The 108190-nt window shown below is 41.8% G+C and overlaps 6 protein-coding genes across 9 annotated transcripts in view; 3 read left to right on the top strand and 3 right to left on the bottom strand.

Moving 5' to 3' along the window:
• MRPL16 (mitochondrial ribosomal protein L16) overlaps positions 1–322 on the bottom strand; it is a 4256-nt gene extending 3934 nt beyond the window's left edge. The window contains exon 1 of the mRNA XM_081312798.1: positions 121–322. Coding sequence (XP_081168924.1) covers positions 121–178 — 58 coding nt within the window. The 5' untranslated portion in view covers positions 179–322. The remainder of the gene's footprint in view (positions 1–120) is intronic.
• Positions 323–4060: 3738 nt separating this feature from the next.
• On the bottom strand, positions 4061–12684 carry LOC308659651 (cobalamin binding intrinsic factor-like; the record flags this gene model as incomplete). The annotated part of the gene is made up of 9 exons (XM_081313469.1): positions 4061–4122; positions 5809–5927; positions 6275–6410; positions 7490–7676; positions 7776–7957; positions 8335–8490; positions 10247–10390; positions 11335–11511; positions 12549–12684. 9 exons carry the CDS (start codon positions 12682–12684, stop codon positions 4061–4063), a joined length of 1299 nt encoding a protein of 432 aa, XP_081169595.1.
• A 1424-nt stretch (positions 12685–14108) lies between these two features.
• Positions 14109–55974, top strand: OOSP3 (oocyte secreted protein family member 3; the record flags this gene model as incomplete). The annotated part of the gene is made up of 10 exons (XM_081333256.1): positions 14109–14178; positions 43665–43843; positions 45484–45596; positions 47980–48083; positions 48736–48907; positions 50176–50287; positions 50984–51167; positions 52104–52325; positions 54375–54507; positions 55887–55974. 10 exons carry the CDS (start codon positions 14109–14111, stop codon positions 55972–55974), a joined length of 1377 nt encoding a protein of 458 aa, XP_081189382.1.
• LOC308659650 (transcobalamin-1-like) lies at positions 19296–32279 on the bottom strand. Of its 2 annotated transcripts, none has more exons than XM_081313468.1 (9): positions 32188–32279; positions 27296–27472; positions 25787–25930; positions 23518–23673; positions 22959–23140; positions 22673–22859; positions 21875–22010; positions 21374–21492; positions 19296–19934 (listed from the first exon to the last, which is right to left on the bottom strand). In XM_081313468.1, the coding sequence occupies exons 1-9, from the start codon at positions 32255–32257 to the stop codon at positions 19873–19875; spliced, it is 1233 nt and encodes a 410-aa protein (XP_081169594.1). In that variant the 5' UTR covers positions 32258–32279; the 3' UTR covers positions 19296–19872. The 2 variants fall into 2 exon arrangements, with proteins under 2 accessions (XP_081169594.1, XP_081169593.1); XM_081313467.1 differs by lacking the exon at positions 32188–32279 and adding an exon at positions 29465–32135.
• Positions 55975–58660: 2686 nt separating the features above from the next.
• LOC308659334 (membrane-spanning 4-domains subfamily A member 15-like) lies at positions 58661–74206 on the top strand. Of its 3 annotated transcripts, none has more exons than XM_081312853.1 (7): positions 58661–58756; positions 59700–59797; positions 60608–60718; positions 61452–61508; positions 61610–61762; positions 71357–71479; positions 74023–74206. In XM_081312853.1, the coding sequence occupies exons 2-7, from the start codon at positions 59738–59740 to the stop codon at positions 74068–74070; spliced, it is 552 nt and encodes a 183-aa protein (XP_081168979.1). In that variant the 5' UTR covers positions 58661–58756; positions 59700–59737; the 3' UTR covers positions 74071–74206. The 3 variants fall into 3 exon arrangements, with proteins under 3 accessions (XP_081168979.1, XP_081168981.1, XP_081168980.1); XM_081312854.1 differs by lacking the exon at positions 58661–58756 and adding an exon at positions 58987–59118; XM_081312855.1 differs by lacking the exon at positions 71357–71479.
• A 6011-nt stretch (positions 74207–80217) lies between these two features.
• Positions 80218–94593, top strand: LOC308660051 (membrane-spanning 4-domains subfamily A member 4A-like). Its single transcript, XM_081314269.1, has 7 exons — positions 80218–80375; positions 80479–80600; positions 80857–80967; positions 83711–83767; positions 86993–87145; positions 88269–88388; positions 94393–94593. Exons 2-6 carry the CDS (start codon positions 80541–80543, stop codon positions 88383–88385), a joined length of 498 nt encoding a protein of 165 aa, XP_081170395.1. The 5' UTR covers positions 80218–80375; positions 80479–80540; the 3' UTR covers positions 88386–88388; positions 94393–94593.
• The last annotated feature ends 13597 nt before the right edge of the window (positions 94594–108190 follow it).

Raw genomic sequence — 108190 nt, 5'->3', positions numbered from 1 at the left:
ACGAAATGACTGTACCGTACATGCCAGAGAGGCAGGCATGGAACAGGAGCTCAACCATTTAACTCCATATCCCTAAAAAGTGTGTGTGTGTGTGTGTGTGTGTGTGTGTGTGTGTCTCACCTGAAGGCGTGGGCGTCCCCGCGAGGGCGCTTAAAGGGCGCCTAACCAGCCTCCACATTCCTTTCACCCCGAAGACGAGCCACCCTTGTAGAAACACCAGGCGGGATGGGGAGGTGGGGTCCCCGGCTATCGCCCCGACAAAGTAACGGAGAAAGTTATCGCCTCTCCTCTGCTGTATTGCGAAGGGCGCGTGTCTAATCCACCCGGGCAGTAACGCTTCCGGTGGGAAGAACTCAAGGAACGTACCCAGGAAACAAGCGCTGCGATATTTTGGTTCCGGGGAAAAAAGCACGCTGGCCGGTTCTGTGGTGCTATAGCGGGGAAGACTAGGCTGTTGGGAAGAGGAACTTCGATCCATCCATCGATCCTGCATATTTTAGATATACTGTACCGAGTCAATTTATTTTCTGTGACATCACGGCGAATAAGGGCGGGGGGCAGTAAAGTAACCACGCTGTGCTTGAAATAGCCTAAATTTGTGGCAGTAAATCATCCTTCATCTTTAATATCAACAGATCACACGGCGTAGAGGTACAGTTACTACAGTCTGTTAGTGTGGGGGTATTTTATATGTAAAAAAGTAAAACCTACAGGATCCTGTCTTCCTCCTGCCCGGCTGTTTAGTTTGGGATTAGGATAAATTAATCTAGGAGAGAGAAATTCTACTGGCAGGTGGTGAATTCTTTAATTAGTTAATAAAAATGGGCAGTCAGAATACAGAGGCGGAAAAAAGTTATTTAAAAAATGATCAGCATGAAGGCCTTTTAAAGCAAGAACTTCGCTGAAAGCCATCCAGAATTGCTTTATTGGTGAGATGGACGATGTATATATTAAATAATAAAGTAAGCATGCCTGCAGTATTCAGATCCAGCAATTTCTGTCCACCGTTGCTATGGCCACCTTTCTAAAAATGTTCTGGTCCTGTCATTTAATAGGAAGTGCACAACAGGATAACTTGCAATTAGGAAAGAATTTAACTCCAGCTTCTGAGGATAAGAAACAGGTCATTTTAGAAAAAATGTGCACCTGCCCTCAGTTTTGCTGTCTGAACATAGTGTGAGACGAATCCAGAGAAATAAATATTTTGGGGAATATTAAAAAGGCAGAATATTATATTTCCCCAAAGGATCTTAAAGGCAGAAACCACACACAACCCCCCTCCCCCCAAGTCTCTGCCCCAAACAGAAACCAGCTCTACAAAAATGCAGATGTGGTAATCTTGTCAGAAAGATTGGAGCCAGGAAGCTTGGATTAGAAAGACAAAGATCCCTAGAATCAATAATCCCTCACACCAAAAATCCAACAATCATCAACCACAGCCCCAGGGAAGCAGGATATGGCCTTTGGGACATAATAGGATTAACCCACCACCATCAGAATACCAGAAAGGCACACTTAGACTCAGGTCAAAGTTCATGCCACAGGAACAACTCCAAACCAAAGCTCAAGAATGTATAAAAACCCATCACTCCATACTACATGTGATCAGCTTTCCCAGAGCCATCTTTCTGACTGGCTCTCCTCTTCAATAAACTCCAACCTTCTTTCTAAAGCAGTCTCCATTTTGTTTATTCCCATCTTGGACTGGACCCTGATGAAGATTTTTCTTTAAACAATAGACATACACACTTTTGATGGAGGACATTATTGAATCTCCTCATGAACACCATTGTTGTGGATGGAATCTCTTAAGTGTGTTGTATCAGCGGAAGTGCCCTTATGTGAGATCACCTGTCATAAAATTATTTGGAAATGAGGAAAGGTGAGTGTGATGTAGCAGAGATATGGAGTGTTAAGGCTGTATTTTCATACTGTGCAACATGATTGAGATTCTTCATTTGACCTTGCTCCAGTCTTCATCTAAGGTAGGGATTTCTCTAGCTAGAAAACTGCATTTGCAACAATGCAAAGGATGGTGGATTCTTAATGCATCAATTATTCAATCTCATTGTGTTTTGAGATACTTCCAGATGAGTCTTTTACACAGTTATCCTCTCATCCATTACCTTTCGTGCCGTAATGCCATCAAATGTGAATAGTAGGAGCCAACATCTGGAAGCACCTTAAAATAAGAACTGTTGGACAAATGATAGGCAAACAGGAGAATAACAATATATTCCTTTGTGTCATTATCTTGCTTAGAGAATTGCATTCAACTGTCTATACCACATAATCCTGTTCAGTGTTTTATCACTTGCATTGATAAAAAAAGGCTTCTACTGCTTTATGTGCCCATCTCAGTTTCTCTGTTTACCTCACTTCAGATGAAAGGTGTTCAGGTGGAACAATCATAAAAAACATGCAGACAGTGTTTTAGAAGTATCAATATCATATTATTGATAGTCCTATGTTTTGTTACAGTGAATGAAATTCATATCTGCAATGATATATTGTTAGCAGGAAACATGGGGTTAAAAATTTGCAATGTGAAGAAAAATGTTTGAACGTCTGCTACAATGCTGTGATTTTTTTCTGTTTTGTTTCCTCTGCTGAAATGTAGTTTTGTCCGGGGTAATTTGTAAAATATGATAAATGTGTTCATTTACAAATAGGTTGCCACCATGAATTTAATAGGAAAATATTTCTGCTCTCTGAAAACAAAAAGCAAAAGATAATCAGTCAAGATGGGGGCTGATTTCTACATAACATTTTAATATATTAGAATAATAATAAATGTACATGAGATATGCAAAATACTTGTGATGGTGTTTGTGGTTACTTGAATGTTCAGGGGAGGCCTCAAGGAGTATTACTGCTGATGTTAAAGCCACTATTGACAAAAATCTGAGAATGAATTGTAATGTCTTTGAAGGTGTATATTTTGGCATATTTCTGCTTTAAAGTCATCCAGATGAATTGTAAAACTGCTGTACATTAAAAGACCATTTGGAAGTAGCAGTGTCATCCGGAGAGGAATAAAGTAGGGAAATCATGCCCCCCCAAGCCTCATTTACAAGTTAATTGCAAGTTTCAACCTATTCCTTTGAAGGAATGTAAAAGAGTGTTATTAATTCTTATCTTCTAGCTGGATATAGGTGGTCTTGTGATTATGGTGGCAATTGGGACTCAAACTTCCATCGCTCAGTAAAGCATGTGATTACACTGCTTAGAGACAGCAATTTTGCCAGACCTGGTTGTCATTGTAGCCTCAAGACCACATAGATCATTAAGGAGGAAGAGGCAGGAATCCCAGGCGAGAAATGCAGGATGGGAGGTGGGGAAGGGCCATGGGCAGATCCTACAGAGCACAAAAGATAATTTATTTTTTCTGTTGGTTTGTAGTTAGTTTTATTTTTGGTATATTTTAAACTACTTTGAGTGTTTTGAAATGGAGAAGCATCAAACTAGTTAGTTAATTAAATGAATATCTAAGGTGCTTGTTTCTCACTTTAGAGGGTAGCCTTCTATTTCAATAGCTATTACAAAACACAGAAGATAACTCTGAAGACCAGAGTTAAAAAGATAAAATACTTGTCCATCAGAAGTTAATGAAATGGAACATAGTCTTCCTCATTTCAGTAGGATGTATTTATGTCCATTTCAATTATATTATACATGCTAAATTTGTATTCATATATTTAAATCAGCATATGCTAGCTTTACTCAAATCTCTGCCCATTTATTTGGATGCGTTTCAATTTGCAGAAGCAAAGATCTCTTTAAGATTTCTCTCTCTTTTGCATGCCCATCTTTTTTTCTCTATGCTGAATATATCCCTGGCAACATGTAATAAAATTGTCAGTCCTTTTGTAAGTATTTCAATGTATATTATCTTATAATAATTTACTGTTGTTGACATTCAGTTATTCATTTGAAACATATAATACATTTCACACATCAAATCAGCACTTTTATTGTCATCTTGCCATATTTTTTGTCTGAAAAGGGCATCCTCTGATAGAAAGCAGGCTTAGTCCTATCTTATATTGTAGGTGATAGTTCAATATCTACTGAACTTAGCCACAATTTCCTCATTATCTTTCGGCTTGTAGCTGGCAACACCTGTAAAGATAAAAATATGATGTTGAAAAGTAAATCATACTTCCTACATTAGATATAAGCTTTCAATATGTATAGATGTATGCAGATACTCGGCTGCCTTGCATACATGACCACAGCCAGTCACGATGAAAAATAGTATGCATACAGTAATATCACAGTACAACCCCATACTATCATAGTTGCATTCTGATACTAGATGCAAATGCATAAATTGTAAGATTTGAGTCATGAAGTACACTTTTTCATTTGCCCTGTGCCCCTGCAAAGGATGCCTAAGCTGCAGCTGCCATGTAAACTTCCCAAAAGCCACAGCTGCTTTAAAGAGTAGAAAACAAGTACTATATTCACACTTCCAAGTGCACTGAGGCATCTTTTTAGAATCAAATCCAAAGCACAACATACTCCTATCCACTATACCAGGCATGTCCAACACATGGCCCATGAGTCGCATGCAGCCTTGGACAGTTAGTAATGCAACCCCACAGGATAATAAAAAATATTAAAATAAAGGAAGCCTGTTATTTATATACATTAATTTTATTATATGCATTATGTGTGATTCAAGACAATTCCTCTTCATTCAGTGCAACCTGGGCAAGTCTAAAGATTGGACAACTATGTTCTGTAATATATATGTGTCAGCTTTATGCACATCAATAACTGAACATTACTGGATAATGTTAGGCAACCGTTCATTAGAAGACCAGTTAGTCTTCTCAATCTTCAAGGTTCTGTCCCTCTGCTGCCACTGAATCTTCACTTTGCTATTGTACCCCCAACCTCTTGTTCGACTCAATCGTTTGCTCAGTCTTTTTCTGGGACAACATTTCAGCCGTAACTTCATTGATTGATGCCCTCGCTAATGCAACTATCTTCCTAGACTGGGTGCTGAACTGATTTACAACCTTGATTTTTCTTGAGTTGCATATCAGTTACTTTGGTAAATAGGTAAATCTGTATATTATGTTTCCTCTGTACACCTTACCATTGGGAATTAGGCTTTTTTTTTTAAATCCCATTTATATCCCGCCCTTCTCCGAAGACTCAGGGCGGCTTACAATTTAAGCACAAACCAATTTGCTTAGCAATAGCCTTCATTCTATGTATATGCCTGCTTATTAGGGCTTTCGCCCCCCCAGCGGCATTTTTACAAAGTCAGCTTATTGCCCCCAACAATCTGGGTCCTCATTTTACCTACCTCGGAAGGATGGAAGGCTGAGTCAACCTTGAGCCTGGTGGGACTCGAACCTGCACTAATTGCAGGCAGCTGGTGTTACTTAAGGAGGCATTAGCCCACTGCTCCACCAAGGCTCCAACAATAGGTTGTCTGGGGTCAAAACCTAAGTAGAGTCAAAGCTGATTAGTCTCTGGATAGGATATTTCTAGGTCACGCCAGCACTTTAGTGTAGACTGGGAAGTTGAAAGCCTATTCCAGAAGGTCACATAATTTCAGTGTTGCTCTGAGAAAACTACCTAGCTATATCTATGAAATCATGAGGAGTTGAGCTCTACTTGAAGACTTGCCATCTGAACAGGCATCAACCTATTATTTTGGTCATGTTGATTATTATTAGCTGCACATTCACTTCTCCATTTCAACATAATTAATATGGGAGATAAAACTGTGGGTATCTGGAGGACTATATTGTATCTTTCAGGACTTTCTTTCTTCCCAAGAAAATATACCTTGTTCAAGGGGTGTTTTGCCACTGAGGAACTGCCAGTAGGTCTTTTCATTGGTGTTGGCTTGGAGGCCACTGATAGAGGTGACCATGGGGCCCCAAGCGGTCTTCTGTGTTTGAAAGCTGCAAGATGCCAAATTCATTACAAAAGCAGGAAGAAGGAAGGATGAATAGGAAAATGGTGAATTATACCGTGGTAATTTAAGAGGTATTTAATGTACACACAAGAAAAATTGAAAGAAACAGAAAAGATGAGGAATGTTATAGGTGAAAACAGTTCATGCAAATCAGATATTCAAATTTATCCAGCTTCCAGCCCAAAGACAGCTGGTTTAAAGCACATTGGTAAAGGTTTGAGGTTTCTTGAGCTGGAAATTAGAAAAGTTTACATAGTTCACATCCTGGGCTGAATGCCCTCCCTAAAAGTTCAGAGACAGAACCCATAATGAGTCTACCAGGAGTCTGTTTACCTGAATTCCTTTTCATTAAGTTGTCGAGCTGCTTTCAAGACAGCGAGCAGCACTGAACCCTTTGGCACTTTCACAGTTGTGGAATACTCAAAATAAGGTCCTATTAGCTTGTTGATTACCCTATAATGTACTGTTACTTGCAAAGAAAGAGAAGAGAAGGCAAGTGAAATAACTCATTACACCTCAATATCCTATGACCATTCTATATTTTCGCAGCTGAGATTTAGAAGAGTCAGTGATATGAGCTAGACTTGGTAGCAAAAACTGGTGTGAAATTAAAAGACTGCTCCTCCTTGTTGCAGTGAAAGTGGATCCACGGGCAGAATTAAAATATGCTTGTTATACCAGAGCTCCATGTCTCCATTGCCCATTTTTTTTCTTGCATCTGGTATAACAGAGATGGTGTACAGCTCTCCAGTTGTACTTTCCAGAATCCCTGTACAAAAAGTCCAGAACCAACCCTGGCCATTCTGACAAGCGGAGTGATGCTAAAGGCCACACAGTTTTCATCATTATGGATGAGCTGTTAGGTAGAAGCTGCAGATCAATAACCCTAAATAAATTGGATTGTTACAGGGAGGGCAATCCATGGCACACACCTACAGCATCACCTTTGTTTTGTGGATCCAGGAAGCATATAATTAGATGAAAATTCTGTTTGGCTTTGGTGGCATAATTTTGTGGAGGCTTCTGCAATTCTAATTAGTGACATAGGCCACTAATTTTAGTGATTTCAACCTCTGGTAGCATAACGTTTATTTTGAATAAAAATAGATTTGAATAAAAAATGCTGAAGGTTGTGCCCCATGCCTTTCCAATAACTTTAGAGTGTTCTCATAGTGCCTCTTTCAACCTTTGGACACGTCAAATAAATACAAAAAAGTGCTTGTCTTTCTTTAACTTAGCTGATTCTGGCTCCCTCCAGGGAAATATCCAAAATGCATCCAGGTGAAATAAATATTACCTGGAAATAGCCCTGTTTCCTCCACCCCCATCATTCCCTTTCTTCCAGGATAACTGTTATAGTTCCAGGAAGTCCAGCAGAACAAATAACTGCAAAACTACTTTTTTGTGGCGTGGAAATATGGTGATGGGGAAAGATGGACCTACAATGCAGGCTTCATTAAACTGTGCCTCTATTTCTCTATTTTTCTCTCCTTCAGACAACAAGCAAGGTGCCAGAGAAGTTCCTTTCCACTGAAGAAGCTGCCTCACCAGTTTCAGAAGTGCAAATGAGACCGCTCACATCCAAGTAGGTTTTGCCCACCAGAGAAGGCAGGATCTGAGAAGCAGCAGCTGGAGTGCTAAAGGCTCCCTCAGTGATCTTACTCAGCACTTCATTCAGGGTCTTTGGGCAGTTCCATGCATTATCAGAGTAGAACTCAGAAGTAACACTGAGAGCCTGGAAATCAGCAAGAGAGAGAGAGATGCTGTAAGATTTGAAGGGATAAAGACCAGATTCCTGGATTTTCATCCCTCCCAAATAAAAGATCAGGTGTACCTGCATTGCAAGGCCAGTGCTATAGATATTTCCAAGGAGGCCATTCGCCTGCTGTTCTTTAAGGATTTGCTTTGTGATCTGGGCCAAGGCTGCTTTTATAGTTCCTAGAAGTTTGCTCTGCTGAGATGAGATGCTTCCTTCAGACGCACAGACCAGTGCCAGACTTGCTACGGCAGCGGTATCTGTGAATTACATCAAACAAGGGATTGAGCTGTGAGAAGAAAGTCAGGAGTATTTGCCAATCTAAGAAGAGTCATGGATCTCTTTGGTATAAGTGCTGGACAATAGCAGATATCAGAGAGAAGCAGGCCAAATTGGAAAAGGCTGTTTATTACAAGTTATCATTGTGGATGGTGCAATGGATAATGGATTCCTAGCTTATCAATCACTTGCTCATCATGAGGTTCCCCAGTGTCCCACTTACCTTCTCTCAGTCCAACCTATTTCCCAGGATCATTACAGGGTATCACTAAGGAAGGCTATGGTCAAAAGTCCTTCAAAGCTCAGAATAAAAAGATAATTTAAAATCATATTCAAAAATCACATATGTATCTCTTACCTACAGAGAAACGACCAAGGAATTGGAAACTATCACCCAGGGCTGCTTTGGCGAGGATGGTGGTAGCAATTTCAAGTTCTGGACTTTTTTCTATACACAGAGCCAAAGTATCTAGAGCCAATTGGTAGTAGGTGGTCTTGGGAGTCCCAGTAGTATCTGGAAAGTAAGCATGTTTATCAATTACATCCTGTTTGGTCACAGAGACATCCATTACTCTTTGGAGGTTGAGTTCAAAACACAGTAGAAATGGAAAACTATTTCTAAAGAGTGCTACTGGAGAAGGAGAGATCTGAAATTACAAACCAGCTGTATTTCCATGGGATCCCCATGGAATTTATAACCATAATGGTGCAGGATTCTAAATCACGAAAAATAACCTTTTATCAAATAGCATTTTCCAGATCTGTAGAAATCAATTCCAGAATTCTCCAGCTGGCATCAACATTGAAGTCTATGCATCTGGTAGATGTCCACATAGCTACTGTATGGGGAATGATTGGGTCTGTAGCTGCAAATTCAGGTTCAAATGCTGGAGAAATGATGACAAGGGGCAGAAAATGAAGTCCCATTCTCCTACTGCATGATAATTTATAATGCTATAGGGGGAATATCTCCAAAGGGCTATAAACCCCTACTAGGCATAATTATTAACATTACCTACCCCACAATACTGAGTTTTGTGAATAGTGTCTGTGAGATAAATTGTTGGAAACTCATGATACAAAGATACAGATATCAAATTGCAAAATAGATTTTGTACTTTGTACAAAAGTACAAAGTACAGCACATAGCAATTCACCCTGAACCAAGACAAATCTTCCCTACAAGTACATTAGTCCAACATGGCCTTTCAGAGATCTTGCAAAGGCTTTGCTGTTTTTAGTAGCTTTTATGTACAGTGTCGATTGGCTGGGACATAAGATGTGCTGCATGGGGAAGTTTAGTTGTGTCAGGTCTATTGGCTTTAATGTTTTTATTGTAGTTGATACTGTTTTATTTTTGAGTAATGAGCTGCCCAGAATTTGGTTCATGATGAGTGACTAGATAAATGTTATAAATAAATATTACAGAACCCAGATCAATGATCATCACTATTCTAGATCAATTTTGCAGCGGTTATAAAAGTACATTTTCTTCAGAAAATACATTTCTGCAGAATAAGATCAGAATGAATAGAAATTGTGAGATATTGTAGGTAGAGAACTGGATTCAGTCGTGTGATGAAAATGTGCCCGAAGGGTTTAAGAATGTTTGTAAGCAATTAAACTTTCATTACACTTTCAAATACAGAGCCTTGGTGGAGCAGTGGGCTAATGCCTCCTTAAGTAACACCAGCTGCCTGCAATTAGTGTAGGTTCGAGTCCCACCAGGCTCAAGATTGACTCAGCCTTCCATCCTTCCGAGGTAGGTAAAATGAGGACCCAGATTGTTGGGGGCAATAAGCTGACTTTGTAATAATGCCGCTTGGGGGGGCGAAAGCCCTCATAAGCAGGCATATACATAGAATGAAGGCTATTGCTAAGCACATTGATTTGTGCTTTAGATTGTAAGCCGCCCTGAGTCTTCGGAGAAAGGTGGGATATAAATGGGATTAAAAAAAATACAGAAGAGAATATGTTATAATTAATTGCCAGCCTAAGAGAGTAATTATAGTATTGATTATTTGTATCCTGAGACAGACAGTTGAGTGCTAGCTTTATGTTGATCCTGAAACCACTTGGAGCTATCTGAATAGCATGCCATAGAAAACATTCCTAAAATAGGTGGACATTTCACTTCAACTGAGTACCATCCTTGCAAGCCAATGGTGGGGAAAGAGCACAGAGAGCCAAGGATCCGTGCATGAATTATCCTTTTTGTTTCTTGTTATCTGAGTGAAAGGCAGGAATCGAATGCCCATTTGTCTCCTTACGGATATGCTTAATCTCTTTCTGTGTTTTCTCTTCAAGGACTTCGACCAGGTTGACATGTTTTTCTGGCGTGCTGACATCAGCAGGATTCTGACAGGCGGACCGAAGAGCTAGGACATAAAGGGCCACTTTTCCAGAGGTCATCTCTGCAAGAAGGGACGAGAGAGGACAAAGACTGAGTAAGCAATGCCTCAAAAGCAGTAAAATACCCTTTCCCATCCTGGCCGGAAGTCTAGAAACTGCAGCCCACCACATCTGGGAGAGCTGCTTTAAAATTGCGATGTAACTGGAAACCCCCTCTGATTCTTTTTCCTTGCATATGTTGCAGAACCATCTGGTTGATACTTTAAAGGCAAACTAGTGATAATGTAAGGTTTCATGGTCTGGAGTTCCTGGTGTCAGATGCACCGTACTGTAATCTGTAAAAGTCTAGACACAGATATGGCTTAAATTAATAGAGACTCACAGTTGTTAATGTAATTTCAGCTCCAGGGGGGAAAATGCTTCTAAGGCTTTTAATCAAAACTGTTTTTCTCTTGCCATGAAGTTCTTAATTTCTGTTTTATCATTAATTGAAACCTACTGTTTGTTGGGGGGCTTTTTTAGCTGCAATTTAACACCCACTTACATGAGAGCTGCTTTGGCCTATTCATGAAATTGTTCTGATTTCTTGTGCCAGATAGTAACAGGGAATCATTTAGCATATGAACTTTTGCCAGTTGTATACATATGATCATGCTGAAAACTTTGCCCCTTAGTGGCCATTTACTGCCAAGTAAAAGGTTACTGGCATTTATATAAATAAAATAAGACATTTAATTTTATTTCATTTTGGGAGGTATATTGTGGTCAAAACTAGGATGTACTATGGTAGTAAAAACAAAATCACAAACCTTCATGGTATTTTTCATGATCAATTAGGTTTAGTAAGTTACGGTAGACACAGTTATCAAAATGGATACCTGAAAAATTATTTCCACGTTTCCCTCTTTCCAAAATGGAACAAATTAAAGATCTAAACTGGTTCAGAAATGGTTCTAGAAACCAATAAACTCATTTATGTAAAAGCTTCTCATTTCAAGCATCATACCTGTACCCGCTGTTTCTTTTATCTGCCGGACCAAATGCATTATCACATTAAGGTTGTGGTCCTTAGCCAGGTTCAAAGCAATAAGGATACTGGGATCAGGTTGGCCCGGCAGGTTGGCCCAATTTTCCAGTTGATTCTGAATGTCTCTAACCAATCCTTGCTGATCATTCGGGACAGCTAGAACCAAGACAGCCAGAAGTTTATCAAGAATGGCACTTGTTCCTAGACAACTCTGATGTAGCTTGTCAACAGAATTACAATTCAGCCTCAGAAACTGTCTCTACAAGTAGTCCTTGACTTATGATCATAACTGAACCCAAAATTTCTGTTGCTAAGCAAAATATTTGTTAAGTGAATTTTGCCCCATTTTACGACCTTCCTTGCCACAGTTTGTAGTGAATGACTGCAGTCATTAAGTTAGTGACATGGTTGTTAATTTGAATCTGGCTTTCTCTTGACTTTGCTTGTCAGAAGTTTGCAAATTGTGTCACATGACCCCAGGACACTGCAACCATCAAGAGTCAATTGCCAAGTGTCTGAATTTTGACAATATTACATTTTAATTACCTTTTTGTATAGAACTATTTCCATGAGGTAAAGTTGGCCCAATGTAAACGACCTATGCATCGATAATCCACACAGTGCACAAATATTATAATGTTTCTAGGGCTGTAAAAAGAGGTGCTTTGCACAGTACAGTAATGCAAATGAAGCACTTATTTTCAAAATAACAGAATAACAGTTGGAAGGGACCTTGGAGGTTTTCTAGTCCAACCCCCTCTCAGGCAGGAAACCCTGTACCATTTCAGATAAATGGTTGTCGAGTCTCTTCTTAAAAATCTCCAGAGTTGGAGCACCTACAAGTTCTGGAGGCAAGTTGTTCCACTGGTTAATTATTCTCACTGTCAGGAAATTTTTCTTTAGGTTGCTTCTGTCCTTGATTAGTTTCTATCTATTGCTTCTTATCCTGCCTTCAGGTGCTTTAGAGAGGTTATCCCCCTCTCCTTTGTGGCAGCCCCTTAGATATTGGAACACTGCTATCATGTCACCCCTAGTCCGTCATGTCATTAAACTAGACATACCCAATTCCTGCATCCATGTCCTTTGCAAGGTTCATTTGGCTGTGAAGATCAGTCAAAAGATCTTCAAGTTAGGAAGAAGCATCAGGCTAAGGAAGGCTGATCCAAGAGGAAAGCATGATTAAAAAAACTTACAGCAAGTTCCTGAAGAAATGGAAGCTGCATTGGTGACTGTGCAGAACACACACAGGATAATAGTGAAGAGGAACATTTTGGGATAGGAATCTGTGTCTGTCCTTTTTTTAAGGCCAGGTCTTCCTTGATGTGGCATAATATTGGAAGTCAATGGTGAAGAACTGCTTTCCCCCCACTTTATATAGATTGCTGGTACAACCTTTATATAGACTTCCTACCAACCTTTTATCTCCAAACAGTCACTTCATTTCTAGGGCTGTTGACTTTTCTTTGGTTATCTCAATTTCCTCAACACTTCGTGGGAACCAGTTTGAGAAGGAGATGTCAAAGAAAAAAAACCTTTTCAGAGAAATTGGTGGGGCAAGTGTACATATTAGCAGAAGGAAGATGGCTTATGTCACTTGGCACCATATGTGAGATAACAGCCACTTGCTAAGAAATCATTTGCTGAGCTATGCATCTGGCACAGGTTAATGGCTAGGAAGGAATAAATTTCATGGAAGAGAAGTTGGGTTGAGAAAAGAGGAAATAAAACTGAACTGGACCTGTCCCTCTGAACTGTCTTGCCTAGGAAAAATAGCACTGTATCTTCCACCAGAATCATGACTCCAAACTCTCTTAGTTTTGTAGAACATCGTGGAAATGCTATAGATGAGGTATGTTAGAACAGAACAGAATAGTAGAATAATAACTTTATTATCACTTTGAATATAGACTAATCGGCATGCATTAAAATGAAATTTCACTGCATACAGCTCTCAAAGGGTCACCACCTCCAATATACACTATGTAAACATGACAAAAATACAGAACTATGCATATATGGCATGGGTCCGGAGTACCTCGGGGACCACCTGCTGCCGGCGTCAACTTCCCTCTGCCCTGTGCGTTCCCACAGAGAGGGCCTCCTCAGGGTGCCTCCGGTCAGAGAATGTCGGCTGGTGGCCCCCAGGGGGAGGGCCTTCTCTGTGGGCGCTCCGGCTTTATGGAACCAACTGCCGGTTGAGCTCCGGACGGCACCGGACCTTCGCTCCTTCCAGCGCGGTCTGAAGACCCATTTATTTGAACAAGCTGGCCTGGCCTGATGGGGGATGTTAGGGTTTTTAATGGGTTTTTATATTGTTACTGTTTTATCTGGGTGATTATTTAATTCTCTTTTAATTTTTGTATTTTCTATTTATATGTGCCCTGTTCACCGCCCTGAGTCCTTCAGGAGAAGGGCGGTATATAAATTTAATAAATGAAATGAAATGAAATATTATGTGACACAGAAAAATGACACAGTCTAGTTCAGATTATGATTATACGATTTAACCAAAAAAGCAGCCTGTGTTTTATCCAAGAAGGGTATGTGAACCCAGCCTGAGTATGTATTATATCACCTCAATTGACTCAAAAATAGAGGAAATGTTTTCTTCATTTAGGTAAGAAAATAACTTATAGAGTTTCATTGGAAGAAGCCAAGGCACCTGCGTATTGCATGAGCTACAAATGAAGCCAATGAGAGGGCCAAGGAACTGGTTCTCATCTGAGAGAATTCTTGAGTAGTTGCTGTGAATGATGGAGAATCATCTAAGACTATGGGCTTTGTTGTTTTTAATCACTGGCGTTTCTAGTCAGAACTCCTCAGGTAAATGTAGAGAGGGAACACAACTTGGAGATATGGAAAGAAACTGGTTGGTTGTTTTTGGTGTGCACTGCACTATGCCTTCAGAGGAACAGACTTAAACGTTCTGTTATTTACAAAATGTTTCCCATTATTAAAGATTTACCAAAAAACAAATCTAATGAAAACTGTTTTTAATTAGAATTAATGAAATATTTTTAGGAAACTATATCAGTGCTGGTGGTGCATTATAAGCTGTAACAGAAGAGTTAGCTTTCTTGCTTTAATGTGCTCAAAATAGAAGCACCCAGCTTCACCAGGCTAGTGAACCATTGCTGGGTTAGGGGAGAAAATTTTATTAGGACACCTCTCCAAGTTGTAAAAAAGAAAAACATTGGGGAATCTGGCTCAGAATTAAAAAGAAAACTCAATGGTTTTTAAGTTCTGGACATTTTCTTAGATTTGCTGTTTCAGATCAATAGGCAAGTCTTGTTTGGAAGCCCCTTAGTTAAGTTAGCTTGTGCAAAATAGATTTTCAGTTGCATGAAGGTTTTCTGGGTTAGGATAAAGTGGTTGTTTCTTTTTGTTTTTAAATGAACAGATACAATTCATGGATTCTGTGAGGTGGAAATAAACAAACATGTAATCTTTCAATTTATCTAGTGGAAGTTTTTAAATGGAAGTTTGACTGGAATAATATCCAGTAATTGAAGATATGTAGGTTATATATATAATCTGCAGCTAGCAAATGGCAGTCCACCGGGTTTTGGATCTATCTTTGTGTGATTATTTTTTTCCCCCCAAAGCTGGGCCAACCAGGATTAAAAGCCAGTGAAGGATGTTAAAAAATAGAATCCACTCAAATGTCAAAGCACTGGGGCAGCTTTTGAATTCTCAAGAACTCCTTTGTCTAGAGCAGGGATCTCCAACCTTGGCAGCTTTAAGATGCAAAGACTTCAACTCCCAGAATTCCCTAACCAGCATGTTGAAGTCTACAAGTCTGGTGTAGAGAACAAACTTTGGATTGCTTACAAAATGGCTGGTGTGGGGCACAGAGGGGTGGAATGCTGATCAGTTCCTAAAATGGCTGCCCTGGCATATTATGACTCATTTCTTGAAAGGCAGTTGGATGAGACTGAGAAAAAGAATAGCTTGCTGAAGTACCAGTTTCCTTTGCAACTGTGGAGCACTCTACCTTTCTAAATCCCCCAATACTCTTATATTTATTTCCCCAGAGAACAATGGATAAAGTCAGCAATAAATAACTTGGCCAAGAAAGTGAGCAAATGGGAGGGGGAGGAGTAATAATGCTCAATAATATATTCCTCCCTTCCTCCAGTCCAGTGCAAATAATGATATCACTGAATACACACTTTTAATGCTAAAGAACACCCACCCCACCCCAAATCTCTAATGAAAAGGATATAAAGAGAACAGAAAGATAACAAAATGGATTTTTTTTTTGTCCTTGGGTGTTTTTTGTCAGTTAGCTCAACCCTACCTACTACACCATTAAAGCCAGATGTGCAACAGGCTGTCCTATTTATAAAATGCCTAAAGCAGCTTGGGCTTTATTGTTCTTTCTTTTACTTTTTACATTTTCAATTGAAGGCAACTGTATCTTTTTACAAGGGACTCTATAGGACGCTTGATGTCTTTTCCCAAGCTAACTTTTTATTTTCTTTTTCTTTTTCTAATACAATGCTCATAAACAGCCTGGGTTTATCAGATGTACATGTGCATATTTGTTAGCATAAGAGTTTTGGTTACTTTGTCTTCAGGATCCTTCACTCAGCCTGTTTGCTGGGGAGGCACCATGTTTGATCAAATGTTTTTGTTTTGCAATTGCAAAATAAAATACTGGTTTTCCTACCATTGCCTGCTTAATTGGGACAGCTGCTGGGCCCTGAACTAATATTTGGAAACAGTCCATTAGACAAATCCATTTATATGTGGAAAATAAAAACTAATAGAAAGTAATAGAAACTAAGAAAAAGAAATTGAAGAAAAAGCTAAAAGTACAAAAAAGAAAAAGAAAAAAAAAGTACCTTTCAAACTTCTTTACAGAAGCTATAAATACAATTATCAGTTTCTATTGATATATTGTGTGTGTCTGGAAAATAGGGTAATTCAGTAATCAAATCAAATTAAAGGATTGTGTTTATGTAACCAAGCCAATAAATCAGTCTGAGAGCACCTTTATAGAAAGGTATGCAAGGTAAATTTACAGAACTCCCGGGACCACAAACTACCAGTACTAATTGCCTTTTAGATTTACATATTGTAATTAGTTCAGGGTTGACAATTGGGTTAATTGAATAAGTCTTGATTTAGTTAAGTTTAGGAAAGCAGCATGATTTGTGAGCAGAGCCACAAAATGGCTTGATAGGGCTCTCAAGTGCCCTAAAGAGCTTGGTGGCTTATCTATAACAAAGAGTTTGATCCTAATTTTCTGTTGTAGTAGTTATTTCATCTGAAGTGGCTGCTTCTGTGCACCTAACTTTGGATATGTGATTGCTTCAGTTACTTGTTGGATTTATTCATGACTTGTGGACTTCAACTCCCAGAATTCCTCAGCCAGGTATGCTGGCTGAGGAATTCTGGGAGTTGAAGTCCACAAGTGATAAAAGGGCCAGGTTTGAAGACCCCTGACATAGGGGCTTCAGACCAGCCACACTGCTTTCTCCCCTCAGTGGTTGCTCTCATTCCCCAATTATCTACCATCTGAGCTGGTTAGTTGCTCTGCCAAATATAAGGCTAGCTCTGAAACCAGTTGGTAGGGACCAACAACAAGAGAGGTCTTTATGTCTTGCTCCTGGCCTCTTGGAGGCATCTTGTGCAATTCAGTCAGAACTAAAGAAGCTTCTTGGATGAGAAGCAAAATGTTTTCAAGGAAAAAAACAGTCACCTTTTGGAAAAAACACATTTGGGACATGAATAATTAAGAATCTCCATAGACAACTGCCAAGCCAAGTCTTTTTCATCCTATATTCTCTCCATTTCAACCCATAGCTCAAACCTATGTAGTTCTGTTTGAATCTTCTGTCTTTCTCATTTAAAGTATTAGCTACCCTGCCTAGCTTTGGATTGTCTGCAAAATTATTCCACAACAATTGTTGGATTTGTCCTATAGAGATAGATATTACTGTTGGGATAGTGTCAGTAATAAACAGTACTTATAAACTTACAAGCTAGCATAATGTAATGAGTTTTCATTTAATTTTATTTATTGCCAGACCTTGAATAGCAAAGTGCAAATATAATCTAAAAGTTGGTATTAGATAAAACAGTTTAATATGTAAAATAATTGATAAATATTACATAAAACATTTTAAACTCTCTTATTGATGTGATACTAGAGACCTTCTTTTAATTGCCATAGTGAAAATGTGGCTGTTGCTGTTATAATTTTAGGATTCTTATGTGTGAATAAAACTTAACATATCCAGAAATGTCACTCCTTGGTCTTGATTTTAAAGGAGATTGAATAACATCCTGCTGAAAATTCACAGTACAATAAAATACGATCTACTTTGATTCAACTCTGAGTAACCACATAGGCAGATTTTCTCCATGATGATCCATCCCTGGTTCTTCAGGTCTTCCAAGGTGAACTTAGCATAAATGTAACTGAGTCCAACCCACCTTGCTCCTGGTTGTCCTCTTCTCTTTCCTTTCACTTTTCTCAGCATTAAAGCCTTCTCCAGAGAGTTAGGACTTTGCATAATGTATTCAGAATACAGAACTTTGCACAATGTATTTAGAATAAATAACTTTACATAATGTATTCAGAATAGGATAATTTGAGCCTGAACATTTCTCAGTGAGAAATCTGAGCTAATGTGTTCAATGTTCCACATGTGGTGGGGTTGGGTTTTTTGTTTTTTGTTTTGCTATCAATGGGTATTCTTAGGAGTCTTCTCCAACACCTAAGTTCAAAAGCACCTATATAATTAAGGACAGGAAATAAAACCTTCCCTAACATTCAATATTCCCTTGTTCTTCAGTCCCAGCCTCACAGCCAGTGCCAGGGCAAAAAGATGAAAAATTACCCTAAAACAAAAGCTAACAAACTTCACAAAGAAGTTGAAATTGGCCAAAGGGGGCAGCTCATCCATATAAACAATTCTTTCATGAGGGCAATGAGATATCCTGGAATTCCCATTTTTCTAAGCACATTCCTGGATGCCTTGCGTACAGTCACTCATGCCCTTGTGACCTCTCGTCTAGACTACTGCAATGCTCTTTGCATGGGGCTGCCCTTGAGAACCACTCAGAAGCTTCAGCTGGTACAGAATGCAGCTGCGCGAGTTCTTTTGGGGGTCTCCCGATACTCCCATATTACACCTCCGTGAGCTGCATTGGCTTCCAGTTGCCTTCCGGGTGAAATTCAAGGTGCTGGTGATGACATACAAAGCCCTACATGGCATGGGTCCGGATTACCTACGGGAGCACCTACTGCCGGCGTCAACCTCCCTCCGTCCTGTACGTTCCCTCAGGGTACCACCGGTCAGAGAATGTCGGCTGGTGACCCCCAGGGGGAGAGCATTCTCGGTGGGTGCACCAATCCTTTGGAACCGCTTACCGGCTGAACTCCGGATGGCCCCCGACCTTCGCTCCCTCCGACGTGATCTAAAAACTTATCTATTCGAACAAGCCGGCCTGGCCTGATGGTTTTGGGTTTTAACATTATTTTAACTAACCTACTACATTGGGCACAATCATTTAACTTTAAATCTTGTATCCTGTATTCTTATTTTTATTGCCCTGTACACCGCACTGAGTCCTTCGGGAGAAGGGCGGTATATAAATCAAATAAATAAATAAATAAATAAATAAATAAATTCCCCAGCTTTATGTGATTGACATAATCAAAGACTTTTCTATAATTAATAAAGCACATAATCACTTCTTTTTCATGTACTTTGGCTTTCTCAATTATCCAGTGCGCACCAGAAATAAAGTCTCATGTTCCTTAGCTTTTGTTAAAGCCAACTTGAAAAACACACATACACTCACACATTCCAAGAACAAAATCAGGATCTTTTGAAATATACTCTATAGTGTATTTGATGGCAACACATTTAATCTAGCTTTTGAAAAGGCTATTCTGTATCTAATTAAATATAAACATATGGAGCTGAAAAGTATATTTGCAATTTATTCCAAAAGTCACACAGTAAACACAGACCTTTAGCTTTTGCCATTCTGTACTGAGTTATCCCTCAATCTTTTTATAATACAATAAAATGATGATGTCATAACCCAAAAACAAATAATCAGGGTCAATGCCAATCTGATTAATCTTTTGGTCCACCTGTTTAAACCATGTATCTTTAGCAATCCTTCCTTGTTTTCAAGAACATAAATTTGTGACCAAAATTTAATAATACTCAGCCAAGTGTTTGTTCAAAGGACATTGTATAATTTCCAGGGAAACACAAAGTTTGGAACAGTACTTGGAACTTTTAAAGGAGATATTAAAACTTCTTTTGCAATTGGGCTATGTTATTTTTGACAGCTGTGACAACTCAGTACTTTACTGTGGTTGGCCTTCAGTTATTAAATAATTTTAAACAAACAGAACTTTGCACATATCAAACCACTATTTTATTGTCATCTTGCCAGAACTGTAACGTATCAAATTCCATGCAGAAGACTTGGCTATCATCTGATAAATACAGACTTGATTCTTGATTCTTTATTATAGGTAATAGTTCAGTATCTACTGAAGATGGCCACAATTAGCTCATTATCTCTTGGTCTGTAGCTACCAACACCTGCCAACGTAAAAAATTAAGTTGAAAAATAGGTCATACTCTCTAGATTAGATATATTATAAGCTTTAATGTGTAGATGTTTGAAAACTAGTTCTAGATTAGATATATGCAGATACTCAGCTGCCTTGTATACATGGCCGCAGCCAGTCGTGATGATCAAAATAGTATCCATACAATAATATCACAATACAACCCCAATCCTAATACTAGATGCAAATTCATAAGTTGTAGGATTTGAGTCATAAAGCACACTTTTTCATTTGCCCTTTTGCACCCCCCCGAACCCCCCCCCGGATGCCTAAGTGCTGCTGCCATGTAACCCCCCCCAAAAGATGTAGCTACTTTAAAGAGTAAAAAACTATATTCACACTGTTAAGTGAACTGAAGCATCTTTTTAGGATCAAATCCAATGCACTGCATACTCCTATCCACTATACTAGGCATGTCCAACACACGGCCCATGAGTCGCATGCAGCCTTGGACGGTTAGTAATGCAACCCCACAGGATAATAAAAAATATTAAAATAAAGGAAGCCTGTTATTTATATACATTAATTTTATTATATGCATTATGTGTGATTCAAGACAATTCCTCTTCATTCAGTGCAACCCGGGCAAGTCTAAAGATTGGACAACTATGTTCTGTAATATATATGTGTCAGCTTTATGCACATCAATAACTGAACATTACTGGATAATGTTAGGCAACCGTTCATTAGAAGACCAGTTAGTCTTCTCAATCTTCAAGGTTCTGTCCCTCTGCTGCCACTGAATATTCACTTTGCTATTGTACCCCCAACCTCTTGTTCGACTCAATCCTTTGCTCAGTCTTTTTGTGGGACAACATTTCAGCCCTAACTTCATTTGATTGATGCCCTCGCTAATGCAACTGTCTTCCTAGACTGGGTGCTGAACTGATTTACAACCTTGATTTTTCTTGAGTTGCATATCAGTTGCCTTGGTAAATTGGTAAAATCTGTATGTTGTGTTTCCTCTGTGCACCTTGCCCTTTGGGAACTGTGCATTTAAATAGGCTCCCAACTATTTGCAGCACTTGGCAAATCTTGTCTGGGATCAAAAGCTAAGCCAGATCAAAGCTGATTAGTCTGTAGACAGGATATTTCTAGGTCATGCCAGCACTGTAGGGTAGACTGGGAAATTGAAAGCTTATTCCAGGAGAAGGCAAAGACACATAATTTTCTCAGTGTTGCACTGAGAAAACTACCTAAACTATGAAGTCATGAGGAGCTGAGCTCAACCTGAAGAATTTGCTGTCTGAACAGGCATCAACCTATTATTTTGTTCATGTTAATTATTATTATCCTATAGCTGCCATTGACTAACAAGTTAATCATAATTAATATGGGAGATAAAACTGCGGGTATCTGGAGGACTATATTGTATTTTTCAGGACTTTCTTTCTTCCCAAGAAAATATACCTTGTTCAAGGGGCGTTTTGCCACTGAGGAACTGCCAGTAGGTCTTTTCATTGGTGTTGGCTTGGAGGCCACTGATAGAGGTGACCATGGGGCCCCAAGCGGTCTTCTGTGTTTGAAAGCTGCAAGATGCCAAATTCATTACAAAAGCAGGAAGAAGGAAGGATGAATAGGAAAATGGTGAATTATATCATAGTAATTTATGGGAAGATAATACGTACACAAGAAAAATTGTAAGCAAGTAAATTTCAAAAATTAATACATAAAATAAGAAAAACTGAATGAAAAAAGATCAGGCATATTATAGGTGAAAATATTCACAGAAATCAAATATTCCAATTTATCCAACGTGCCAAACATTAGAGTTTAAAATACATTGGTAAAGATTTGAGGTTTCTTGAATTGAAAATTTGAAAAGTTGATGTAGATCACATCCTGGGTTGAATACCGTCCCTAAAAGGTCAAAGACAGAATCTAGAATGAATCTACCAGGAGACTATTTACCTGAATTCCTTTGCATTAAGTTGTTGAGCTGTTTCCAAGACAGCGAGCAGCACCGAATCCTTTGGCACTTTCACAGTTGTGGAATACTTGAAATAAGGTTTTTTTAGTTTATTGATTACTGTATAATGTACTGTTACTGCAAAAAAAAAAAGAGAAGAGAAGGCAGGTGAACTAACTCATTACATCCTTAGTATCTAATGCCAATCCTGGGCTTGCACAGCTGAGACGAGGGATAGCCAGTGAGATGAGCTGAGACTTGGAAGGAAAAATTGGCATCCATTTGAAGATGCTTAAAATGTTACTATTCCTAGTGGCTGCAGTTGATTTTCATCGTTGTGGACAATCCATTCAGTAGAAGTTGCAGATCCATAACAGTGAGTTAAATGGATCGTTCCAAAATAGGCAATCCTCAGCACCACAACACCTTCCTTTTTCATTTTCATTTTCATTTTTTTTGAGTCCAGAATTAAGCGAAAGTTAGAATCAAGCTATGTGAAAGTAGCATAACATTGGTATCATAGCTTTGTGAAGCATTATATGATTGTTTCCAATGTTATTAGACACTAAACACCTGTTTTCATCTCCAGCCTCCATCTTTTCATTTCTTTCAGAATAATTCCTTTGTCTCCAAGATAATCAATAATAGCAAAACTACCTGTTCCTGGTGTGGGAATGTAGTGATGGGGAATGTGGACCTCATTAAGCTATGATTATAGCTCACTAGCCAAATCTGCTGTTTTCTCTCCTTCAGAGAACAAGGGAGGTGCCAGAAGAGTTTCTTTCCAATAGCTGCCTTACCAGTTTCAGAGGTGCAAGTGAGATTGCACACATCCAAGTAGGTTTTGCCCACCAGAGAAGGCAGGATCTGAGAAGCAGCAGCTGGAGTGCTAAAGGCTCCCTCGGTGATCTTACTCAGCACTTCATTCAGGGTCTTTGGGCAGTTCCATGGATTATCAGAGTAGAACTCAGAAGTAACATTGAGAGCCTGGAAATCAGCAAGAGAGAGAGAGATGCTGTAAGATTTGAAGGGATAAAGACCAGATTCCTGGATTTTCATCCCTCCCAAATAAAAGATCAGGTGTACCTGCATTGCAAGGCCAGTGCTATAGATATTTCCAAGGAGGCCATTCGCCTGCTGTTCTTTAAGGATTTGCTTTGTGATCTGGGCCAAGGCTGCTTTTATAGTTCCTAGAAGTTTGCTCTGCTGAGATGAGATGCTTCCTTCAGACGCACAGACCAGTGCCAGACTTGCTACGGCAGCAGTATCTGTGAATTACATCAAACAAGGGATTGAGCTGTGAGAAGAAAGTCAGGAGTATTTGCCAATCTAAGAAGAGTCATGGATCTCTTTGGTATAAGTGCTGGACAATAGCAGATATCAGAGAGAAGCAGGCCAAATTGGAAAAGGCTGTTTATTACAAGTTATCATTGTGGATGGTGCAATGGATAATGGATTCCTAGCTTATCAATCACTTGCTCATTGTGAGGTTCCCCAGTGTCCCACTTACTTTATCTCAGTACAGCCTATTTCCCAGGATCATTACAGGGTATCACTAAGGAAGGCTATGGTCAAAAGTCCTTCAAAGCTCAGAATAAAAAGATAATTTAAAATCATATTCAGAAATGAAATATGTATCTCTTACCTACAGAGAAACGACCATGGAATTGGAAACTATTAGCCAGGGCTGCATTGGCCAGGGTGGTGGCAGCAATGTCAAGGTCTTGGCTTTTTTCTATACACAGAGCCAAAGTATCTAGAGCCAATTGGTAGTAGGTGGTCTTGGGAGTCCCAGTAGTATCTGGAAAGTAAGCATGTTTATCAATTACATCCTGTTTGGCCACCGAAGACATCTATCCTCAGCCCATTACTGTTTGGAGGTTGAGTTCAAAACACAGTAGAAATGGAAAACTATTTCTAAAGAGTGCTACTGGAGAAGGAGAGATCTGAAATTACAAACCAGCTATATTTCCATGGGATCCCCATGGAATTTATAACCATAATGGTGCAGGATTCTAAATCACGAAAAATAACCTTTTATCAACTAGCATTTTCTACATCTGTAGAAATCAATTCCAGAATTCCTTAGCTGGCATCAACATTGAAGTCTACGCACCTGGTAGATGTCCATATAGCTACTGTATGGAGAATGATTGGGTTTGTAGCTGCAGATTTTACTTGGAAGGCAAGTTAGCTTCTAATGCGGGGAAATAATGAGAAGGGGAAGAAAATGAAGTCCCATTCTCCTACTGCATGAGAGTTTATAATGCTATAGGGGGAATATCTCCAAAGGGCTATAAACCTCTCCTAGGCATAATTTATAATACTACCTACTCCACAATATAGATAGTCTTCAACTTAAAACTATTGGTTTGGCAACTGTTCAAAGTTACAGTGCTATTGAATAAAGGAACGACTGGTCCTCCCATTTATGACTGTCATAACATCTATACAGTCATGTGATCAAAATTCATGGCCTTGGTCACCAGTATGCATTTACAACAGTGGCAGTGTCCTGGGGTCAGTGGCAGTGTCCTGGGGTCATGTGATTGCTATTTGCAACCTTCCCAGCCCGCTTTTGACAAGCAAAGTCAATGGGGGAAATCAGATTTGCATAATGTCTACATGATTATTGTAGTTGATACTGTTTTATTTTTGAGTGGTGAGCTACCCAGGATTTGGTTCATGATGAGTAGCTCGATGAATGTTATAAATAAATAAGTAGCAATAGCCATAGCCATAGCCATAGCCATAGCACTTAGACTTATATACCACTTCACAGTGCTTCACAGCCCTCTCTAAGCGGTTTACAGAGTCAGCATGTTGCCCCCTCAACAATCTAGCTCCTCATTTTATTGACTTCAGAAGGATGGAAGGCTGAGTCAACCTGGAGCCGGTGAGAATTGAACTGCTGGCAGTTGGCAGTCCTCAGAATTAGCCTGCACTACTGCATTCTAACCACTACCATGGCTCTTAAATACATGTTAAAAAGCCATCCTCAATCATCATCACCACTCTGGCTCAATTTTGCAGCTGTTACAAAAGTGCATTTTCTTCCTTAAAAAAAAAAAAGGAAAATATGCATGCAAAATGGGGGTCAGATTTGACAGCCGGATCTGTATTCCAACAGCAGATTGATTCAGCTGGCATTTGCATTGTGAAATAGGGAGAAAAGTTATTTGAGTTATCTGGAGAAAAGTTGTACAAACATTTTAAGTTGTATCTTTTACAAGTTTTTTTATCTTTTAAAAGTTTCTGACCTGGCGGAAATGGCAAAGATTTCGGCTTATTTGAAAGACCATTCGCAACAACGTTATATTATGGAGTGGAAAAAGTGGATTGATTACATCCAGAACAAATATGGGACTAAAAAGTTTCATTTAGCATTTGTATACGTTTTGATGTGATATTAGTATTGCTTGTAGTCATTTTATATGAGCTAGAGTGCGATAGACTTAATAGTTTATTGTTGTTAACATATGGTTGATTATGATTGTCTTTACTTTTATACCTTGTATTTAGCTCTGGGAAGTCGGGGAGGGGGGAAGGAGAGGGGGGAGGGTTAGGGAGGGTTAGGAAGGGTTGGGTGGGGGGAGGGGGGAGGGACTGTTAAAGATAAAATGTATTGAAAAACTTTTCAATAAAAAAAACATTTTAAGTTGTATCAGTCATTTAAATGTTAGAAAGAAAATATTACTCGCAACTGGAACAAAGAACAAAGATACTGCCTATATGGCTAAGAGAGCAATTCTCATAGGCTGAGAATTGGGCATTTCAGTTCAACTGAGTACCATCCTTGCAAGCCAATGTTGGAGAAAGAGCACAGAGAGCCAAGGATCCATGCATTAATTATCCTTTTTGTATCTTTCATGAGTGAAAGGCAGGAGGAATCTAATGCCCATTTGTCTCCTTACTGATATGCTTAATCTCTTCCTTTGTTTTCTCTTCAAGGACTTGGACCAGGTTGACATGTTTTTCTGGCGTGCTGACATCAGCAGGATTCTGACAGGCGGACCGAAGAGCTAGGACATAAAGGGCCACTTTGCCAGAGGTCATCTCTGCAAGAAGGGACGAGAGAGGACAAAGACTGAGTAAGCAATGCCTCAAAACCAGTAAAATACCCTTTCCCATCCTGGCCGGAAGACTAGAAACTGCAGCCCACCACATCTGGGAGAGCTGCTTTAAAATTGGGATGTAACCGGAACCCCCCTCTGATTCTTTTTCCTTGCATACGTTGCAGAACCATCTGGTTGATACTTTAAAGGCAAACTAGTTTATCAGTTTATAAGGTTTCATGGTCTGGAGTTCCTTGTGTCAGATGCACCGTACCGTAATCTGTAAAAGTCTAGACACAGATATGGCTGAATTAATAGAGACTCACAGTTGTTAATGTAATTTCAGCTCCAGGGGGGAAAAATGCTTCTTTCTGTTTTTCTCTTGCCATGAAATTCTTAATTTCTGTTTTATCATTAATTGAAACCTACTGTTTGTTGGGGGGCTTTTTAAGCTGCAATTTAACACCCACTTACATGAGAGAAGGTTTCTTTACACAATGAAATTTCTGAGAGGACCATAAATAAATCCATTGTATTTATGCCACTCAACGGACTGGAAATTTATTTTAAAAATGAGAGATACAAATTCTGAGGATACTATTCAGTTAACATTCATCCACAATATGGTTCCACATGAGTGGAGAATGATGATCTAGAGTAGGTTTAGGGGACAAAAGTGAGTTACATACATACTGTTATAAGGTATACTTAAATATCTACTTTAATGGTTATGTGACCATGGAGGAATCACCAGCTAAAAGAGAGGTGAAAGTAAGAAGGGGCACCAGCATGGAGTCACACCCTGGGAGGAAACTTCACAAATCAGGCTACTGAAGCCTTACCTACTGGTTCCCGAGGGAATGGAGTCACTCTGGCAAGATTCTTTTAATACGAGTGATCAACAATAAAAACAAAACTGCTTTGGCCTATTCATAAAATTGTTCTAGTTCCTTGTACCAAACAGTAACAGGGAAACATTTAAGCAGATGAACGTTTGCTAAGTGTGGATATATGGTCATGATGAAAATTTGTTATTTAGTGTTCTACCTACTATACTACCAAGAAAAAAAACACCTTGTGGCAATTCTAGAAATAGAATTGGGCTTCTTTAGTTTTAATTAAGTTTGGGATGTACATTGTAGTTAAAACTAGGATGTACTAGTAAAAACAAAATAAATCATAAAGCTTTTTCACTGTCTGTTAGGTTTAGCAAGTTACTCATAATTATCAAAAGGGACACCTGAAAAATTATTTCTACGTTTCCCTCTTTACAAAATGGAACAAATTAAAGATCTAAACTGGTTTAGAAATGGTTCTAGAAACCAATAAATTCGTTTATGTAAAAGCTTCTCATTTCAAGCATCATACCTGCTCCAGCGGTTTCTTTTATCTGCTTCACCAACAGGGTTATCACACTAAGATCCTGGTCTTCAGCCAGTTTCAAAGCAATCAGGACACTGGGATCAGGTTTAATCTGCAGGCTGGCCCAATTTTCCAGTTGAGTCTGGAGGCCTCTAACCAACCATTGCCGATCACTTGGGACATCTAGAACAAAGACAGCTAGAAGTTTATCCAGAACAGCATCGTTCCTAGACAATTCTGATGTAGCTTGTCAACAGCACTGGAGTTCCGCCTCAGAAATTGCCTCTATTATATTTTTCTTCTGCATTGGTAGCATTTGGGGCTGTTGCTCCTTTTTTGTCCACCAATTTTTTTGTCCATTAGTGAATTCTGTAATTATAATAAGGTTAACTTCAAATACTTTGTATATATGACGCGAGATCCATACAAATGAGTTGTTAATATTCACGTAGCAGACTTGTTATTCATAAAGGTATCCAGACTTATGTGAATTTATCTGCTTTTGGCAAAAACGTTGCACATGAAATTTTTCACTGACAGTGAGCCAAAAAAAAGCTGTGTTTAGTTATCAGTCTACATTTAAGGTTTTTTTTCCCTTTTGTATCTCTTTGTACTTTTTTGTGGGGTGAGAACTGAGACTATTTGCAATTATCTGAGCCTCGCCTTCAACTATGAATGTGGATATTTTGCTAAACTCCAACCAAGGAATTGGTTGCTAGCCAAAATGGCCATCCCACGCACCGTCATGCAAGGGTTAACTCAATTGAACTTACCCTTCTCTTGCTGTATTTAAGCTGAACTGATTTATTGAAATCAATGGAAGAAGATGCATACAACTTTAAGTGCCATTATTTTCAGTAGGAATGCCGATCAACTATGTTAATCCAGTTCAGTACACGTGAAGCATTTTTGCTCAATGAGACAGAGTTGGCACTACGGTAAGTTTTGAGATTTTGTATGTCGTCTTCTGATGGGCTACTTTCCTATTCTCTGTGTCTTCTGCTGACTCACTGTGATCAGTGAAAACAGGCAGGTAGAAAATGAAGTTATAACAATAGATCGGCAGGTGGAGGGGGAGCTTAGATAGGCTGCTGGTCATTATCTCTAAACAGCTGCTTCCCCCAAGTTCCTTCGGTCACTTCTTATATTCTTTGATAATTTTGTTGAAGCCACAGAACTGTCTTTTCCATTGGCACTCATTGGTGTGCATATCATATGAACACAGACATTTGAAAGGCTACTAGGTTAGGGAAGGTTTCACTATGATTTTATTACATTCCAGATCATATCAATAGCACATAAGGGGATAAATCAGTTTCCGCATTGTTATACTCCTTTATTTTTCTATATACAGTAAGTGATTATTTAGCTTTATGCACCTGTACTGAAACTGTTTGTGTATTTAGAAAGCTAATGTGCATGCTGGCTTGGAATTTTAGCTCTGCAGTTCAATCAGGTGGGGATCGCATGAGAGAAAGCTTCCTCACCAAGTCTTCCTTTTATTAAATATGAGAAGAAGTAGGCAGGGCACAGCTTTTCAGCTTCATCATTAATGATGTATGGAGAATAGAAACTGGCAGTCATGGACATGGCTCAAGTTCCCCTTTTGGTTACCTTTCTGTACGAAACTGTTTCCATGAAGGAAAGTTGATCCAGCCTAAACAGCCTCTATGCATCAACATTTCATTCAGTGCACAAACATTAGAAACGTTTACATAGATTTTCTAGGGTTGTGCAAAGAGACGTTTTGCACAGATTTTAATGCAAATGAAGCGCTTCCTTCCGAATTGTTAAAACGATCATGTCCTTTGCAAAGCTCAGGTGATTGCTGCAAAAGTTGGTTCTAGTTGTCTTATGTGCAGACACTTTTGGTGAGGTGGTCAGTGAAGTAATATGATTGTGCAAGCACACAGAGACACCCAGTGATGGCCTTTCAATCAGTTGCACGAACCTTGGATAGGACATAGCTGCAAAGATGGGCTTTCGACTGTGTAAGAGACCTATTGCCACTTAAATACAGAGCAAACCCTGGCCCTATTTGATTACCGTGAGCGCCCCATTTGAAGATCTCCCAAGTATGTTGAACTATAACTCCCATTATCCCTCAATCAAGTTAGAGAGAAGCATCGGGTTAAGAAGGGTTAATGCAAGAGGAAGATGACTTGAAATACTTACAGCAAGTTTCTGAAGAACTGGAAGCTGCATTGGCGGCTGTGCAGAACACATACACAATAATAGTGAAGAGGAACATTTTGGGCTCAAATGTGGGTGTATCCTTTCATAGACCAAATCTTCCTTGATGTGGCAGAATATTGGAAGTCAATATTGTCTTCCTTTATATAAACTTCTAGGACAGCCCTGGATCCTCCCTACCAACCTTTCACCTTCGAATAGTCACTTCATTTCTACTTCTGTTGACTTTCCTTATCTCATTTTCCTCAACACTGGGACAGGTCTGAACAGGTCTGGCAAGGTGATGCCAAACAACAAATCCTTTCAGGGAAATTGGTGGGTTGGATGTTAGCAAAGGGAAGGCTACTTATATAACTTGGCAAGATGCTGCATACCATCTGTGAGAGAACAGCCACTTGCTAAGCAAGCATCTGTTGAGTCATGTATGTTAATGGCAAGGATGGGGTCAATTTCACGGAAGAGACGTTGGGTTGAGAAAAGAGGAAATTAAACTGGACTGGACCTGCCCAGGAAAAAATACTATATCTTCTATCAAGGTCCATGTTTTAAAAGACTAAAGAAAGGACACTGCTATGCTATGCTGGAGAAATAGGAGAGATGGTAACAGAGCTTCTCTTAGCCCTTTTGCCACCATTCATATGTCATTGCATATGCCAAATCTGTGCCTCTTAAAAACATACTATTGCTATAAATAATCCTATACATGCAGAAATAAGGCTGTTCAGTTTATAAAAATGCGAGTGTAGAACCACGTGGAAAAGCACAATGTGACAATAATTATAGCAATGTCATGCAGATATTAGAAGCTCTTCAGAAATGAGTGATCAAAGCAGGCACCAATTGCAGAAATGCAATCCTACTTTCCTTGAGATTGCCCCTCTGGAGGATCAAAGACTTTTCTTCAAGTGTCAAAGCTTAGATGGAGCTTTTGTAGCAATTCCTAAATAAGGGAAAGGCACTCTGCATATATTTACAGTTACTGTAATTCTGCTGATAATGTACAGATTCTAATACGGAGCACATTTTACCTTATTTTTCAAATCCTACCTTAGCCATGAAAGCTAGCTGGGTGACTTTTGGGTTGTTGTTGTGGGGAAAATAGAAGGAGGAAGGTATGTTGGTTATGTTCGCTGCACCACCACGGCAGGATACAAATAAATAAATAAATAAAAATTTTATCCAACAAGTGCAAGGTATAAAAGAGCTACATTAATTTGATGCTAAGAAGGAGCTGTGAACCTCCAATATCAACTTTATTGCAGTCATAAAAGATGTGTAGTCTTGAGCAAACCATTATCATTCCTTTTATTCATGAAATCCCAGGCTTTTATGGATTGTTCTGCATTAGAAGATGCTTAATACAATACTCTATGGCTAAAGTTTCTTGAGTGTTAAGACAAATGGAATTAATATAATTATTTTATTAATAGTTGACATATCTATTGTGTCAAGTTTCCGACGTATGGGCTTTTCAAGTGACTGAGGCATTGTTTACCTTAAAAGTCCTTTATTAGCCTAATACACCGGCAAATGCTTGCTCGAAGGAAGTTTGCACAATATATTAAAACACAATTCTCCACCTTTCTAATTTTGTCATTAATCATATTCTCCTATTAATTTAAAGAATCAGTTTCTCTTCCGTTAGAAAACCCGCCAAGCTCTTATCTTCTTTAATTTAAGATGGCCTTGAGGAACAATCCTCCTCTTCCCCCTTCCCAATCTCTTAAAGCAATGCACAAGTTTAGCATATGAAATGGCTACTTCTTCATCTCTTGTCAAGCAATAACATTCGATGTTAGCAGCCTTGACATATTGTGCTTGTGAGAAAGCATTGTGTCAATAACACCCCATCTCTTCGAAAAATGGGGAAAATGTAATCATATAGAAGAAGTAGGAAAATAGTTGATATTCCCTAAACTGGGATCCAAGGAAGGACAGGTGCAAATGCCCTGTAGATTAGAACTGGAATTACTATTTTGCATTCTTTCTCTTGTTTCTGCTTCTGTTGGTAAATTGATTTGCTTGTGTTGGAATCTCGACGTGCATGCAAATAGAAAGAAATTTCTAAAATTCTGTTTTCACTTAATCATTCTGGAGTACTGAGTGTAGGTTAATGAAAAAAAGGAATCAATTTCAACAACTGTAGAATCAGGCTGCAGAATAACAAAATTGACAAAAGTGAAGGGGGTCTGAATACTTTCTGAATGCACTGTAATTCATTTTTAAATACCCATCTAAGAATCTAGTTGAATGGATAGTAGTACATTGACCTGTGCTGAATTGGGAAGAGATAACAAAAAGCTGTCTTGGTAAGAAATGTTATGCCAATCAGGGCTCCTTAAGAATCTGATACAAAATGAGGATCAGTTGGAGTGCATCTGTTGTTGTTGAATTCTGTTTACTGATACAGAGTATTAATAAACTCTTTATCATGCAAGGAGATTATGTTTTTCCTTCCAAGGAAACTGTATTCACAAATTTTCCTCACCCCTTAAAAGCGGAACACATGTAGCTAACAGTAGGAAAGCAAAGATTTTGAGGTTGATTACATCCATAAAGATGCTAGTGAAGCGTAAATTGTCACAGCAGATTTCTGGTGAGGAGGAAAACGCATTGTGTTTTCTAAGGGCACCTCTTGAAATAAAGGAAATAAGGACCTAAGGAAATAGGAATGCAAATGGCAGCGTCAAGTTCTTCCTACTTACCGCAGCTAAGGCAGTGCTGTCCTTGGTTGAGAAACAAGAGTAGGAATCCCAGCAGAGCCCTCATCATCATGCAGGTCTATCATGCAATAATAGGACAAGCACAGGGAAGTATTTCTGCTGTGATTTAAAAGCAGAGGCAGAGGGCTCCTCCCTTGTCCTGTCGCTTTCCCAACAAAGCAAGAGTTATTGAGTAATGCCTCTTAATGTGGACGTGTCCTTCAAGACATGCAAGCTGACAAAACTGCGATTGTAAGGTCGGACTTCGGCGAGCCTGGCAGTGGGGTACTGAGTACCACTGCAAGATGATTCCCAGAGAATATTAAAAGTCCTGTTTAATAATAAAACATGGATCAACAAAAAGCACTGGATGAACCAAATGTTTTATCTTGCCCAGTTTCCAATTCTGTGGTCAAAGATCAGGGCAGAAAGAAGAGAAAGGTGGGGGTGGGGCATCAGCAGGCAGAGAACGATGCCCTTAACCTCACCTCCTTTGGAATGCATAAAATGGATTAAAATATTATATGAGTTGCCTACATCTAAAGTCAAGGCATGGTTTTCACTCTTAAGAAGAAATACAAAAGGATACCACTTTCACCTTTTTAAATATCTGTATAGAGATGACATTATTTTGTTTATTTCGAAATCTCCCGCTGCTATTTCAGTGTTGATGCAAATGATGGGTGCTTTAGTAGAATGTGAGGGTATGCTATTGGCTGGTCCAAATTGGAATTGATGCTAATTGGTGAGAATTTGGTAACCTTTACATTTAAGGAATATCAACCCATTGAATATTTAGGTAAGTATACCCCAAAAGATATAATATAAATAAAATCTATAGAAAGGTTTCTTCAGATATGGATAACGGAAGTCATTAAACTTAATCCTTTGGGGCAAGGTTAAACATAAAATGAATGGTTGCAGTCAGATGGCTGTGCCCATCCAGCCACACTGTGAGTCGTCATAGACCCCTGCTATCATGTGCCCCCCTAGTTCTTTTCTCTAGACTAGCCAAACCCAAATCCCGCAACCGTTGTTCATATGTTTTAGTCTCCAGGCCTTTAATCATCTTAGTAGTAGTTCTCTGCACTTTATCCCAAGTCTCAACATCTTTTTTCTAATGTGGTGGCCTAAACTAGATGTGTGGCCTTGCTAAGGCTTTATAAAGCAATACTAATACTTCACGTGATTTTGATTCCATGCCTCTGTTTATACAACCAAGGATTGTATTAGGATTTTTTGGCTGCCGCACACTGCTGGCTCACTAGGACTCCAAGGTCCCTCTCACAGTTATTGTTTCTGAGCCAGGTTTCACCTAATCTGTAGTTGTACTTTTGGTTTTTCCTGCCTAAGTGTAAAACCTTGCTTTTCTCCACATTAAATTTCATTTTGTGGATAGGGCCCATTGTTCAAGTCTGTCAAGATCTTTTTGGATCCTCAGCTTGTCTTCTGGAGTGTTGGCTATTCCTGCCAGGTTACTGTCATATGCAAATTTGATGAGCTATTCTATTCTATTCTATTCTATTCTATTCTATTCTATTCTATTCTATTCTATTCTATTCTATTCTATTCTATTCTATTCTATTCTATTCTATTCCATCATATAAGTCATTTATGAAGATATTGAAGAATACTGGGTCTAGGATGGAACCTTGTGGTACCCCGCTGCTTACTTCCCTCCATGTAGATGTAGTACCATGAAGGATGACTCGTTGAGTACAGTTTGTCAGCCAGTGACAAATCCATCTGTTGGTGATGTTGTCTATCCCTCATTTTTCTACTTTACCAAGAAGCAGGTTGTGGTGTACTTTGTCAAATGCCTTGCTGAAGTCTAAGTATATTAGGTCCACAGCATTTCGCTGATCTGCTAATTTAGTCACTTTGTCAAAGAATGAAAAAATATTGGTTTGGCATGATCTATTTTTAACAAACCCATGCTGGCTTTTAGTTATAACTATTTATTTTGAGATATTTGCAAATTTGCAAATTATCTTTTCCAGTATCTTCCCAAATATTGATATTAGGTTGATTAGTCTGTAGTTTCCTGGGCCTGTTTCCCCCCCACACACACCTTGTTTGAAGATGGGAATCACATCAGCTCTTTTCCAATCGTCTGGTGTTCCAGGATTTTTGAAAGATGTGGTACAATGGTTCTGAGATAACATCTGCCAACTCCTTTAGAACTCTGGGATGTAATCCATCAGGTCCTGGTGATTTATATTCGTCAAGATGGGTGTTCTCTAACCATTTTTTTTGGCTTGTTTTAATTTTTATTTCAAGTCTGTCTTTTACAGACAGACTGTAGGTTGGGCTATAGTTTCTTTTTGCGTGAAGACTGATGCAAAGAATGAGTTAAGCAGTTCTGCTTTCCATCTGCTGCCTCTTACTTCCTTGCCATCTTTTCTCTTAAGTGGACCTACTGTTTCCTTGACTTTTTTCTTGTTATTTATATGTTGAAAGAAACTTTTTTTTATTATCTTTGACTTTTGTTGCAAGTCTTTGTTTCATTCTGAACCTTTGCTTTCCTGACTTCACCTTTGCAGATTCTGCTGATACTCTGCCTTAGTTATCTGTTTTTGTCTTTCAGTTTAGCAGAGAGATCTTTGTGCAACCATGCTGATTTCTTCTTGGATTTCTTTGTAGAGATGGAGGTCAGGAATATGAAGGGACCTGTGCAGCAATCTGCCTGCCTTAGTATTTTGTTCCATACTGTATGTCATGAGCTCATTCCAATTAGCCTTGCCAAGCACTGCAGAGAACCAGCTAGATAAGGAAGACTCTGCCCTGGCTTGGATGTTTTGGATGTTCTCTAAAATTGACAAGGGAGTACACCAATAAACAATGCTTTTGCTGTGCGTAACAGACATTTTTTGGGACACCCTGCGATGACTGGTCTCTGAATCCTACATTTTGGCCTACACCCTGAACAGGGACAATAGATCTTTAAAAACAAATTAATAGGGATCATAAATCTTTAAAAACAAACAAAAGGAACCTCCCTCTGGGAGAGCAACTTTCAATATATTTACCTTCGTCTGGAATAGACCCCAAAGGTACCTTCGTCCTACGGGACCCCTCCGAGGTAAGTATGGGTTGCAATCTATGTCATCAAGAGCAGCAGCAGCATGTAGAGGAACTTACCTTCCTGCTACAAAAGTCAGGGCTTAAAGCACCTGTGGCAGAGATAAAGAAGCTCATAGGAGAGATAGGGAAACATTGTCCTTGGTATCCGGAGCGAGGGACGCTCCGTTTACAGGACTGGGTAAAGATAGGGCATACTTTACATCTTGAACCCCGGGCTCCAGTTCAGATATTACATCTATGGTTTCAATGCCGTCAAGCAGTGGAAAAATTTGGCTCTGATGCTTTGGCAGGACAGCAATTGACCAGAACACCTCCACCTAATTATGATCAAATAATTTTTTTTCCTCCAAAGTTATCTTTAATTAGACCTTCAGCTCCTCATGAAGAGGTTAATTCTTCTGTTTCTTCACAGCCATTATATACCCCCATGAAGCAAATTTTAGAGGAGGAGTGTCAAACTCAATTCCATTGAGGGCCGCATCAGCATTGCGGTTGCCCTCAAGGGGCTGGGTGGGTATGGCCAGGGTCGGCGTGGCCTACTGGGTGGGCGTGGCTACAGTGTGCATGGCCTACTGGGTGGGTGTGGCCAGCTCTACATCGTTTGCATCAAGGGTGCCTATGGGGGCCTGGGCAGGAGTGGGACAGATCTGAGGGTCTCTGGCAGAAGGAGAGTCTCTGGGCCAGGGCCAAGGCAGTGGGGGCTGTTCCCTCACTGTTTCCAGGATGGCTTCGCGGGCCACATGAAACCACGTTGCGGGCCGGATCCGGTCCCCGGGCCTTGTGTTTGACATGTCTGTTTTAGAGGAACAATTAGCAAAAGTGGGGGGGGGAATGTATGTAGAAGAAATTGCTGATGGGTCTGGTCCTTTTGTTCCAATTGATGTTCAGATGGTTTTACCAGCTGCTACTTTACAAATTTCTTACCAAGCATTTGGAAAAGTACCTGTTTCTGGCAAACCTCATCAAGCCTTCTCTAACATCAGGCAGAAGGCTACTGAGCCGTATCCTGATTTTGTTAACAGATTACAGGTTATAGGAACAGTCTTTTATCAAACCAATTTATTGGCAGCCACTTTATCGCAAGGCAGCAAGCCTCAAGGAAAGTGTTATAACTGTGGAAAACCCGGTCATTTTAAAAGGGAATGTCAAAATCCAAGGGGGGGGCACGTCTGCAGCATCTCGCAGCCCTTTCTATAAGAGGTTGAAACCAAAAGCAAGTTTTTTCTTCTGTCTTTTACTTTTAATCTGGCTCTTTGGACTATTTGATTCTTTTGTCGGAGATGAGGACACCTCCCACTTCACACCTACAAAAGATCCCAGGTTCAATATTTTTTTTAGTCTTTCCCCACTGTCTTTTGAAGTTGGTGGGATAAATTGTAAGTAGCCATAAATGATCCTCTTCTTTTAATTAAAAGGGGAAGCTTGTTTTGGCCTCAAACTCCAAATTGATGTGTGTTTTGTTTTGTTATATACTTATATCTGTACATTTGGAACATTAAGCTTGGACTTGGAATGGTGAGAAAAATGGGAGACGGTTAAAACCGTGTTTGGTTGGAATCACCTCCTGATTTTTCTCGCTTCTTGTGGTACAAGCCATATGTCTAAATGAATGTTGTTTTACTAGTATCTGTGTATATACGTCTGTCTATGTTGTTCTGTGTTATTCCAAGACTTGGAAGAGGGTCTAAATCCCCTCTGATAACAATAAACAAAAAGGCCTTATTTAAAAACAAACAAAAAATGATTTGGAACAAGGAGCTCATTCACTTGTAAACAGCTCCCTGCAATTATAATAATAGTGATTGGTTTGCCTGGAGAAAGTATGAATTGAAATTTTTGTATGTGAAATTGTTTATGCCGGTAGTTGGAATGGACGTGAATAAGTTAATTTGCTGATGTGTAAATGTGTGTGTGAAAAATGAGAGAGAGAGAGACAGAAGAAGGGGGGGGCTGGTCGCTTTAACTGTTTTTTTCTCTCTGCTTAGAATTCTAGTCTGAGAAAGGGTGGGTGGATGTGAAATTTAATACCCACTCTTGCAGTTTCAGCTTGCAGTTTGTTTGTTTTTTTCCTGGAAGGAGGAGACAGTACTTGTTGGACAATTCTTTTTGAAATCTTTTGAGTTTTAATAGAAATTACTCTGCATTGTTTTGTTTAGATTTGTAAGTTTTAATCTACTTGACAGAAGTTTGTTTCCATCTGATTGGAATCTGACTTTCAATTTTATTTTCAGAATAACCTATCTCTTCAGTGTGCTTTAACTGACTATGTGGGCTGTATTGCATATCATTTACCTAAAGATCCTCGGCTTGCGTGTTTAATGACTTCTTCTTTTCCTATCTGCCCATTGCTTTCATCTTCTTCACTTTTGCAAGCTCTGACTGTTTTTTCAGATGGAGGGCAAATGAGAGGAGCGATTGCTTACAAGGATTCTCATGATGATACATGGAAGGTATCCTACACCGCAATGCTCAGAATTGTCTGCTGCTATTTTAGCTTTTTATACTTTTTCTCAACAGCCTTTTAATTTAATCTCTGACTCTTATTATGTGTGTCAACTTATTTTTAATCTTCCAGGTGCTTACATCACACCCAGGATTGACTCCAATCTCATGGCTCTTTTTTTAATTTTACAGCAATTACTACAAGACAGAAAGCATTTATATTTTGTTTCTCACATATGCAGTCACTCGTCTCTTCCTGGACCTCTTTCTGAAGGCAATAGTCATGCCGATACTGCTGTTCATGTTTTACCTATTTTGTTTTCAGATCCTTTCTTCAGTCACTCTTTTTTTCATCAAAATTCCAGGGGGCTGGCACAAGCTTGCCATATTCCATTTGACCAAGCCAAGCAAATTGTTTCATCCTGTCCCCAATGTTCTGGAGCATCCCCCTCGGGGGACACGGGAGTTAATCCCCATGGTTTTGTCTCTAATCAACTATGGCAAATGGATGTCACTCATGTTCCATCCTTGGTTCCCTGGAAGTATATTCACTTATCTATTGATACTTATTCAGGGGCACTTTGGGCCACACCTCAATGAGGGGAAATGGCTAATCATGTTATTTCTCATCTTTTTTCAGCCATTACTGCCTTTGGCAAACCTTCCTCTTTAAAAACTGATAACGGCCCGGCCTATTCTTCATTGGCCTTTTTGCAATTTTGTACAACCTGGAATATTGTTCTTACTTATGGGTTACCCTACAATTCCACAGGTCAAGCCATCGTGGAACATGCTAATCGGTCCTTTAAAGACTGTTTTCACAAACAAATAAAAAAGGAGGGATCTCGGGTGCCCAATTTGTCGTGGGTAACACAACAGGTTAAAAAAGTTTTATTTACCTTAAATCAGTTGAATGCCTCTATTCAAAATTCGACCGCTTATCAGAGACACTTTCAACAGAAAACAAGTTTGCCTTCCCCTCTATTATATTTTTGGGCATTACCAGACAAAACATGGTTAGGGCCAGTCCCTCTGATTACTTGGGGAGGAGGATATGCTGCTGTGCTTGCTCCTACAGGACCTTTGTGGATTCCAGCACGTTGCATCCACCCAGCTAAGGATGTCGTGGCACCAGTCCCCAAATCTGGTTCCAGAAATGGCCAAAATGACTTTACAGACGGCACAGTGGCCAATACGATCTTGCTGGATCAGCCGTCCAGTAATGTGGGGAGATATGAAAAGCTTGACCACCAAAGCACAGGCAGTGCTGCAACAGCAGCATGTGGAGCAAACCCCCGAGAATTTATGCGCTGCCATTTTTGCGGTTTTAACTGCCAATTCCTTAGCCATTATTTGTTTATGCTTGATTATTAATTGTTGCCCTTTAGTGTCAGCAGCTGTCATCTCACCCAAACATTCACTTGAGCAGCGAATGAAGCAAAACCTATGGGTGCAGCTAGCTAACATCACACAAAATGAAGTCTTTTGTTTATCTGAATCGTATGACATGGAAAATTTGCTTTCTACATGTCTAATCCCTGTCTGTACTCCCTCTTCAGTAATTCAAAACTTCACTGGCTTGAGCAAATTTCTATTGTATAAAAAATTTAACTATGGGACTATATCTAGTTGGGGGTTGACTGCCTATGTTTTACCCCATGATGTAATTGCTTTGCACACCCCGATAGTAGCTATCCCTGAGAATATAACATGTGCTAAAATAGTTAATTGTACATCTTCAAGTAAGCAGCCTCACTGTTTTCGTATTAGTTCACCTGTTTTAAATTGTACAGCTTTTGAGGAAACTTCCTGTAATTTTTCTCATGTTTGGTTCCCGCAAGGATGGTTTTTTACATGTGGTCAAGAAACTTTTAATTGCATTCCTGCTAATATTAGTGAAGCACAGTGTTGTCTCAGCCGGTTGATTCCTGTTTTGCTTTCCAAACAGCAAATTCACTCAAATTGTTTTCGATGAGGAGTCACACTAGATAGCACCTGTGATTCTGAACCAGCTTTACTTAATAAAGCAGAATATGTAGCTTTGGCTATATCTATACTGGGTGTGCCAGCGCTTGCTGCTCGCGCTCATCTTAACATTAACACTGTTGTGTGTAATTTGGAAAAAACAATTAATGCTACTTCTATAGCAATTTCAGCAATCAACCACGAGCTGCAAGCTTTGCGTAAAGGTATTTTGCAAAATCGTGCTGCTATTGATTAGTTGCTTCTGCGTCAGCATTTGGGTTGTGCTGCTTAGTCTCTGCTCTGGGCACTCCGCTCCTCTGCCACTTAGCTCTGCACGGCTGTTGCTCTCAGCCACTGCTACCACCTAGCTCTGTTTCACTTCTGCTCAGTGGTCTCCATTTGCACCTCACCGCCTTCACTCAGCTGCCAGGCTGGATTGCTGTGCCACCTCTCCATCTCTCAGCTGGGCTGCCGCGCTCTCAGCTGGGACCTTGGGCTATCTCACATCTGGGTCACCTCTCTGCTGTATTGTCTCTCAGTCAGAACACCCGGCCACCTTGTTAAAGGATTTTCCCCCCCAAATTTTTTTTAAAATTGCCTTCTCACTGGCAAATTTCAAAGATCAACAGAGTAAAAGAGGATGAGATTAAAATTAGAACCCAATGTCTTTTTAAATAATTTACCCAGGAAAAGGGTTGTTTCAATTAATACCTCTGCACATATTACATAGGAAGTGAGCTCATGAGATCTCTCGTGTCTGTTTTAGGCAGATGTGGATGTGTCTCCCTTCTCTTCAGTCTCCTCCATCTACTCTTCTCTCCCTATAAAGTTGGATAGAGAAGTGCTATGCTGGTGGACTAGGGCAGGCATGTCAAACTCGCGATGTCACGTGACATCGTGCGACGTATTGTGACTTTTTCCCCATTGCCAGCAATGGGGTGGACGTGGTTTCAATGTGACGCATCCGGCGCGCGGGCCAGCAGTTTGATATGCCTGGTCTAGGAGCACTGCCATTAACACTAGTTTATCCTGCTGGCAGTACTGTAAAGAAATGAATTCCCAATATTTAATACCACACAACACTGCTGAAAGTTGAACAGGTTGCAAATGCATGGACAACTGCTTGAAAATAAATTACATTGAACACCTGTTATAATTTCTCCCATTTATAGCTCTTGTATTCCTTATAACACATAGTGAGCTTGATATAGTTTATTTTAGCCATGCTCTGCGAAACAACCAAACAGCTGAATTTAAATATCAGAGTAAACAAAGCCAAAACAATTATTAGTTGTCTCTATGAGTTTACTTACAACATATTATAACATGTATACTTCTCTATTGAGCATACTAGAATGCTGAATTCAGAATAGCTGCTATTTTGGATTAACATAAACTAGAACTTGTAACCTTCAATAAACCTTGGTTACAAAGTCTATTCCTGACTTCAAAATGTCTTATGTACAAAATGTATGAGTATTTGTACAACATGGTGGAATTGCTATTGACTAAGTATATTACATGAATTAACCAAAAAGCAGCCTGTGTTTTATCCCAGAAAGGGCTGTGAACCCAGCCTGAAAATCACCTCTGAATTCTCTCAGAATAGAAGAAATGGCTTATAGAGTTTCATTGGAAGAAGTCAAGGCACCTGAGTATTGCATGAGCTATAAATGAAGCCAATGAGAGGGCCCAGGACTTGGTTCCCACCTGGGAGAATTCTTGAGTAGTTGTTGTGAACGATGGAGAATCATCTAAGCCTATGGGCTTTGTTGCTTTTACTCACTGGTGTTTCTAGTCAGAACTCCTCAGGTAAATGTAGAGAGGGAACTTGGAGAAATGAAAAGAAAAAAAGAAGGAAGGGCTAATTGATTGCTCCTTAACCAGCTATTGTAATTTGTTTTTGGTGTCTATTCAGAGGACCAGGCTTCAATGTTCTTTTATTACAGGTTGTTTTCTGTTATTAAAGATCTGCCAAGATGCAATTCTAATTACAAAACAGTTTTAATGGGGATTAATTAAAGCTGATGTGCATTACTTGGTGTTAGGGAAGAATTAGCTTTGTTCCTTTAATGTATTCACAATACAAGCCAGTCAACTCACTAGGCTAGTGAACCAGTGCTGGGAATGGGGAGAAAGTATATTTATTAGGACATCTTACCAAGTTGTAAAATGGGGGAAAGTGGGGGATTTGGCTCAGAATTAGAAAGAAAACCCAATAGTTTTTTTTAGTTCTGGGCATTTTGCTAGATTTGGTATGCTTTCAGATCAATAGACAAGTCTTGTTGGAGGACCCTTAATTAGATTAACTTGTGCAAAGTCTTTAGTTTGCATGAAGGTTTGTTGGCACAGAATTAAGGAAAAGTTTTTTTTCTCTTTTTTTAAATGAACAGATAACCATGCATAAAATCTTGAGTTACATGTAAAGAAACATGTAGTTCAATTTATTTAATGGAACTTTTTAAATGGAAGTTCAACTGTAATAGTGGTTGGGGATATGCAGTTTCTAAAAATATAAATAATCTGCAGATAGCAAATGACAGTCAACCAATTTTGGTTTCCATACTGGGCCAATCAGGGGGAAAAAAAGCTACAGAGGATTTTAAAAAACATAGAATCCAGGGCCAGGTGTGCATCAAGCTGTTTTATTTATAAAATGTCTGTAGGGTCTTAGAGAATTTAAAGATGGTATCAATTAGGTCATTTCTAGATACAGTAATGTTAAATAAGTTCATGACTGTTAAGAGGAAACCTAATGGTCAACATTAAAAAAATGTTACTTCTGGAGATAGCCTGACTTCACTATTCACTCATACATAGGCAGTTTATATGTGCACATTCTTTAGCATAAGAGTTAAGTTACTTTTTCCTAGAAGCCCTTAACTTGGCCTGTTTGCTGGCAAGGCCCATGCTTGATGAAAAGTTTGTTTCTTAATTGCTAAGTAAAATACTGGTTGTTTTCCTACCATTGTCTGGTTAATTGGGATAGCTCTCTCTCTCTCTCTCTCTCTCTCTCTCTCTCTCTCTCTCTCTCTCTCTCTCTCTCTCTCTCTCTCTCTCTGTGTGTGTGTGTGTGTGTGTGTGTGTGTGTGTGTGTATAAAAGAGTTGTGTGAACTCAGCCAATGTATCAGTTGAAGGGGGGCATTGGAGAAATGCATGCAAGGTAAATTTACAGAACTCCCAGGACCACAAACTACTAATTACCCTTTTAGATTTATGTATTGCAATTAGTTCAGGGTTGAACAATTGGGTCAGATGAATAAGTTGTGGTTTAGTTAAGGTTGGGAAAGCAACCTGGCATGTGAACAGAGCCACAAAATAGCTTGATAGGGCTGTCGAGTGCCCTAAATAGCTTGGTGGGTTAGATGTAACAAAGAGTTTGATCCTAATTGTCTGCTTGAATAGTTACTTCATCCGAAGTGGATGCTTCTGTGCACCTAAGTATAGGACAGCCTGAATATGTGATTGCTTCAGTTATTCGTTGGTTTTATTAAAAAGGAATGAGGGGTGATTGAAAAGCTTCCTAGACTCTCTGGCTTTTAAGCAGAGGCTTAACAAATACGACTGATGGTTTACAAAGATTAGAAAGTGTGAGAACAATACACTTCCAATGGTAGTAGACATGACATAAGGGCTTCAGACCAGCCACAACCCTCTCTTCCTCTCAGTGGCTGCCTCACTCTCCCAATTATCTACCCTCTGAGTTGGCCAGTTACTCTGCCAGATATAAGGGCAGCTCTGAAGCTAATTGGTGGGGACCAACAACAAATGAGGCCTTTATGTCTTGCTCTTGACTTCTTGGAGGCATCTTATGTAATGTGTAGAATGATAATCTCAATTGATTGGAGCTCTGATTTGATCTTCTGGATCCTCCATCTTTTCAGGAGCTTAATGGTACTATTTATGAAAACCCCTGCATGTTCCTGCATGTGGAAAAAATATACTGCTACAGGTTGCTCTAGCAGCTGACCCCTTATATCTTCTGCAGTTTCGGTGTCCTGTGGAAGCTCGCATCTAGTCATCACTGTTCCTGTGAATCTCTTCGGGACTGGTGTGATGGTTAATGCCAATGAGCTGATTCTGGGAACTGGCTGTACAGTGACAGCTGTACACGCAAATGTTCTCCTGCTGGAATATCCTCTCTTTGCTTGTGGAGCCACCAGACAAGTAAGAAAGCACCGTGTTTGGAATTTTGTGAATAGTTTAATTATAGAGGTCTTTGCAATAACACCAGTCAGGAAGGCAAGTACCCCTCTGGATAATAGCAGTAGAATGACAGAACCATCAGATCTCTGGAGGTCTATCCTGAACCTCCTTCCTTGCTATTTTAACCCTCTGGATATTATTCTGCCATAAATTCACTTCTGCTTCTATGCAACAATCTTCATGTATTTGGAGACTGCCATCATATCTTTAATAATTTCTTATTATAGGCAAGACCTACCCAGATAATTTAATTGCATCTTATAGGGCTTGATTTCCATACCATCATCTTGGTTGCACTTTTGTGAAGTTGTTTCAAGGTGTCATTGTCATTTTTGAACTGTGGTGCCCAAACACAGCATTCCACATATCTCCGACTTGTGCATAATGGAATGAAAAGATTGCTTTCTCATGATTTGAACTCATGGGAAATTGTGTCTTGAAAATTATTTCGCAACAATTGTTGGATATGTTCTACAGGTGCAGATATTAGTATTGGGATGGTATCGGTAATAAATGGTACTTACGAGCATAGCACAATATATACATTTCTTCAAAGAGTTTTCATTTAGTTTTATTTCTGGCCAAAAGATCCAAGTAACAAACTACAGATAAAATCTAAAATTTGGCATTAGATAAAGCTGTTTCACATATCTACTTTGGGTTGGTGGTTTTTTTTACCTTTTCCTTGTGTTCTTTTTTATTTCAACTTTTTAAATTATGTCATTTTTTTCATTTGTAATTTCTTTTCTGGAAAGCAATGATCTGCTTGTTTATAAGCTTTGGGCATTTTAAAAGCTATTTCTCTTCTCGGATTCTTCTGCTATATCATATTTATTTATTTATTTATTTTAATTCCATTTATATCCCGCCCTTCTCCGAAGACTCAGGGCGGCTTACAAGCTTAGCAGTATCTTCATCTTCATCATTTGCTGGATCAGTTTGCTGAGGGTAAACAAATTGTCCTTTTACTCAGTTACAAAGTTTGTGATGAAGAGAAATTTGCACCCCATTTCTTAATTTATTAATAGATTACTGAAGTTGCTCCAAAATATTTAACATTGAATAGGATGTTTTCTGTTGCAAAGTAATAATTCAAAATCTAGCTGACGAGGGTGCTTTGTCAAAAGATAAGGTGGTTTTATCATCCTCTACCCAACTATAGATGTCATTTCTTGGGATGAAGCTGTAGTCTTGGCCTTGATTATTGGCAGGAGTGAGCTACTTAATAAGATTCACACTGATTTCATTGGGTTTTTTTTTGAAAACAGAAGAATCTGTTTATACAATCTTAGTAGCCTTGGAAATTTTTTTGATTATTTGCAGTCTGCTGGGACTTCTTTTCATTCTTCCCAACTTAACAGAATGTTGGAACAAAATTATGCAATATCCAAATAATATTCTGTTCACCCATGAGCAGAACAGAGGCATTAAACAAGGGATAAGGATGAGCAGGTAGGGGCAGCTATATCCTATTGAGTTCAGGTTCGTTTATTCAAGGATGGGCGAATGGTACTTTAATTCAGCAGTGGGGAAAGGCTCTTAGTCATCTTAGAATATAACCTTAAAATGAGCTTCTGCATATGTTTTATTTGTCCACATAGCTTCTTCCAGGAAGCATCCATTATAAGAACACTCTCCACTATGTGCCTTCAGCTCCAGATGGGGTGATCAGGACCAGTCCATTCTCCCATGCTATAAACTGTTTCTATCCTAGGTAAGTCATGGAATAACATGCTGGTGAAAGAAGAGAGATAGTCTCAGTTATAATTATTTCTCTATGTTTTTATAGACTGAGTCCTAAATGTTGAAATGTGGGAATCCATCTTTTGTTATTTGTTATCTATTTAAAGCAGACCCAGAAGCTACATACATAGAGAGTCTCTTATAGTATCAGAACTGGCATTATTGCTACCAGCATCCTGAGCTCTGAGAATTAATTTGAATTGGATTTGTACTTAACTGCATCTTTCCTTCTAGGAAAGTATATAATGTCCCTTTTTTTTTACATTAAACTTATATACTGCCCCTCTCACTTACAAGGCGACTCTGGGCAGCTTGCAGACGTTAAAAAGATAAATATAAAAACAATTAAAGTTTTTAAAACTATATGTAAAAGTAGAACCAAAGGGACAAATAGCAAAGATCTTACCCTGTCAATCACCTTCATCAGTGACGGCTACCCCAAGCCAACAGGCAAACCAGGTTTTTGGAAGGCCAAAAGCATGGGAGCAGTCCTCACTTCCAGTGGTAGTATGCTCCATAAGGCAGGGGCAAAAGTGAAAAAGAGTCTTCTTCTTGCCCTTCCAGCTAGAATTCTTTAGTGCAGACATGTCAAACACAAGGCCCGGGGGCCAGATCCGGCCCGCGAAGTGGTTACATGCGGCCCGCGAAGTCATCCTGGAAACAGTGAGGGAACAGCCCCCACTGCCTTGGCCCTGGCCCAGAGACCCTCCTCCTGCCAGAGACCCTCAGATCTGTCCCACTCCTGCCCAGGCCCCCATAGGTACCTTTGATGCCAACGATGTAGAGCTGGCCATGCTCACCCAGTAGGCCATATGCCCTCTAGCCACGCCCACCCAGTAGGCCACGCCCACCCAGGCCACACCCACCCGGCCCCCTGAGGGCAACCGCAATGCTGATGCGGCCCTCAATGAAATTGAGTTTGACACCCCTGCTTTAGTGGATGGGCTCTGCAACAGGACTCTTCCACTGGAGCAACTGGGGCAGCCCAGTCCAAATGAGGTTTAATGGCTCCTCAGATACTCTGGACCTGTGCCATAAATGGCTTTAAAGGTAATAACCAACACCTTGAATTGGACCTGGAAGCAAACTGGTAATCAATGCTGCTCTCACAACAGCAGTGCCCTATGTGCAACACTAGGGGCTCCCGGAACTGTCCATGCAGCTGGATTATGGAGCAGTTCTGCATCCAAATAGTCTTCAAGAGTAGCCCCAAGTATAATGCATTGCAGTAATCCAGTCGCGATGACCACAGCATGAGTGATTGTGCACAGGGCCTCACGATCCAGCTAATCATAGATCCGTGAAGGATACAGTATTAAATCACGGGGTTGTTGTTTTTTTTAAGAGAGTTTCAGCCTTCTTGCTCAGAATTCCTTTTCAGGGAAGGTTTAACAATATTATTCCTGAAGGAAAGGAAGGAAACGAAAGAAAGAAGTCCCTGCAGATTTTAGTCCACTAGTCGTTGCTGACTATAGAGGGTGGCACTCATCTCCATTTAAAGGGTTTGTGAGCCAATACTGTCCAAAGTCTGTCTCTGCAGCGATGAGGCCAGCATGATATTGTGAAGCTCTGTTTCCTCCCCACCAAAGTGGTATCTATTTATCTACTCGCATTTGCATGCTTTCCAACTGCTAGGTAGGCAGAACCTAGGTGAAGATGGAGCTTTGGGTTTATTTTCTTAAAGCCCAGAAGGCGTAGAATTTAAATTTGTAATATCCAAAGAAATCAAAGGGGAACATAACAAGTATGATTAATGCACATAAATAAGTCAGCTGGTAATGAAAAAAACTTCCTTGTGGTAAAATGCAAAGGGGGAAAAAATAATAGAAGTATAAATCGTAGAGAGTTTTGGGAAAGCATTTGGAAAAATCTGAGAGGGTGTATCTGAGAGTCTGTCTTATGCTGAAATTACCTGACAAGCTCAACTCCACCTCTTGACCCCACAACGCTGTTGCCGTTATATGCTAAAAGCACATTATTGCTTATTTTTTGTTTTGCAAATATCACCCTGAAGCAACATATAGAGCAGTGTTTCTCAACCTTGGCATCTTGAAGATATGTGGACTTCAATTCCCAGAATTCCCCAGTCATGGTATATAGAGGATAGCAAAGAGAGTAAGGGCAACGTCTCCTTTGCCAAGTAGCAATTGTTCTTACCTCCATCAGGGTAAGGTCCACTAGAGACAGTTGGGGAGAAGAGCAATTAAACCTCTTCAGCCCTGGGATTTCAAACTCCCAGATGGTCCTGTCAATGTTCCTCTGGGCAACATAAAGCATTTCATACAGAGAAGATGATCTTCTGAAAAGCAAAAAAAAAGAGGATGTGACTAGATAAACATGGTGTCTAAATTTAGGTCCTGGAACGTCTCTTCCCTTGGACTCCGTCCTACTTGGGTCCCTTTCAGATCTACCGTGGTGGACCATCAGAACTTGGTGTTTGCCCTGGAAGTCTATGACAGTGAGTGTGCTAATCAAATTGAATACAGTTTCCATTGACTTGTATAGATACAGGTAGTCCTCGACTTACCACCACAACTGAGTCCAAATTTTGTATTGCTAAGTAAGGCAGTTGTTAAGTGAATTTTTACCCATTTTATGACTTTTCTTGCCACAGTTGTTAAGTGAATTGCTGCAATTGTTAAATTAGTAACATGGTTATTAAGTGAATCTGGCTTCCCCATTGACTTTGCTTGTCAGAAGGTTGCAAAAGGTGGTCACATGATCCTGGGACACTGCAACCGTCATAAATGTGAGTCAGTCACCAAGCATCCGAATTTTGATCATGTGACTGTGGGGATGCTGCAACAGTCATAAGTGTGAATAATGGTCATAACTCACTTTCCCCAGTACTGTTGTAACTTTGAACAGTCACTAAATGAACTGTTGTAAGTCAAAGACTACCTGTATTAAGTAAATCTAATAGATAGCTATTTTTAAATCCCTAATGAGTATTTTAAAGAGTACGTAGAACAGTAAATCCGTATCACTGAAACTTGCATCGGGGAAAGGAGGAGCTTGAGAAATTATTAAGAAAAAAAAAGATTTTGGGGTAGGCTACAGGTTGCTTATCTATGATATCGATGATCTTCTATTAATATATTGTTTTTCAGGTAGCTGGTCACAACCGACGCTTGACCCTACTTACTATCTTGGGGACTTCATCAACATTCAGGCATCAGTAAGAAAGGATAACCATGTACCACTGAGAATCTACGTGGATGAATGTGTCGCTCGCCCAAGTGCAGAATCCTCGGTGAAATATGAGGTCATCACAAATCATGGGTAAGTCTCTGAGAGTTTGGGCACAGCAGAATGAGATGTGGTAGTCGTTATCTTTACAAGTAGCCTCATGTTTCTTAGTAGAAGTAAGCATCTTTAACCAGGTTCCCGTGCTTGTGAAAGGAAGGTCCTTCTCATTGGACTTGGAGGGTAAATGCTGTTCAGTTATTTCCTTGTAACTGAGTGGGGACTACCCCACCTGGAGACTAAAATAACCGAGAAAGCAGAATGTTCCGTCAAGTTAGTGGTTGAGAACTTGATGGTCTATAATTTTTACCATTGGAAGGGCCCACAACTTTTTGGCACCCTGTAAAAAAAGCCTATAGGTGTCCCAAAGTGGCTGCTGGAGAGCAGATCTATTCTGAGTTGGACTGTGTCCAAAGATAAGAGAGTTCTTCTTTTTCTTCTTGTCTCTTCTCAGACTAAACCCGAGAGAAAAGCAGTTAGAAGGGAGCAGCGCTTTGGGAACTGTAGGGAGACTCTAGAAACCATGGCTATTTATTGTTTACCGCCCCTAAAATGAACCTCCACTACCATCCCTTCCTTTAACCCACTGAAGTGTCTAAACCATAGAGGGATGTTGTGGTTTAGCATGATGAAAGAAGCTGGCCACTATTTCATCATCATGTCCACTCGAACTCGAATTTGGAGGAAATGACTTTTGTTTCTAAAATGTGAAGAAATGGCAATGATTTCCTGGCTTCTCAAAATAAAGCCTCTTTCTAAAATAAAGCAGGGGGTTGGACTAGAAGACCTCCAAGGTCTCTTCCAACTCTGCCATTCTATTTAGATTTAGATCTAGAAATCTACCACTTCTAGTACAACTAGCTTATATAATGTTCCCTCCTCCAATTTTCCAATAGATAGCAAAGAACTGCACTTACTGTTTCCTAAGCAAAAGGGCCTAAACATTTTTAAATGTGGCTCAGGCAACCTCCCATAATTCACTGAACTATAAAAAAAGAAGAAGGGTACAGCACCACTAGACTTGCAAGATTCTGTTGTTGTAGCCAATTTTGGGTAAAAGTACTTTCAGCCAGCCATGTGGTGTTTATCATGGTCTGGTCCACCCAATGGACATTTCTCCACAACAACAATCCTGTGATGCGGGTTGGACTTAAGAGAGAGTTTCTGACTTGAAATCACCCAGCTTGCAGTTGTGCTCATCATTGCAATACTATTGACAAACACAAAGAAAGCCCTAATTAGAAGTATCGATAACCTGGGAAAGGAAAATGAGCCCATTCGTGTTGTTTCTGTCTATCCTGCAGATGCTTTGTAGATGGGCTGCACAGTGGCTCCCATTTTCTTGCCGTGAGAGAAGATGGGTTTCTCCGTTTCCAACTGGATACATTTACCTTCATTGGAGCCTCCAACAATCAGGTTAAGATAGAGGATGGGAAGAATTGGAAGTTGAATTTCTAAATATAGGGCTAGTATGCTTGATTAGTGTGTGGGTATGAGTTGAGCTTGTCGATCAGAAGGTCGGCAGTTTGGTGGATCAAATCCCGAGTGCCGCGTAGCAGAGTGAGCGCCTGTTATTCGTCCCAGCTTCTGCCCACCTAGCAGTTCGAAAGCACATAAAAATGCAAGTAGAAAAATAGGGACCACTACGGTGGGAAGGTAACAGCGTTCCGTGCACCTTTGGCGTCTAGTCATGCCGGCCACATGACCACGGAGACGTCCTCGGACAAGCGCTGGCTCTTCGGCTTTGAAACGGAGATGAGCACCGGCCCCTAGAGTCGGAAACGACTAGCACGCATGTGCGGGGGAACCTTTACCTTACCTTTTTATGAGTTGGGGTGGAAAATCTAAGTGCATGTATGTAGATACAATATCATCTTTAAAAGGTGAGGAATAAAGCCATCCTTCTAATTTAGTTTTGGCACTGCCTATATTGAGGGAAGGTATTAAAATGGAGTGAGTCCCCCTTATGCATCACAACAGATGCCGATTATTATGCCAATAATAGCAGATGCTTTTGGTATAAGGGATTACCATGGATTCTTCTGTATCTTGTCCCAAATACAGGATTCTTTAAGTTACTAGCTAATACTGTATCTATTCTGATTCTTTTAGATCTACCTCATCTGCCACTTGAAGGCAGTACCCGTTGGCCCAGCAAACCAGCTCAATAAGGCATGCTCCTATGATCAGGCTACTGCAACCTGGAGCTCTCACGAAAGGGTGGATTGCTCCTGTTGTGCATCTCATACTGGCTGTGGCAGCAAAAGAAGAAAAAGGAGACAGCCGCAGAGCAGAGGTAGTGTGACCTCCCATTCCCTATTAGAATGGTTCATCTCAGGCATCTGGTGGATCTGATCCATGACCCCACTTTGGCCTCTTGTACCAGGAGGAGATTTGGGCCCTTGACAGGATTGCGTCTTGGGTGTGGGTCAGTCCGAGCATGTCCTTTGGTTTTCTGAGGAGCTCTGAGAAACTATACAATAATACCTGGACAATGAGTAGGAAAAAAAAGTAGAGCTCCTGAAATTGCTGGTTTTAATTTATAAACCCTTATAGCTTGGTGCCCAGATAGCTCTTCTCCAACCAGAATTAACCCATCCAATGTGGTTATCCTGGAGCAACTTTCATGGGCAAGAGAGGCTGATAATGGTACCTATATTTGGAAATAGCCTCCTGGAAACAAGATTAGGCCCCTCTATGGTGGCTTTCCAGAGGCTGGTAAAAACAGAGCTCAGGACATTTTTCAGAGGACATCTGGAGATTAATGAAGATATTGCCATCTGGGATTATTGGTTACTGTTTTTTCTTTCCTTTGTATTTTTGGTCAGTTTTTTTAAAAAAAATTATTAGTAGAGACTCCAAGATCTCTTAAGAGTCCAGCATATACATTTAATAAACAATATCGGCTTTGCAGGATAATCCTTGAGCTTAATGTTTGTCATTTAAAAGTTCAGCAAAACGATGGCTTTATTTACTAGCCCTGTTTGGCACCTGCCTAAGTAGAAGCAGCCCGTTTGTTCTTCTACATTAGAAAAGTTCAGGCTAATTGAGGAATTCTAAAATCCATAACATGTATTTTCTTACCAAATTTCTACGCCATTCAGGTCATATGTATCCCAAGTAGAATGAAAAGAACAGCATGGAGAAATTGAATCGCATTGCATAAGACAGTGTGGTCATAATATATGGGACTGCAGGGTTGAATTCCAAGCCTTTATTTGCCTCTTTCCAGGAACACTTGGAGAAGGAGACCTGAAACTTGGTCCCATTGAACTGAAAGGGGAGCAGCCCCACACCTCTCTGGAGCAGAATGGCTCCAGGACCTTGGAGCTGATGTCCATTGTGACCGACTCTGTCCCTGCTGTGCCCGTCACATCTCATGCTGCTGAACCATCTCTGAACCAGATGGTGAATGTTATCATGAGGAAAGAAGGAGTGAAAGAAGATGCCACCAGTGAGGATACCACATTTTTCAATTTTTGGATGGGTTGAGATTTGGGGCAGGAGGTGGGACAGAACTGAGGCCATGGATATGACGATGTGTTTCACAGAGCACTTTTAACAGCACATTTCTTCCTTCCTGCTGTGGTGGCCAGTGGCTCTGGTGTCAGTAGAGTTAAACATATCAGCCATTTTTTTATGCTGCATGTCTATAAGAAATGGCGGTAAACATAATTGTCAGGGAGAGTAACTAACTAACTAACTTGTTTTGTAAAGCTGTCTGCAAATACTGAATTCCACTTGTGATTCTTGAGAGACCAGTAGCTGTATCAGGGTTTGTTTGTTTCCTAAGGATGGGTTTTCCTTCTAATCTATAGGCAATAATGCAAAGTCAACATTTCCTTTTTCCAGAGAAGTAAGCTTTTTATAGCAAAGAACAAAATGGTTTGGGGAATTCTTTTTAACTTTTAACGAATTTATTATGGTATAAGATTTCATAGCTAGATTAGGCTTAATTGGATACGTGGGATAGTCTCATTAGGCTAAATATTTGAATCAGGACTTTGTTACAAAATCTTATAATTGGCAACAGGCTCAGCTATGAAGGATTGTTGATCAAAGTACAGATTCTGGCACTTTCTGTAATAATAATGCATTTCTGATGCACGAAGGAGCAAGTCCTTTATGTAGTCTCAGCTTGGTGTTCTCCAAAGGAGGTACATGTCAGATCTTTTCCTCTTTGCCAAATTAAAGTTTTCAGCAGAAAACTTCACCTGAGTGAAATTTGCTGTTGCCATTGTGAGTCCTTTTCCTGCCTCTATTTTGTCTGTTCTCAGTCAGTGTCCACCATCTGATTTTCCTTTGAGGGGTCCCTTCACTTGAAAGCTGCCTTTGGACTTTTGTCAAAATAAGGAAGCATTATGTTAATACTGATGCAGCTAAGGGCCACTTCAGCCTGCCTTGCTGATAAATGAGGGCAAAATCATGGGCACACAACCCAAAAGATCTATTGCCGGGGCACATCTGTATTCTTGTTAGGTGCAAATGGGAAAAGCAACCAATACAGCACAGGAAAGGCTGTTCCAATGGACTATTTTTTTCAATGGCCTTTCAAATCTAAAGAGATAGTCGAAGAGAAAGCCACAGCTGTGTTAATACTGTACAGTTACCGGTTGCCGCATGACATTTGCATTTGATATTATCAACACAGCAAACATTCCCTCCGTGTAAAATATGCCAAGACTTTCTTTGGAGCCTTGGTTTAATCAGAGAACCTGTGTTTGAACCCGAAGATCAGTGCCTAAGTGTGCACTGGGGAATTTGCAGCATACATTTGGTACTGAGTAGCAGGAGGCACCTCAATTTAGAGTGGGAATGAAGAGAGCTCTTTGGATCTGATAGGATTTCCAGTCAGTCTTCTAAAAAGCTTGGGAGAATGAAGGCGGTCTAGGAGGCACTGGGTTTTATAGCTGATATACCGGTAAGGATTCAGTTTGTCATCTTCCCTATGAATTGCCATTCTGACCTTCCATTCTATCTTTGCAACCATTTGTCTGAAATGTTATAGGACAGAGGTCCCCAACCTTGGCCACGTTATGACTTGTGGACTTCAACTCCCAGAATTCCTCAGCCAGCTGAGGAATTCTGGGAGTTGAAGTCCACAAGTCATAACGTGGCCAAGGTTGGGGACCCTTGGTATAGGGTTTCCTGCCTGAACAGGGGGTTAGACTAGAAGACCTCCAAGGTCCCTTCCAACTCTATTATTATTACTGGTCATTGCACAGTCAGCCAGATGTTCAGACTAGATTTGGCATTTTTGTCTACCTATCGAGTCCTTACCAAGGAACCTGGGATAGGCAGATGTGGATGTTTAATGGTATTACAAATATCGTTGCAGGATAGAAGCTGTTCCTAGTAAGGCCGCCTTCTGCAATTGACTAATGATGAATTTGTCAATGCCAATGGTGTTCAAGTGGTGCTCCAGTTATTTTAGGATTGCACCCAAGGCTAATATTATTATTACTATTATTACTATTATTATTATTATTTCTTCTCCTTACAGGATTTCATCTCCCCTTTTCCACTGCCACCATGGTCATATTGGTTGCCTGTTCCTTCATTGTTTTGGTGTCCATCCTGGGCTGTTACTATTCCAACAAGCATTCACGCAGAAGATACCAAATGGAGATGATCCAGTCAGTTATAAGAGAAACTAATGCTGTGGCCATGGCACCGGCATCAGTTGGAACATCTGGCGTTCGAACCTCTGGGCAGTCCAGCGTTGCTTCTAGGAAACCTGATGATCTAGTAGCTGTATTTTAGAAGGGCAAACCTACTTCTTTCTGGGTAGCAAGTATTTAAGAAAATAAATATGCCAATGCAAAACAGAAAGTGTAATTGTGTAATGTGTAACAAATCAAATTTTGTTACAGTCATAGACCAATGTAATATGCATATTCAACCTAATTCTATTCCATAAGCTGTTTCAGAGGTCCCAGTACACAAGTTCATAATACAAACAAACTGGCAACATTACTAAGGACACCCAGGGCGAGCTCCAAAACCAGAACCAGCTTGCTGGTTTTTCACTTTGCAAATGTATTTCATCTGCTAACATTGCAAATATGTTTCTTATCACAAAAACATCACTGGCTATTAATTGCTTTGTTGATCAGCCGAAACACAGCTGCAGATCTCATCTGACTTCTTGCCACATTTTAAGCAGCTTACCTTCAGCCATCCACATGGAGAGCTATATACAGACATCTTTAATGCTCAAGAATTAGAGAGTACAGGACTAAATGTCCTCCTCAGTTCATGTGGACCTTTCCTCCAAAGCTCATTATAATACATCTCACACACCTAATCTTCAAACGGCAAGGGTGGGGATGGGGAGACTAATGTAGAATTAGGATGCTCAAGATATTCCTAAAACGGCTTACATATATAGTATGGTCATAACTGAAGATCCATAGAAACAAGACTTCAGCAACTTACGTTGTTCCTAAATTCAGGTTTGAGATGGCAGTGGGGATACAGTAGCGCCACATTTCTATTGGTGGAGAATTCAGCTACCTATTTCTCTTTTAATCTCAACACCCAAATGTCAGGCTTGTGTGTTTACCCCAAACCAGGCTTGCTTCTTTCCTTTCTCTAGAGGTGGTGCAATGGAGAACAAAACAAAAAACAAAAGAAGGATGAGCCTGTCTTCATTTTCACCCAACTGCAGCACAGTCCTGCCCCTAAACCTCAGCTGCCTTCATTTGATTCCCCAAGTCATATCTGAGGCGATCTTAAATTGTTCTTAAATTGTAGCAGGGTTAAAATTGTACTTTCTCTCTCTGATCCAAAGCCAGATTTTGCCATGGATACACTATGATTGCTTCATTCATTGGGTACTCTGTTGGTGACAAAGTCAAGTGACCTTTTGCCCTATCTCTGGAATCAGAACCACCAGTTGGGAAGAGAGGGCAGGCTTCCTCCCCTCAGATCAGTGTTCTTCCAGGACTATGCTGCTCAGGTAGCAAGAGAGTCCATTTTCTTTCAGACTAAGCTCTTCCCCTGTATCTGCCAGATCTCTGAGCCAATGGGACCTTGATCAATCTGAACAATATCTAATAACTGGAGGTGGCCAGGAAGTAGAGGCTGCTTGGAAACAGTGAGCCAGCTATGTTTTTGAGGACCCCCTTAACCTGCCAGTTGCTGTTTTGACTGCTGTTACTGCTCTTCTAGAATTGCTCGATTCTGTGTCCAAAAGGAATCCAATTGAAGTTGATTGTTGGGCTTCCTTTGGATTCTATAGGAAACATTTGCATAAAACCAGAGTGGATTTTGACAGGTGGTTAAACCCATGTTTTTGTACTGGCTGATGACTCTTGTTGGAGATGGGTAGGGGAACAAAGCTGAGGTAATTCACCAGTCTCCCAATCCTTGTCTTAACATGCCCTACACTGTAAAAAAAAAGAGAGAGCACTATTTTCCATCATTCCTATGTACATTTAGGTTCCACAAATGATGGCATATTTTAGGTAGGCATCATATCTGCCAGCTCATGGTTGGATGGGTAGCCTAACTCTTTTGTGGAGAAGGGTCCTCACCATGTTTCTCATTCAGACAGGCTCTTATCAATCATTTGCCAGCTGTTAAGTACAGATACCTTCATCAGCACCTTAAAAATACCTTGGAAAGAGCATATATGACAAAATACATTTATACTTTTAAAAGTGTACATGTGAAATGTACTGTATAGCAGATTTCCCTTTGATGCCCTTAAAAGTACAACTATGAAAAATTTGAGAAGGCTATTTTTTTTTCTTTAAAGCGTTTTAGTAGAAAATTACGACATAAAAGAAAGTATAACTGCTACAAATGCAATATTGTAATGTAATTTTAAAAGGCACGGAGGGGAATTGCTTAACAATATTTTATCAAGCTGAATCATCACCACATCTTTCACCATTCCTGTCTTAGGCAATATAGATATCGGGTTTGTATTGCTCTATTTTGACTTACTTTTTCTTTCAGCCTGATCTTGCAAAGCAGAGTTTTGCTTTTCATCTGGAAATCATTCTTTTCTGATCTACCCAGTACCATTTGCTTCTGCAGCAAATCTCAAGTTTAACAGACTTTAATTTTGCTTTTTGATTCATTCTCTTTTGCTGCTTCTTGGACACACATGTACCGTAGTTTCCGGCGTATAAGACTACTTTTTAACCCATGAAAATCTTCTCAAAAGTCAGGGGTCGGCTTATACGCTGGGTGCTGAAAATTTAGGGACAGGGCTGGCTGGAAAACCTGGAGCGGATCTCCCATTTAGTCTGCGCAGGGAAAGCGGGACCAATTGGAGAAGAAGCTGCAGTCTGTGATTTTTCACAGGCTGGGGTCTGGGCGTCTTTCCTTCTAAAGTTGAAGAGCAGCTGTAGTATATCCCAACTTGAAAGGCAGGTGGGGAAGGCAGCAGCCAGAGCAGCGGCTTAGCACTAAGGACACATTTGACTCAGGAACTGGGCGGGCTGGCTGGAAAACCTGGAGCGGATCTCCCATTTGGTCTTTTTAAAAAAAAATCCCATTTATATCCTGCCCTTCTCCGAAGACTCAGGGTGGCTTACAATTTAAAGCACAAATCAATGTGCTTAGCAATAGCCTTCATTCTGTGTATATGCCTGTTTATTAGGGCTTTCACCCCCCCCCAAGCAGCATTATTACAAAGTCAGCTTATTGCCCCCAACAATCTGGGTCCTCATTTTACCTACCTTGGAAGGATGGAAAGCTGAGTCAACCTTGAACCTGGTGGGATGCGAACCTGCACTAATTGCAGGCAGCTGGTGTTATTTAAGGCTCTGCGCAGGGAAAGCTTTAGAGTGAATTAGAAAAAGTGAAAAAGTGAATTAGGAAAATAGGGAACGGTTGCTGGAATTGGGTATGTGTAGCTTAACGAAGAGAAGGGTGAGTGGTGACATAGCAGTGATCCAATATCTCAGGGGCTGCCACAAAGCAGAGGGAGCCAAGCTATTCTCCAAAGCACCTGAAAGCAGGAGAAAAAGCAATGGATGGAAACTAGTCAAGGAGAGAAGCAACCTAGAACTAAGGAGAAACTTCCTGACAGAACAATTAACCAGTGGAACAACCTGTGTTGGTGAATGCTCCAACACTGGAAGTTTTTAAGAAGAGACTGGACAGCCATTTGTCTGAAATGGTATAGGGTTTCCTGCCTTAGCAGGGGGTTGGACTAGATGACCTCCAAGGTCCCCTCCAACTTCTTCTTCTTCTTCTTCTTCTTCTTCTTCTTCTTCTTCTTCTTCTTCTTCTTCTTCTTCTTCTTATTCTTCTTCTTATTATTATTATTATTTATTATAGTTTAATCCACTTGCACTGTTTTATGTTTACATGTTTGATGACAAACAGCCTTATGTTTATAAGTGACAGTTTTCCTACTAAGCACCTGCATGTCATAAGCATTTGAATTAAAATTACCATATTAAAATCAAATCTGATGTTTTTTAATTTTTATTTGGTGTGCGTTGGAAGAGGGGTAGTCTTATATGGCGAGTATAGCCCAAACCCTATAATTTAACAGGAAATGTAGGGGGTCGTCTTATACGCCCAGTCGTCTTATATGCCGGAAAATACGGTAAATATAAGAAAGTCACTCAGTGCTTGGGAGCTATTAACTCAATGGTTGCAATCAAACCTGTTTCAACTTACTGTGCTTTTCTAACATAATAAAATCAAAATTTTATGTTTGGCATTGCCCAAACAGTGTCGTGTTGAAAGCTGCACACTACAGAAAGAGTGATCTGACAAGGGAGAGATTGGGACACTTCCTTCACTGTAACAATGTTCTGTCCAAACAGAATCATCTGTCTATCCTCAACAGGAAGAGAATAGTTGATGAAAAACTCTGGGGAAAAAGAATTAAGTTCTATGCTTCAGGCAGTGACATAGGTGAGTGCTGGGCTAACTGAGTTGGGCAGAGATTGGGGGTCCAAAGATGTCCAGGTCAATAGGAGCAATCCCCCTTAATATGGACAGTCCTCCTGCTCTTTCATTTAGATTGAAGTACCAACTATTCAGTACAGAATTATTTTAGACCAGTTCCATCCCAGTAAAAACTTCAAAGATGTCCTTCAATTCAGGCAGAAGATGGAACATAGAATCCAGAGAGCAGAGCTACTATGAAATGAAAAGAGAGTGTGAAGCTAGTCTTGACAAACGTATGCAGGATCTGCTGGGAAAGTGGTTTAAAGAAAATAAATGACAGCTCAATCCAGGAGACCAAGACTCAAAATAACTCCAATTTGATTCTGGTTGGTATAAGAGGAAACAGAAGAAAAGGCTGCTAGTAGGTCTTGTGAATATATTGTACAACATAGAAATTGAATCTGTTCAAGTTTACTAATTTTGATTGTTTTCCAGTATTCTTTACCTTTTATTATATTGTAGGCTGCCCAAAGTCTCTATATCACTGAGATGGGTAGCATAGAAATTAAGCAAACATTTTTGTAGTCCTGGTGGTATCTGTGTCTTTGACCAGGCCCACCTCAAAGAGCTGATATTAACCTTAATTTGAAGATTCTTCAACTCAAAAGTAACAATGTAAGTTTAGGTATATGCTTACAAAGAACATGCTCTCAGGCATAAGACTGCAGTCTAATGTGAATGGATAGGACCTTATTTATGAAATGGACATAATAGGTTGAATGGAAGAAAGGAAACTACAAATATATTTCTTGCAATTTGCTTTTTAGATCCTTAGGAATGACTCAATGGTTGCAATCAATGGTTGTAAGGTTGGAATTGTAGCTAAACTGACCAGCTGCAAACTTACAAATGATGTGACGTGAACCTTTTGTTTTCCTAACTCCTGCTTACTCTGCGACACTCATAGATGCTACACCACAGAAGCCATAACCAGTAGTGGGAAACATGTTGGAGACAGCACCCTTGTTACAGAAATTTCTTGGGAGTCAGCCAAGAACATTTGGGGTGAGTGACAATAAGTATCTTCTGTCAGTCTCTTTTAGGAAGAGATCAGAAAAAAAAATTATGAGACTAACTAAATTTGGAAGGTTCACAGATATTACCTTGGGGTGTTTTCAGGCGCAGAAAAACAGCACCACCATTCAAAAGGTGTTGTGCCACGCTCCTCTCTGTTTCATGGATTTTCTGTGGCCAACTTAACAAAAGTTGGAAAGTGGTGTTGGGAAACTGTGGATGGGCCCTGGGTGGAAGATGGTGTGTGCAAGCGGCCTATGGATGAGGCAGAAGGGATGCATGACAACATTCTGCTCTGGAGGTAGCTGAGGTAGCTCTGCTACTAACCTCAGGGCTGCAATTTCGAGAGGTGGAGGAAAACAGGCTGCCCAGCCTTAGAATTTCCCTATCATTTTCTAACTTGGTTTGAAGTCAAGGCCTTGAGCCTGGTCCTTGCCTCATATTAAGAACAGAGTTTTAAGGTGCTTTTGTAGGAATTCCTGCTTCAAAGGGCCACTCTCTATGTCAACAATAAAAATAAAACAATAAAAATGGTAGCAATTGTCTGGTAGCTATGCTGGCTGAGGAATTCTGGGAGCTGAAGTCCACAAGTCTTAGTTATCAAGGTTGCAGACCCCTGGTCTAGTTCAAGTCATACTAGGTTCCATGTGTTGCATTTGGTTCTGTACATATACAGTGCTTATATACTGTATAGATATGTGTGTACTGTACTGACCTGTACTTCCAATACTTACCTAGGGCATGATTTCTACTGCGGCATTACAGAAAACTTTGCATTTAACTCTGGACTCTCTTTTTCAGGCTGTGTTGGTGGTACTTGGCTTGCTTCAGATGGCCTTTGGTGTCCTCTTTCTAACTGTCCGCTGTTCTTATACAGATGGCCTTGGCATTCACTTCTTCTCTGGTTCTCTGGTAAGTGAATTAATGTGGATATATTGGAAATTCAGAAATAGAAGAAAGCATTGATCCCGTACCTTTGTAAGATTGTACAAAGGGGAAAATCATCAGGAGAAACAGCAAGCAATAGCTGCTGAAATGATGTTTTTCTCTCTTTGATTGAAGTTACAACTGCCTTATCTTCTTCTTTTTCTTACTGTCCGAAGAGACCCACTTTCATGGTTTCTGCTAAATGCTTCACCCTCATGAGAGGATCTCTTCACAAAGTTTTAAATAAGTCCAACACAGATCTGTATTGACAAATAAATAATTTTCTATGGTTACGCCCTACTTATTGGGGTGTAAACCCCATAACATTTAGTGAGATTTATTTTTGAGTAGTTACGTGTTCGTTTGAATTACATAAAGTCCTTTGTTTTGTCAGGATTTTGTTAGACAGCAACTCCCATCATCCACCATTAGCTATGCTAGGCAGGATTGTTGTGAGCCCAATGTTGTTGTGTCCAAAGTGCTGTGAAATTTCATAGTCAGGGTCCAAGAACAATAACATTTGCATTGAGGTTTTATTTTAAGCTGTTTCTTGCTTCTACATATTATGTATTTATAGCTTTATTTAACAAATGTACAGTATCTACTGCCCATTCCCAATACTTTTGGTGACTTGCAAATTTATAATAATGGTCCCCTAACTAAAATCATAAACACTCTAAGTTATTATTCTTTATTCCTTCTCTTTCCTTTTTGTTAGTTGTTTCTGGCTGGTGTTATTTCTGTTATAGCTGATCGAATTCCCTCTATTGGTTTGGTGAGTCCTGCCTTTCTTTTCTTGTTGTATTTCTCATCTATTTATAATACTAATTTAGTCTGGGATTCTATAAGAGTGAATAATTTGCCCCTCTCTCCTAGATAAAAGCCTGTTTGATCTTCTGCATTATATCAGCCATCACTGCAGCTGTAATCAACTTTCTGTACCTGAGAGATATACTTTATTTTCTTCCTTTCTTCTGTCCCTTTACTGACAAGGTCCAACATGGTTGCAGAGTGAGTGCTCAGTTGGTGGTAAGTCATTTGTGAAATCAACTTTCTCTCAACCGGTCAGTTCCTCCTGTTCCGTCTGGTCTTACTTCTGTAGAGTCTTAGGTTGTTCTGAGCTGACTAGCTGAGGTTACTTCCACACCACAGTGCTTCCATCATGTTCCACTCCTGCTACAACAGGGGTGAGCAACTATGGCAATTTTACAACCTGTTGGCTTCAACTCCCAATTCCTGAGCCAGCATGGCTGGTTCAGGAGTGCTGGGAGTTGAAATTTTTAAAGTTGCCATAGTTTTCCACCCCTGCTTTACAACAATGGGAAGGCTGTCCTGCAAACTTCTTTATTTGCTTTTGACCTTGAAAGGTGAACAGGAGAGAAAAGAGCAAGGAAACAGGCTGAGACAAATTGCCACCAAGAGGGGCAATGGACTATTTTGAAATTTTGTATAAAGAGCTTTCAGGAAAAAAAGTTTCACTATGATTTTGAATATCCAGCAGTAAAATCAGCAATCAATTTCTACAACAGTCAGTATTGCACTGATTTTGCGCTACTGTTATTGGCCTGCTTTAAAAGAGAGTTTATTTTCCTCACTGTGAGGAAACATACTTATACCTTGGACATGTCTTGTGCAGCTGTTTTGTTCCACCGTGGTATAGATAGTTAACAGTAGACTGTTCTATCCTAGGAACAGAGGGTGGGGAGCTGTTTACATAGCCAGACATCTTAATTGGAAATAGGCATCATGTTTCTTTTTTCTTAAAAGGAGTATATAAAAAATAATAAAATGAATGACTACATTTGCTTAGGCAGCTACCTTTTTATTATAAATGTTTTGAAACAGCAAAACAACCCTCAACAAGCTATGTCAGAATGGGCTGCCTCTTGTCAAGATCAACCCAATTATTCAGACTGGGTCTCTGTCCAATCGTCTACAGTGGTGTTTCTCAAACTTGACAACATTAATATGTGTGTGTGTGGGAGGGGGGTTGGCAGCCCCCAGAGTCAAACATCTACCCATGATTGCTGTAATCCCTAAAATGGCTGCAAACCTCTGCCATTTGCATCACCACGCCTCCCCACTGCAAATCTTAGTCTGCTCAAATGTGTTAAATGTCACCTCCTCCCTGATTTACACAGTAATTTTGGAAGCACTTGGCTGCAAGGCCAAGATATGATTAGGGAAAGAGTCACACTGAGACTATGGGAATGAAATTGGCTAGTCTAAAGAAAAGAAGAAATAGGGGTGATGTGATAGCAGTATTCCAGTATTTGAGGGTCTACCACAAAGAAGAGGGTGTCAAACAATGGTTGGAAACTGACCAGAAAGAGAAGCAACCTGGAATTAAGGAGAAATTTCCTTAATTAACAATTAACCAGTGGAATAGCTTTCCTTCAAAAACTGTGGACACTGCCAAAGCATACTTTAGAGGCCTGGCCATAATTTATATTGCTAAGAAGAACAAAGAAAAGAAACAATTACAATTAAAGCTGAGGGAGGAACTTAGAAAACTAGAATTAGAATTACAAATAGATCCAGATAAAGTAATACTCAAAAAACAAATGGAAATAATAAAGCACAAATTAAATTTAGCTGAGATGGAATTAATGGCTCAACAGATCAAACGGGTCAAACAGAACTTTTTTGAAAACACTAACAAGCCGGGAAGATGGCTAGCATATAGATTGAGAAAGGAAAAAGAAAAGAAAATAATAAAGAAACTCCAAGATACAAAAGGAGAAATACAGTTTCAAAATGATGCAATGACAAAAATTGTGAAAGAATATTATGAGACACTTTATAAAGCAAAGGAAATTTCTAAGGAAAAAATAGATCAGTATTTAATAAAAGCAAATCTACTGAAGATTCCTCAGAATATCCGAAATATATTGAACGAACCAATAACAATGATGGAGACTACAGAAGCTATAACTAGGCAAAAAAAGGACAAGACTCCCGGGCCAGACGGACTGCCTGCAGAATACTACACTGCATTACAAGAAGTGCTAACTCCGATCTTGAAAAAACTTTGTAATGAAACTCTTCTGAAAACCAAAATACCAAAGACATGGACTGAAGCTAATATCACTTTAATTCCCAAAGAAGATGCAGATTTGATACATATAAAAAATTATAGACTAATTTCATTGCTAAATGTAGAGTATAAAATTTTTGCTTCGATAATGGCAGAAAGAATTAAGAATTTTTTGATTGAATTTATACATACAGATCAAAATGGCTTTCTGCCTAAAAGACAGATAAAAAAAACAATTTAAGAATAATCTTGGATGTTTTAGAGTATTATGAGGCCCATCCAGGCAAACAGATGGCTTTGATATTTCTTGATGTGCAAAAGGCATTTGATAACTTAAATTGGCAATTTATGTTTCAGTAACCTTTGGAAATGGATTTTGGAGAAAACTTTATGAATGCAATTTATGCAATCTATGATAAACAGACTGCTAGAGTAATTGTAAATGGAGACTATACAGAAAACTTTGATATTAAAAAGGGCAGAAGACAAGGATGTCCTTTATCACCATTGCTATTCATATTAACCTTGGAAGTATTGAACAGAAATATTAGACAAGACTCTGAGATCAAAGGACTGGAGATAAAGGGTGAAAAATATAAATTGCAGGCATTCACGGATGACTTGGTCTTTATATTAGAAGAACCTCTGGAAACAAGCACAAAACTGTTGGCCATAATAGAACAATATGGTGAGGTTGCAGGCCTGATAATAAATAGAGAAAAGACCAAAGTTTTGACAAAGAACTTAACAGAAAAACAGAAAATGCAACTTGCAAGAAAAACAAATCTTCAAATAGTTAAAAAAGTTAAATATTTGGGAATTTATTTAACAGCAAGATGTATAACAGTGAAAGAGGACAACTATACAAAATTATTAAAACAAATAAAACTGGACTTAGAAAAGTGGAAAATCTCCAACTGTCAATATTGGGGAGAATAGCTACAGTTAAAATGAATATCTTACCGAAAATACTCTTTTTATTTCAAACCATTCCGTTAAAATTAGAAAAAGCCTTTTTTGATGAACTGAATACCATAATATTGAAATTTGTTTGGCAAGGGAAGAAAGCACGAATTAAAGTTAAAATTGCTACAGGACATTAGAGAAAGCGGAGGACTTGGACTTCCAGATTGGAAGTTATATTACCAAGCAGCTATTTTAGAGACAAAAGATTACTTTACCTAGAGGGGCATGACCTGCAGATTGGCTGGCATGCCTTTCTGTGGTATGGAAAGAATAAAGTGCATAGATATTTTCAGAACCATGCTATAAGAAATGCACTTCTCTTAAAATGGGAAAAAATAAAAGAAAACAATTATACTAAGATACCTGAATGGCTCTCAACAATGGAAGCCTTTGCTTACCCAAACTTAATTAACTATGATAAACTTATAACATATAAAGACTTACTAGATAATGAAGGAAAACTGAAATCTAGACTTACAACAACAAGGTATTGACCTACCATGGTGGGCCATATTTACAAATTCAATCGAGATATGAAAAAGATGTGAAAGCAATGGGGCTCTATAAGGAACAGACAGAACTTGATCTTACATTGTTAAAAACAGATGAAAAGCTGATTAAAAAACTCTATAGATTACTGCTTAACTTAAAGATGGAGGAGGAACAAGTTAAAGATAATAATAACAATGATAATATAGGCAAAAAATGTTGGTCATACTATAGAGCTTGAAGAATGGGGAAACCTATGGGATAGAAATATTAGATTAACCAAAGCTGTATCATATAAAGAAAATTTGTATAAAATGTTTTATAGATGGCACATGACACCAGTGAGACTAGCTAAAATGTTTAAAAATACTTCAAATGTTTGTTGGAAATGTAAGCAAAGACCAGGTACTTATTATCATATCTGGTGGACATGTCCTAAAGCAAAAAGGTTTTGGCTTAAGATACATTTATGGTTAGAGAAGATGATTAAAAAACAAATAGAATTTAACCAGAATTGTTTCTCTTAGAAATGATAGGCCCTAACTATGATAAGGAGAGTGGATACTTAATGTTACATGTATTGACAGCAGCAAGAATTATGTATGCTCAATATTGGAAAAATGAAAAGTCACTGACTGAAGAGGTATTAAGAAAATATTGGATTGTGCAGAAATGGATAGATTAACTTTAGAGATTAAAGAGAAAGAGCATTTAGTTTATTACAGAACTTGGAATAAATTTTATCAATGGCTAGATAAACGAGTTAGAGAGAAAGGAATGTGATATGCAACTTTGAATTTATTTGAGTAAGAATGTTATCATACATTGAAAATTTAGCATTGTTTTTGATAATTTATTATATTTATCAGTGTTATTGTTAGCCTCATTATCTTTATTTATATTTATATTTATATATTATTATTATTATTATTATTATTATTATTATTATTATTATTATTATTATTATTATTATTATTATTATTATTATTATTATTATTAATTTTATTTGTATACCGACCTTCTCCCGAAGGACTCAGGGCGGTGAACATGGCAATACATACTAAAATACAAGAATACAAAAATTAAAAACAGATTAAACAAAGTGCCCAATATAACAATACATTAAAATACATAAAACGATAATAAAACCAAAACCCATCACCCATCAGGCCAGGCCGGCTTGTTCGAACAAGTAGGTCTTCAGATCACGTCGGAAGGAGCGAAGGTCAGGCGCCGTCCGGAGCTCAACCGGTAAATGGTTCCACAAATCCGGCGCGCCCACCGAGAAGGACCTCCCCCTGGGGGCCACCAGATGACATTCTCTAACCGATGGCACCCTGAGGAGGCCCTCTCTGTGGGAGCGCACTGGGCGGAGGGAAGTTGATGCCGGCAGCAGGTGATCCCTAAGGTACTCCGGCCCCATGCCATGTAGGGCTTTAAAAACCATAACCAGCACCTTGAATCTCACCCGGAAGACAACTGGAAGCCAATGCAGCTCACGGAGCAGAGGTGTAACATGGGAGTATCGGGACACTCCCAACACAACTCTCGCGGCTGCATTCTGCACCAGTTGGAGCCTCCGAGTGGTCCTCAAGGGCAGCCCCATGTAGAGAGCATTGCAGTAATCTAAACGAGAGGTCACGAGCGCATGAGTGACCGTACGTAAGGCATCCCGGTCTAGATAGGGCCGCAACTGGCGCACCAGGCGAACCTGGGCGAAAGCCCCCCTAGTCACAGTTACTATATGGTCTTCTAAAGAAAGCTGTGAATCTAGGAGGACTCCCAAGTTGCGAGCCCTATCTACGGGGGGTAATAACTCACCCCCCATAGAGAGAGATGGGATATTCTGAATATCCCGGGATGCCGGTACGCACAGCCACTCAGTCTTGTCAGGGTTGAGTCAAAGCCTGTTCCTCCCCATCCAGACCCAAACCGCCTCCAGGCAATGGGACATCACGTCGAGGGCATCACTGGGGTGGTTTGGGGTCGAAATAAAAAGCTGGGTATCATCAGCATACTGATGATACCCAACTCCAAAACCACGAATGATCTCACCCAGCGGTTTCATGTAGATGTTGAACATGAGAGGCGAGAGGACCGACCCCTGAGGAACTCCACAAGCGAGAGGCCTCGAGGTCAACCTCTGCCCCCCTGCCAACACCGACTGTGAATGTCCCAGGAGATAGGAGGAGAACCACTGAAGAACCGTGCCTCCCACTCCCAGTCCCCTGAGACGCAGCAGCAGGATACCATGGTCGATGGTATCGAAAGCCACTGAGAGGTCTAATAGGACTAGGACCGAGGAAAATCCCCTGTCCTGAGCCCTCCAGAGATCATTCATCAGAGCGACCAATGCCATCTCCGTGCTTCTACCCGGGCCTGAAACCCGATTGGTACGGGTCTAGACAACATTTACCCAGACAACATGCTGTTTGCCAAATATTGAATGTTATTGGGGGAAACCCCAACCCTCACCCTTAACCTTTCCTCTACCCTATCCCAAATCCCCATTTATTTTATTTTATTTTATTTTATTTTATTTTATTTTATTTTATTTTATTTTATTTTATTTTATTTTATTTTATTTTATTTTATTTTATTTTATTATTTTATTTTATTTTATTTTATTAGATTTATATACCGCCCCTCTCCAAGGACTCGGGGCGGTGTACAGGGCAATTAAAACGCTAACAACACACAAGGTATAAAAATTAAAATAAGATTAAATCAATAGCCCTAAGTAATAAATACATTCTAAAATTTAAAATTTTTAAAATTTAAACTCTAAAATCCAATCCCTCAGTCCAGGCTGGCCTGTTCAAACAACCAAGTCTTCAGGTCGCGGCGAAACGAGCAAAGGTCGGGAGCCATCCGTAGCTCAACTGGAAGCTGATTCCAGAGGGCAAGCGCGCCCACAGAGAATGCTCTCCCCCTGGGAGCCGCCAGTCGACATTCCCTGACCGACGGCACCCTGAGGAGGCCCTCTCTGTGGGAGCGCACAGGGCGATGGGAAGTTAACGCCGGCAAGAGGTGCTCCCGTAAATAACCCGGACCCATGCCATTTAGGGCTTTATAGGTCATCACCAGCACCTTGAATCTCACTCGGAAGACAACTGGAAGCCAATGCAGCTCGCGGAGCAGAGGTGTTACATGGGAGTATCGGGAGACCCCCATCACAACTCGCGCGGCTGCATTCTGCACCAGCTGGAGCCTCCGAGTGGTATTCAAGGGCAGCCCCATGTAGAGAGCGTTGCAGTAGTCTATCCGAGAGGTCACGAGCGCATGAGTGACTGTGCGTAGGGCGTCCCGGTCCAAATAGGGCTGCAACTGGCGCACCAGGCAAACCTGGGCAAAAGCCCCCCTAGTCACAGCTCCTATATGATCTTCAAAATTGAGCTGTAAATCAAGGAGGACACCCAAGTTGCGAGCCCTATCTATGGGGGGTAACACCTCACCCCCTATAGATAAAGATGGAATAGGATGGACAACCTGAGATGCCGATACACACAGCCACTCGGTCTTGTCGGGATTTAGACGAAGCCTGTTCCTCTCAATCCAGACCCTCACCGCCTCCAGGCAATGGGACATCACGGAGAGAGCATCACTGAGTTGATCTGGGGTGGAAATAAAAAGCTGGGTATCATCAGCGTACTGATGATACCCCACCCCAAAACCACGAATGATCTCGCCCAGCGGCTTCATATAGATGTTGAACAGGAGAGGCGAGAGGACTGACCCCTGAGGGACTCCACAAACGAGAGGCCTCGAAGCCGACCTCTGCCCCCCTGTCAACACCGACTGCGAATGACCCAGAAGGTAGGCGGAGAACCACTGTAAGACAGTGCCACCCACACCCAACCCCCTGAGGCGCCGCAGTAGGATACCATGGTCGATGGTATCAAAAGCCGCTGAGAGGTCTAATAGGACTAGGACAGAGGAGCAACCCCTGTCCCGAGCTCGCCAGAGATCGTTCACCAGTGCGACCAATGCCGTCTCCGTGCTGTACCCGGGCCTAAAGCCTGATTGGTAGGGGTCCAGATAATCCGCTTCCTCCGGGAACAGAGGAAGCTGATGAGCCACCACACTCTCAACAACCTTCGCTAAAAAGCGAAGGTTGGAGACCGGACGATAGTTATTTAAAATGGCCAGGTCCAAAGCAGGCTTCTTGAGGAGGGGCCTCACCACCGCCTCCTTCAAGGCGGCGGGGAAGCTGCCCTCTCTCAACGAAGCAGTTATTACTGCCTGGAGCCAGCCTCGTGTCCCCTCCCGCGCTGCATAAACCAGCCAGGAGGGGCACGGGTCCAGTAAACAAGTGGTGGAACTCAGCCTCCCCATGATCCTGTCCACTTCTTCCGGAGTCACAGGATCGAATTCTTCCCAAATAATATTCCCAAGACCGCTCGATTCCCCGTCGTCAGACTCTGCCCAGTCGGAGTCCAATCCGGCCCGAATCTGAGCAATTTTATCCGCCAGATATTGACTAAATTCCTTGGCACGACCCTGCAGGGGCTCCTCCCTCACCTCCTGGTTCAGGAGGGAGCGAGTCACCCCAAACAGGGCAGCCGGGCGATTATCTGCAGACGCGATGAGGGCAGCGAAGTAATTGGACTTCGCTGCCTCCATCGCTGCGAGATAAGACCTCGTGAAGGTTCTTAGTCGCAATCGATCAGACTCAGACCGGCTAGACCTCCAACAGCTCTCTAGGCTCTGTCTCCGACGCTTCATCTCCCGAAGCTCCATGGAGAACCATGGTGCCCGCCGGGATCTGCGCCAGGTCAGGGGCCACATGGGAACAACACGGTTGAGTGCCTCCGTGGCCGCCCTTTCCCAGGCTTCCACTAAGGCATCGACCGGGCTGTGAGCGAAGATGGCAGGCACAGATCCAAGCGCCTCCTGGAACCGTTCAGGGTCCATTAGGCGCCTGGGATGGAACCACCTGGTCGGTTCCATAACCCTGCGACAGGGGGGGGGCGAAGTGGAAGGCCAGCCGCAGGAGGTGATGATCGGTCCATGACAGGGGAGTAATAAATTGAGATCCCCCTCCCAGATCATCAAGCCACCGTCCAGATAGAAAAATAATTTCCCTACCTTTCTTTTTAACCCTATAGACACTAATAAAAAATTTTCAAAAAACAAACTGTGGGCGCTCTATCACTGGAGGAATTTTAAGAAGAGACTAGACAGTCACTTGTCTGAAATGGTATAGGTTCTCCTTCTTGAGCAGGGGGCTGGACTAGAAGACCTCCAAAGTCTCTTCCTACTCTACTCTACTGTACTCCACTCCACTCCACTCTATTCTAAATTGTTATTTCAATTCTCCTTCTCCATCACCATGTAACAGGAGGAGGTAGAGACGGCAGGTAGAGTAAATGTTCCCAACAAATATTCTTATCATCTGCAAGATGGCAACTGACTAGGTGCTTTCACGCTGTTTGGTCATCCACCTTTAAAAAGAGAAGGACTGAAAAGTCATCACCTCTGAATTTATTAACCAAACAGAGATCTTTCAAAGAACTTAACTAATCTGAGGTTGTGACATCTAAGCGTTTCTTATTCTTTTCTCTTTTTTTGAATATAATTTTAGTGGATTTTAACTGAAGGGCTGCCTCTTAATTTTTGTTCTGTACCAGCCTGCTACCGGCCTTGCAGAAAGGCAACCCCTGTACAAACGGCAGAGGCTGGAATACGTCTGCCAAATTTATTACACAAACAAACAACAAAACATGAAACAAGATACCGGAGCTTTGATCCTCTATCGGAGCGGTTGCTTTCAGCAAACCAGCCCTCCCCCAAACACTCCCTTTATAAGAGTTCAGGGCGTGGCCTCTCTTTGCCTCCTTCCGAGAAGTCCCACAACCTTTCTCTGCTTGCTCCTACTTGACTGCCTCCTGCGTCGGGCGTCCTTGAACAGGGCCAGCTGTGGGTCATCTTCATCCACACTGTCGAGCTCACACAGCTGGGTCTCCACCAAGTAAGAGGGGCCTGGCTGAGGGCTCTGCAGAGCCTCCAAGCCATCATCAGCAAGTTCTTCAACACCCCCCTCCTCCCCCTCATCTGAGTCATCCGAGTCATCCGACCCAACTGCCGAACCCACAGGCTGACCCTGAATCACAACAATTTTTTCTCTCTAGTTCTATTGTACTGGACTGCGAGGACTGGCCTTTGCAACTGGCATCATAGGCATCTGCCTAACCATCGCTTTGGCAGTTTTGGGCTGCAAAACGGTCTGCTATGACACCTCAGAAGACACTGCGGTAATTCCATAGGAGCTCCAAACAGGAAAGGACAAAGAGTGTGATTCTTCTCTGATAAAAAATTAAATATAATTCTTTACATCTCATAAATTCAGTAGTAACGCTAAGTAGAAAAATAGGGACCACTACGGTGGGAAGGTAACAGTGTTCCATGCGCCTCTGGCGTCTAGTCATGCTGGCCACATGACCACAGAGACGTCCTCGGACAAGCGCTGGCTCTTTGGCTTTGAAACGGAGATGAGCACCGGCCCCTAGAGTCGGAAACGACTAGCACACATGTGCGGGGGAACCTTTACCTTTACCTTTACCTAACGCTAAGGAATAGGGGAGATATTCCTTTTATTGGTAAAGCAGCTTTTTGATGCTGCTTATAAAAATTTATGAATGAAGACAAATCAATAAAAGGCCCGTCTGGAAAATGTAATTAGCTTATCTAGAAAAATGGGGAAAGTCCCAACTTTTCTACTGCTTTGTGTTGGCATACTGACATCTTGTGGTTAAGTAAAGAGCTGCTAATAAATGTTTATATTGAAACTAAAAATATACAAAAGCTCCCATAAGTAGCTGGAAAAAACATAGTCCCACAGCAGCCAAGATGGGTCAGTGGGAAGTCCGAAAGCAAGAAGGCAATGACTTGCAGTAACAACCTGCTGTTCTCTGGTACTCTACGTGATAGTAGAGCCACTGTGATTTGGTGGTGAAGGCATCAGACGAGAAACCTGGATACTGTGGGTTCTAGTCTTGCCTTAGGCACAAAGCCGGCAGGGTGGCCTTGGGCCATTCACTCTCCCTCAGCCCTAGGAAGCATGCAATGGCAAACCACTCCCCAAAATTGTCAAGAAAACTGCAGGGATGAGTCCAAGCACTGGTTGCCAGGAGTTAAAAACTAACTTCAGAAGATACAGAGAGAATACGTAATAACCGAAAAATTTGCAGGGTCACCTGGATGGCCCAGCAATCCTAATTTTACTCTAGCTCCTAGATGAGGATATTGTTTTGTCATTTTTCAAGCGTGATTTAAGTGTTTGACACACAACAGAACACTCGATTCTTCCTCCTTAAAGCCCCAGGGCCTCACTTGAGCACTGCTTTCCTTCTTTTTGAAGAAGTCTGCTCAGACCAGTCTTGAGTTTTATTGGTGAATTCTCTTGCTTAAGTGATATCAACACAAAGGAGGCATCTCTGTCTCGGGAAAGCTGGTGGAAAATAGATTCCACTGGCTATTCATCAGCCACTCAGCACCCTCATAATATATTTCCAGTCAACCCATCAATTTTGGCCAGCTGAAAAATACCTAGAGCCTCAACAAAAATAGGGCAATATTTCTCCTGCAGATCATTAGAGAGCCAGAGCATGCAGGAAATTCCATGAAGGCTGGCTAGAAAGGAAAGTTTCTCTGTTGCTTTCTATGCCAAATTCAAAATGCTAAGTGGCCTAAACCAAAATTGTACCCAGAGCTGGCCACATCTGAATGTTTTAAGTCTGCAACAGAGTACATTTGGGGTCCCACCATGTCTGTGTTTCACATTAGCACATTCATATTCTGTGTTAAATCTTCTGAAGCATTCTTTTCTGTGGCAGGATTGATACAATGAAATAACTTTTTTTTAATTAGATTTTTATCCTGCCTTTATTACCTTATAAGAAGCCCAAGGCAGAGAACATACGTAATACTCCTTCCTCCTCCTCCTCCTTTTCCCACAACATCAGTCCTGTGAGGTAGGTTAGGCTGAGAGAGAATAACTGGCCCTAAGTCTCCCAGCTGGATTTCATACCTGAGATTGAACTAGAATTCACGGTCTCCTGTTTTCTAGGACAGCACCTTAACCACTGCACCAAATTTGCCATTGGAATTCAGACAATTGCTGCATGTTGCAGTTGGGATATGTGTGTGTTAAAACATAGCTCCTTCACAGGCTTTTTTTAAAAAAAATGTTTTTATTGTTACATTTAACTTTAAATTGAAATTTTAGATGAAGGCACCTAGAGTTTAAAAAAATGATAGAAATTGCCTCCTATACTGGGGAGGAATATATAGGCAATGTGGTGTAGTACATCAACTGAATATTGAGAGATATAGTTAAAAGCATGGAAAACAGTGCAGAGTTACATGTATGGCTGAAAGGATACGTTAATATTTGGTTTGATATGTGGAATTAAAGCACCCTTATAAAGAAAAATAGTTAAGAAAATAGTGTCATGTTTGTTTGTTTCTTTCTTGTTTGTTTGTTTCTCTTTATGCCATTCACCTCTTCCACAATGTGACTCTGGTTACATGTTGACCTGAGGAAGCTTGTGAAAATAAGAGGTTAGTCATGAGATTCATGACTAATATATGTCCCATTGGTTTTCTGGGGTCTGCTTTTAACCTTAATTAAAAAAAAACCCAAAAATAAAATGCTTTTCAGATAGCTTAAATTATGACCAAATACAGAGACAAGGAATGAAATATATCAATAATGTCTGTGTTAAATGTGTCATTAGATTCCATGAATTTATTGAGATTTGAACACTCTTTTCCATTGTTTTTTTCCCTCATGTAGCCTGTTATTGCTCTTCACTTGGAAGATGGCAAAAGAAATCCAGAATAAAAATTGCCTGCCAATGTCAGAAGAAACACCAAAGAAGTTTCCCTAGAAGCCCAAGAAGCTTGTTTGTTCTCTGCTTGTTGCTGGTTTTGTCATTTCATTCCTTTATTCCTATCTACATTAAAATGAATAAAACATGCTCAGACATACATAAAAAACAAAGCAAAACAAAACCTCATGGTGTATTGGCTGAGACTTAATCCAAAGATATCCAAGTACGAGGTCATTTTTGATACTCACCAGGAGTGGCAGACAGAAGCAGTTTCTTCAGGAGCCCTAAAAATCTCTCTCTTCCTTGTCAGTAAATAAATGAGGACAGTCTTGCCCAATTGGTGACTACCAGATACATCAAAGGTAAACCTTAAATTGTAACGAACTGAATTAGGATCTTCACTAAAAGATGGTTGTCAATATGACCATTAAGATGACGAGTAACCAATCTGATTCCTACTAAAGCTATAAAATAAATCTTGCTCTGGAGGAATTCTCTCCTTTTGCCATTGAACAGAATGGTAGCTTGCACCTTATTTCTTACATGTAAATGACACCATAAAGCATGGACGAGAAATACCTGGGTTTGATTCAGCAAAATAGGAGATAGCAGAGCTTTATCCACCACTAGGAAATTTAGGGGCAGTGAACGAAAATCTGTGGGCTCAACGGGGAAGGAACTTTGCCAATTTCTGAGCGGGAGGCTAGAAAGAAAGCAAAGGGGGAACTGCTGAAACAAATGAGCAAAATGACCCTCCCCCACCCACTGCTCCCTTGCAGGAACGTTATGAGTGGACATCTTTTTCTCCATGTCTGTAAACACTTGGGAATCTGACTGAATCCTTTTAAAACTTCCTTTGTATAAGGAAAAACAAAATTAGTGAGCTTATGTGCATCAAGTAGGTACAGGCAGACTTCAGCTTTATGGGATCTACTTAATTTTTTAATTTGAATACCAAGATAGTACAAAACTGTAGCTTAATAGATGGGAATAATTAAGTATTAAATCTTCTAAATCAGCAGCACCTGGGGTGAGCATCGTGCCCAGTTGTGTCAATGATGTCAAAGATATGCAAATGGGGTGGGGAAGCAGGAGAATCTCAAGCAGGAGAATCTATACCAGGCATGCTGGCTGAGGAATTCTGGGAGTTGAAGTCCACAAGTCATAAAAGGGCCAAGTTTGAAGACCCCTGATCTATACTATTTCAGACAGTTCGCTGTCCAGTCTCTTCTTAAAAACTTCCAGTGATGAAGCACCTACAACAGTGATGGGGAACCTTTTAGAGACTGAGTGCCCAAACTGCAACCCAAAACCCACTTATGTATCGTTGGGTGCTGGGTGGGCGTGGCCCATTGGGTGGGCGTGGCCCATTGGGTGGGTGTGGCCCATTGGGTGGGCGTGGCTACGGTGGTATTGGCAGACTGGGTGGGACTAAAAAGTTCAATCAATCAATTCCAACTTTGCGAGATCTTTTTTTCGTGAGAAGTTGAAATTGATTGAGTGATTGAAACTTTTTGTTTTCTTTGCACACGGTGGTGAAGGCCTAAAGCGAAAAGGTTTTATAAAACCCAGCTGAAGGCCTAGGACTGGGGCAACGGTGTGTGTGCCCACAGAAAGGGCTCTGTGTGCCACCTCTGGCACGCGTGCCATAGGTTTGCCACCACGGACCTACAACTTCTGGTGGCAAGCGGTTAATTTTTCTCACTGTTAGGAAATTTCTCCTTAATTCCAGGTTTCTTCTCTTCTTGATTAGTTTCCATCCATTGTTTCTTGTTCTTGCCTTCTGGTGCTTTGGAAAATAAATTGACCCCTCGTCTTTGGGGCAGCCCCCCAAATACTGGAATACTGCTATCATGTCTTTTCTCTAGACAAGCCAAACCCAATTCCTGAAATAGTTCATATTTCAAAATTTGCGCAGCTACACCATATAGTGTATCTGTCTTCTTACAGATTTTGACAAACATGCATATGTATGCTGCTGCTCTTCTAAATGAGATTCCAGAATGAGCTAGATATATAAGTTCACACATATATCTGAATTACTAAACTTAAGAATTTACAAACAATTAGTTTGGCATAGGAGCATTTTACTGTCACCATATCAATGATCAGGCATTAAAAGTGGAATTGTAACAACTAGCAACAGATTATTTAAATTACTTTCTGTTCATTCCTTCTTTAGGAGGAATGCTCAAAACCAGAACCCACCCTCTGGAAGCTGCTTCTAAATCTAGGGCAGAGTTTCTTAAACTGGGAGGGATGGAGCAATTTGCAAATGCTTATTTCAGAGTTGAGGATACAGATTGGGACTGCCACAGCTGGGAAGCTTCCATAAACAACAGAGTCTGGAGGGCGTTTCTGTGAGACTAATGAGATTATTCGAGGCCAAGAAATGGAGTAATTGGATGAAACAGTTTAAGAGCCACTGATTGAGGAAAATGCTAGAAGATAGAACTCCCTGTGTGACATGTCTTGCACCTGCTAAATAAATTGCCTGCTCTCCTCTGCATTGACGGGAGAGGAGAAGGAATATCATCTTGTACTTTGCATCAAACAGCAAACTATCTTGAATCATCTCTGGTTGGAGCTGAAGGCATGTGCTATGGCCAGCAGGCCAGATCTTAGCAGATTTTGAACTAGACATGTGACTGTTGCCAGTTCTAAATTCAGCCTGCAAGCAACAACTGTTCTCCCGAAAAATGTAATGTGAAGAAGGTATCTGGTTTCACCACGATGTAAAAAAGATGTTGAGACTCTAGAAAGAGTGCAGAGAAGAGCAGCAAAGATGATTAGGGGACTGGAGGCTAAAACATATTTATTTATTATTGGGATTTATATGCCGCCCTATCTCCCGAAGGACTCAGGGCGGCTAACAACAATAACATACAATAACATACAATAAATACAGAAGTTAAGATAAAATTAAAATTAAAGGCCTCTGTACAATAAATTAAAATTAAAATTAAAATAAATTAAAAATTAGAGTTAAAAAATTAAAAACATAATTAAAATCCCTGTCAGTCCAGGGATTATAAGGAATGGCTGCTGGAATTGGGTATGTCTAGTCTAATGAAGAGAAGGATGAGGGGGGACATGATAGCAGTCTTCCAATATCTCAGGGGCTGCCACAAAAAAGAGGGAGTCAAGCTATTCTCCAAAGCTCCTGAAGGCAGGACAAGAAGCAACGGATGGAAACTAGTCAAGGAGAGAAGCAACCTAGAACTAAGAAGAAATTTCCTGACAGAACAATTAATCAGTGGAACAACTTGCGTGAATGCTCCAACACTGGAAGCTTTTAAGAAGAGACTGTACAGCCATTTGTCTGAAATGGTATAAGATTTCCTGCCTAAGCAGGGGGTTGGACTAGATGACCTCCAAGGTCCCTTCCAACTGTTACTGTTATTGTTAAACTGAGAAGCACAAGGAAGGAGCCATCAACTACCAATGCAGACACACCTTCCTTTAAGTACTGGGAATTGGATTTCATGATTGTATACTTTTGTAAGAAAACAAAATACCAATTAAGTATTTGAATTAATTTGAATTAATTAGTCAAGTGAATCTGGCTTCTCCCATTGACTTTGCTTGTTGGAAGCAGCTGGGAGGGTTGCAAATGGTGACCACGTGACCCTGCCCAGGATTATGACAACAAGGCAGCATTTGGAGAGAATAGCAAAACAAGGATTTTATTACGGCTCCTCTGATCTCTCCAAGCTCCATTGCAATTGTGATGTCTGATGATGATCTGAAGCAAGGATTATTTATTTATTTATTTTATTTTATTGCATTTATATACCGCCCTATTCCCGAAGGACTCAGGGCGGTTTACAGGGTAATTAAAAACCAAAATACAAAAGTTAAAAACAAATTTTAAAAAAATTATATATGTCCCTGCGTAAATAAAACCCCAGTTAAAATAAAATTAATCCTCAGCCTGGGCCAGAGAGCTCGAAGAGCCAGGTCTTCAGGCCCCGGCGGAATGAACGGAGGTCGGGGGCAGTCCTCAGCTCCACTGGCAGCTGGTTCCAAAGGGCAGGCGCCCCCACTGAGAAGGCCCTATCCCTGGGTGTTACCCGCCATTATACTACCTCCTCTGTTGCCTCCTTTTTCTGGTGGGGCTGATGGCATGATGGGGGAGCCGTCAACATCCTTTACTCTCTTCTGTGTTTTGGGCACAGCACAGTAAGATTGTATGCAGGTAGTCAACAACTTAATGACCACAACCGAGCCCAATATTTCCATTGCTAAACAAAGCAGTTGTGCATTGTGCCTCATTTTACAACATTTTTGCCACCATTGTTAAGTGAATCACTGCAGTTGTTAACTGACTCATCCAGTCATTGAGTGAATCTGGTTTCCCCCCATTGACTTTGCTTGTCAGAATCTAGCTGGGAAGATTTCAAATGGTGATCACATGACTCTGGGACATTGCAACGGTCTTAAATGCCTGCCAGTTGCCAAGAGCCCAAATTTTGATCACGTGACCAGGGGGATGCCTCAAAACAGATGTAACTGGGAAAACCGATCATAGGTTACGATTTTCAGTGCTGTTGTAACTTCAAACAGTCACTAAATGAATGGTTGTAAGTCGAGGACTATCCATGTTGACACCAAGAATAAACTAAGTTCAGCATCATAGGTCCAGAGGTAAAAAAAAGTGGTATTGCCTGGCCATTCCAGTAGTATCGTAAATCACTGGTAAACAAAATTCTATTTCAAGAAATAGCCTCGTGCACTGACTTTACAAATACAGCTATAATCGGAAAAGGACATTTGACAATTTCGGTTTTTTTTTACTATTTTCTTCTTATCAGCAGCTTGCAAATTAAGATCCTGTTTTGAAAAAACTTTATATATCACATATTCATCCAATCTCAAATAATAAGTGTCTAAACCAACATTAAAGAAAACAAACTGTTTTTTCATTTTGTTTTTTTATCTTGGTTTTGTTGTCTCTGTGTATTTCTTTTCCACTTTTGGCATTTCTTTCGATCAAAAGTTTAAGAGAAATGTTTAAAATAACCTTTAAAAAAAAACAAAAAAGGAAAACAATCGAGATAGCGTTTGAAATTACCTCTCGTAAAAAAGAAAATGTTTCAGTAGTTTCAAACTAGTTCCTCTTCAGTTTATTTTAGGAGGCAGGGGTAGCCTCCTTACTCAACTACGTGGCCTGCTGTACCCAGGGATTGTTGCTTAAGATGGTTTGAAAACGGCTGGAGGAGAATGTAGTTCTGTGTATTCACAGCCTATGTATTTTGTGCTCAGTTTTGGCACTGTCCAACTAATATAAATAGTGCTTTCATCATGTGTCAGTTCTACATAAAAATATGATACCTGAAGCCTCTTTTTTGGCTATAACCTTCAGCCTTCATATTTCAGCAAAAAGATCTGTGCCTATAGGATTTAAATGTCGGGAAAATACTGCAAAGCTAAGTATGCAAGATCTAAGTCAGGGGTCTTCAAACTTGGCCCTTTTATGACTTGTGGACTTCAACTCCCAGAATTCCTCAGCCAGCAAAGCTGGCTGAGGAATTTTGGGAGTTAAAGTCCACAAGTCATAAAAGGGCCAAGTTTGAAGACCCCTGATCTAAGTAAACAAACACGATGAACCTGCCGTTTCAACTTAAATTGATTTGGGATGTATTTCTATCAACTCCTCCTTGAAATCCTCAGCACTATACTTTGCATGTGTGGAGCGGTGTCCATCAGGTTCTTTCCACAACGTGACAAATTAACCCAGAGGGTTAATTAACCCCATTTCTCCAAACTGTTTAGATCAAGGGTGTCAAACTCGTAAGGTCATGTGACATGTCACGATGTATGGTGACTTTTTTTGCCATTGCTGGCAATGGGGTGGGTGCAGTTTCGCTATAATGCATCTGGCCCGCCGGCCCGGCAGTTTGACACTCCTGGTTTAATATCATTGTGATCAGAGTGTTGGGAACTTTTCCAGCTACCTTTACAAGATATGCTACTATGTGTGTTTGCTAACCTCTTTGTGGAATAAGGAAGGAGATGGGCCAATGCTGGTGTTGAAAGCGTCTTCATCAGCCCATTTTTTTTTTGGGGGGGGGGGAAATTGAGACATTTCCTGATATTGTTACAGTGCAATTTGTAAACTTCTGGGTAAGAAGAGAAACAGAGTAATCTGGAAAGAGACCTCCATTCCATAAGACATCACAGCTGCTTCCAGCAAAATTGCATGCTAGTAGAACTGGATGGGACTTTATGAATAAATATTAGGAAGAGTGTTGAAGGAGATGTGAAGCTAGCACTGGAAAGAATAAAAGAATATAGATAAATCTTCCTGATTTGGGTATAAATCTTCAATTGTGATTGTTCATTCTGACTTCCAGGCAAAAGCATTGTTTTCCATTGTTCTATCTATGATCTATTTAATTATTATTTTTTCTATCCAGTTAATCAGCCGGGTTTAGGAACTTGCAAGAATTTTTGTCTGTCAAGAAGTTGTGAAGTTGCCATGTCAGAAGCTGGAGCCCTTCTGCAGAGATTCCTCCAGGGATATCCCACAGTATTTGGGGTAAGCACTAGGCATGGGACTTTTAGAAGTTCAAGGACACACAAGTTCTTCCTTATCAGTCTTGTATGTTCTTCTCCAAATTTCCTGGGTGCAGCTAATGCAAAGTAGTGTCCTTGGTGAATGGCCTTAGTAGACTATTTCCTTTACCTGTCAGTGAGCATCCCACTCCCCATCCAACTTCTAGTATAAGTTGTCATCCTTCTCCATGTTTTCTCAATACTTGGGAAAAAAAATTAAAAAATCTTTTGCTTTGCAGGCTCTCCTGTTGATGATTGGGCTCCTCCAATCAGCCTTTGGAGTCATCTTATTCCTGTCCCCTTGTGCTTATAGGGATGAGCTGGGCACGCATTTCAGTTCAGCTGCAGTGGTGAGTGTTATGTACTGGGCTTTTGAGGGAATACCACATGGGTTGCTGGAGCAGCTAACGGCTCTCCAGCAACCCAGACTACAAGTCTCCTGTGCTGCAATTGGCTATTTCCAGGCGGCAATGGTTGATTCAAACCTATTGGCTGCTGCCTAGGGGCTAGACTATATATTGTGGCTGGTTGCAGCCATTTCCCCCGGTACAGCACGAAATAAACAATGAGTTACCCTGTACTCCGTTTCGCGTCTTCATCCCTGCGTCAAAGAACCCGCTATTTAACAGTGAGTCACCAGCATCTGCCTCTCCTGCTCTTTACAGCCTCTGAATCAGCAGCAATGCTGTAATTCTCCATGACCTTACCTTAACAATTTTATCTTTCAAACTCCACAAAGTTTAGTGTAGTGGTTAAGACTCTAGGACTAAAACCCAGGAGACTGAGAGTTCACAAAGCCAGCTGGATGACCTTGGGCCAGTCTCTCTCTCTCTCAGCCCTAGGAAGCAAGCAATGATAAACCATTTCTGAAAAACCTGGCCAGGAAAACTGCAGGGATTTGTTCAAGCAGTTAGTAGGAGTCAAACACTGACTCAAAGGCATGCACACGTGCATACAGACAGACACACAAACAGACACACACACACACACACACACACACACACACACAAGCTGGCAAAACCAAGAAAGCCACAATGACACAGATTTCAGTGAAGGATCTTTAATGCAACAACCTCCGTTATCATGACTTTAAGGTAGCATCTTTTTGTAAAGTTTTCCTCACCTTTCCCAGCAGCTAGACTCAAGTGCTTTTTCCAAACAGAACTTTTGACTGCTTCCCGTTTGGTTTCCCTACAATCTTTCATGTTATCTGTGCATCATGTAAAACAGGGGTCTCCAACCTCCTGGGCCTGGGAATGATGCACAAAGCTTCATTTGCTCATGCATTGGATTTAGGTTGTGCACGAAACCATCTCACCACGACCACCAAAACTGGGAAAGCCGCCGCAGCCACCGCCATCTGTCCACAGAACCACAAAGATTGGGGACCCCCGATGTAAAACACAGGCACCGTATTTCAGTTTATGAGAGCAGAGGCAGACAGCTGGTGTCTTGCAGTCCAACAGGAGGGTCCTCGATTCATTCTTCTCCACCATAAGATTTGCAGGCAAAAGGCTCCACTTTCAATCCTGCTGCCCCAAGGAAACAGATCAGACAGCAGATGTTGAGAAAGACTCCTGAGACTTTGGCGAGCAAGCGGAGGGGATAAAGATCGAGATAGTTGTCTATCAATACTATGTAGTATATCTTTTATTTCTTAAAATCTCACTCATTTAATTACTATTAGCAATTGTTATATTTTGGGGTGTACTTCGCTATATCTTCTAGTTGTTATGCTTAACCAATAAAATACGCAAATGTGAACTACAACTAGGATTAATCATGTTATCTACCACTCTTCCTCGTCAAGGAGCATGGAGTGGTTTGCATATAAATGCAATATAAATAAAACCAGTAACTAATTGTAACAGTGAAATGTCAGGCTGTTCAGGAATGAAGAACAGCTGTCTGGTTTTATGTGCTCACCACTGAACTGCCAAAAGCTTGACGCTTTTCAACTGCCTACCTCCATATGGGAGGAGACTCCAACTCCCAGGGTGCTGTTTTAACTTCCTAAATCCTTGGATTTACTTTCCAAGCAGTGTGTCACTGTTCTTCCTGGCCAGGAGCCTGAACATTCTGAGACTGTGACAAGAACCAGCCAGATCAGCCTTCCTTCCAGCTCACCAACAGGGCGACAACTGCAAAAGCTTGCTTCCAGGTCTCATGTTCTGGTCAAAAAAAATTCAAGATGGCAACTTGTCAGGGCAGACCTTTGATTCAGTGTTGTAACCCCCCCCCCGCCTTGACTTTGTTTACCAGATTCTGCAGATACCCTGATTCATCAGTACTATGCTCAGACCCCTGTCCCTACTTGAGGTTTTTCTTATTTCTTTCAGGATTTTTTTTTTAAAAAATGTGAACAGGAATTGGGAGGAGTGGTAAGGAGAGAATTCTTGCCCATGTGTCCTGGCTATCACCCCAAACTCCAGTATTCCACTTCACCTGCATTTTTTTTCTTTGTAAGCCCTAGAAAGTGTTGGGAAATTGTCACCCGGACTGTCCAGTCATAGAAATGTGTGGTAAGAAGATTCTGTTGTTGTTGTTCAGTCGTGTCTGATTCTCAAAGACCAGCTGGACAAGTTGCCCCAGTTTTCTTGGTGACTGTTTTTTTCAGAAGTTGTTTGCCATTGCCTCCTTCCTAGAGCTGAGAGTGAGTGACCCAAAGTCAACCAGTTTATCTTCATACCCTAGGTGGGACTAGAACTCACAATCTCCCAGGTTCTAGCCCAGGGGTTCCCAGCCAGGGGTGCGAGATGATATTCCAGGGGGTGCAAAAACTTGGGTTTTCAAAATTATAGTGTATATGCATAATTTGTTGCCATTATTTTGAACTTTTGTAAGGGGTGTGAGAATATATCAGAAGCGTTCTAGGGGTGCGGGGTATAGAAAAGGTTAGGAACCACTGTTCTAGCCTGATGCCTTAACCATTATACCAAACTGGCTCTCATAGTAAGAAGATACCAGTAGATGTTTTCATTTAGATCTTTGAAGTGAGGTAGCAACTGGTCAGCTTTTCTGGAGTCAGTGTGGGATTTTTCATAGGGATCTTGAATCAATCACATTATTATTCTTTTCATTCTTTGTCTCTAGTTGATTCTGGCAGGCATACTCACCCTTGCTGCAAACAAAGCCAAAAGCCTGAACTTGGTAAGTATGTGAGGAGTAAGTATGTGAGAAAGCAAGAAAGGCCAACACAAGTTGATCAAAGCTTATTGTCCTTGTTCATTGAAGGTTATAGGGCAGGGCTCTTCAAACTTGGCCCTTTTATGACTTGTGGACTTCAACTCCCAGAATTCCACAAGTCATAAAAGGGTCAAGTTTGAAGACTCCTGTTATAGGATAATCAGCCATTATTTTCCAGTAGTCCTTCAAGATATTTCAAGTTATCTTATCTCTGCTCTTACTGTATCTCAGTAATTTCATTAAAGGAGAAATGAAGAGAAAAGCAGTACAATGTCTTTTGACTGGACTAGGAACCCATCATCTAAAAATAAGTCCCCTTTGGTCCTCCTTAGAGAGTGGGGACTTTCAGATACATTGACAGTTCTCATGATACTGAAATGGTTCCACCTCAAATGTGATTCATATTTTCCTCTCCTGTCACTTTGTCCATTTCTTTGGATGGGGATATTGCTGGCTGCTGTTCAGAAGCTCCTGTGGTAGTTCTGCAGCCTGTCTGCTGATCTATTTTCACACTTTTATCTCAATTCTCTTCCTAACCTCAGTCAGCAAAAGAGTTTGACGTTTCTTCCTTGGCCTTATAATAGAAATTTAGGGCCTAGTTGATGTGTATTCCTCCAATCCTTGAGTCAGCCAACAAGTATGCCAGCCTAATTTGTGATGCTCTGACAGCTAAGCTCTATTTTGCTTCAGTTACAAGAACAGCAAGAGAAATTTTCCTCACAAATGTAATATGAGACATTTTAAGGACAATGGTTGATGGATTGCTTTCCTTAAGGTGTATTTGCAGAGGTGGGAGGGGCAGGCAAAGCAAGTTGCCCAGCTGAATTTATTCCTGGCACAGGAATAAATTGCCAGGACTGCCTCAGGGAAAGGCTGCTGGTGCTTTACAGCAGCAATTAATCACTTATGCATTTTTTTTCATCACGGGGTCTTTTCCTCTACTGAAAAAGTAGCAAAGCCATGTCCAAAAACAGCCTCATTGACAGTTGGGCAGAAGAGGGTGCAGGGCGAAGTGAGGGAGGGATCTCCATTGGATTGGGGAAGCTTCTCTCCAGAGAGCCCTAGTTGTTTTCCTACACACTGGTTTAAAAAAGAAGTCTAGCAAAACTATTTCTGTATACATAAGAAAGCTATGTTTAGCACTTGGCAAAGGCTAGTAGAATCTTACTCAAGCAAAAGCCTCTGCTGCATCTAAGGGTCTGGTCTCCCCTGCAGTCCAAGCCAAAAAAACCACCGCAGGGCATTGTCCAGAAAGAGGAAGAGGCTCGCCTGCAACGACATCCAGAGTTGGACTGTTCTCAGGCCCTGGATGCCCCTTCAAGAACCTGTCAGCGTATTAGTCACAGAACAAGATGTGTGTCAAGAGTAGATGGAAATCACTGCTTTAAAAGTGGAACAGTTAAAAATGAACTTGGGCTGTGCCCACAGTTAGAACTGGGAATGAGAGAAAGATGACATAATGAGGGCATGAGCTTAATAAAAGTTAGAGAAGCATATGGTACTGTGCCATAGTTAGTGAATACAAGTAGGTTCTTGACTTACAAGCACAACTGAGCGCAAAACTCAGTTGGTAAGTGAATTTTGCCATATTTTATGAGCTTTCTTACCACAGCTGTTAAGTGAATCATTGCAGTTGTTCAGTTAGTAGCGGAGTTATTAATTGAACCTGTCTCCCCCATTGATTTTGCTTGTCAGAAGCTGACCCTAGGACACTGCAGCCTAAATATGAGTTGGTTGCCAAGCATCTGAATTTTGATGACATGATCGTTGGGATGCCGCCACGATCATAAGTGTGAAAAATGGTCATAAGTCGCTTTTTTCAGTGCTTTTGTAACTTTGAATGATGATTAAATGAACCGTTGTTAAATTGAGGAGTACCTGTGTGAGCATTAGCATTTTATTTTTTTTAAAGAGCTTCCCGTGCTATTTTTATTTTTATTTACTTATTCGTATCCTGCCTTTATTATGTTTACAAATAACTCAAGGTGGTAAACATATCTGGCACACATTTCTCCTCCTCCTATTTTCTCCTCAACAACAACCCTGTGAAGTGAGTTGGGCTGAGAGAGAGAGCGACTGGCCCAAAGTCACCCAGCTGGATTTCATGGCTAATAGTCTCTGGCTTTCTTGCCTGGTGCCTTATTCACTAGACCACTTAATTCTCCCTCCAAAATTTAGCTTCTTGTTCACGGAGCTTCCGATATCTTAGTGTTTTAAAACATTTCCCTGCTGCGGTCCTCTCCCAAGCCCAAATATACAATCTGATTTCCTCTGCAGAGTAAATTATTCCAGGATTTGGAAAGCAACTAAATCGACCATCATACGACTGAAATATTTCTTGGGATCTCAGTGCCCTTGTTTACATATCAATCTTTTTCCCATATGCCTCTTGAAGGGAATTTATTTGCACGGCAGTTTGGTGGGTCGAATCCCAAGTGCCGCGTAACAGAGTGAGTGCCTGTTACTCGTCCCAGCTTCTGCCAACCTAGCAGTTTGAAAGCACATAAAAATGCAAGTAGAAAAATAGGGACCACTACGCTGGGAAGGTAACAGCACTCTGTGCGCCTTTGGTGTCTAGTCATGCTGGCCACATGACCACGGAGATGTCCTCGGACAAGCGCTGGCTCTTTGGCTTTGAAACGGAGATGAGCACCAGCCCCTAGAGTTGGAAACGACTAGCACGCATGTGCGGGGGAACCTTTACCTTTATCTAATTATACCAAAGTGTGTAAGCATATGTGGGAAATGGAAGTTGGGTGGTTTTGTTTTGAATGAAGGATGAGGGACACAACCATTGAACAATGTTGATGTAGCAAGGGAGAACAGGATTGCTATATTGGCTGCCTTTTATTCTCCAGGCCCTAAGCCTGAACATTTACAGAGATGCCTAGTAGTATTTGCAAATGGTAGAGATCTGAAGATGTCTTGGGGGAAAAATGACTTCAGATTAAGCTGAAACATTTGTGAATAGAAAGACTAGCCATCTGGAAACATCAGATGATTTTCATGCCATGTTGAGTGGTTCCTCAACCTGAGCAGTAGAACTCTCTCAATCATCCTTTGTGACTCAGACAGCACTATTATCATCAGTTGTATTCTGATGGGATTTCGTACCAGTTTTCAGATCTGCAACAAGATGTCAACAACATTCTTTTCCTAAAAGTATCAGCATGTATATTTTTCTTTCAGGTGAAAGCTTGCCTTGTCATCTACATTATCTGTACAGTGGTAGTGGCTGTGGTCAACATTTTCTATTTGATTGATTTATTCTACAATCCTCGTATCCAGTCCATTAGATGCGATCCTCGGGATGATTTTTGTCAACTGCGGCATCAGATTGCAGTGAGTTCTCCTTGGGGCCAAGTTTCTGTTTTCTTTGTGAAGATTATCAGAACATCCAAGGCTAATACAACTGGCAGACGTTGGTTTGAGTACTGGGGAGATTGTTTTCATTGGTAGAATATCGAATGCATTCACTGAGTTAATTCAGACTGAATTTACACATGGCACCTGCACCAATTCTACAAGAAACTCCATCTTCTGTGAAAAGGACGTATTATGGATTTTATTTATTTATTTACTGGTGGCACATTTCTGATTAGAACAAGCCCAAGCTTAGTGGACTTTGGCTACCCTGAAGGCACTCTTCAGACCTTATGTAGTATCCATGTTATGACTTTGTCACTAAGGCTATTTTGTACCTTATTCACATCACAGACTGCATTTCCAAAAGCAGTCAAAGCCTGAACTAAGATGTGATTGAATTAAACATAAGGTTAAATACACTACAAATAGTTAATAGGATTACTGCTCATGTATTGGGAGGGGAGTCTGAGAGGGCCAACCTAGAGGTTACAGGCATTGCAAGACTGTTCCAGTCCTAAATACAGTATATTGAATTATATTTCTCAATCTTTGAGAAGTTTTGTTTTGTAGAAAGATGGAATAAATGCTGAACTGTTTAATCATAATGTTAAGTGCCAGGGAAATCAGGAGATCCAGATAGTTCAAATTGGTGTAAAGATTTATTGCAAGCTTAAGGTCTTTACAAGAATCTGAACTAACGGTCAAGGCATTTGACCCCCTCCCACAGGCTCTGGTTGGTCATCTCCTATACATATATTGTGCATTTAACTTCATACACAGAAGCTAAATGAGTTTCAACTAGATGGGGTCACCCAGTAATTGCTACTACCTCATTACTCGTGGTTCCTGTGATTTTTGTTGCCATCGTAAAATCTGTGTGAGTGCTTCAAAAATTGGTCCTCAGTTCTATCTCTTAGCACCCTGCGGTTGAGCCAGAATGCCTTAAGAATGCCTTAAAATCAGTAAGACTTTAGTACTACTTATTAAATCTCCTTCAGCAACATTTGGAGGCCATGACTGACTATTCTTGAGTCTCTCTAAAGGGGAGAGCAACAAACAATACAGCCTCTTGTCCTTGATTTCCTGTTCTGTTTTTTAGGCCTGTTGCACGGCCATGCGTGGCATTGTCCTAGTTTTAACTTCTTTGGGATTCTTTATTTGCATTTCCATGGCAGCCTTTGGATGCAAAGCAGTGTGTCGCCAAGCCGGGGATTAGAAGGTAATTTGTTTTCATATGTTTTGGTGGGGAGAGGAGGGTTAAAGACAAGAGGATTAGTAAGGTCAAAGAATGGTGACAGGGAGATGGGAGAAGGGTAGAGAGAGGACAAGAAGGACAGGTTAGGGATAGGTCACTAATACCCCATTCTCTACCTCTAGCACAGGCTTGGGCAACTATGGCAACTTTATGATCTGTTGTTCTGAACCAGCCCTCTTCTCACAACCCCTAATTAAAAGAAGAGTCTGGAAAGCGTCCAAGGCTAAAAGGCTTCTGCCAAGATTTAATTACGCAGTTAACAAAAACACAAGAGCTTGTCTTCTCAAGCGGAAAAGTTGCTTTCAGCAACCAGCCCCTCCCCAAACACTTCTTTTATAGAGAGCTCAGGGCGTGGTCTCCCTGTGCCTCCTCCCGAGGAGTCCCATAGTCTTTCTTTGTTTGTCCCTGCTCGTCTGCCTCCTGCGTCGGGCGTCCTTGAACAGGGCCAGCTGTGGGTCATCATCCTCCGCACTCTCGGGCTCACACAGCTGAGAAGAGGTCCCCGGCTGAGGACTCTGCAAAGCCTCCAAATCATCATCAGCCGGTTCGTTTCCCTCCTCCCCCACATCTGAGTCCTCCGATACATCGGAGCCGGCTGTCGGACCCACAGGCTGGCCCTGAGTCACAACACTATCCCGCACCGCAGGGCCCTTCCCCCGGGTCTGCCGATCCGGATGCGGTCGGGATGGGAACTGTTCGTGAAAAGCAGTCACCAACGCAGGGGCATGAACGGCGGTCGCGTCTTCCCATGTGAAGTCCTCCGGCCCGTACCCTTTCCACTCGATCAGGTACTGGAAGCGACCTTTCAGCCAGCGGGAATCCCTGATGCTGGCGACCTCGTACTCGGGGGTGCTGTCTCCATCACGAGTTCCTGATGGTGGAGGTTCCGCCTGGCGAAGTGGACAGGCCGGTCGTTCGGGGACCAGCAAGGACCGATGGAAGACGGGGTGCACGCGCAGGGAACGTGGCAGAGTTAAACGATAGGCGACCGGGTTGATGACGGCCTCGACTGGGAACGGTCCAAGGTAACGGTGGTCCAGCTTCCTCGCCGGCCGAGTGGATGGCAGGTTCCTGGTGGACAGCCAGACCCGATCCCCCACCGATAGTGGAGGCGTATCCCTTCTCGACCGATCGGCGAACCTCTTGTAGTCGGCCTTGGCCTTCTCCAGCTGCCGTCGCACCAACCGATGGATTGCCTGTAACTCCGCCATGAATTCGTTCGCTGCCGGCTCCGGTGAGTCCACGGGAGAAAGGGGGAAAAACCGGGGGTGATAACCCACGTTGGCCAAGAACGGTGTCATCTGCGTGGAGGTGTGCTGCGAGTTGTTAAAGGCAAACTCGGCTATGGCCAAGTAGTCCACCCAATTGTCCTGCTGCAGGTTAACGTAGCAGCGCAGATACTGCTCTAAAATGCCGATGACCTTCTCGGTACCCCCGTCGGTCTGAGGATGATGCGCGGACGAGAGGCAAACCTTAATGTCCAACGCCCGCATCAACTCCTGCCAGAAGCGGGCTGTAAACTGGGCCCCCCTATCGGAGACGACTCTATCGGGAAGGCCGTGCAGCCGGAACACCTGTTGGATGAACATGCGACTAGTGGCGCGAGCTGACGGTAAGCCGCGACAGGGGATGAAGTGCGCCATCTTGGTCAACATGTCCACCACCACAAACACTGTCGTGAAGCCGGAGGATGGGGGTAGATCCGTCAGAAAGTCCATGGACACAGCCCCCCAGGGTCTCTTGGGCGTTGGCAAAGGCTGCAGTAAACCAGGCGGGGCCCCTGTCGCTGACTTGGCCTGCCTGCATGGGACGCAGGAGGTGACATAAGACTGGACATCGTGTCGGACTCGGGGCCACCAGAAGGTACGGGAGACCAGGTTCAGAGTCTTGAACAGGCCAAAATGCCCCGCAGCCGGGTTATCATGACATTGGCTGAGGACGAGTCCCCTGAGTGGCCCTCCTGGAACATAGAGCCGGTCACGATAATACAGGAGTCCATCCGTGACCGACCAAGGCGAATCTGGCCCTACCTCTTCCTTCCGCTGAGCCACCCACGCCTCCTGCTGCTGCGCCTCCCGGATCCGAGCCCGTATATCCACCGGCTCCCGCACCGCAGCAAAAGACTCGACGGGGATCACTGTCCTGGGCGGAAGCTTGTCTTCCACTCGGGTGTACTCGGGCTTCCTGGACAGAGCATCCGCTCTCTGGTTGTGCCCGCTTGGTATGTACCGCACCCGGAAGTCAAACCTCGCAAAGAAGAGGGACCACCGGATCTGGCGTTGGTTCAAATTCCGAGCGGTCTGCAGGCTTTCCAGATTCTTGTGGTCCGTCCGGACCTCGATCTGATGCCGCGCCCCCTCCAGATGATGCCTCCAAGCCTCGAACGCTGCCTTGATGGCCAGCAGCTCCTTCTCCCAGATGGTATAGTTGCGCTCCGAGGGGTTCAATTTCCGAGAGTGATACGCGCAAGGGAAAAGGGTACCGTTGGGCGTCGCTGCCTGGAGTAACACGGCCCCAATGGCAATGTCGGAGGCGTCCGCCTCCACGACAAACGGCCGTTGCGGGTCAGGATGCTTCAAGATGGGCTCCTTCATGAAGGCGTCCTTCAAAGCTTGGAACGCCTGTTGTTCGGGGGCGTTCCACTGGAACCGAGTCTTCTTCTGCAGGAGCCGGGTGAGGGGGGCTGTCAAGGCAGCAAAGCCAGGGATGAATGTCCGATAGTAGTTGGCAAATCCAAGAAGTCGCTGAACATCCTTCACGCGACGCGGGGGTTGCCAACTCTGCAACGACTCAACTTTACTTGGATCCATGGCGATGCCCTCAGGAGAAATGCGGTGGCCCAAGAAATCAATGGTCACCTGGTAGAACTGGCACTTCTCCAACTTGGCAAACAGCCGATGTTTCCGGAGGCGCTGCAGGACCTGACGGAGATGCTGATGATGCACTTCACGCGACGGGGAGTAAATCAGGATGTCGTCCAGGTAAATCACAACAAACTGGTCCAACAGATCCCGAAAGATGTCGTTCATAAAATGCTGAAACACAGCGGGGGCGTTGGTCAGGCCAAACGGCATCACCGTGTACTCGAAATGTCCATAGCGAGTACCAAACGCCGTCTTCCACTCATCACCCGGCCGAACCCTGACGAGGTTGTAAGCTCCACGCAGGTCCAGTTTCGTGAAGATCTTAGCCTCCCGGAGTCGGTCCAAGAGCTCGAGGATGAGGGGCAGCGGGTAGCGGTTACGCACCGTGATGGCATTGAGTTTCCGGTAGTCACAGCAAAGCCGTAACTCGCCCGACTTCTTTTTGACGAAGAGCACGGGCGCAGACACTGGCGAGGACGAGGGCCGGATGAATCCACGAGCCAAGTTCTTTGTCAGGAAGTCCCGCAATGCTGCCAACTCGGGCTCCGACATGGAGTACAAACGCCCCACTGGGAGAGGCGCATCAGGGACTAGGTCAATGGAGCAGTCGTAGGGCCTGTGCGGGGGTAATTGGTCCGCCTCTGACTCGCTGAACACGTCAGCAAAGTCGGACAGTACGGGAGGCAAGGAAACCCCTGAGGAACCCTCCACCTGGCCGGCACAGATATGGCGGGTGTGGTCCACGCACTGCAAACTTGGGAAGGTGACCAAGTTCTGAGACCAATAGATCTGTGGATCATGCGCCCGGAGCCACGCCAGTCCCAAGACCACGAGGAAGTGCAGATCCGAAGTGACGTAAAACTGAATGGCCTCCACATGGGTACTGATGGCCATACACACGGGTTGCGTGGCGGCCGTGATAGGCCCGGACAGGAGCACTCGACCATCGATGGTCTCCACAAGCATGGGCGGATCCACCGGACACTGGGGAACAGCCCATTTGGCCACAAAGGCCGAATCCATAAAGTTAGTGGTAGCCCCAGAGTCAATTAAGGCATGGACCGGAATCCCCTCTGGCTTGCCAGGAAGGATCAGTCGTGCCTCCAAAATCAAATGCCGTGGAGGTTCACAGGCACCGTCGGAACGGCGTCGCTCGGCGTGGTCGTTGTGGGTCGCCCGATCTTTCACACCGTCTAGATCGGGCTCGGGCCGTTTCCCGATAGCAAAGCAGGGGACTTTCTCGGGGCAGGCTTGGTCACTGACGCCCGCTGACACTTCTTCGGGCAAGAAGCAGCCAAATGTCCAGGGTCCCCACAGTAAAAACACAACCCCTCCGATCGTCGTCTGTCCATTTCCGTCACCAATAGACGGGACCTGGCGGCACCCAGCTCCATTGGCTCCTCCCTCTGGACTGGGGGCTCACGCACAACAGGGGCGGCAGGGGTCTGTGGGGTGGCACGGCGACTCTTACGCTGCTGCAGCCGGGCATCGATCCGCAGACAAAGATGGATCAGCCCATTCAGGTCTGAGGGAATGTCCACGCGGGCCAGCTCATCCAACATCTCCTCTGACAAGCCATCCTGAAAGGCATCCACGAGCGCAGCCTCATTCCAGGCGGAATCCTGGCTAAGCAGCCGGAAATCGCTGATATAGGCCTGTAGGGGGCGCAGACCCTGCCTCAAAGCTTTCAGACGTCGGGTGGCGGTCTGCGCCTTAATCGGGTCCTCGTACATGAGGCGCATATGGTCACAAAACCCCCCAAAGTTATCCAACAAAGGGCTAGGCTGTGCCAACAGAGGCGTGCCCCAACGAGCTGCATCTCCCGACAGAAGGCTCAACACGAATCCCACCTTATCTCGGTCAGTGGGGAAATCAGCTGCTCTCACGCTGATATAAAGCTGGCATTGTCCCAGGAAGGCAGGAAACAGTTCTGGTTTACCAGCAAATTTATCCGGCATAGCTATCTGACATTTCCTCCTGGGTGGGGGGGCAGCATGTACCTGAGCCTGCAGTTGTGCCACCTGAGTGGCCAGCAAGGTGAGTTGCTGGTTGAGCTGGGCATTCTCGGCAAGAAGCTGCTCCATCGTAGTATTAAGGGGTGGGTGGCTGAAAGCAAACTGTTCTGAACCAGCCCTCTTCTCACAACCCCTAATTAAAAGAAGAGTCTGGAAAGCGTCCAAGGCTAAAAGGCTTCTGCCAAGATTTAATTACGCAGTTAACAAAAACACAAGAGCTTGTCTTCTCAAGCGGAAAAGTTGCTTTCAGCAACCAGCCCCTCCCCAAACACTTCTTTTATAGAGAGCTCAGGGCGTGGTCTCCCTGTGCCTCCTCCCGAGGAGTCCCATAGTCTTTCTTTGTTTGTCCCTGCTCGTCTGCCTCCTGCGTCGGGCGTCCTTGAACAGGGCCAGCTGTGGGTCATCATCCTCCGCACTCTCGGGCTCACACAGCTGAGAAGAGGTCCCCGGCTGAGGACTCTGCAAAGCCTCCAAATCATCATCAGCCGGTTCGTTTCCCTCCTCCCCCACATCTGAGTCCTCCGATACATCGGAGCCGGCTGTCGGACCCACAGGCTGGCCCTGAGTCACAACATCTGTGGACTTGCGTGGCTGGCTCAGGAATTCTGGGAGTTGAAGTCCACAGGTTGTAAAGTTGCCATACATCCACTTTCCTGCTCTAGTAAGTACCAAGACAGGTCTCTGTTTCATTCAGCTGTGATGAAAATCCAGCGAGAGAGCAAGCATCAATCAGCTGTGCTGTGAACCAACTCCATGTATGAATTTCAAGGTAAAGTAATGATGGAACAAAAATGAAGAAAACAAAAATATTTTACATGTATGAGAGATAGGAATACCTAGTTGCTAGAGTAACAGAAATAACCAAGATGGTGATTTGGGGACAATTTGAACATGTTTATATATATTTAGTCCTGCCCTTTCTAGAGATGTTGCTAAATCATCAGAATGTGAACTGGAAGTTTGAGTTGGTGTTTTCAGCTAAAAAAATGTTGCCTAGCCCTGCCTTAATTTTTCAAGCTAAACCCAATAAATTGTGATGATTAAGCAAACCATGACTTTGCATGATTTGTATTTTTGTTTCCTTCACAGGCCATTGTTGTTTCCAAGCATTTTCCTAGTTCTGCTAAGGTCAGCAGAATACCTGAAGGGCTTTACTGTCAAAACTTCAAGGTGCAGAGCAGGCCCAGAGTTTCCCAAACTGTGAGGTGAGCCTCCCTTGGAGAGATGCAGATGGAGTCCAGGGAAGATGCAAAGAACCTTTAAGTTGAACATTGTTACAATAAATTCACCTTCCCCAAATTTTCATTGTATTGTTTTTATTGCTTCTTTGTGTTCAGTTTGATGCTTGAATTCTGTACATTTTTAAAATTTGAGTACATTAATAAATGGAAGCATGATGACAAAGGTTTAGGAATCTTCAGTCGAGAGGAAATTTGAAGGAACTGTTCACGGCTGCCCACATTCTCAACTAGTGTCCTTGCTTCATTTTATTCAGTCCACGTCTCTGAACTTTGACCATGTTTCCAAAGCTCATTTGCCTTTCTAGAGGCACACTCAGTAAACTGAACTGAAGGCAATTCAATATGTAAACAGCAAAGTTCCTGCTGAGTTTACATTCCACCTCTTGTATTTATTTACCTCTCCTCCTCATTCTTTCTGTTTCAGATTCTGCAAGGGGAATTCTTCCTTAATAGCCTTGGAACTCCTCAATAGTTCAGACAATATGAATGGGCATGAAATTAAGAAGTAGCTTGTCAATTTCTTCTCCGCAAGGGGAAAGCAGTAGGCTAGCAGTGTGAGGGGTCTTTTTGGGGTGAAGAGATTTCTGTTGCTGCAGGAACTTTTGGCAAGAGTAATCCTCACTCTTTCATGACAGAGAGGTGAAGAAAATCACCGAGCACCTGCAAAGTACTTTTGAGGTTTTCCCAGAATCTTCCTTTATCTCTAGCTTGGGGCCCATCCCAATGTCTCAAAGTTAACTTGAAAATGATCTGTGATCATTTTCCAACCTGCTTGTTTTAGAACGCTGAGAATTGGGAGCAAAGGCATAACCCTCCCCGATCTCCTCTAACACGGTAAGTTGGAAACGTGTCAAATTATTTTTCCTCTTCTTATAACCACCTTCATTCACGTTCTGTAGAACTACAGTATTAGAAACTACACACAAATCACCCCACAAGCAGAATTTATACCACTTTGCAATTTGGATCAGGATTATCTCTGAACGTCTTTAATCCCATGACAGCTTCTCTGCGGAGTAGTTGAGCCTACTGACGTCTGGCTTTGGTGAACTTAAAACCAGAGGGAAGATGAGATGCTATTGTGGTTTAATGCTGCAGCTCTGTAGGGCTTGAGCACCATCCTTTCCCCCATCTCATGACCTCCTCGCCCTGCCTTCGGCTTTTGCGTGGCATCTTCATCAGTGGGTCCGGTCTTTCAAAAGGAAAGGTGGCTTGATGGGTTTTCAATTTCCTGCTCAGAGGGACTGTGGGGATTTTTTTTCTTCGCTTTTTGCAGCCATCGAACCAATGAGTGTAAAGTTAAATGGGTATATATAGACGAGGAAAGGGCCTTTATAAGGCAGCCTTATGAATCTAAATTTATTTCCCTTGATCATATTGTTGCTTCAGGACTCCAGGCAGCTGGAGTATGATAGAGATTTTCATTCCTTGTTCTCAGATTATCTGTGTCGGCATCTATGAAGCCAATGATGGGTCATCTTCCAGACTGTTCTTATGGGAATGGAGAAGGGGAAAAAGGAGTAATGTCTGGCAATGTCTTTGCTTTACTTTCAAATGTTCTGCTGCTGAGCTGAAAATATTAAAACTGAGTTCTTGAGTGCAGCCAGTTTGATAAGATCACAATTCTGCTTTTCAAATGGAGCAGAGTCCTCATGAGAAAGTGGCCATAAGGTCATTTTTTCCATATCCTGTCCTTGGGGATATTAGAGAACAAGTCACGTCCTTCTTCTATATATCTCTCCCCGCTTCTTGGAACCTAGAGCTTGATATATTGCCCTATACTCAGATTTATTTATTTATTGCTCATCATAACTAGTTCCTTCAACCTCTTTGGAAAACTTAATTCCCAACTCCTTGATCAAACTTCCTCTGAACCTTGCCTAATGTGTCTGAGTCCATTGTGGGCTGTCCCCTGACACCACTGGATGACATCGCCAGGGCTCGTTGCCTTGGAAGAGTGAGGAAGATTCTCAGGGATGACTCACACCCTGGACGGTATCTCTTTATTCTCCTACCATCCGGTAGGAGATATAGGAATATAGCCAGCCGTACCAACAGGCTGAAAAACAGCTTTTATCCGTGGGCTGTTAGGCTTTTGAACAGGAAATAATCTCTGTGAACTTATGCAGAATTGACTTGGGAGACCGGTGTGTGGTGTAGTTGGTTCACATGGTGTGGTAGGATGGAGGGTTTGTTGTCACTGTGTGTTGGGGGGAGGGAGCACGGGGAGAGGCTCAGCTAATCTCAATGTACACATGTTGTACTTTGACAATAAAGGTTTATTATTTATTTATTATTTAGGCCTAAAACCACATGTTAAATCTACTCCTGCCCTTCCTCTGAGTGGTAATTTATGCTCAAAACAGGACTGGTAAGATCAGTTGCTTGGATGGGGTGTTTCCAGATTGCAAGCTGAAGATGCTGGCCTCTGTCTCTAGACCTCACAAGGAAAGGTAAGAATTTCCTTCTCACTGCTAGTCCCTTTCGCCTTGCTTGCTTGAGAGGCTACAGAAGATAAACTCACAATCGGGCTAAAAAGAGAAAAGCAACAACAGCATTATCTGCCTGCTCCAAAATTGATTTTTGAGTGGTGTAAGCCTTATGCAAAAGCATAACTTCTCTGCTGTTTATTAAAGTTGCCAGATTCTTTTTCAGGCTGCCATATAAATCTGGAAAATAAATGCTTCTGCTTTAAAGAATTAGATTAATTTTAAAAAGCAGATTCTCTGAGTAAGATTCCAACAACCCCAGGGAGATTTATGGCACCTTAAATATAAACAACTGTATTGCCACAAAGACCTTGCTCATGTCGTCATGCCTCTGGCCCCCTGGGGTTTTCAGGCAGCTGCTGTGGCTTGATTTTGTGCCATTTCTTGTTTTGAGGAAAGCACAACAGCACACAATGCACACCAAAAGAAATTTATCAGCTCACTATTTTGAACCATGTTATAAAATCATGCCATTAAGGCTTGAAAGAAAAAAACCACACACATTGAAACTCAACTCTTCCTGTATTTCTTGTCAGAATAGCAACTTTTTATCTAATTGGAAGCCTCTTTTCTTGAGGATTTGTTTCAAACATGCTATGACTGAGCAAGGCATTAACCCATGGTTTTCTGAATAAATATGGCTGCCTGGGCTAGCAAGGCAGCACCTTGAAGCATCAAGTAACTACACTGAGCCATAAACTAACCAACTATATTTTAGCTTAGTGTTTATATGATCCCAGCCACATAATAAACAGGGATGAGGTGATTAGTACTTTCAAACCAGACATAAGAATAAAACAGACAAAGAACCAAACCAAGTCTATTAAATCACACGAAGGACAAAATAGTAGAGTGCTACCATGTATGTTACCCAAGCAGTCTCCACATTATAAGAAAGTCTTAAATCTAAAGAAATAAACCCCAGTTTTTGGCAGAGATGGCAAAATTGACTGTTTTGATTAAAGAAAAAAATACAAGTACCTTCGTTTCTACATGGAGACCGCTTCTGGATTATGTGCTTGAGGTGGAAAAGAATGAAATTTTGATTTTGAGTTTCACTGATTAGATTGATTTGTTGTTACAGAAATGGCTTGTTTTTACTATTGTGAAAAGTAAAAAGTCGAGGCTCGACATTAGTGCTCTATTCTACTGCAACAGGGGAAGTCGGAAGTCAGTCTCTTTTCTCCCCCCTCCATTTCCTTCATTTTCTTCTCCCTTTTTCCTCCCCATTATGTCCTATTTGCTTTGTATTTTGTATTTTACTTTACATCTAAATAAACTGTTAAGAAAGAAAGAAAGAAAGAAAGAAAGAAAGAAAGAAAGAAAGAAAGAAAGAAAGAAAGCCCATCAAACTAGAATTTAATTTAAAAATGTATATAGACTGGCACTATTATGCAGATCTCCCGACTACTCCAGCTTTCTTCAAACCTGTGCAACATTATTACCTACCTACATTACCGTTATCTATCAACCAATATTAAATTTGTGTTTTGTATATGTAGTATTTACATAATAGCAGATTCATCCAACTGTCATCTCATATATGGAGATCAATTCAAGTCTCCTAATGGTTGTAATACCACAAGAGATAGGCAAAAAACGTAACGTATACACAATCTGCTAGGCTAGGACCTCAGCCAGCTCAGCATTTTTAGCAACCACTTGCTCTTTATGGCAAGAAGGTGTTTTCAGCACTCACAGAATAATTGGAATAGCAGAGATATAGCTTAAATGGAAGGTATTGGAGTGGTTAGTTATAATGCATTAGACATGCACGAATCTGTGATTCAAACAGGGTGATGGGGGCATAACTGACTTTCCCAGAGTAGGAAGGCCTGCAACTTGAGCACAGTCTAAAGCAGGGGTCTTCAAACTTGGCCTTTTTATGACTTGTGTACTTCAACTCCCAGAATTCCTCAGCCAGGCATGCTGGCTGAGGAATTCTGGGAGTTGAAGTCCACAAGTCATAAAAGGGCCAAGTTTGAAGACCCCTGGTCTAAAGCTTGGCAATTTATTTGCCTTGGCTTCAGTCTCTCTCTCTCCTTAAGCAGGAACTGAGTCCAAGAGTTCTGCTCTAAAGGGGAATGTGACACTATCCCAAACCAACCTTAGAAGTGGAACTGGGTCAGACTGATCCCTTTCAAAAAGCAATTCTGTAGTGGGATTTAATTTAAGCTTGTTTTGACACATACTGCCTTTAAATGCATAAAGTAGCAAGAATGGGAGAGGAAATGGCTACAGGGAACAAGTTGCAATGCGATCATTCTGTTGATCTTTATTGGAAAACCCTGCCGGAATCTGTGAAATCTAATTCTGAGAAGTCATTAGGCTTAATACCCTACTACTCGCTCCTTAATTAAGGGGCTGGTCTGTTCCAAAAAGCCTGTTCTACAACACTCTATAGTCTGAGAAAAGAGCTTTCTAGTTACTCTAAGGATGGAAAAGAGTGAGAAAAATGATGGAAACTCTAACAAAGGTTTAAATATTTCCAGGATGCCCAATCTTAATGTGTATGCCTCTCTCAATAAACTGGAGGCATTCTGGCAACCAGTAAGCATCTCTTTCCTTTTCTCTTCTAGGTTCAATCTGTTCTTTCCATTTTTCTACCTTCTGTTTAACGGCAGCCCTTTTTATCCGATTGAACCAAATGTTTGATCCCGGAAGCAGATTATTTTCTTCCTTTAATGCTACTATAAACTTTCCTGTTGCAAGCAATACAAATTTTAGGAAGGTCCTCTAGTAGAGTTCAGTTAGTGCTGAAGCCAAGCAGTTTTTGCTAAATCAAGAGCGCTTTCATTTTCCAGGAACCAGAAATTTGGCTTTTCCTTCCTTATTGCTAAAGACAGAAACCCCGGTTTCTGGCAGATGAGGGAAATTACTTTGAAAGGATGTAGCGGCTAACCCCATAATGTTGTAGCCTGTGCCTCACTTATGTATGTATGTATGTATGCCCAAGGAAGACAATGTTGCTATCACAAATACAGACCACTTGTTAAGTTCTTCCTCTTGAGTGCTCAAGAATCAGAAATCCTACCCATGGAGACTTGCACCAGTTCTTATCCAGAGTGAGAAAACCTGAATTTATTAGGGTGGCAGCAGTGCAGCAACTAAGACAGCTGGGTAGATTTTTCTCAACTAGATCACTGGCTGGATTGATCAATGTAGTTGGTAAATCATGGTTTATGGGTTTTGCTTATTGGGAAATGCAGCTGAATAGTTAAATAGCCAAGTGGACCAGAGTTCCTAGAAATGTTTAAAGAAGATACTTTGATCAACATTACACTGAACACTAACAAGTGCTACAACTAAGTTTATTAGTGGAAGTGCAGAGGTGTCTTGTGATCTCTTGACTGTTAAGTTGAGGGTAATTTTGCTTTGGAGAATAAACAAACCAGCAGTCAAACCCAAAGTGCAGTCTTGCACTCCAGGCATCATGGAAGAGATCATATGAGACTAAACAAGCCAGGAGGTTATCAACTTTCTGGTTCCCCAGAGTTTAGACAGACATTCCCCTGTCCTTTGCTCCCATTTGTTTTTCAGCTGGAGCTGTCAGGAATTGTGCCAGGAAAAGATGGCAGGAAAAGCATATTCCTCACCATGAAACAATGACGCTAGCAGGAATTGAAACAATCGTTTGATTACTGTAGCCCAGTGTTTCAGAGGTACTTAAAATCAAATTTATTTGCCAGCCTAGGTTGAAAAATAATGGAACACTAAAAGCCCATTCAACAACCATGAGAAGCAGTAGCAGCAAATACCGTATATACTTGAGTATAAGCCGAATTTTTCAGCCCACTTTTTGGGCTGAAAAATTCCACTTCGGCTTATACTCCAGTCAACAAAAAAACTTACCGAGGACTTGTGCGCGGCCGAGGCTTTGGTGCTTCCGGGATCGCGCGCACCTCTCCCAAGCCACCGCCGTCCGGAGACCTGCCGAAGTTTGGGGAGGTTTGGGGAGGTGCACGCGCAAACCTCCCCAAACGTCGGCAGGTCTCCGGACCTCCGCGCCCTGCCTGCCTGCTTCTTTCCGCAGCGGAAAGAAGCAGCCTGCCTGCTTTTTTCCGCTGCGGAAAGAAGCAGCCTGCCTCCCCAAACGTCGGCAGGTCTCCGGACCTCCGCGCCCTGCCTGCCTGCTTCTTTCCGCAGCGGAAAGAAGCAGCCTGCCTCCCCAAACCTCCCCAAACTTCGGCAGGTCTCCGGACGGCGACGGCTTGGGAGAGGTGCGCGCGATCCTGGAAGCACCGAAGCCTCGGCCGCGCGCAAGTCCTCGGTAAGCTCCGGACGGTCACTTGCTTCGCGTCTCCTGAGGGAAGGGGGGGCGACTGGAGCGGGCGTTTCCTCGCCTGCTGGGCGCCGCGATTTGCCCGGGGAACGCGCGGGCCCCGAATGGCAGCGTGGAGCGAGGAAGCGGACAGCCAGGGCTTCCCCGAGAGCCACAGCCACACAGGGTATTCCTGTGTATTCAGGCTTGCAAAATGGCGGATCGAGCCTCTGCTGGCGGCAGAGGCTTGCAGAGCGCGGATCCAGCCTCCGCCGGCGGCGGAGGCTTGCAGAACGGCGGATCGGCTTATACTCGAGTCAATAACTTTTTCCAGTTTTTGGGGGTGAAATTGGGGGTCTCGGCTTATACTCGAGTCGGCTTATACTCAAGTATATACGGTACATTGATTTTAATTTTAATGTGATAAATATAACCCATAAAAACAAAAACTTTTTTGGGGGGGGGGCTCCATAATTTTAAAAGTGGGAAGGCATCCCGAGAGGAAAAAGTTCCAAGAAGCACTGTTGTAGGCAAACAAGTAGCTGATTAAGAAAAGGAATGTGAAATTTTTCCTCGAGCATGGCTGGGCTTCTTCCTATATTTATTTTTAAAAAATAACCATCGTTCTCTAGCTGACAAGAATGAAATGAATTGTGAGATTCAATAGGCCATCGCTTTCTCTGTAAGCATCAGGTTGGAAACTTTTTTAGAGGCTTCTAAATTAAAATAGGGGCGGTGTGGCAGCTCAGCAGTTAAGACACTGAGCTTGTCTGCTGGAAAGCTGGCAGCCTAGGTTTGAGACCTGAGCGCCACAGGACAGGATGAGCTCCCATCCTTTCCCCAGCTCCTATTAACCTAGCCCAGGGGTCAGCAACCTGAAACAGTGAAAGAGCCACTCGGAACCGGTTCCCTCACAAAAGGAAAAACTGGGAGCCGCGAAAAATGTGTGCGCATGTGCGTACATGCGTGCATGCGCAGAACAGGGTTTGACTGAAGAGTGGAGCCAAGGCGAGATATGCACCTACCCTGCATATTTGAATTGATTGAACTTTTTTAGTCCCACTTTTTTTTTTTTTGGACTGCACATGGCAGAAGACTGGGAGCCGCAGGAGACGTCTGAAAGAGCCGCATGCGGCTCCGGATTCAAGCCGCTAAGAGTCAATCCATAAGCTTTAATGAAGAAACATCAAATGCCTGTTTTATTGTTTGATAGCATGAGATAAAAATAATAGGGATAAATGGGCTCTTCAAAGCATGTTATTTCTATTGAGGATACCTTCAGTTGTTTCATTGCAAGACAGTTAAGAGGTAGCAGGAAAGGGGGAAAGACAATATAACATTCTTCAAATTATCCAGCAAGGAACCGGCTGCTCTATTTGAATTTTAGTGTCTTCCTCTGTAATTCAAGCTTTTATTTTTTATAGTCACATCCGCTGTTGGAAAACACCATTATCCAGAATTTAATTTTGGCTGAAAGCACTGACCTGGATGCATGACAGAGATTTAGTTGAGAAAAAAGGGGGAGTTAAGCTCTCTCAGCTCTGCTAGCTGGATTACTCAAGATGCAGCAGGCTGGGATGGGAGGTCAAGTTATGGAATGGCTGCACTCAGTAGAAATCCCACCAGCAAAGTTTCTTTCAACGGTCTGCAAATTTCAGTATTTGCTGGTTGGACAAGTCTCTCTGCCTGAGCTAACTGGTGTAAGAGCCACGGGAGCCATGAATGATCATGGGCCTTTTGACTTGACACACTCCAATAAGTAAAGGTTGCACTTATCCCGTGAGTCTCCGGTTTGTCATGTTGGTCATGGGCCTGTCCTAGTTTCTATCTGGCGACAGGATATATGTTGGATGTGATATTTTGTTCAGTTGGAGCCAGCAAACATGAAGGAGGCCTCTTAAGTCTTCTCAGAGACAGATCACCCTTTGGTAAGTTTTAGACTAATAGCTGCTATAAATCTCTGGTAGGAGGGGAAATAAATTACAACGATCCAACTTAGGCACTTGATACAACTGGTCTCCTGTAGGCCCTTGGAGAATATATCACCTCGCTTGTCACTGGTGTTGTTGGAATCTTGGGTGATCAGTGAAACTCTAAAAGTCCCACATGAGCAAATCTCCTTATAGAACAGCTCAGCTGGCTCAACTGGACCAAGTCCATTTAGGAGAGGCAGAGGACTGCCTCTGAAGATTAAGAATGACTGCTATACACTAGATGCCATGTGTAATAGAAACATAATTCCAGACAATCCTTGGTGTCCTGATCCTCCTGTTACTTATTGATGTTGCTTTCGCTTCTCTCTTGTGCAAATAAAATAACCAGGAGCTGTTTTCTGAACAAAGGTGACATTAAAATAGAATAGGTGAGAGAGATAAGGAAAAAGGAACTGAGAACACACAACACCTGGAAATCACACCGACCAGCCATCTGAACACCGAAGCTGGTCAAACTCCGTATTTCTTAATTTCTATTCTCCTTTCCACTCATGGCAGTTAGTAATTTTAATACATAACACAAGGTTTAATAATTAAATTAAATATTACAATTAGTAAAGTTATACATTTGCCAAAAGCCAAGTGTAGCTTATAGTCTATAAATCTAGAGAAACTCAGACCAAATGCATTCTACAGCCTATCATTGAAACTATAATATATTGTCCCAAAGGTGCTTTTTTCCAAAAGGCAACTGGACTTTTTAAAAAATAATAATAATAATAATAATTCAGTTTTCATCCAAGAATCTCCTTCAGTTCTGAACTGAAGAAGCTTCTTGGATGAGAAGTGAAACATTTAAAAGCATTTTCAAAGAACCCCCCCCCCCCAAGAAGTCCAGTTGCCTTTTGGAAAACAACACCTTTGGGACAACTGTGACCTGGAAGATTGCAAATCTCTCTGGACATATAGGACATATTCTATACCGTTTTATACTGACAGCTGCCTTTAGCTGATAACGTACACTTCAGAAATTAGTTGAAGAAAATCATAGTTTGCTAAAAATTAAATGTTCTCTCTTTCCATGTACCAGCTCTGCAAGTTATCTGTTAGGCACAGTAATGTTTCAACTGCATCCCTCTCTCCGTGATAACAAAATTCATATACAGAATGTATGTAAATTGTATGGCTGGCATCCATCATCTTGACTGCCTTTGATCCACAGCTGTATGCAAAGGTTATGCATCCTTTATCAAACTGCACATTTCAACGACTCCTAACAGAAATTCAATTAACCTCTATGTGGCACAATTAAGCATGTCATTTTTACGCTAAATTTAATACATACTTTTAATCTGCAAGAGTTTTAAAGATTTAAAATTAGATAGTGAATATGGCCGGTGCAGAAGCCTGACTCCTGTTTTGTCAGCTCTTCGTACTATCTTCTTTAGCAGAAATAATCGCTTCCAGAAATTTATTACAGCCACCCGAGTTAATTTAGCTTACTTGGGAAAAATTGGAAATGGCTCTTCTGAGATCCTGGAGGATGAACCACAGAGAACATAGGATTGATTCCAGAGACAAGGGCAATTATTGTGCAGCAAGATAGCTGCATAATCTCCAAGAATGTCAGGCTAGAATGGACTTTTGCTTGTTCTACAACTAGTACTAGCTCAAGATCTAGAAAGAGATTAGTAGTGCAGCAAATGTAGAACTCATCCCTAATTTCACCTCCAGTATGGGTCTCATCTAGCTGTAAATCATGGCTTCTGGCTTGAATCATGGCTTCTTGCCTTCAGTTGCTAAGGTCATTTTTTTGTCATTTGTTTAACTTTCTGACAGTTGTGCCAGCAAAGCAATCTTGAGCTTTGGAAGGTCATATCATGCATTGCTGCAGAGGCTCAGAGCCCGAACGGTTGAATCTCAGAAACCACAATGAGGAACTGGCAGGTGAGTCACAGTCTACAGTGTTGTCACAGTCCCCCCCTCCCCCACCCCAAAATGTTCTACATTTTCTTTCATGGAAGCTGGTTACACATTCTCTTCCTAGTAATTTATACAATAGGTCTTTACCTGAGAATTGGTACAGAATGCCAGAGAAAGGCATGTACAGGTGTAGTAGCATGTCAAAAAGTAAAAAACAAAAGCCAACATTGACTGTTTCAAAGGGGGAAATGATGAACCTTCCTTCAAACTGAAATATTTAAATGAATACACTGAATCTCACAATAATGAACACAGAAATTATTTCAAGTTGTACTAAGATTGGATTTTTTAAAATGAATTCTCAAGGCACGCTTTCCTAACGTTGAAGACGTTAAAATATGAAATCAAACTGAACACTTAAAAACAAAGGCCTTATGTTGCCACACGTGTTCCGCCAAGAAATGTTATTTTTTTTATTGTTGAATGGGCTGACAGTCAATGTTGCATTATTGATCCATGCATATTTTATACGTGGATTTTGTGCGTCGTGATGGAGTACTTTGTGTTCATGAAAATGTGTATGGCTAACTCCTGGTGACTGCATCTACTTCAGTTAGCATCCATCCCATCTTAGCGGTACATAAACTCATCAGCTGGGATGTTTTTGAGTCTCTCATTTAATTTCTGCAAATTTCTATCTCAGCTTCCAATTTAAGAAGAAAAAAGGTATGTTTTACATTTTGTTAACAATTTTCCCAATACGGCTTTTGCAGCACCCGCAACTGATAGGTTTGTATATTTCTGATAGGTTCGTGATAGGTTTGTATATTTCATTGGAAAATTGGGACTTCAGTACATAAGCCTATTTTCTTTCATATTCCAGCTGGGGAATTGCAAAACAGATTATAGATAACCCCTTTTCCACTACACCCACTTCAGCAGCTCTTGGGTGGGCAAAGTTTAGACGTGCTTTGATAGAAAGAAGAGCATCCTTTTCCAAGTATGCAGGGGAGGCTGGGAAACGATTGTTACCTTTCCCATTTTAGCGGAGGAAGAAAAATAAGTGAAAGTGAGTTCCTCTTTAAAGTTCTGACCTTTCTGCTGTTGTTTTAGTGTTTTATAAACACACCCTACACAGACACACAAACCCTTAGATCTATAGGGCGGAATTTAGTTTCTTAGTTAGAAGCATTCATGTTATGTATGCAGGCATCTGCATAGCAACAGCCATCAGGGGGCGTTGGCCTGGACAGTTTCGGCGGGAAACCTAGGGCCAACCCCATTGGCTGTTAGCTTACCTGGCCAGGTATATAAGGAGGCCAGGTAGCCCTCATTCCCCAGTTCACTTCCCCTTCCAATAAAGAGCTGAACTCACACACCGGCTGGCGTCTCTCTTGCGTCGGACCCACTACACAATAGTGGCGACGAGGATGGGATAGCTGCCGACCAAGAGCTGAAGTCACTGGGGAAACGCTCCGCGAGCTGAAGGGAAAGGCATTTTTCCTTCTTCCCCCCACGACTGCCAGCCGAACCAGCAACGCCAAGCGCCACATCCACGACCAACTGCCGCCATGGCTAGAGCCGGACAACCCCGCGAATTCGAGACCCGCCGCCCCGAAACCTGGACCCGTTACCTGGCTCACGTTGAACTGTACATGCGGTTCAATCAGATATCGGAGGACGGTGCAAAGGCGGCCGCCCTGCTCTGCCTTGGGGGACCAGCGCTGCTGGAAGTCGCCACGAACCTGTTCCCCCAGGAGGCCATCAACACCGTCGCGTACCGAGACCTCGTGGCCAGGCTCAACGCACATTTCAGGCCCCGGCGCTCCAAGGTGGCCGCACGGTCACAATTCGAGAAAAGGGACCAGCGCCCCGACAAGACCGGCGCCGACTTCCTCGCCGCCCTGCGGGAAGCTGCCGTCACTTGCAGGTTCACAAATTTGGTGGAGCGACTACGGGACCGGCTGATTTGCGGCCTACGCGACAGGCGGTTGCAGGAGCACCTGTTCGAAAGAGAGGAGGTCTCTCTCCAGGAAGCCGAGGACGCAATCCTAGCACACGAAGCGGCCTGCGGGGCCATCCAAGCCTGCCAGGGAACCCGGCCCGGCAACCAGCGTCCACCGGCAAGGGGCCACAGAGGAGGACGACCTGAGCATCGACCTCCTCCAGCAGAAGTCGACCCCCGACCAGCGAGCCAGACGCCCAGACAGGCCCAGGCCTCCCAGCAACACCGCCGTTCCCCAGAGGTGCGCAGGGTGTGGTGGGAACCACATGCGCAGCCTCTGCAAGTTCCGGTCCGCCACGTGCCGGGCCTGCAAGAAAACAGGCCACATAGCCGCCGTCTGCCGTAGCCGCCGCCCCCGGGAGGAGATCCACGAGCTGCAGCCGGAGGAACCGCCGTTCGAAGGTACTGGGGCCCCCACCAAAACAAAAATTGGCTATGTCGAGAGCCGGCTGGCCATTAACCACACAGGTAGCCGCCGGCTGCTCAAACCCAAAATTAGAATAGCAATCCGTTTGCAAGGCGTCCCTTGCAGCATGGAGCTTGACTCCGGATCAGCGGTCTCGATTATTTCGGACGAGACCCTTAACCACAAAATTAGCCGGAGCAAGCAACGGATTAAATTACGGCCTACTAAATTAACCCTGACCGATTTTCAGAATTCGCCGGTCAAGGTGAAGGGGGAGGCCACCATTTCAGTGGGGTTTAAGGGTCGTGAAGGGCACCTGGATGTTGTAGTGGTAGAGGGCCACAGAGCCAGCCTGGTCGGGCTGGACTGGTTTGAGGCCCTGGGAATCTCAGTATCCGGGATCCATCGGATCCAGGGGGACTCCGTTGAGGCCGTTTGCCGGGAGTTCGCCGACGTCTTTGACGGGTCATTAGGCAAGTACACCGGGGCCCCCATATCGTTCAAGCTTAACTCGAACGTCTCCCCCGTTAGGGTCCGGCCACGGCGAGTCCCGTTTGCGCTCAAACACAAAATTGAGCGCGAACTAGACAAGTTGGTGGCCCAGGGAATCTTAGAGCCCGTAGATGGA

This window comes from Vipera berus (assembly GCF_964194415.1).
Source record: "Vipera berus genome assembly, chromosome: 1".
NCBI lineage: Eukaryota > Metazoa > Chordata > Lepidosauria > Squamata > Viperidae > Vipera > Vipera berus.
Note: the sequence above shows the minus strand (reverse complement) of the source record. Positions and strands in the feature narration are given on the sequence as shown.

What these genes read in the sequence shown, in the direction of transcription:
- LOC308659650 (XM_081313467.1), bottom strand. Translation starts at nt 29,540, where the DNA reads ATGTTCCTCTTCACTATTATTGTGTATGTGTTCTGCACAGCCGCCAAT. An exon ending in CTTAATGCAAAGGAATTCAG is followed by an intron (nt 21,493 to 21,874) that starts GTAAATAGTCTC and finishes GGCATCTTGCAG; the next exon opens with CTTTCAAACACAGAAGACCG. An exon ending in CAAAACGCCCCTTGAACAAG is followed by an intron (nt 19,935 to 21,373) that starts GTATATTTTCTT and finishes TTACGTTGGCAG; the next exon opens with GTGTTGGTAGCTACAGACCA.
- LOC308659334 (XM_081312853.1), top strand. Translation starts at nt 59,738, where the DNA reads ATGTTGGAGACAGCACCCTTGTTACAGAAATTTCTTGGGAGTCAGCCA. An exon ending in GAATTCCCTCTATTGGTTTG is followed by an intron (nt 61,509 to 61,609) that starts GTGAGTCCTGCC and finishes CCTCTCTCCTAG; the next exon opens with ATAAAAGCCTGTTTGATCTT. An exon ending in ACACCTCAGAAGACACTGCG is followed by an intron (nt 71,480 to 74,022) that starts GTAATTCCATAG and finishes TCCCTCATGTAG; the next exon opens with CCTGTTATTGCTCTTCACTT.
- LOC308660051 (XM_081314269.1), top strand. Translation starts at nt 80,541, where the DNA reads ATGTCAGAAGCTGGAGCCCTTCTGCAGAGATTCCTCCAGGGATATCCC. An exon ending in AAGCCAAAAGCCTGAACTTG is followed by an intron (nt 83,768 to 86,992) that starts GTAAGTATGTGA and finishes TTTTTCTTTCAG; the next exon opens with GTGAAAGCTTGCCTTGTCAT. An exon ending in AACTGCGGCATCAGATTGCA is followed by an intron (nt 87,146 to 88,268) that starts GTGAGTTCTCCT and finishes TCTGTTTTTTAG; the next exon opens with GCCTGTTGCACGGCCATGCG.